At 37.9% G+C, this 129030-nt stretch overlaps 1 protein-coding gene across 1 annotated transcript; it reads left to right on the forward strand.

Moving 5' to 3' along the window:
- Positions 1 to 22695: 22695 nt before the first annotated feature.
- Positions 22696 to 107697, forward strand: DNAH11 (dynein axonemal heavy chain 11). The gene is given in 25 exon segments (XM_062501688.1): positions 22696 to 22785; positions 24526 to 24599; positions 25040 to 25182; positions 26178 to 26296; positions 34280 to 34352; positions 34355 to 34417; positions 34420 to 34438; positions 35268 to 35424; positions 35536 to 35678; positions 36358 to 36462; positions 37289 to 37427; positions 39651 to 39739; positions 39842 to 40040; positions 45948 to 46025; positions 46027 to 46150; positions 50854 to 50906; positions 50908 to 51021; positions 53121 to 53255; positions 77700 to 77846; positions 98840 to 98889; positions 98891 to 98950; positions 105999 to 106080; positions 106082 to 106202; positions 107493 to 107542; positions 107545 to 107697. Coding segments are annotated over 25 exon segments (2580 nt in total).
- The last annotated feature ends 21333 nt before the right edge of the window (positions 107698 to 129030 follow it).

Genomic DNA, 129030 nt, shown 5'->3' on the forward strand with positions numbered 1-129030 from the left:
ATGTGTGCTTGGGGGCAATGAATGTCTGAGCCGGCGGCAGGGGAGCTGCGACCTGTGCCCCCAGCGCGGCTCCGGAGGCGGCCCCGGCAGGGGAGAGGGACCGGCTCCGAGCCCCCTTTCCCCTGCCGAGCCTCCCTTTCCCCTGCCGACCCCCTTTCCCCTGCCGAACCCCCTTTCCGCTGCCGAGCCCCCCTTTTCCTTGCCGACCCCCCTTTTCCTTGCCGAGCCTCCTTTTCCTGCCGAGCCCCCTTCCCCTGCTGAGCCCCCTTTCCCCTGCTGAGCCCCCTTTCCCCTGCCGAGCCCCCCTTTCCCCTGCCGACCCCCTTTCCCCTGCCGACCCCCCTTTCCGCTGCCGACCCCCCTTTCCGCTGCCGACCCCCCTTTCCGCTGCCGAGCCCCCCTTTCCCCTGCCGAGCCCCCCTTTCCCCTGCCGACCCCCTTTCCCCTGCCGAGCCCCCCTTTCCCTTGCCGACCCCCCTTCCCTTGCCGACCCCCCTTTTCCTTGCCGAGCCCCCTTTTCCTTGCCGAGCCTCCTTTCCCTGCCGAGCCTCCTTTCCCTGCCGAGCCCCCTTTCCCCTGCCGAGCCCCCTTTCCCCTGCCGAGCCCCCCTTCCCTTACCGAGCCCCCTTTCCGCTGCCGACCCCACTTTCTCCTTTCCCTGGCCTCGCGGTCCCTCTGGAAGCAGCGGCCGGGCAGCGCCGGCGGACGCCGCGGGTGCCTCCTGCCGGCCCATGGGGGGCTTTTCGCAGGGAATTTCAGAGGATGTTCTTTCCCCCTCTCCCGGGTGGGTAATGGGAAACTGCAGCGGGGTTGTGTTTATTTTCAGTTCCAAAGGGTTTGTTATTTTAAAAACCTTAAGAGCGGCCAGCAACCAAACCAGTGAGAATGCCGTCTCTCGATGGAATTCAGTGTCAGTCTGAAACAAACGAAGTTGGTTGGTTTGTTGGTTGGTTGGTTGGTTTTTTTTATGAGGGAACAGGGGTTGGACAAAACCTCAAACTAATTCCACAGCCTTGGTTTGACCAGCACAGAAAGTTCAAAAATTAATTCTTTGTGCACCTTTTCTTTGCATTACTGTGAGGCTCCGCTTCTATCTCTCATCCAGTAAGCTGTTAAGAATAGTTTAACTCTGATAGAAACCAAGAGGTAGAAATACTGGTGCTTTACAGTGTCAATCTTCTTCCTGACCTCTTCTCCCTTGACTGTGTATGGTTTTGAAGATCTTCTGCGCCATTTGCTTTGACAAAGATCATTGATTTCTCTGCTGTACTGGCTCTGTGACATCTGTGTTGAGAACTAGAAATACAAGAACTGTATAAAACTTGGTCCCAGTTAAAATCTTTGTAGCAAATGAATTGTTTTCAAGACTGTAGTGTCCAACAGGAAAATCTGTGAATGCTTTAGCTGTGCAAAGCACAGGTCCCCTTCTCCTTCCTGTCCTTCTGCCAAAGGAGTCATGCTTAGGCTATGCCAGGGATTCCTGCTATTTCTTACCTCCACTCCCCTTGCTGACCTGTGCCATGAGTAGGGTGACCTTCTCTGAGAGGATTATTCCTCTGCTGGGGATCTGTCTCAGTCCCTCTTAGCCCTCTGCCCCATACCATTCAGAGGGCTACAACCTCATTTTAGGAGTCACTTAATGCTGTATATGTTTTTTGGTGTGACAGAATTAACCAATTTCTTGTTGGTATGGTCCCAGAGAGCACTCTGTTTAGCCTGTACTCAGTAGTGGCTATTAACTCTTTCAGGTAGGCTAAAAGCATTTTTCTTCAATGAAAATTTCAGTTCTGTAGTTCTGAGCAAGCAGAGAAAAATTCACAGTAACTTGTAGAGCTACCAATACAGAGCCCTGGCAAAGATGATTCTGAAGAGTTAGTTTATTTTTGGATACGAAGACACAATTTATGATTAAATTATGCTGCCATAAATATTTTTCTAGTTGTCACTAACTTAAGGAGTCAAGTATATAGAGTTGAACAGATTTGGGTCTGTGAGAGTCTTGTCTCATCTCCTAAATTCAACTTGCTGGTATCTGGAAGGAGGACCCTGATTCTATATCTGTTATCTACCAATCAGGTTCTCTGGACGATAAGATTATATGGATTTTTGGCAAAGCAGAGATGACTAAATGCAATTATGTATATTAAAATATGGCACTGATGAAAGGTGTCATGGCATACATAGGGATGGTTTTCAAAAGCTGATATATGTGATCATATTTCCTTGGAGAAGGTCAGTGAATATCCATAGGGAAGGTGGAAAAGCAAGTTTAGGAGGAAGAACAAGGAGTATGTATGTTTGTATAATACAGGTGTTTTGGAAAACACTTTTTGGATTTGAAACTTACCTATTTATATATCATGTTTTCTTCACTCTGCCCAAACAAAACATGCTGATGTTCTGACTTTTATTATGCATCAGTTGCTGGAGAGCTCTGCTTGGCAGCTGAAGCCTTCCTAATCCTTTGTCTGTCTAAAGGGAAATGTGGCAGTGGTATTGTCAAACCAATAACACTCACCTCCCCTGATTCAGGTGCCACATGAGGTGGTGCAGAAAGCTGTCTGTGCTAGGAGGAACACCACAGAATGCCTTGGAATGGAGAACAACAGGAAGAAACTTCAGTTTGGGGAGCTGGCTCAAACATTGCTCCAGCACACAGTGGCCTTCATAGAAGAGATTTTTATATCTGAATACTTGTGATAAAGCAGGAAAGAAAAAGAAAATAAAAAGAGAATGATATTTTAACTGGCACAAGAGACAACTGATGCAAAATAGCTCTTATTAAAGTACTTTTGAAAAATGTAGCCATCCTACCTCTAATATAATCATCAGAAGTGACTTGTTTCTGGAGGCTTAGTACTTTGCAGCATGTCACTCTTGCTTCCTTTTTGTTGCCTTTTGTATAATGGATGTGACTGCTGTCATCCAAATTGTTTACTGCATGCAAGATATATTCTTCCTTGTACTCAAGTCTCCAGAGCCATCCCCAGTACAGTGCAAGGTGATGCACTTCTTGTCCGGTGTACGTCATTGTGAAAGATGAGGTGTGAGTCGCTTCCCTCGTGGGCAGTGATGACTAACTGCCTCTCCTTCGGGAGCAGCAGCGTGGAGCTGCCCCACCAGCAGCTGGGCACACAAGGAATCATCACCTCAGATCAGCTCTCTGATGACTACGTGATGTAAAAGCAGTTTATTAAGTTGCAAGATTAAAGACTTGTACGGCTCATAAAGGAGGAAAGCTCATAAGAAGGTAATAAGAGAAGGAATACTTAATTTTGCAAGAGTCTTCCTAAAATTGTGCTGCTTCTGAAATGTAAATTTTAAGAGATTTGTATACAAGATTTCAGTGTGTCATGTAAGGCTTATTAGGATTAAACTATAGAAACAATTACTTGTGTAAGATTTTCTTTTAAAAAAGCACCTTCTTTTAGAGAACATGTCATAAAGCTCTTTAGAAACCTCTTGTTTTATTAACAATATGTAGAAGACACTTGGGAATAGGTACAAAATGTTCAGGGTGTTTTTTGTGTTGTAAATGTTCTGAGATTTACATGAAGTATTTAGTTTTCAACTTTTCAACTGAGTCTCTATGAACACTTTGAAGAAAAAGGAGAGAGAGAGAGAGACATTGCAAACCAGGCCTGACTCCTACCCATGCAATAAAATGTCCCTTAAAATTGCTTTAGAAATTCTGCCTTATAGCAGTGGTGGATTTACACTTGGTACAAAAAGGCAACATCTTGGATTAAAGGTTTTGTACTGTTTTTTCCAGCTCGTAAGTCATGCCTGTGGTCCTGATATGACTATTTGGGTCTCTTTTCCAAAATTTTGAGAAGGTTCAGCTTATCAAAATAATGTGTTTTTAAGTGTAAACAATCCAGTTCTGTGGAAAATGTTCTGATGTACAGATGCAGGTCCAAATTTTGGTTGGAGAGAGAAGAATGTTTTGGTTCATATCCGTAGATTTGGGGAAACCCAAATTTAAGACCAGGAAAGCCAAACAGGCTTCACAGAGCAGTTTTTAATTATTACTTCTGCATTTTTATGGAAAAAAAATGAACTTTCAAAGAGGGAATAAATGTGTGCCATTTATGCTGCAGTATTTTAGATATTGTATATAAATACCAATGGCAATGACAGGAAGATGAAAAAGTATTCTTTTTGTCTGCTAGTACATTGTTAGCAGTGTTCAGATTTCAGGCTGGTCATTATCTTTTCAGTTTGATCTTGAGAGGCAGTGGGCATGAATAGGGGCAGGGGTAGAACCAAAACTCCCCCACCGAGATGGAAATCTCTTCCCAATTGAAGCCATGACAAAACTCCCATCAACTTCAAAGCAGAAAGATTTCAAGCACAGCAACCTGAATGCCTCTGAAATCCACTGTTGGACAGCTTGGAAAGGTCAAGGTTTTTTTCAAAGATTAGTAGGGAGAAGAAAAAGATTGAGAGCAAATCATGACTAGCATAAAGAGAAAAGGAAGTTGGCAACTAAGTTCAGAGTTCATTGCTAAAACTGCGTTTATTAGGGATGCTAATTTTTGTGAAAACTGATACAGGCATTCAGCTGGCTTAGGTGTTTCTGCTTCAAATGAGAATGGGATTATTTTTATCCTTGGTTTGATGTTAGGGAAACAAATATATAAGATTTGGTTGTCACAAGTGGTATCTGTAGCACTATTGTGGCTGTTTACTTAACTAGCTTATTCTGCAAAGAGAAGACAGAATTTCCCACATTACCTGCTAAAGTTTGTATCTTATCTATCTCGTAACTTTCAATTTCCATGTAGTTGTGTTATTAATAAAATAAACCAAACCAACAAAATATTTGTCATCGCAAAGTGCTTAAAATTTATTTTAAAATATTTTAAAACCTTTTTTAAAGGAGATACTGAAAGATAAATAAAATGTTTTGGCATAAATTTACTGCTCACTCAGCGTATACAGAAGGGGCTTAATTTATAACTTTGGTATTTAAATCTAGTAGTGACATAACATGGCTTTAGTGTTCAAAACCAGAAAAATAACCCCCCACAATGACATTTTTGCTTCTTTTTTCCATATTGGAGCATATCAGATTTACGAAGTCCGTGAACTTTGAAGAGTTTATTGTGTTAAGGAAGCATAAATTACTTCATAAGGCCACAAATGAACTCATTAAATTAATGTCTGCCTTATGAGTCTCAAGGGAGCACACAAGCAATGTAAGGCATGCTGTCCTCATGGATGAGATGGGGACTGACCAACATGACAGATGTCAGGAGGCTTTTAGGAGAGGAGGATGGGCTGCTGGGAGAGCAGACTTCTGCTGCCCTGGAGCAGCTGGTGCTGCTCAGGGGCAGGCTAGGATGGAGCCTGAGCTCCAAGGTGCTGGAGAAACTGTTGGTTACTCTATCAAGCCCTAATAAATTAGATTTTGGGGGAAGGATGGTGGTTAAAACAGATAAATAGAAGTGCTGTGGTTTTCATCCTAGCTTCTCCAGGTTTTTATTTGTTTTTGGTTTTTTTGGTTTTTTTTGCCTACTTGCTTACCTGTTGCTTTGCAATTTTTACTCATGTGTATGCTGTGGTTGTTTTTGTGCTGTTCATGTCTTCATTGTCAGAACAAGCTAAACTGCACCATGAGTTTGTAACTACTTATGGAAAAGAAGACTTACATCACTATTTTCCTCGTTGCTTCCTTCTGTGTTATTTTCAGTTTCTTGTTTGCAAGTTACTGGCACAGAAAGGAATCAAGGGAACAATTATGGATGTAGCAGCACATCTTAAGCTGCATAGGGCCCTAAAATTGAGTTCATAGCAAGGGTTCATCTCCCTGAATTCTGTAACTCAAAGATTACTTGTCAATTTTGAAGTTTGTCACAGAAAGACATTTTAAAGTACTTTGGTACAATTAGTGTATTTTAAACTGCAATTGCTTTTTCATGTTGAAATATGAAATTTCAGGAATTTGTACTTTGAGTTTGATAATTTCAAAGGTAAGACTTAAGCAGTCTGTAGAGTCATCAGAATTTGGAATCAGTTGAAGCTATACTTCCAGGGTACAAAATAGGTTTGTTTTCTCTAATTACCTTTTAAATGTGTTTTCAATAGACTGCATTTCTCTGTTGCCTTGAGCATGTAATGTGAACTGATATCATAAAAGACATCTTATTGTTTTTGATGACACTAACACTAATATCAAAGGATGGCATCAAAAAGGAGAGTGCCATTAATTATTCAGGTGTGCCTCTTACCTTTAGAGACAGCAATAGTATGAGCTGTCTTCCAGAGAGCTCACAGCTAAAGCAAACCTAAGTCTTGATTTCAGTTTGGAGCTGTGTACAGAGACAATTGATAATCAGTTGTTGGATAAATGGAGATTTATAACCCTGTCAATAACAAATGGTCTGAAGGCTCTGACTGGGATCAGCCCCCTGCTCTGTGTCATGGCAGTGAAGCAGGTGTGCCAGGCAGAATAGTGTAAGCACTAAAAACTCAGCTAAAACTGAGTCAGAAAATATGAACTGACTTAAGTGAAAGGAAAACAAATGGAGTGTGGAACAGAATGTGAGCTTTAATGTTCCAGAAATATTTTATTAAAATGCTTTGCTGTGTATTTTTAATTTCACTTTTTGTAAACACTGGCAAAGTGTAATAAAATATATTAAATAAGATCTATTTAATATGTTATGTTTATTTTAAGTCTCATGTTTATTCAAAAAACAAATTACCATGTAACATTAGGAAATTAAATAGTAAAATTCAGATTTTTTCACTTCTGGAATAACTGCAAGGAACAATTCAAAGGATCTGCCACCAATAATTTCTGGTAGGGTGTTTGGGCATGGTGTTGATTAATATATACAGCTGAAATGTGGTCTTTGTCTTTACAAACAGTCTCTTAGCTCTGTCTTCACAATTTTTTCCTTTTTTAAATCTTATTTTAGTCAGAACTAAATTCCAAATTTCAGTATTGTTCACCCTTAAAATGCAAATAGGAGTGGGGGATGAAGAGCTCTGTATTACCATGAGGAAGTATTTGCTTTGAAATTCAGGGACTGTTTTTGTATTTTGCAGACAAGATTCTAATTCCAGAACATTGTTACATGCAGTTGAATCAGTGGTGGTCACAGCAGATTCATGACACTGTGGGTAGGGATTCTGCTGATCTTCTGCATGGTCTTCATATGGGCCTCCAAACTGAGCTGAACTTCTGGAAAGCACGAAAAGACAACATTTTATTTAAAAATAAACAGGTAAGAGATTCCATGTATCATTGCAAACATCAAGGAGAACTTTGTTTTGGACTGCCTTTCTCTATGCACTTTGAAAACAGAGGCACCAAAACGACTTAATGTTGTTTTACTTTTTCAGATAGTTTACAGTGGTTTCCCAAATTAATCAGGGTTTGCATAAATTACAAAAGAAAAACTGAGTTTAGCATAAGAGGAAATTAAGTTAATATTAAGGGGTTAAGTAGCTGTAAGGGATTCTGTTGTTCTTGTCCATCTCTTCCAAATTTCTTCCCATGACATTTCTTACACTATGGAGAAAATGAGTTGGAGGACAAAGTTTATATTCATGAAATTATTGCCAAATTTGGCCGTGAATCAGGCAATGTTTCTTAAGGATAATAATCATACCTTGTTACAAGCAAAATAGCTTTTTTTAATAGATAAATATAGGCAAGATTACTTACTCTCCAAGTGTGAAATATTGTTGGGAGCTGTGTTTAATTTCCTTCTTTTTCCATGCTTGTTATTCACAGTGTTGTGATGCCATGATGCCAGGTGAGTGAGAACTGTGAAGAATCCAGTTCATTCCCCACTTGTTGACCTTTCCAAGGATTTCAGCCAGCATGTATCAGCCTTTATTTGCTTGGGACATATTTATTCATTAATTCTCTGAGTGTGCTTGTAAGTTCTGTATTTTTGAGAAGCAACCATGATCTTCAACTCTTTTCCTTCTCTTTTCTAAAATTATAGCTTCAGTGTTGTCTGGATTAAAAAAAAAATAAGTTCTTAAAAGCCAAAGAAAGCAGCTGTTATCCTGCTTCTCAGGACATATTTAAGGAAGTAGAAGATGGTAAGAGTAGAGTGGGTAGAGTGATAGATGTATACTTTGTGTTTATGGGTTTAAGTGTAACTAAGTAATCCATAATTTATCTTAACATGAGAGTTTAAGTCATGGTGCTAAGTTATGTAAGAGGTGCAGGAGGTTTTTATATACTGAGATAACTCATTATTTGTTTGTTTGTTGGCTTGTTTGTTTGTTTGTTTCAAACTTTATGTGGATACTTTTCCTATCATAAAAATAGGTGAGAGACATAAGAAGTAGCAAAATCAATTAGTATGTTCACTTTTTCAGCATTGTTTTTGATACTTTAGATGCAGTAAATCTGTAGATAGATAAATTCTGCAGCTAAAAAAAATGAACCAATCAATGAAGAAATAATTAGCTAATATAATACTTTGTGTGTAAAGTTAAACTTTAATGAAATATAATGAGATCCCAGCTTCTTCTATAATATTATTCAGTTTAGAAGACATTCGTTCAGCAAAATGTTTACACTTAACAAATAATTTTTGTATCTATTTTACTCCTGGTTAAAGATCACTGATAAAGGTTTGTAATAAAACCTGAAATAGTCACATGTTTACACTATTTTTTTTTTATTGCCTGTGTTGAAATTTTGGGTTGTTGATGGAGATCATAATTTTGCATTAGTGAATTGAAATATAGTGAGTTTCTGTGTTGACATATGACAGAAAAAAAGACTGAAACTTCTGTATTTCATCAAGAGTCTTTAATTACCCAATAGTCTACAGTGACAGGATGAAAAAATTTCAGGTCTCTTCTGAAGTTTTGAAGCCAGAGATATGTGGAACACCTGTCACATGATGGAAAGAATGCATTGCTCACCAGGACCTTGCCACTTGTACAGGCTGGCATTGCTCTACATCTCTCATTTTAATAAATTTTTGAGCAGGAAAAGAACAGGCCTGTGTTGAACAGAGATCAAAACCAACTGCTTGTGTGAGTCAGCAGGAGCCCAGGGCAGGTGTGTCATGCCTTCTGCTGAAGGACAAACCAGCAGAAACTTCCACAGTCTGAGAGAAAAAGTTGTCAGTTTGTTAAACTTCCAGCTTGAAGAAAGCGTGGAGTCCTTTTCCCCTTTGATGAAAAAGCCCAAACTATCAAACATAACACCAGAGGTTGGAACACAGCTCTTTTTCAGAATGTCAGGATGCACTTGGTGCCAGATTGGCCAGGAATATTAACTGATACATAATTAGACCTCTGGTGACCAGACCTGGCCTGCCCAACATACACCCTGCTTAAAAGGGATGCAGACTTCCGACTTATTTTCCTTTAATTCAAGGTAGAAATTTCACATTTCCATTACCTAGGCATCTGTGGTGATTTCTGCTTCTCCTTGGTCTGGTTGTCATCACTGAGAGGAAGTACAGCCATTCTAGAAAGGTGCTGAGCAGCCTTGGCTACCAGAAGTGGCATAGAAAAACCATCACAGCCACTTGATGAGCATTTCTGCAATCTCATGAACAATTTTTAACTGTAACATGCCACTAAAATCTGCATGTCTTTCTAATTTAAGTAAATAATTACCTTGCATGCCTCATTGAGTCTTGGTTCACTTGGAAATGATTCTCTTTTAAGCCGAAGTGCTTTTTCCTTTTTTATATTTTTACAGCACTCGTAAAAGCCCAAGATATCGATCTTTATCTGACACCACTGGACAAATACATTCAACTGTTTCAGAAGATGAAATTCCCAAAGATCTGTAATTAAATCCCACCTTTATTTTACAACATCTGCCTGATATGGAGCCATTCTGAATTCTACAACATGCCTGCATGAGTCGTAGTCACAACCTACTTATTGCTCAGGTAGCTTCAAGTAAGGGTTGTAAACCACCTAAGTACCTAATAAATAAATGTTGCTAGATACACAGGCACTATTAAAAAAGACATGAGTTTAATCTGTCTTTTAGCTGCCTAATAAACACCAAAATTTCATTACAGATACTTTCAACCGGTTTTAGATCATTAAATTTGACGATGAGATGAATAAATAGTTGTCAGATAGTTATCAGCCATGCAGGTAGTGTATACTTAAGAAAAAAGTATGCTTCTTGTCTAGTGAAATGAATTCTCTAGAGGTCATATGACCTTTTCAGGATGTGTTGCTGCTCCTTACTCTCCTTTGTTGGTATAAGTTTGCTGCCTCTTTTCTTATCACATTTCTTAGCAGGTATTTCTGCTTGTAAATTTCAAAATGCAGGTTAGAGCTGCACAAACCAGGAAAATAGGGGTTTTGCAAACAAGCTGTAAATGGCCTTGAGGCATTTTCTGTGATCAATAAGCTTTCCCCATGCTTCCACTGAAAACAAGTGTCCTGCTGGGAGTGTGAGCACTTTTAAATGTTGGCAAGCAAAGACATTCTGTAGGGTTCACTGTTCTGGAGCATTTTGTTGGTCAGGCAGTAGGAAAATTATACATTACAAACGCATGTGTGCTAGGTTTGATTCTGAGGTTGGGGAAGCTCTGTTTTGGAGGTTTACTAAATGATAAAATCTAAGAGGACTCATATTGCCATTTCTGTAACTGTTGGCACAATATATTCTACAGGAGAATTAGTACCTAAAAGCTATGGCAGTGTTATGTCAAACAGGTGAACAATTTCCAAGATCACTTTTCCTGAGAGGAAGAAACTCCCTTTACTGTGTCATTTTCTGAATGTTCTCTGTACAGAAGATGATACGTAAGAGTCAGCCTAGCTGGGCACGTTGAGGATGCTCTGGGAGCACCTCAGAAGTGAGCATTGCATTATGAGATAACTATAAAACTAGAATTATTAGAGATAAAAAATTTAAAGTATAATACATGTTGGGGTTTGTGTTTACATATAAATTGAAAAATAACTTTATGACTGATGTTACGGCTACATTTTGAAAAGTAATATTTAAATGTTTTTTTCTGTGGTTCATTTATTTACATTCTAGTCTAGATTGTATCTATCACCAAAACCTTTTCAAAGAAGAAACTGAAGAAGAATGGGAGCATATGAAACAGCTAAAACTACCTTAAAAAGCTTTAAGTATTTATTCTTTAATCACAGACACATGTTGGAGAGTTACTTTGCCTGTGCCAAGGAATTTGAATAATGGGATTTCACATCTGAGATGTTGTTTTCCAGATTTGATATGCTCCCTAAATGCTCACTGAAGATTGAGGTATTACTTATTATTTATGCTGTTGGATAAATACAGTATCTGAGAAATATGGGCTATTCTCAGTCATGAAGACAGCAAGGCTCAGGTTTCTAATATCCAGAGCACAGAATCACAGTGCAAAGAGGAGAGTTAAGAGCATTCGAGAAGATGAGAATGTCACATGCTCTGCAAGGGGCAGACTAGTAATAGCATTATTAGAAATTGCAAAGGTGATTCCCCACTCCACTCCTTCTTAGGGCTTTGGAAGTTGCTTTAGAAGAGCTGGTCTCCATGTGCAGCCCGTGGCTAGAATTTTCTCCTGAGGCACCTGCCTCTAAGAAATAAGGACTTATCTATTTATAGCTATAAAAAAGTAGTTTTTTAAACAGATTATTCTGTCTTATCTCTTGGATAAGACAGAACACCCTTCATCTCCCTTTTTAAATCTTTGCCTTTAAGCAACGGAAAATGAAAAATCTGAAAGAAGTGCCTAATATTTGTCTAATATTGTGGTTAGTCAGCTGTGTAGGATGGGAGCAGCCATAGCTTTTGGTTCCTGCCCCTGGGGCCTTTTTATAGTTCTTTACTGAAACTGGAAGTTGTTGTAGTAGGAGTCAGGACTGTCAGCTGATTAGAATTGCGGAATCATAGAATACTTTGAGTTTGAAGGCAGTTTTAAGGTCACCTAGTCCAAATCCCCTGCAATGAGCAGGGATGTCTTCAACTAGATCAGGTTGCTCGGTGCCCCATGCAAGCTGGCTTTGAGTGTTTCAAGGGATGGGGCATCCCCAGGTTCCTTGGGCAATCTGTTCCAGTGTCTCACCCCCCTCAAACTAAAAACAACTTCCTCCTAATAGTCGAAATCTACCCTCTTTTAGTGTAAAACTATTATTCCTTGTCCTATAGCAACAAACTCTGGTGAAAAGTTTGTCCCCATCTTTCTTACAAATCCCCATTAAGTACTGAAAGGCTGCAATAACGTGTCCTCAGAGCCTGAACAATCCCAGTTCTCACAGCCTCTTCTTAGAGGAGAGGTGTTCCATCCCTTTAAGCATCTTTGTGACCCTCCTCTGGACCCGTGCCCTTCCAGGAAGTGTGAGGCTCACTTTGGGGATCTGAGCTGGAAAATTACGTACATTAGCTCTGCAATTATTGAGGCAGTGTGCTGTTCCATCCCACCCCTTAAAATACTATTGAGAGTAAGAAATCCAATCTTACAATGTCTGACAGCCTGTGAAAGGGATTTGGGGTGAACGTGTTGGATTTTAGCTGTCTGTCATCAGAAAGACACGTTGAGGTGGTTTTGGTGGGGTGGAGCTGTCGATACTTGGGAAGAGCACCCTGTGCCAGCAGTTTTACAAAGGTGGCAGCTTGTGCCCCATCAGAGATGTCAGGTACAGCCAGTGCACATGAAGGAGCTCCTGCTGCCAGTCTTGGCTCTTCATAATCAGGTGGGGCCACAGAGAGCCCTGCCCTGTGCCAGGGGTAAGGAAAATCTGTAATGACAACGGTGAGACCAGGGGTCTGTAGTGACCAGGGGTCTGCTTGGGAAACTCATGACTGGTTTGCTCCTAGGGAGAATAGCTGTTGCTGATTTCTAAACATACAAGAAAAAAATTATTTTCATCCCTTTGGGGCATAAAACAATTACTTCATTCAAGTGAAATCAGAGACCATAGAAATTAATTTGGCACATTTTACAAAAGAGGTTAAAGTGTGTTCAATTTTATTCCTCTGGGAAAGATTTAAGTTTAATTTTCATAGCAACATTTTCTGTTATTATAATAAATCATGTGTTTATACATTAGAGTACATGTTTAGGAGTGCTTGCTCTTTTTTATCTAGGTCTTTTTTAACTTAGTCTGCTGAAATTGAAATGGAGTTAAATGTGTATGCTCAATGGGACAATTCATTTCCACTTGTGTTTTAATCCTGAAGTGAATCAACCAGGATGAAGCCTTGCTGGAAATACCTGTTGCTCCTCCACCTTTTCTTTCATAGTAATTATTTAAGATAGCACAGATTTAACTGCTCATTCTGCCAAGCCAGAAAGGAAAAAGTCAAATGGCAAAAACCACTTCAAACATACGTTTGTTACTGACTTTTTTTTAGAGGTTAATTAATTTTTATTAAATTGATCAAGGAAATGTCCATTATTATGTTGCAATTTCAAAAGCTGTTTTTTGGTGGACTCAAGGGGCATAGTTAAAGTGAGCAGAATGACTGAATAGTTTCTGGAAAGCTCTTCAGAAAGAGAACATACAGTCCTTTAGATTACAATAGAATGTTAACATTGCACCCTGCACACAGGGTATTTTTATTTCCTTGTTTATTCCAAAGTATCTGTATACTTGGAGCTGTGACATGGGGAATATTATAGTGCTGAATTGAACCAGATAGGCATGAGGTAGGCTTCCAACACAGCTGAGTACAGTGTCTCTACCATTTGTTCTTTAAAATTACTTTTCATAAAGATAGATTTCTGGATGCATTTTCCTGACCAGGTAAATTATTTAGAAGTGTCACATGTAGAGACACATTCAAATGGCTTTTGCCAAAGATTTTTAGTGGATAAACTAAAATTAAGTGAGCAAAATAAATCTGGATAAAGTGAAATAAAATACCCCAAGAAAATTGCCCAAAATAAAGGAAGAAAAGGTTTATTTGTCACAACTAATTTACAGAACTGTCAGTTTTTTAAGCTTTTTTCCCTGAGTGTTAGTATGCAATTTACGTGCAGTTCTGGTGCAGATACAAAATCAGTTGACTCTACTCAAAAAGATAGAGAATGTTTTTAAAATGTTGGTTTATAGAAGTGTCTTGCAATAAAAGTGAAAATAATTCCTTACACTATCCTCACCAGCTGTCATGGTTTGTCTTTATGATAAAATAGAATATTTATTACTTTACTTTTTTAGACACTCTTTTTTTTGTAATTTTCAAAATTTTGGTGTTAATTCATTGCTATAAATACCTATGAACTTGGAAAATTAGGTTTTTGGAAGGATTTAGTCCCCCTTTATAACATAAATTCAAATAAAGAAGTACTCATATTATATATTTGGCTTTGCTGCCTGCTGGCTAGAGCACTTAGCTGGCAGGAGGATGGCCAAATTCTATCTCTTCTCCTTCCTTTTTGCCCTACAGCTTTGTGGAGCAGGGAGATATTGATTAAATTCCACTTGAAGGGAGGGGGATGGTGAAGCCCAGGTGTGTCCAGCTCCAGGTGCAAATGTAATGGGTGCCCTGGGATGACTCTTCTTCACTATCCTGATCCAGAAAGGGATTCTCCTGGCTGTGTCCCTGCCATTTCCCTGTGCTCCTGGCACCTGGTTTTACTCAGATGCAGACCATTAGAAGGTGGGCTATAAGCTTTGCTGGTCGCTGGGAGCTTGGATTTGCTGTATGGCAATTTTGCTAGAGTGCTAAGGGGAGAGATTTTGTGAGGAATGACTTTTTTTTTTGGTAAGGTATTAATTAAACAGGTGAATTTTTGGAAACAGACACAAATATTAAAGTAAAAAAATAGCAGAAATAATTTTATAAAATGCATATTAATGATTCTTATGATTAGCAGAATATAGAGATTTACTGTTCCATTAGATGGGGTAGGAAGTTTATTCTCTGTGCTCATACACTGATTTTTCTTACAAGTATATATCTTTATCTAGGTAGTTAAAAACCCAGAGGAATGGTTATACTAGGTTTTACACAGATGAAACCAGGTCTAAACTAAATGAAAGGCACATGCTTATTTGATACAGAAGCCTTGTAAAGTTGTTAATGCCTTTGGACTAAAATCCTGGTACTGCTTTCAAATCCATGGCAAAGCTTTCCATGTCTCAGGGTCAGAACTCACTCTAGTGTACTTCTGAGTTTCATTGCTCCTGATAAAATCCCATATGATTCTCAGTAAATTCCTGCTGATCCCTGCACAAAGCTGCCTCAGAAAGGAGAAATGAATGGCAGCAGTGACCTACTGCCACCTTTTTTCTTCCTTCTGGAGCTCGAGGAAGCTCTGAACCAGCCCTGTCTGTGGGAGATGTGGATTCAAGACACCCCTTCTGAGGTCTGTATGTAGTTTACCTGGTCTTGCTTTTACCTCTGGAGGATTCTCTGCATACTCAGTACATAAACATAAATTTGGGGACATACTTGAATGACAGCTTTTAGCTGCTAGGTAGAGTACAGTGATTATCACATTTGGTCAGATGTAGACAGTAAGAGGGTTTGAATAGATCCATTTTTGAGGTGATGAGTGCTTCCTTAGTGATTTGAGTGACTAAGGACAAAAGCAGCCTTTCTAGCACAGTTCTGAATGAGCATTCTTCATTGTAAATTTGCTGAATTCCCATCTTATTGCCAAGTAAAGAACAGTCAATGAGTATCAGTTTTCAAGTTTGGGCCATTCTTCCTCATACATGCAGTCTTAGTGTTGACAGAAGTACAGGTGAAATACCAAGCACCAATTACTGCACTGGTTTTACTGTCACCACTAAAATATTTATTTTCCAGGTTCTTCAGAAACTATTTGCCTTTTGGTTTTGCAGTCCTAATCAAGAGCTTTATCAAACAATAGCTGTCATCTTACAGCTAATTTACTTGTCAGATGCTTCAAGGTTCATGCTGTTAAGTGCATGATATATGAATAGTGTCCACATATTTCCAGGCATGAGCCTTGCATGCTAGTGGATATGCTGGAATGTGTTTGGCTAAAATGTGAATGGAATTGCCTGAAAACCAGAACAGAGCAATGATCTGGTTTGTGGTGTGACTGGGTGGGGGGAGAGGGGGGTCTGATCCCAAAGAGGATCAAAGGATGCTTAGCTTTCAGGGCACAAATCTGGGCTCCTCAGACTTACTGTCTTAAATGGATTCTTGATGAGTTAAATACGTTATCCTTAAAAGCAAATATATTCTAATTTAGCCACAGAACTATATCTAAATTCCTTTATTTGCCTTGGAGAAGTGCAATAGTTCATCCTGTCATGGGTTTTATGTATGTATGAGTGGGCTTGTACTATGTATTTAAAAAAAAAACTCATACAAAAAAAAAAAAAATCCATGTTAGTTGAGGGATGGAGGGAACTAGAAGGGAAGAAGATTCTTAAATAAACAAGTTAATTTGATATGCCTGTTCAAAGATGCTGATTTTTATATAAATGTCTGCCTTGGCTACTGATGCTTCTATTTGTTCGCTTATGAATTTTCAAGAGTCTTGCAACAGAAAAGAGGTGCAGACCAACTGCAAACTAAAAAATTGGCAGAGATGATTAATGTTTAACATATTTAGCAAAGTAGCAAGTGTAGCTTCACCTGTACAGGTTGCATGTTGCTGTTTGTGCTGCTAATGGAACAAAGCAAAAGGTGTTGGAGCTCTCCTTTTAGAGCCAACATGCACTTGCATTAATATGTACCTCTGTTTTCTGGTCTATCATTTTTCCAAAAGTGAACATGGTTAATTACCTTGGTTATTAATAGAGTACATCTGTGCAATAGAAAATGACTGTTCTCTTTCCTGATACATGTAGCCATGGATTAAGACAACCTAATTAAATGTAACAATGATTCAGAGTCAAAAGATACTGTTTACTTAGGGAGTTGACTTCAAGGATTGGAGTAGCTGAAGTCTGATGTGTCTAATAACCTTCCTAATGATAACACATACACATAATTTGACCTTATAAAAACTTGTTGAGAAGATCTTTATTTAACAGGAGGGTTAACAGGATGAAACAGTATAAAAGGAGCAATATAGATGGCTATCCCACTTACTATGCTTCTTAAACAAAGGTCTCTAGTACACGCGTATTGATTTTGCAGTGGTACATTTGCATTGTATCTTAAACTGTTGTTCTAAATCAATCCGTATTTCTGAGAAAATGCTTCAGTTGCTAACTCAGTTTCTGTTAAAAAAAAAACCAAACAAAAAAACTATCACTGTTAATAGTAACAATCATTGCTTGTTGTTTAAAACAGAAGTGTGTTCAGTGACAGGGGTGAGCTATGTGTTTAGCTCTACCATATGCCATCCATCAGATTTTTCTGACACTGGAAAAATATGCATTTTATGCTTTTTAATTTTTTAACATTACAGGAGTTCGAAGATGATTATACTGATTTAAAAGCCAAAATCCTGGGTCCTGGCAGATGTGTTACCTCAGTTCTGTGTAGGATTTAATGACTGTTCTAGTTTAGAATATGTGTTCAAAGTCAGTACCCATATATATGAAAATCTTTATTATTAGGAAGACAGTTTTGTGCCTTGCTAAAATTACAGCTTTAGTTAAGATATTTGTGAATTGAATGACTTGAAATACTGACATATGTATTGCAACTAGGAATCAAACTGTGTTCTATGATGCTATTCTTGCTTTAGTGTTGTTCTGCCTGCAAGTTCCTTCCAGAAGTTAATCCATAGCTAAAGCTAGATCTAAAATGCAATTCAAAGAACCAGGGAGACTTCCAGCTCACTATCATTCTTTATTTTGCATTTGTCTGCACGAGGCACAGAAAATCCATGCAGGCATGTCCAGGCTCTCCATCCTGTTTAACACATAGTTAACCTGGATAGCTGGAGCACGTTTCTGCTGAAGCCTGTATTATTCTTGCACATGAAAAATTAAGATAGGAAAGAACTGATTATAAACAGTTCTTCAAAATATTATTTAGGAGCTGTCATATGTCAAACATGAGTAAGTGAAATCATGCTATTAAGAAAGAGGTAAGTATGTAACTGTTCAAATGAGTGGTTGTTCTGTAAGGCACAAGGATGTGAAATCTCACATTTCAATCAGCCTTGATGGGGCCTCTAGTGGAGTATTGTGCTCAGGCATTACACTTCAGGAAAAAGGGATCTGTTGCTGATCACTGAGGCTGAAGAAGAAGAGAGAGAACAGGCATAAATCTTCAAATACAGTAAAGACTTCTGCATGCAGGGAGGAAATAGTCTATGCATACACTCAGAATATACTGAGATTAATATAAAGTGTATAAGGTTCAAGTCTGATGACTGAAAAAAACACTTTATTGCAAGCATTAATGAATTGCTAGAGGACGTGACAGGCTCTTCATTACTAAAAAATCTTCCAGGGAGAGCTAGAAAAACCTCTTTTGCAAACTGCATAGGTATAGCAAACTTCTTGGAGCAGGAACTTGGACTAATTACTCTTGAAGTCACTTTTAGACATACATTTCTATGACATTGTATTACACTCAAACAGTGGCAGAGTATTGCAAGTTAGATGTGGGTATAAGGCAGTAATAATGAATATTTAGCTACTAATTTTGAATAAATTAATTTTCCTTAGGTTGACATTTGGCATTGTTAATTATTATCAAATAATGATAAACATAACAACTAAATGAGTGTCTTGCATTTAATGTTTACTCTGTTTCTTTCCAAACTTGTTTTTTCACTTATTTCAGATAATATATACATTATTACATCTACTCTTTTGAAAGGCAGACAGCTTGAGTTTGTACATATTACTGAGAATGGAAGGCAACTTAAAGAAATCACTTCTGCTTACCACTTGTTTAGTAAGCTTTTATAGGAGTAGGTGTTTTTTTTTTCCTCTAGAAAACATTAGCTTACAAGTAAGACTTGGAATTTTTATGAGACTCAGGAGGAAGAGCCTAGTGACTTATGAGAGAATATATCTGAGGGGGAAAGCAAAGGGGGGGGGGGGTGGGGAGAAAACAAACAAGTTAGAAAAGTACAGGATGGAATTTCACTTAAAATTTGGACTCAATCCTTGTGTTTCCCTTCCAACTCAGAATATTCTGTGATTTAGAAAGTATCAAGAGCATGGGGTATATCTCTAGATCTGGAAAGCCTAGTTCCATCCTTTACAGGATCTGAGCTAATCTGTCACTCTTAAGTGTTCTAGAATTCATCTGTTGGGGGCAATTTAACAACATATTTAGAAATATGTGGTTAGTTGATAAGCACATGACACATACCAACAGTATAGCTTAGTACACCGCCAATTTCTGTGCTTCAGAAATATTTTGGATGAGATTTCATGTTGAGAGTATTACAGAAAGAACCCTACTGCTTTCTCTGCTGTTTGGGTTTTTTCTCTTTTTATTTTCATTTCAACCTTTCAACCATCCTGGAAGCTTTCTAAAAAAAAACCCCTTGTCTGTGGAGATAATTAGCCCTAATTGCAATATTTCATTGCAATTGTTTAATGAATAACTAGATAACTGCAAACGATCATGATGAACACATTAAAAAGGTATTGAACAATGTAAAAATAGAAGTGCGTTTTCCTGCTGGTTCATAATACCTTAATTTATATTCTAATAAGAGGGGGGATGAGGAGGAGGTTATAATTAAATCATTAACAAAAATATGCTGGTTACTTTGGGAAAGCTTAAATGTTATAAAGAACGGAAGGAACAAGTACAGATATTTTGGTCCTATTTTTCATAGGAGTGCATAAAGAGTTTTATTCTATTTATTCTATGGTGACAAGATTTTCAAAGATACTTATGGGGGACTTAGACATCCAAGTTATTTGAAAACTCTGCTCTGTCCCTTCCTCTTGTCCTGAACCTAAGCAAATATGCTTTCAGGTGAGAAGCTCCTGTGAGAGCTTTTGACACGGATTAATTAAATTATTGAGTAATAACAAGTCCAACATTGAAAACTGACATAGCTAATAGTATGCAAGGAGGGGAAAACTAAAACTTTCCACCAGAATTTGTTCATGAGATGCTATTAGTAAAAGAAAAAAACCAACTGATTAGATGTGGGGTTTTCCTTGCAGATTCTTAGAAAGTCCAGGAAATACCTTTATTACTCAGAAATAAGTGGAGAAATTGAAATCTCTTGACCAGTATGAAGATCAGACCTACAGTAAATGGAATGTTCAGATGGATTCAATTTGTCAGTTTAATTTAAAGCAAACTAATTAAGTGTAATCCTCAAAATCGTCTCCTGATGGTGAATTTTGATCTAAGGTGTGTACTTAGAACTGTAACTAAATATGTAACTGAGGTTTGTCTTTGGCTTCATAGTCAAAAAATGACAGTAATCTTCTAGGGTATAAAAGAATCTTAGAAACTTAAGCCTTACATATTTTTATAGAGTCATGCAATCATTCAGGTTGGAAAACACCCATAACATCATCAAATACAACCTTAAACCCAGCACTTCCATGTCCACCACTAAACCATGTCCTTAAGTGCCACATCTACGTGCCTTTTAAATATTCTAGAGATGGTGACTCTACTGCTACCCTGGACAGTGTGTTCTGATGCTTGACAGCCCTTTTAGTGAAGAAAATTTTTCCTACTATCCAGTCTAAACCTCCCCTAGCACAACCTGAGGTCATTTTCTTTTGTTCTTTCACTTGTCACCTCAAAGAAAAGACTGACCCCCCACCTGACTACAACCTCCTTTCAGGAAATGTAGAGACCATAAGATCTCCTGAGCCTCCTTTTCTCCAGGCTAAACCACCCCAGCTCCCTCAGCTGCTCCTCATCAGGCTTGTTGTCTTTTCCAGTCAGGAAATCTAGTTGCCCTATACCTGCTCAGGGAAGAGTTCTTTCTCTAAACAGTAAAGAAGGTCATTGCTGTAGTAAATGGCTTCCCCAGGGACGCATCCAAGAATGTGATAATAGCACTTAGCTCTTACCCTGTAAAATACAATGGTTCTTTTAATTTTTCAAACTTCAAAAAAGCCCTTATATCCTTACTCCTAGATTGCTGAATACTAATTAAATGGTGTCTTCTGTATATTTTCTCATACTCAAGTCATTAAAATGGTATTTTAATGTCTTTGTATCTGAGGTTAAGTGCAAAGTAAACAAAAAGCCATTGTGTTGAGGCTTCTGAAAGGGTAAGATGAACTGTTTCTTCCTTTCCTTTAGACAGAGGCTATCCCTTTATTGAGAGAAGCAAATATTTGCTGATGTTGAACCAACCCAACATTCCAGATTGTGATTTAGCTACATATTAGAAAAGGAACAATTTTACAAAACTTCCTGATTATGGAATATGTAAGGTGTGTGTATCTTTTCTTTTGTTCTTTAAAGACTTGTTTTATGTAAATGATGGAATATCAGTTCAGAAACAGATGTTGTATTTTGTTCTAATGGAGTCCATAGTAATTTTTTTCTAAATAATGACCAAATCATGTTCGCTTTCATAAGGCTCCTCCCAGATCCATATAGAAATTCCAGTGAGTGTTTGTGTTACTTTGCCTTCCAAATCACAGGCAGCAGTAGTTTAGGACTGTCCAAATAGGGATTCAAAGGGTAGAATTTGATGGCTGTCAGGTGGTGCTGTCTTACAGACATCCTCAGCCACCTTTTTCTCTATATATTCTGCCACACACCCATCCCAGTTATAATTTTTGTGAGTGGCAAGTGTAATTTGGGGGAATTACTTGAATTAAGAAAATCTGGTTAGAGGAATAGATGGGAAGGAACAACAGCTGTAGTGTTTCCTGCTGACACTAAAAGAAAAACTTATTAAACCTTGTTTTAAAGAACAGAATCTGCATATGAAAGACCTTTATTTGGTCTGTTTTGGAATATGCACTGCATTGTAAATTCTGTTAAATAGAGTAGGGTGAAAGTTAAACTAATGTTTTCATGAAATATTTAAAACTTCTTTCCAGTATCAGTGAGGTTTCCAGTCCATGGTGAAATTTCTATTTCTGTGCCCATCTGGTCTAGTATTTTTTGTAGGATTTTTGATGTGCACCTTTAGCTTAGTTACTCTGAAGTGACTCAGATGCAAGCTTCCCTTTCTTGTACTTTTGATACATACATAAACCCCCTGTCAAGATATCTTTTTCATCCTGATGGAAGTTTTATTTCACATGGTTTACTGGATATTTTTTTCTTGGGGACATTTTGGGGAGATTTGTGAGAAAGCTCTTTCCGGGTCATCTTCACATATTTGTAAGTGTGCTAAAGCAGCAGGAGTAGAACTCACTGTTTTACTATGTGGAAGATTCCCAGCTTAATTAAAATGAAGTTTTATGTGATTGCACATAAAATAACTGAGTTTATTAAGTTCAAATACTTTATAATTACTAATGATCAACATAATGATTTTTTTTTACAGTTGACAAAAATTTTGGTAGAAGCTACGACCTAGAGTATAGTTTTGGTTAAATAATTCATCCACTCTAATTTCTTATTCATAAACATTCATAAGTAGATGCTGGAATATTCTCACTGTTAATATACAGATGTTACTGGTGTATTTCTACCATGTGTGATACATTTTGTTTAAAGGAAATGTTATTCTGTTAAATAGGAACTGCCCAAAGAATGGAACGCCATTAAGAATAGAGCTCTGTCAGTAGAGCACAGAGTAATTCCTCTTCAGGCATCTGACATTGCTGTTAATCAGAAGAAAGTGAACTTTATTTGATGCATGTTGAATTCTGAAATCAGGCCTTTTTATTTCTGTTTTTCATAATAAGAACATAATGAGTGACAAGTGACATTACCTGTTCATGAGTGAGCAGACGGAATCTGGAGAAAGATTTAAAATGGAAGCTCCCTTTCAGTTTGCTATAGAAAATCCATATGTTCATCTCAATAAGGTGAGAAGGATTCTCAGAAAAACATATTTGCTTGTAATATTTCAGTACATAAATTAATGATGTTTCAATGTACGCATTAAAATATTTGTGAGTTGGGTCTTTTTGGTGTCTGTTAGGTTTTTTTTTTTTGTTTGTTTGTTTGTTTGTTTTTTTAGAGGGATTGTTTAGACAGGTTTTTTGTTTAACTGGTGTTTTGGGGGGATTTTGTTGTTTGCTAATTTGGGGGATTCCGTTTTTGGTTTTTTTTTTTTCCAAGATGCTGGTGTAATTCTAGTGCCACCAAATTCAGGTTTCTTGTTTCTCTTCTAGTGTTGCATATGTTTAGCAAAAAATTTTAAAAATCCAGAATACTTTCTCATGTTCCTTTACATAGCCAGTATAATATGCTCTTGAGTGGAATACCCTAAAGCAGACTACTAAGTGGCTCCTTTTTAAAACATCATGAGGGGTTTTGTTAACATTTATACAAATTGAAGAAGTGGTTTAATAAGTTTTAGGATACAAGAATACAAAATAACTTGTTTCTATGCAGCTTTTGTTTTGTGGTTTCAATAGAGAGTCCTTTGTGTGCTCTGAGGTGCTTTCAGAGGCAATGCAAATGCAGTTTTGTAGCCTCTTTTCCATAATTCTCTCAGCTTTTCTTATCCCAAATTATATATAAAGGACCTATAGATTGCACTGACAGCTGAAGTAAGGTCACTATACCCTACAACTATACTTTGAGTGTTCTTTCCCTCTTCCAGGGAAATCAAGAGCTTGAGACGCTGGAAAAAGAAATGTTTCTAATGCAGGAATCTATCTACAGAACTATTTGAAGTATCTATTCCAGGCTACAAGCACATGAAACAGTGTTGAAAAGAAGTGCAGTTGCTCAAGAAAGAGTAGGATATTCATGTTTATATTAATGTAAGGTTTTTCTTAAAATTACATATAAATTTAGAATATTTTTAATGTTGTATTTTTAATTTTATCCTAGAAATGCTATAGTTTTTATTTTAAGAAAATTAAGTACTGAAGATTTTACTATTACTTTTGTTTTTGAAATAATATTTGCGATGTTTTAGGACACCCCAAGTAAAAATATCCCTGTTCCCAAGTCAACCAATTTCAAGACAATCCCAAAGCAAGACAAATTTTGTAGTTTCCTTTAGAGCTTTCTTAATACCCAGAACATGCTTGATGAAATAAGGTAACTGAGTAAAAATTCAGTAATCCATAAAATGCAGTTCAGAACTCAGGACTGTACATTAGAAACCTCTACAAATCTAGAAGCAAGAAAAGTCAATGTACAGACCTGTAGATGGGGAATCAGCCTCGCAAAGTTCTGTTTCCCTCAAGATGCTGCCTTTCACAGGCAAGTTTAAAAATACATGTACCAGATCTTCTTTCTTTGTAGCACCCCCCAGGAGGTGTGGCAGGGCATCTCCCCAGAATCTCCCAGGTGCACCAGGATGTTACCTGTGGATATGGTGTGTGTTTAATAGCACAAGGAAGTTGTGTATGTATGTTTTTATCAGATACTGAAACACAGAACTGTTAAAATGCTTGGCCTTTGAGTTGAATTTAGAGAAGACGGATTATTATGTGTGCTTCCTAAGCAATGGTGATGTAGGAAAAAATTAAGGCCCATGAGCTATTAATGTAGGATGGGCTTTCCCCTGCATCCATTTATCTGTTTTGTAGCAGAAGCTTGTCTTTACCAAATGTTGTTGATGCCTTTATCTGTTCTTTCTGTTTCAGGGCAGCATTGATGATTGGACTAAAACCCAGTGGAGAGAGATTAATGTGGAACAGATGGATGTGCAGCTCAGAAGGTTTGCCAAGGCAGGTTCCACAGCCCTCTATTTCTGCAATTTATCTGTCTCAGTGCCACCCCTTCCTCACTCTTCCCACCCACTTGGATGTTTTAGTGGGTTTATTACTCATGTCCCAGCTGAATGTTCTGGAACATGCTTTGTTTTAGGGACTTTCCTTTAAAACTTTGTTTTTCTGAATGAGTTTCTGGCCCCTATGGAGTTAGATATAAAATCATGGTATCACTTCTCTGAGTTGAGGCAGTATGGGGAATAAAAGAAGGGGGTGGGGGCTTAGGACAGACCCCTCCAGACAACAATCACTTCCACAGGTGGAATTTACAGAGGATCATCTGCTCTGCACATAGACGTAGCTCCAGAGTGTTGGGAGCTGCAGGGAAGGTGCTCATTTTTAATGGGAGGGCACTTCTGCTTGAAGTATTTCAATGTTTTGTTGACAGTATCCCTGCAGAAGAAAATTCCAATGGGACAAGAGAAGTAAGAAGTAAAAATAACAACAAAGACTCCCAGATTATTTGCAGGACACTACAGCTGTGCCTCACTGACAATACAGTGGTTGAATACAAAGTCTTGAACCTAAGAGGTATAAAATCTCTCAATTTTTTTATGTGGTTGTTTCATTCAGAAATAGATTATCCATATTGCATTCCCATTTATTAATATTTTAATTGAAAAATCAGCCTTCGTTGTAGATGTCCTCTTCTAAATTGCTTCAAAGTGTGAACTCCACCTACCCAGCTATGCTATTCCTTTTTTTTTAATTTTAAAAAAAAAAAAAAAACCAGTGGTTTTGGTTCATAGGCTATAACATTCTATAACATGGAGCAGTATTTGGCTTTCAGAATTTGAAAAAATTCTTTTGCAGCATAAAAAAAATATTGAAACCAATTTCCAGGGTTTTTTTTTTTTCATTTTTAAATTAAAAACCTGTGAAGCTCAAAATATAGAAGAAAATTTAACAGAATTTTTCTTCAATATACCAATGAGTTCTCTTGTACAGTTTTAATAAAAGCACATTTAAACTTCTTTTTAATGCAGAAAGCTCCTAAAAACAGGATTAGCACAAAATTGTGGTTTTTTGCTTTGTTTTGTTTTAACAAAAAGAAAATGAAAAAATAATTGACTGTTATCTTTTCAAATCTTAGATAAAAAATTTAAAGTTTTTTTTTTTAGTTGAATTTAATTAATCCTACCAAGTAACAACAAAACACTGCAAATGTCCCATGACTCCCCAAGGTTTCTAGTCTGCACATACTGAGTTTGTATCTTACATCAGCTTCAATGGCAGCTGTGCAAATAAACTTACCTTTAGTGTTACAAAGTACAAAACACCAGAGTACAAGACAAAAACAAACCAAAAAACCCCTGTAACTGCATCAAGAAATATTTCTGCTAGGTTGATTAAGTCCACACTTTGGTGGCAAATCTGAAAGTATATCTGGTATCTAGAGTGCATTTAACTTATTTAATTGTGTTTTTTGGTTAGATATTCCCTTTGAACACTTTATTATGTGCTTCTGTTAGCCCTTGTCGTTTTCATTGACTTAATTTGCTCCCTGCTGTCTCTTTTCTTTCCAGGTCAGGCTTTGAGTAACAGAAGACCTTCTCAGAATTTCTGTGACTCCAGTTTCATAGAGGTAGAAGATGAAGTCCAAAATGTAGTTGTCAGCACCATGCAAGAGTTGAGTACTGAAAAGGTGAAAGATGTACTTTTTTCCCCTGTTTTTGTAGAATGGTATGCAACAAACTATTTATTTTTTAGGTTTTGTTGCAAGAAATTAATCATAGAACTGAATATTTCCATGTGACTTACTTAGGCATCAAAATTCACAGCCTAGCAAAATGAACTGTGGTGTAGTTTACCATCACTGTGAATTAAATATAATTTAATTAAATTCCTCAATTCCAAATATGAAATGTGATATATATATATATAGACAGGTGTTTAATATTACTGTTATTATTCCCAGATTTGGGAAGAAATCAGCCAAACATGGACTGCCGTGGAATTTTCTTACCAAGAGCATAAAAGAACAGAAATTAGTAAACAGCTGCATGAAACTTTAGGTAACAATCAAATATTATTTTAATTATTGAAAATATTATTATTGTATCAATATTATTCACTCCCTTGATATACATGGCAAGTTTAAAAATCTTTTTCCTGAATCTTTATTGCAGATTTATATTTTCTCCAGATCCTAGTATTTGGGATTTATATGTATGCTGTGTAACTATATGTATTAAAAAACATTCCTGTCTCCATGTAGGAGTTAAAAAAAAAAAAAAATAACTTTCTAAGCTTGTAATTCCTTCAATTTTTTTAAAAACCCTTTAGTAATATGCTGTCCACTTTCGATGTTTAAAGATGTCTTCTCTTATGATGCACAATAAAAACAATTGCAAGAGAATTTGTTAATTTCCCTTGTTAACTTTAGTTCCTCTGTTTGAGAAATTGTTTTGACTAGTGCAGTTTTTTGTGGCTTTTTTGTTTTGTTTTGTTTTGCTTGTTTGGCTAGTTTCAAATGCACAGGATTCTGAAAAGTAAATATGTGGTATATTTCATTGTACAAATCAAAGGCTGGCAAAGCAAATTAAACATGGCAGATTCTGTCATTTCCATTTGGATGGAACTTCAACACATGTTCTATCTTCATTAAAGCAATTATCTGCCTTATTTTCTTTTCACATGGACTGGTGTCACAGTGTGAGACAAAGGTCTGCAGGTCATTCCTTTACATGTCTTTAATATCTTTATTTACTCTTTCTTAGCTTTTTAACCTCCTGGAGGCACATAGAGACACAATGCTGCTGAGGTGCAGAAATTTTCTTTGCAAACTCCATGTCAATTAGGAAAGTGATGGTTGAAATACAAGTTTATGGTCTATTATTTATTTATGGCTAAAGGCAACTACAACAATGAACATAAACTCTTGAACTGGCACAAAACATTATGCTTCAATTGTGCATTCTGACCAAAAAAAAATCACTGAACCCTTGCATAGTAAAGATGATAGTTTTGTGTTGCCAATACACCTGTAATTCAATCCACAGATACCAGGGAAAGTTCTCATCATGTGCAGTTCTGAAAATCTAATATAAGATAATGTTCTACAGGGAGCTCCCATGCTTGAAATTTCAAATATATTTCTAATTGCTTAAACCTACAATTTAGAAACATTGGCAGCTGCATGTCTCACTATATGGCAAAAAAAAAAAGTATATTTTTTGTACAAGAACCTCTTAAGAGCAATGAAATTATTTGTGGTGTTTAACATGCCTAAGTTTCTTCATGGTGCAAAAGGCATTGAGCTTGCATAAGCAGAAATACTCTAAATTAATAGGTCTGCTAAAATCAGTCATTTTTATCTTGTTGAAAAGTTTTATTGGCATCATCGGTGGTATTTGCAGTCCTCTCTACTCATTTTACTTTTCCTTTTTATTCAGTCTAAACGCTGTCAAAATAGTTGCTTGTGGCTTTAATTATTTTTCTTTTTCCATCTAAGAAATAGAGTTTAAAACAAGCTGATTAGGCATGTTCTTCCAGCTCTTTTTCCCATGTTTTTCTTGTGCCAGTTTAGTAAACTGTGTGAAGTGGAAAAAATAAATTTGAGTTGAAATAGCTCTCTTTCTTTCTGTACAGCAGTTAGTGACTAACATAACAAATAAATAAAATGTGATGGAAGCTACAGGAAAGCCGAAGGTGTATGAAAGCTTTGAAGCTCTGCGGCAGAGGTAAAATTTTCAGTATGATTACAAACTGTTCTAAAGTGTAGCTCTGCAATAAGCAGGAAATGAGACCTGTCAGATTGTTTCCTTTTTGTGCAGGTGTGAGATGTTCCGATTATCTTTTTGTCATTTGCTTCTATTTGACATACTGGATTTCTACTGCTTTTCACATGACCAACTAAACCTGAGGCATTGACTCATTATTTAGGGATGGCACGATGTCAAAATTGTCAGAGGTCTTAAAAAATACATTCTGTTTGAATCAAATTCTCTTTCTCCCTATCCACACCCTAGGAGCTGGGAGTGCTTCTTTCACACTTGCAACAGGAGGCAGTGGATTCGTGCAACCAAAGTCCTTCCACACGCTTGAACTTCCCACCTGCACTCACTTTTCCTGGCTTTAGAGGCAGCCACGTTTAGAGTCACCGTCTGTTTCTTCTTGCAGGAAGATGTTGCAATAGGAAGTTTAAAAAACCCAATAAAAGACTGTTTCTTGAGATGTCACATTTTTTCTGAGATACCAAGGTAATAGCTGGAGTGCATCAGTCAAACATAAATAAATATGGCTTCTTTTACCTTCCAGGTAGGCATAGAATTTAATATTTTGATCCTTAATACTTTTTTTGTGAAGATCAACATGTGTTCTTATGTTTTTAACTCTTCATACATCAAAAATAATATATGTGTCTTTTTAAAGAGTGGTTTCTTTGCTCCCCCACTCAACTGATTCCTATCTACTTTTTCACTTGTTGCTTTTGTGGTTTTCTTTTTATCTACACATAACTGCCCTGTTGAGTTAGAATGTTTTTTTCTCATCCCTTACTTGCTAAGGCTGGATTCTCTGGAAGGTTGAAGAGGAATTTCCCCTGGCCAGACTTTACCTTTTGGGAGACTTTTATGGCACAATTCCATTCCCTTGGTCTGAATGAAATTTTATTTCCTTTCATTTTCTGGAAAGAAAATGTGAAAAGCTTGCCACCTTCTATGTTCCTTATAGCTGTGTCCATCATTATTATTTTGCATCAATAGTGGATTATATTGTTCTGTTTTAATGTTTGGTCTGATTTTTACCTTGACTGGAAGGGAATTCCTGGCTTTAAGGTGTTTTGAGCCACGTGTCATTAAAATATGTCTGTTTTTCAGGCACTCTTTTTGTGAAAATGCTTTAGCTGTATACTTAGAAAGCAAGCACATATCTTTTCTTCTCTTCTATTTTGGTTTTCCAGCAGACTTGCTAGACATCCTTTAAAGAGGAGCACAGCCAAGACAGCTGAGCTTCTTTGTGTATTAATGTGCTTCATCTTCTCTACAGAAAGGAAAGTTTTCCAGCTAACCTTGTGAGCTGATAATATCATTGAACTGCACCTTTGTTCTGAGCAAATTTCTAATTTACTTTAAAAATAGGAACATTTTGCCTAAGGAAGGTAGTAAACAATTCTTTCCCCCTAGGTGGAAAAGTGATCCACAAGAGGAGATGAGAGACACGTTACAAATCCCAATCTGTCTTTGCTGGAAATTTAGCCACGTGGAACTTTCATTTTATTGGATTTTTGGGTTGTAGGTTTGCAGGAACTAGAAATGGGAAAGGTCAATGAGATCATCAAATCTATTCTTCTAGCATGAATTGATCAGATTTCAGGCAAGCAGTGCACAGTGATGATAAGTAAGACTGAAAGATCTATGGTGTCTGGTAGGCTGTTACTGACTGAGCTGCTGAATCTTGCACGAGGAATGTTTTTGTAGCCATCCTTCTGTCTTCCTCCCTTGAACAATGATCTGCTAGGTTTTGTGACACCAATCTGTTCAAAAGCACAGGCACTTTGATGTATTTCAGAAGCTTCATACTATGTTATCTACAAGCCAGATGATACTCCTGGCCTTGGTTACTATCCAGCCATAGCCATCAATTCTCTGAGTGCTGCAGTTTTTACAGTGCCTCAGGCAAAACCCTTTTTTTGAAGAGCTGTGAGTTATAACAGAAGAACTGATGTTTTCAGAGATGATGAAGGCTTGAACATGGGGCCTCTTCAAACAGGATGGTAGGCCCTCATAGATTCTTCACAGAGCTAAATCTCAGTGACTTGCTTCATACACATGTAGGGCAAGCAAACAAGTCTTTGGTTTCAGGTGGCAGGCATACTGCATGCTGGTGTGTAGACAGCAATTTTTAAATTCCATGGTCTTTGGAGACATATGTAGTTACAGAAGGCATTTACACCTTAATAGGCAAATTTTAAAATGAGCATTATCCATAAATAATAACAATTTCAAGATTTCTTGTTTTTTTTATTGAGCTTTGCCTTCAGCCTCTTCTGACAGCTGGCAGAAGTGTAATGAGCTCCATTCACTGACTTATCATTTTGGCCCAGCTTGTTCCCACAAAAACCTTGTGTATAGTAATCATGCAACATTCAAAGAGCCATCCACTTGAGCAGAGACATGCATTAGTGTGATTGACACAAATCTGATGGAAACAGCTTCCTTATACATCTGCTACTTTTGGATGCAAATAGCCCGTCACCTTACCAAACTTTTTGACAATGTTGCTGATCTTAAATTTCAAGAGAATACAGAGGAATATATAAATGTTGCCCTTGGGACATAGAGCACAGAAAAGGAGCATGTTCTGTTCCATGACCTATGTAGATTTAATAATCAGATATGTTGAGTTGTGTAAAATCTCCTTCATGAATTTTGCCCTATTTGGGATGTAGATTAAACAGACACTCTTAATTGCATGAAATGCTACTTTTAATTAGATAATTTTGGCAAAAAATAATATGTAATAATAGACCCAGAACATTTTGTTACCCAATATTGTGTAATTTACTGATAATTTAATAAATTGTCTATCTTCCTCTTGTACATATAATGTTCTTTTAAAAGTAGTGTAGAGTTTGCTGTTTGGTAAGTAATGAAAATGGAAAAGGAGTGCTAAAAGTCACAGAACTGATCAACTGTGGTTGAATGTTGCATTTCTCATACTTTCTCTCTTCTTCTGCTTTTTTTACTTTGTCTTGTTATAGTTTCAGATCCCTTCCTGTCTTATCCTTTAGCACACACCTCTCCAAACCTGCAGTGCTCTCACAAATCCCCTGTCAGCTGAATGAGGTTTCAGCTGGTTCTGAGCCTCATATTTGCCAACTGGCCAGCCAGTATGTGTGCTAACTGGGCAGCGGTAGGTCAGGAGAACAGATCAGCAACTTCTGACACAATAACTTATTGTTCTGAGAGCAGTGCTGAATGCATAAGCCTTCACATTGCATAAAATCAATGTTGCTTGTGGTTCTGATGATTGATTGTCACAGCAGGGAGGCCCCAGACTGAATGGACAATATATGCAGCTTGCCTCTTGGAGATAGATAATTTCTCCAAGATACAGCTATGTTTGAGTGCACAGAGACAGAAAACACTGTACTGCCTGTGCTTACTCTGGGGCTGTGATCACAAAACCTCCACACTTTCATATTTGGAGCTCTAAGACACTATCTTTGTGTTCAAGTCAAGTGAATATGTAAAAACCAGTATCTGGTATGTCATCTAAATCCTACTGAAGTTACAGTGACAGAGAAAATGGAGGGAAAATCCACTCTCATTTCAAGTTTGTAAAAAGTGCTGATGTAAAGAAAATCTTTGTTAAGATCAATGAGATGAACTTCCTTTATTTTTAATACAAAATATACCATTTATGTTATGTGCATAAATTTATGCATGCTTGGGTTTGTTTTTTTTCTTCAAAGGTGGAGTCTTGGTAGCTAGACCTTGAGGAAACTGTACACAATGCAGTACATCTCTGCTCCATGGAGTCTATACTGGCCTATGAAGAGAGGCAGAGAGCAGTGAGTTTTTGATCACCCAGCCAAGGCTCAACTTACTGCTTCACAAACCTGATGGGTTTTAGGTGTAGAAATGGCATCTGGTAGGCTGAAAGAGAGCTTGGAAACAGCCCTGAAGGATTGCCATGAGAAGGAGATATGGACATCTCCTTTTTGTTTAATTCAGAGAAAAGAAATAGTGTGAAAATAGTCATATTAGTACAGTTTACATATTAAATGTTAAACATATTAACATACTACTATAGCATATCAAACAATACAGCACCTACTGAAAAAAAGAAACATGGCTTTTTCTTCAATTTCTGCTACCTCATGGAAATTTTTATTACACCTTAATTACTGGGTATTTGTGGCATTATTCTGAAGTGAGACAAAAGCTAAAAGCAAATATACTGCCACAAGAGTGTGCTAAGAACAGAGTACACATTCAGTATGTATGCAAATATTACACCAGTATATTTGTGTAAGGAAGCCAAAACTATTGTGTAAGGAAGCCAAAGGATACCTTGTACCATTTGACTTTTTGCTTTACCCTTTTTTACCTCAAATTCTTCTGAATGTTTTTCTCCTGCTGTGAGTACTCTTTTTCTTTGTGAAAACTTTCAGTAGTTTTGGTTTTGTTTTCCAACACAGAATATCTGCTGAAGGGAAATGCAAAATAGTAGAGAGACTTTAAAAGGGTCATGAATATCTGACAGAAGTGTCTAAATTTTCCCTGTAACAGAAAAGGCATTATATATTTCTATTGATATTTCAATGTATTTTTATATTTTCCTCCTTAGAATTACATGCAGTAGTTGAGATTGGGCTTTTCCCCCCTATTAATATGAAACCTGAATAATTCCACAGTCACTTCATATTACATAATGACTCTGTATAGTCATTTATATAATATTTTGTAATAATGCCCTTATTGCTTTGTCTATTTTTAAAACGTCTCTGATCTTTCCTGAGGACTATTTTTAGTTTGCCAATAAATGTTCTTGTACAATTAGTACAATATTGCAAAGTCTGGTACATATCTCTATGGAGGTTATAACCACAGATTTTTCAATTCCATTTCATGTACAGCTTCTTATCCATCCATTCCTCCTATCCTGCCTAGCTGACCATCTGCAGCATTTATGCTCACCTGGATTGTTGTTGTTTTGGAGATGGTTCAAATTTCGGTTTAAACCAGGATTTCTTCTGGCATCTCATGTTGAATATCAGAAAATTTGGATGTACAACCCAGTTTTTATGGTGAATTAGTTTGCGATGTAGGCAGAGCTGATTTCTAGTAGTAATAATGGTAGACAGTACTGGATGCCATCTGGTTTTAGAGGGTTACCTAAATCTTTTCAGGTCACTGAGCTAAATTGCCATGCTGCTTGGAGAACTTTCCTTGGGTGATCATGAAAAAATCATGGCCATTTGCATCAAAGATGTTCATGGCAGGGATGTATCAGCAAGCCTTCAAGCCCACAAGGTGCATGTTTGAATCAGCTATCGCACTTTGTTCTGCCTCCAGTAATTCACAGGGTGTTTTACTCTCCTTTCAGAGGCATGTTACAACTGCATGTGCAACATCTCCTCTTCCTGTGGTGACTTTTTATAAGTGCAGACAACTGAAATTTTGCGTGTTTATTTAAATCAAAATGTTCACTCTATGTATAAATTTAGTTCAGGTAAAACTAATGCTGTTGGTTGGAATGAACAAAATGTTTCACCAGATTGGAATTGAAAGAGGAAAGAATTCTTATTTTCCCCTGAGACTCAGAAATAAAATTGTAGCATTCACGTTAGAAGAAAAAAGGCTTGAGGAGTAAAATTAAACTCATTGTGGTCAAAGTAATGTCAGCTCCCTTGCAAAGACTGCATTGTTTGTAGGGAGAGGTCTTGTGTTCTGCTGTAATAGCTCTGTTGAAATTATCTTCTGTTACTCTGGCATCTGTATAAAAGCACAAATGCCTTGAGCTGCATCTAATCCTTTATAATCCATTGTAGCAGTTATTAGTCATGAGTGACTAGGAATGAGGTGTGAGACCTGCTGATGACAGCTACAGCTTTGTGATGGGTGGCATTTGGACCACCTGAATATTCCACCTGGCATCATGACTCTTTGATGGCTCTTAGGGCCTCCAGTTCGAGTTTTTTGTTTGGCTCTCACATGTGTGCCATGGATGGCATGATGTCCAGAACCACTGTTTTCCAACATTTGTGATGCTCAGTTTCAGTGCTTTTATGAGTGCTTGGGAAATACCCCTTGGCAAGTTATACACCTGTGACTGACAGGTAATGACTGCTACAAATAACAGTGCCTGCTTTATTTGTGTCAGTGAAGGAAAAGTTAAACGTTTCTTGGAAGTTCAGAGCTCTTTCTTTCCTACCTCATATGTATATCGTGAGGTTATGAAGACACAATATATTTGAGAATGTATGTTCATGTAGGTGTGCATACTTAAGAAATGGTATCATTTTAATGGCCACTACATTTATAATAACTGATTTATGGGTTTTTTAATAACTTAAGCTAGATATTCATTGTCTAGTCTGAAGGGGAATATGAACAGATCCTTGCCAAGATTTATCAGGAGTTTTCAGCAAAGTTTTCTTTGTTCATTTGTGAAAGTCCAAAACAGTTGTTTTGTTTTTCTCACACCACATACAGTGAAACTTTTTCTTCTGGGCATGTTTTGGCTTCAATATGGAATTTCTTGTTAAACTAAGTGATCCAAAAAGGATACACTCAGTCATCCTGGCTGCCTTAATGGCTGCAATCCTCAGCTGGGAGGCCAAATTCTGGGGCTCAAGTCTTTGAAATAGGCAAAGCAGCAACTGTAGCCTCCTGTTGCCTCTCCTGTGTGATCACTGACATGATCTTCCTTCTTGATAAAAAATACTGATGTAGTTAGATTTTTCTTCTAAAATAAGCATTTTCCAAGTAATACCATACCATGATTTTACAGGAGTATGGAAGAGATGCATTTGTGGTTTGGGACATTAAATTAAAATGAGTAACTGGGCTTGGAATAAATAATCCATGAAACTTCAGAGTTATAAAAAAGCTCCCGATGTTGTAGAAGTCCATTGCAATGCAAACAATCCCTTTTCATATGTTAAGATGTTATATTACTCCAGCCCAGGATCTCCACCTAACAGTAAGTGGTGCTCCTGCAGGACCAGCTGGCAAAGATAAGATAGAGACCATGGAAGATTTAGGCTGTGCCCTTGGTATAATGGTGAAAATTTTCAACTCTTCAGAAGACATGGATGACAGGGTGAGATGTTCTGTTAAGCAGTATGGAGACTGTTGTTTAGCTCCTTTTTCTTGTGAAAGACTTTGGAAACTGTTGCTTTCAAGAAAAAGATGTAAAATCTTTTAATTTTAGCCTATAGGGAATATCTATAAAGCTTTGGTCTGGACAGGAGTTTGAGAGTACTTTGAGGAATTTAATCATCTCTTGGTAGAAGTCTAGTCAGGATTGGCAGTACAATTAAAGACTGTCCATGATAAAATTAGGAAGAAAAAAAAGTGAGTATAGTAGGAGTGCTTCTTTGTCCTTTGCAGGCTATAAATTCTGAACTAATAATTTCTTCCTCCAAAGTTCCTCTGAAATTATTTGTAAATGAAGGACTAGATGGTAACACAAAATCATCCATGTAACGTACTAACCAAAAATATCTTTCCCTTCAAACTGTAGTAATAAGTGTGAGTAAATCCTGGTCCTACCATACTACAATTTAAGTTTTGCTATTGAAACTGGTTCAAGTCCTACCATGTGAGATCATGGCACCCTATGGGTGAGAAGTTTGGAGAGATTCAACTTTGCGAGAAGTCGCAGTGATTCCAGGGCTTCACAGTTCTTTTGAGACATGCCTGGTTTTCCCACTGTCCTATGTTCACCATTCTCCATTTTGTTTTCTGGGGTTTTTTTACTCAATATTGTCTCCTGGCCTTTTCAAACCCTCTGCATCCCTACCAGTCTCCTTTATTCTGTGTTTCAAAAGATGACTCTTCCAATAGACATACTTCAGCCACATGCACTCTCTGTGGCTCTAATAGTCCAGTGTTTTCCTTCTGAATTCAATGCCAGACAGATTACTAAAAGCTACCAGTTAAATACCTCTGCTTGCTAAGATCTAGTAGCTTTCTTTTTTTATGAGTAGTATTTTTCTTTGAACACTTCTTTGTGTTACCTTTCTTTCAACAGATTTGTATTTCCTGGTGAAAACTTTACACTGAAATCCAGAGCTGGAATATTTATTACTGTGATCCCTGGATGTGCAGGTCACACTGAAATGCATGAGAACCTCAGGTTCCCCATTCATACTTAAAGATGACAAAATTAAAATTGGCCATTCAGTTCAGCAGTATATTTCTGAATGGAGGGGGGAAATAAATATTTGGGTTTTTTTCAGTAGTAAGAAAGACCTTTGAGAGACAAATTTGCTGTTTTATAGCTGGCTTGAGCACAAAATTCAAGATCTCCTCTTTGCTAGAATGTAACTTAAGTAATGATTTTTAATGAGGAAATCATGGAATTGTTTAGCAATAACATTATTACTTAATGCTCCTTTAAAAATGAGATTTAATGGGATTTTTTTTTCATTTGTGTCATTAAAATTTCTGGGCTTTTGTTCTAAAAGTTTGAGCAGTTATATTCAGAAAAGAAACAAACCTTGAAAGGCAACCAAGCCTTCATATAAAAGCGCCAAAAATTAAAAAAAATAAATAAATAAAATTCGAAGCACTTTAAAAAAAAGCATGCCATTTTTAGGAATGGTTGTGTTGCTCTTGGCTTCCAGACCCTGTACAGCTGCTGGCTGTGCCCCCAGTGATCAGTGACAAGTGACACCCCTGCAGCCTGCTCTGAGTTTGGGCAGTACCTGTCTGTGTTACTCAGATGCCTCTTTTGTGCTGCAATGTTATGGAATACTAACAATCACCAGTGCCTAATTAACTCATTTTCCTTTGAACTAGAGTTGTCAGCCTTGATTGACACTCTTAATTGTGATTCTCTTGAGCTCGGATTTTAAAAAATGTTTGCACACATCAGATATTTGATTTAGTTGACTTATTCTTACCATGTTTAAATGCTAATCTGTGCATTTGGATTATGGTGTTTTTTTTATCTTCCCTAGAACCTGTGCCATGGTTGTCCCTGACATTGAACTGGTTTCTGAAATGATGTTGGCTGCTGAAGGATTTATTGATGCTTGTCTGCTAGCCAGGAAATTCATCACCTTGTAAACCACTCTGCAGGGAGCTCTCCCTGAACAGGTGAGGGTTCTTTGGGCTTCTGGATTTAATACATATCCATTAACACACATGCCATACCACTGCAGCTGAACATTGTGTAATAGGGGGGATTGATGCATATTGTCCTATCCTGTGTTTTAAAGACACTTTAAATCACACATCCATCCTTAATAAATTCAGACATGAATTTGGGAAAAAGTGTCCTTTCCTCTTACCTTTGGATGTTTGTAATGTGTTAGTTTTGCACTAAATAATTGTATATCACCCTGTCATACCTGGGAGGACTCACTGCATTGTGCTGCTGCATAACAGCTGTGTAAATAACTATCTTTTGGAGAAGAGACTAACTGAGTAGAAATTATTTTGAAAAACAGATATCATATTGTATTTGAATGAACATGTCTTTAAACTTTCCCCAGTAAAAACAGTGACAACTATTTGAAAAAAAGGGGGTGGAGAAGCATTTCTAAATAATTCAATTATTCTACTAGAAAGAATCCGTATTCAGAAATATTAGCTTAAAATTGCAAACCTAGGAACTGTGTGATCTCTTCCCTGTATGTGTGCTCTTTTAATCCAGCTGTATAATTTTTCACAAGATATTCCTAATATTAATTTTTATCAATGGGATAAGAACTTGAAGAACCCTTCAACCTTAAGCCCTAAACTCAAATAGCAGGCAGGGCCTTCATGAGATTAAAAACAACCTTATTTTCATGCCTGCATAATTTTGAAATTATGTCTAAATATCCTGAAGATTTCCTGACACATTCTTGCAATTTTCTAGAGATAAAGAAATTAAACCATGCATACATAAAGATAATTAATATTGTTTGCTTCCCTATAAAAAGGATTCCTTGCGTCTAATGATTATTTTTAACTCGGAGGCACGTTCTGAATTGAGAAAAGTAATTTATACCATTGTTTGCCACTTCAGTATTAATCATCATTACAATAATAATATTAACATTAATGTTTGAAGTAAAGTCTAGAATGTTGTTTACTTTTTAACTCTCATTTTGTTTACTTTTAATGGAAATGGGAGAAATCAAATAGCTTTGAGAAAAAATTCTGGACCTTTGCATAAAATAGGCAGCAGTTCAGAGAGTTCTGAGAGCATTGCTCCAGTGTTGGGACCTTTAGAACTTTAAATGTACCTTTAAGTGTACTAGGATCTTAGCCTATGGAAACTGCTGCAGAACATGCTTATCAGGTTTTTAAGTGCATATGTTGTGAAGGGGCTTCTGGTCCTGTCATACCATGGCAAGCAAAGTCCTTGTACACTGGACAAGTTACACACCAGGCTGCTTTTAAGGTGAATATCCTGCTCTTTAACATCCTTTCAGACAGCAAAACAACAACAAAAATTTTTGGAGGAAAAAAACCCATAAAAATCACTACAACCTAACAAAAAATACCCAAAAAACCCCAACCAAACAACAACAAGGAAAAAAAAACCAAAAACAAACAAAAAAAAAAACCAAAAAAAAGGAAAAAAACCCTCTTGCCTAAATCTAACAAAAAAATCTTATTAAGTCCCGTATATTCCTAAATATCCTAGTTTCATTATCAACTCTAGCTTCTTTGCCCACATGTACCATTTCTAAAATCTGGAAGCTCCTTTTCAGTGCAGATGATTGGCATCTTTATTACCAGAGATTTTGTTTTTCCTGATCATGAACTGTCCTGATTATTCTTTGTTATGCATTTAATTCACACTTAGAGTTACCACTGTCATGGAAGAGGATAGAGGCATGGCATCTGTCAATTTAAAATGGTATATTTTAAGTTGAGAATTTGCTTCCAGTATTGTTGTTGTTTTGGTGGGTTTTTTTTTGTTTGGTTTTTTTTGGGGGGGGTGTGTTTATTTTCTCCTTTTTATTTTGGGGAAGGTGGGGTGGAATTGATAATACTAATTGGCTACATTTTTATTGAATTCCTAGGTGGGGCTGCAGAATGTTTTCAAACTTTACCCAACTGATAGTCACTTAAGAATCAGGAACCTAACTGAAGAATACAAAAAAATTAAATAGATATACATATATGTGTGTGTGTGTGTGTGTGTGTATTTCAGCCTTTTCTACTTTTAGTCAACCTCTAATACTAACTGAAAGCCACAGAAAAACGACAAGTGAATAAAAATGTCTTGTGTTACTCTGTGTGTAAAATTACTGTTTTCTTCATAAACATTACCACTTAATTTTATTTTGTGTGCCAACACGGCTGGTTAAAATGTTTTTGTAGGGCTGTTATGACTGGGGACTTCATGCTATCAAATCAGTTTTGGTAATTGCAGGGTCCCTGAAACAAGGAGACAAGAACAGACTTGAGGATTGGGTGAAATATGTTTCTGCTGTTTTGCCTTTGAATGAAAACAGAATCCTAAAAAAAAAAAAGATTTAATGCTCTTGTGATACATTGTTTACCCTCCTTTTCTATGTGCTTCTGTGAGTCTTAAGAGACTTCAATTTGCATAAAATAGTGACAGATGATATCCCAATTTTCACAGGCATGATCAGTGACCTGTTTCCAGCTCTGGATGTTCTGAGGACGAGGAACCTACAGTTTGAGCAGATGGTTAAACAATTTACCCTGGAGCTGTAGTTGCAGCCAGAAGAGAACTTCATTCTCAAAGTAAAAGAATTCATTGTCCTTAATTACTCCCCTTAAGATTTTTGATCAAAATAATTGCCAATGGGTTGGTTGTATTAGACAAGAAGATTATTTTTGAGTATGTTAAAGCATTGATAAAGTGTCTCTCAGTGACTCAGTATTTCAAAGGCATTTCATCACAGCAGTAATGTTCCTCAGTATGATAAATATGTCCATGAGGAAATGTGTGTCCTATTTGGAAATGCTGTGTACAGTGACAATCTAGAGTGACAAAAATGTTTGTTTGTGCACAGTAAGAAGAATTTGTGTTTAGTAGCAAATTCATTGTTGGTCAGATATTTCTAGTGAGGTAAGAAGAGTAAGGGAACAAAATATATAAATAAGAAGGTATGGATTTGGAATGTGCATGGCTACACATGACTTTTGTGTACTCTGTTTTTTATGTAAAATATAATGCATGTACATATATGCATGTATGTATGCTCAGAAGAATTAGTTGCTCATAAGCTAAATTTAAGTACTAATCTAGTTTAATTACAGACAGGATAAAAAGGTGAAATGTAGAAACACTGGTTAGCACACAGACCAAATACAAAGTGCATGCATTACAACCTCTCTTCAAGAAGCATCCACATCTGCTGTATGTGACAGCACACTCATCTTTATTGGGGTATATTGGAAATAACCAAGTTGGTTAAATGTGACTGATCAAAAGATTTATAAAGGATTTTGTGCTCTTCTCTCTCTTGTTCCATTATCCTGAAGGGTGAAAGACAATAAGGTATGCCTTGGGGCGTTTTGAGCTTTACAATCAACCTTCTACAGAATATTTTGTTTCCTGCTAACTGGGTAAATCAGAAGACAAGCACTAGGATCATGAACTTGTTCCTGTTAGGCTTTGGAAAATCAGAGTTACTACTCTTCACTAAAACAGAAATCCACAAGCAGCCAAGCTATTTCTATTCTGTGACTCATACAACTATTTCTTTGGAAGCAATGTATTACTTTAGGAGACTGACTTTGTATTTTTATGAATTACAGCTGTCAACTGATTGCAGAATCCACTCTGCCAAAGCAATGGCAAAATTGTGATAACTGTTCTGTATCCTTGGATTTTCACAGTCCTGCTGGACTGTGTGGGTGTCTGGAGAATAAGATTTGTTCTCACTTGCTGAGGTAACTGCTTTAATTCCTTTGCCCTAACTCTCTCGTAATTTTCTGAGAGACTGTGTTGCTTGATGCCACATTAGCTTTGCTGGGGCAAAACTGCCAAGAAAGTGCAAGCTTACTTTTTTTCTATTAAAGGGAATAAAAATGTGGAGGTGGGAAAAAAATCTTGTGAATGATTATCTGTGTTTCTGTGATAAGAACTACAGCCGGAGAGGAAAGGTGCTCACTGTGTGTCCCTTCTGTGTGGTAGGATGTTCAGCTGGAATGTGTCACTGTGTTTGTCGTTGGAATTGCAGGGAATGGAAAGGGAAAGGTACCTGACTGCCTAGGTAGCATGTTTTCCATCTTGCATTGCAAAGAAACTGCCATGGCTCTTGCATAAAAAATTTTTCTTGTTGCCTTTGCCTGAAGCTGCAGGGTACATGCTGCTGAAGGCACTTGGTCAGCCAAATGATGAGCAGTGGAAAGATCAAATATTGCAAACAAATTGTACATTTTATGTGTTATTTGCATGTCCCAAAGGACATTTAATCATGGCATGAAATAATGAACATTCAATTTGACAGACAAAGTAATACTTTTTCTGGAAGGAGGAGCAGGGTGTTTTAATTAGTCTTCTAGACAGACATCATGCAATTTCTTGCCAAAACACTAGGCGAATAATTCTAATACATAATGCTTGTCTATTTCTGCTACTAAATGCTGGCAGCTGCATAGATTTTTTCTCCACTTAACACTTTCTATTAGAATTGAGTGCAGAATACAGCTATTTCAGCCTGGAAGTCTCCTTTGCTACCCTTAGGCTTAATGGAAATTTGGGACTAAACTAGGAGAGAGACAAGAGTAACTTAAACTGTTGGCTGAGTGTGGGGATTCAGACAGAGATCCAGTTCAGGAAAAAGTCAAAAATCCCTACTATAAGAAAATGGTGTCACTAATATTCACCCTGTTCCTTCTCTTCAGGTTCTGAAAGTTCTTCATCATATGTATGTAAACAGAAAATAAATGCACACTTGGAATGAACTTAATGCAGAAATTCTGACAGCTGATGAACTCTGTGGTTTTATACACCAGGAAACCAGAGAGTGGGAAGATGTCAAGAAACACATGTGATCTTGCTAGGATGTCACTCTCTATCCAAAATGGACAATACCAGAATTCAGAGACCATGTAAGAGAATTCTTGTATTTTTCTGAGTTTTGATGGAATGAGACTTGGGTGCAAAGCACTGGTGATTCTGGAAAGGCTGGAGGGCAGGGCAGGATGCTGGTAGACAAAAAGTATTAGCCTAAACAATGCTGATCCAGCTGCTCTGAATAGCCTGTTATTTTCTCCCCAGACCCATGATACCTCCCGTTTCTCACCCATATCATTAAAACTAATGTAATGACTCTCCTGTAATCAAAACTGAAATAAGTCATTATTAGATAAAATGCAGTCATTTTGCTGTATTGAGTCTTCACTGAATTTTTTGTTATTTTAAATTACCGCCTAATAAACAAGCAAAGGAAGAAAACATGGGTTTGATGTTACAAAAGTTTCTTGTTTCAGAGATGTCTCATCTTCTGAAGCTTTAATTGAAGTGCAGTGTTGTTTTTGAAGCAGTTAAGTGATAAGATTCTATTGAAATATAATTTGCAGGTCTCCTGTCATCTTCTCTGAGAGAACAAGCCAATGAGAGGCCAAAAAGGTTTGTTTTAAATAGGGATATAGATGCTATGTAGACTGTATCCCTCAACACTGTTATGGATGCTAACAAGGTGAGCCATTGAGACACAATTACAGTGGCTTGCCCTCTACCTGTTTTCCCATTTTTCTCTTCCTCTATTTTTCTGGAGGCAGTTTTGCAGTGGTCATTCCTTTTTTCTTTTATTCTTGCCATTTCTTTGGTTTTCACTATTGCTAAGTAATATTTTGGTACCTAATTAGCACTTTGTCTTGCCTATTTGGCACAACAAAAAGCTTTAAATCAGTCTACAAATGCTCTAATCGTGATTGTGCCTCCTAGATGTAAACTGAAGTAATTTGAGATATCAATTATAAGATTATTGAAACTGGTATTTGGAAAGTCTCTCAGTAAAACAAATTTAAGATTCCATTACTGAAGACCTTGTATCACTGTACTATGGAAGGCTAGTGTAGGAAATCTAAATCAGTCAGTCTAAGCACAATAAGATACAGGCTTCTTCTTTCCTTCTTATTAATTATACAGCTAAACCAATTTTGTGGGCTCTCTGAAATGCTGTAATATTATGAAATCCAAATCTAAGATCTGAATGTAACTTTAGGAAAGTTATTGGAGTTTTATGCTTTCCTGTATTAGAAACTTAAACCCTGGTAACCCTCTGGTTACTCAGCGAGGTGCCTGGTGGGGTGAGCCACATAATCTAACTTTATCTGAGAAACAGAAAGTGGCTTGTTCACGAAACATTTTTGAACACCTAAATTTAGAGTCCTGCTCTGAATCATCTTCTGATTATTTCCATTGACCTCGAGAAAGATTTTTCCCTCCTCTGCTTTTATCTGGTTTCAGTAGAGCTCACATTGGTGAAGCAGGGTAATCACCTTTTAAATTAATTAAACTCCAACAAACTCATACAAGGTCAAGTAAAACCTTTTGAATTCGTCATCTTCTGTGATTCTGGTAAAAAATTCTAGGCATGTTCAGAGTTTGTTTAGCTTGTTCAAGGGATAGTGTATGCATTTTATTGCAGATAATCCTCTGTGGGGCTGTAATAAACATGATTGCCTGACCACATTCTTGTTTAACAGCATATTTTAACTTTATTTGATGGAAAGTTTACTGATGATTTCTAGCTTCTGACCCCTACAAGCATTGAATGTGTGTCTATGAGTGTCAGCTGCTGTTTGTGTTTTCCTTCTAATTTTTATTTTGGTAATTTATTATATATTTGTGGCCACATATATCTTCAAACAAGCAATTCAGAGAATTTTTTTTCCATCAGTGGTGTTTTTTTGCTCTCTTACATGTACTGCTTAATCAGTGCAGTAGTGTGGAGGGCTGACCCTGGTTGAGTGCCAGGTGCTCACCAAGCCACTGTTACTCCCCCTCAACAGCTGGACAGCAGAGACAAAAATGTGATTAAAGACTCTTGGGTCAAGATAAGGACAGGGAAATCAAATACTGAGCACACTGTCATGGGCACAGCAGACTCAACTTGGGGAAATTAATTTTATTTATTACCAATGAAATCACAGTAGGGTATTGGCAAAAAACAAACAAACAAAAATCTTAAAAATACCTTTCTTTAACTCTTCCCTCCTTCCCAGTTCAAATTCACTCCCAATTGTCTCTGCCTCTTCACCCCATTAGTACAGGGGGATGGGAAATGGGGTTGCAGTCAGGTCGTTGTTGTCTCTGCTCCTCCTTCCCTCTCAGGGGAAGTGCTCCTCACACTCTTCCCCTGCTCCATCACGGGGTCCCTCCCATGGCAGTCAGGCCTCCATGAACATCTCCAGCTTGAGTCCTTCCCTCAGGCTGCAGTTCTTCATCAATTATTCCAGTGTGGGTCCCCCATGGGGTTACAAGTCACGCCAGCAAACCTGCCTCCAGCGTGGGCTCCTCTCTGTGCAGGTTCACAGGTCTCCCAGAAACCTGCCCTAACACAGGCTTCCCAAAGGATTCCAGCCTTTTTGGGGCATCTACCTACTTCTGTTTGTGCCACCTTCTATCCATAGTAAGAGAAATTCAGTCTGCAAGTCCATTTAAATCGTTGAAAATTATGCCCACAGCAACTGCACACTACAAATTGAAGCCTTAACATTTTCCTATGGCCACATTTGTGCATAGATAATTTTTTTGCCAGCTAAATTAGCTTCACACAAAGTGTATGAGATCTAGAGGAAGCAAATCACTTCCACTGTGTTCTTGAACAACTTACAAAGTTAGGGGTATATTTGTGGAAGGCAAATCGTAGAAGGTATGATAGTATGATATACAGCTGTTAGTTATAATTAACTCACTTTGAAGGTATGGTTATTTTTGCACTTTTTTTCGTGTGTTCTGCATAGGATATTCTCAAGTGATTAATGGTGCTTTGATTGCATTAATTTGTATTGCACTACTTTTTAATGCTTAGATGTGTAGGAATTTTCCTGGGGAGATTACAAGTCTATGGACTTCAAAATGTGGGTCTGATGAACAAAAGATATAATCCATTATCAACTCTCCTATCGAATTTGAGGATTAATATTTGATAGGAAAATATACAGAGCTTGGAAAATAAATATTTATCAGGCAATTGAAGAGCTTGGAAAAGGAAGATTTATCAGGCAAGGAAGCTTTTATGTGCTCACGGTAGGTAAAGTTATTTATTGCCAACTGTTCGTCCAAATGGTTTTAGGTAAGGTGAAAGCCCAGCCAAAAATTAAATTGAAATAATTGTTAATTAAACTGCCTACATCTTTCACCAGTCTGCTTCTCTAACAGTTACAGGGAGACTGATGTTCCTCAAAGCCTGAGGTAGAACAAATGCATTTCAGCTACAACCAGATTCCAAAAGTTTCCAATCAGAAGAAGTTGAATAAGAATTTTCAAGTGGAAACACTGAGTAAAAAGTAATTCAGTAAATCTATTTCTTTTAGTAATTCTTTGAGAATAAAATAGTGGTGTATCCTGTTTCATCACTTTGTAGAATTTAGCCCTAGCCAGAGAGAGGGACAGAAATGACAGTTTGCTTTTAAAAGTAAACTGTGATGTGTAAGTGTTTGATAGGGTCTTTTCCTTTTAAATTTTAGTCAATTATTGTTCACACATCTTAGACTGTACATCTCCAGTACTTTATTGATTTACTCATAACAAAAGACATAGCAATTGAAAATGCTTGTTGGTAATGCTGGAAAAACAGTGTTTATAGGCAATAGACTTGGTGCTGTCTCTGAAGACAGCTTCCAGACCAACAATTCACTCAACTACCACACAACATCAGCAGTGCTCCAGAGTGAGTTCCATACAGATGTGAGAAACTTATCTTCCTTCAACAGCAGTGATAAAATACATCCTGCAGTTATTACAGCCTTACCACATCCATTTGCCACTGCTCTTGTCTGAGCCTTGGCAAAATTCGTTCCTTTGCAAACTGGAAGACTTTGAAAGTTGTGGCGGACAAGGGGAAAGGAGGAGGATGAAACTGCTTGGTGCAAACTGGAACTGGCACTGTGCTCCCAGAAGTTGTTTTCTGATTATAGATGAGAAAATATGGCTTTACCTCTGTTCACAAGATGCCTTGGGCCAGCTTTGGCCTAGCCTGGGTGATGCCTGTAGATGTACCAAAATGGACACTCAGAAGTTGAGTTTACTTTTTCTAGGACCATAAAACATCCAAGGTGGGTCAATCCCTGTCTGGTGGACTTTGGAGTAGATGAGATGGATGCAGATCAAAGGAAATGCTAATATAACACACAAATAGAGAATGATGTGTGTTGGACAAAAATGTTATTCTAGTGGTAGATTTCGGAACAAGAGGAGTCACAGAGTCAAAGAAAAATAGGCTCATAAAAGTTGTCAGTTTTGCTCTTCATGAAGAACAAAATCAAGGAAGAGCCCAGCTGTCAGTGGATCATGACCTCTTTTCCATCCTTATTTTTATCCTTCCTGTAACTTGAACAGGAAACAATTATACAGAAAAAGCGATGTGCCCTCCTCGCTGCACAACTTTTCATGCCATGAAAAGGTCTAGAGAAGTAAGTTAATACACTGTCTTTTTAAATGTCCGGGAGAATATACCAAAGAAAAAATCCATTTCAAAAACTTTATGTGATTTTAGAAATCTTCAGATATAGTCTTTAGAAGCATTTGTGTCTGATGTGTAACTTAACTCCTTTGGAAATCAGTTGTCTAATTTTCCAGCCAATCTACATTGCTGCTAATGGATTACATTTTCACCGGGTTTAAAAAAGTAGGTATAAATCCACAAATCTTAATTGGAAAAGTTTTCACCCTGTTTTTTTCTTTCATGTCTTGTGCTAATTTCTTCTGTATTCACATCAGATAAGCAAAGACCATTTTGTCTTCTTTATACCTTAGTTTATTCTTTGAAGTGTTTCCAAATTCATGTTAACATAGAATCCTGTATTAACAGAACTTAATCTCATTTTTGCCCATCAAAATGAATGGAAAGATGAGGAGAAAAGAAATTTGCTGTGTGTCAGAGTGAGACCATGAGCTGTCATATCTCCTTTAATGGGGAATCAGCCTTAACAGGCTTTCAGAAATTCCTCTGATCAGGAAGGGATTTTTCAGCTAATGACTGCCATTCCAATAGCAACCATGGCCATGGCTCTAAAGTACAAAAGCATAACACTTTCCATTGCAAAGAGAAGCTGATGAAAGGAGTTCGTGGCCAGCAAAGGCTGTGTATTCTTCTTGAAGGAAACAGCTTATATAAACCAAAGATGTGAAGTCAACATCACAGGGGCTTGCTCTCCGAATGTGTTACACCCACCAACAGTCTTGGGGCATAAAATTTGAGAGTTTATGAACCTTTACAGATTTGCTGTGAAATTTTACTTGTATTCCTTCACATTTTAAGTCAGTGTTGTAAACCATCCACTTTCCTTCTAAAAAAAATTAAGACATGTACAAAGCATTGGACTCATCTCATTGTCTGCAGCTCTTCCTTCTGCCCACTGCTCTTCAGCCAAGTTTCTCTTTTTAAATGTTCTTTTACCAAGTCCCTCTGCTAATCATAGCAGGTAAAGAACTGCATGACAATCCAGAAGCAAGTATATCGTGTTCCCTTGCCATTGTGTTTGCAGCACTGTCTCGGTGAGCTGTGATGGAATGATTTTGTTCTGTCATGTGTAGATCAAAATGAAGGCCTCTTACATTATTTCTGTGTTTGTGTGTACCAATATTTCTCCCTGGAAAATGCATTCAAGTAATACACTGAAATGCCTTCATGTGTCTTAAGCCATCACTCCAAGCAATTGTTTGGAACAGTCAAATTGTGGATTGTTTTCCTAATGGAAAGAGTCATTCACAGCAAATTGCACAAATGAGCAATTTAAATCAAGTCTTGGTTCATAAAAAGGAGCTTAAGAGATGAACTTGTTAAAGTACAATGATTCACTACTGTTCATTGCTATGTTCTTTCTATAGTTCAGAGGTTAAAAGATTTTTCTTACAGATCATATCACTTTTAATCTGCAGTATTTTCTGTCAGTTCTCATCTGTAGCCACATAACATTTTTGAGGTATCTGCTAGAGTGGGTGAGATTAGCATGTAGTGTAGGGTTTTATTTAGCATCCCCAAGGCTTATGACTCACCCTCTCTGCCTCTAGAACAGCAGAAAAATTCAAAATGTTGCTTGATGGAGGCACGTTCTGATGCAAACTAATATTGGTACAGTAATTCTGGGGTCCTCAATAATACTTAAGTCTGGAACACTGCCACAGAGAACAAAAATGTGCAAGTGTTTATAATTGTGTGCATGATTTGAAATTTAGATGAGGTTAAGGATCAAGAGGGATGATTCCTAATTTGGGGTTTAAAATTATGGGTACACGCTGAGCAAAAAGAACAGAATTGTCTTTTATATAATTAAGAGACTTTAAGCCTTTCATATGCATATAGTTTCTGCAAAAAGTTTTTTCCCTTCTGTGGTAGGAAAGCAGAGTAAATGCAGCCACAGCTTTTGCCTCCAAAATTTATGATCGTCCAGTTGCAAATATGTTGAGTCTGTTGAGCCATTTCTGTCCTGTCTTCCAGCACACTTCACTCTTTATCTGCTTGTTTTACTTCTCCAGTCAATAACCATCCTTTCAGCTGACTGTGACTAGACAGAAATGGCCTTGGACACATTTGTGCCTTCATTGAGTTTGCCAGTCAAAATCACTGTAGAGGTTTGCAGATGATTCATTTCACTGAAAAATCTGTGACAATGCTTCTGTAGTCCTACTGGAAACTGCTTGCAGTGATGTATTTGTTTATTCTGCCTTGCCCAAGGAGCTAATAAGCCTGCTGCTACTCAGGACCATGGCAGTGCTGTGATGTCCAGCCTTCAGCTGTCCCTGTGCAAGTGCAGTTTCCATTTCCTACAAGCTCTCATGAACATGTTGCCCAGTTTTTAAATAACCAAGACAAGTTCAAAACCATACACTTATATTTCACTCTTTTTTCTTTGCCCAGCCCTAAGTATTTTAACACAGTGCACACACAATGCAATAGGAAAAAAAATTTAAAAATCGATAGTCTGCATTTTTTTCTCTTCTACTTATTATACATGGAACTGATAATTCTTTTTTTTTAATACATATAGGCATTTCTTACTGACAAATATTAAAGTCTTATTAAATTCTGGCTTTCATCATCTCAAAATCAATAGCAGGTGTATCAAAAATTCATTACATTATTGACTGAACAAAAAAAAATCTGGGTTAGATGTACAAAACTTTTGAGAAATCTTTTTCCTCTTACAGAACAGTATTGAGATTGCATTAAATTCTCTGCTGTGCTGTAAGGATTTTAACCACTGTATTCCCCTTTTGGTTCAAATCCCAGCTCTGAGGCAGAGAGGATTTAGGCTTCTTGTTGAAGATGAGAGCCTCAGTCACTGTCTGACATATCGAATTTGTCCTTGAAGCCCACCTATTACTGTGGTTTTATTTTGTGCAAAATACTTTCTGTGATAATTTGAACAACAAAAATATATGACCTAGGAAGGAAGATTGTTAGTTTTCCATTCCTGCTTTAATAAATTCCTGGTGATTTCTGCAGGTTTCTGTTTCCACGCACAAAATTGAAAGAGTGCAATTAGAAATCAAACTTCTGCAGATGATGAATCCTGTGGAATATGTATCTGTGGAATACTTCACTAAGTGACAAAAGTTGAGGATCACTTTATACCAGAGTTCAGCATCATAATAATGCTTAATAAAAGTTGTTTTCTTCTGTGTTTTCAACATGACTTAGCAGCTATCTGTAGACTTTTTTTCCCTTACACATCTAAGGGAAGCAGTGCAGTTGGATAAAAATTGTATCAGCTCAAAGTTTATATCTCAATGTTGTACATTTCTGATGAGTACATAAGGGTCTTTGAGTTAATTTCTTCAATGTTGTAGGAAATTTGTAACATGATGGTCTGCACTGACCATCGTGTAAGCACTTCATTTGGGGGAATAGGCTGAAGTTTAATACAATCATCTTGCTATTCCTTTGTCTGGGAGATGATATTGCATTAGATTCCTGATTAAATGTCATGATTAAATTATACCTATCATTCATATTTTCCACTTTACATATTCTGGCAAAGACCTTATTTAATCCTTCCCAGGAGAAGGAGAAAATAATCTATTCACTGATTATTTTTCTGAGTGTCAGGATACCTGGGGATTCCACATTCAAAGTATTTCAGTTTCAAAGGATGCAGATGGATATGCTGTGAAATTTTCAAAAGCTGTGAAGTAGTCAATCAACTAAATCAGCAAGACTTTTATGGAATTCAGAATTCCAGGGTGATAGATTCTCAGAGACTGTGAGTTTCACTGATTACTAAGGGCTACAATAGTTTAAAAAACCTCAACCTCGTATGTGGTGAAATGTTCCATAAATTTTAGCCAGCATGATTTTGAATTCTTGATTTTGTTTAATTTCAGCGTTGCTTTGTATGGTAATAATTTTTATGCCTTTGTGTTACATTTCAGGGATGTTTGGAAAAAAGCTGGAGAAAGAACATGGTCATACCTATGTTCCAGCAAAAGAATGAGAAACTCTTCCATTTTATTGGTGATTTGAATATGCCTGAAGTGGAGAGATATGGAGTGGTTCAGCCTCATGGACTGATTTGGCAGCATATTGATTATAGCCACTGGTGAGTATTTCCTTCTTACTTAATGTTATGTTATAATTTGTGTCCTGTGGTCCATGTTGGCAACTCTAAACCACAGAAAAAAACCCAGAAAGCTTCAAAATTAATTGATTAAAGAGAAAAGCATATGCTCCTGGGACTATATATATAGCATATATAAAAATCATTTTAGAAAAGAGAATCAGAAAGTGAAGGGGCTATGGAGTCTTGGAAGGGAAATATCCTTCATCTGCTTTTGATGGAGCTGCTGGATGTTGGCCACAGTGACTGACTACAGAGAGCAGGCATGGCTGAGATACAGAAACTGATTACTTGAATTGCAGGTATTAAACCTCTAACACCCTCTATGTTTTCTTCACCTGTAAAGACAACAGACAAAATGCATAGAAACTTTATGATACTGGTTCAAATGAACAATCTTTTTCTGCCATGAGAATAAAAACGTAGAAGATGGCCACTGAAGGATAATTCAGTTGATTTGGGCAATTAAGGTAATTACAGAATCACAGTCTCAGAACTGTTAGGGTTGGAAGGGGCCTCTAGAGATCATCTAGTCCAAGATGCCAAGGCAGTGCCACCTAGAGTAGGTGACAACCTTCTTAATTTCCAGATGACAATTTAAATTTTTGGCAATTCAAATATATTATATTCCTTCCCGAGAATCTGTGTAAAGTTTCCAGTGCAAAATCAACAGATTCTTGGTTTAGTTCATTCTGTTACAGGAAGAACAACATTCTGTGTAAATACTTCACTGTTATCATAAATATGCATTAGTTTCTGCTTCAGATACAAGCATGTCATCTTATATGACACAAAGAAAATATCTGACAAAGAAAATATTTTGAATTATCTGTGCTGTTCTTTCATCGTTTAATGCAGATGAATTGTATAAATTTTTTCACTAGGTCATACTTCATCCCATGAAGGAATGACACCAGGCATCAGTTGAATATCTTGTTAGGGAACAAGATGTAAAGAGAATAAAAAAGAAAAGGGAAGCGACTACTCAAATCTAAAGCATCTCTGGCTTGGAGAAATCAGTCAGGTCTAATTCAGTGACATGCAAAGCTAACATCTCAAAGCTCTCCTGTTTTCTTCCCAAAACTGTATTCTTTTTGAGACAGGAAACCTTTTATTCTTTCACAAAGATTTCGGAGTTAAGATCTCAAAATCCCTAGTGCTTAAAAGGGTTGATGTTTCTTTCTTTTGAATAGTTTTGAATTCTTTTAAAACAAAACCTCGCCAAAAATTAAAAATTTACATTTCTACAAAACAGATCAAATCAAGAAAAATGCTGACCTTGTAATTGAGGAACTTATGATAACTACTTAAGAATTCTAAAATAGAGTAAAATTCATTGCAAACACATGGAAAGAAAGAGAATGCATTATTTTATGAAGTTCTGTGAAGGAAGGATTTGTTGATTTGAGCAGGGAATAACTGCATTACTCATGAGTTTTTCCTTTTATAGTATTTCTTTTAAAAACCTGCTTGTCCTAGTTGAGATGTATGCTAACATCTAAAGACACAAGATTCTCCTCCCATTTGGACAAAAAGTGTACAAATTGCCAGCAACTCAGAGTCCTTTTTAAAATTTTTATTTTATTTTATTTCATTTTTTGGTGGCCTCCTTTTAATTCACCAGGAGCTGTGTCATCTGGAGAGCCATAAAGAGTATTGGATAATGTAGCAAATAGAGGAGCATGTCCCTCATACTCCATTATGATATTTGCTGGTATTTTTCTTACTGAGATCAGCTAATTTTCCTCTTATCTGTAATGAGTGATGATTGTGTGCATTCTCAAACTGATTTGTACTTCTTTTGACCATGCATTACTCCTCTCCTTTATCATCAGAAGCTTTGTAAAAAATGTAGTGTCTTAATTGCTACAGAAATTTTGAACAAAATATTATGCAATAGAAAATGTGTGATTATTCTTAATTTTAAAATGTCAGTCCAAATTTGATATTTCTTGGATATTTGTATTTCAGATTTCCTGTAGGACCAAACTGTTGATTCTTCAACTGAGGTTAAGCCTGGAAATGTACAATGCTTCAGTGTTTTGTCACTAATACTAATCAAGCTATATTTTCTTTCTCAATTATTACAGGCAGAGGCTAACTATTAAAGAAATTAATAATTTTCAGTATGTTGCCTGTATGAATCCAGCTGCTGGCAGCTTCATTATCAAGCCTAAGCTCCAGCTAGGGTTTGAAGTGTCATATTATAGCAATCCTGTATTTAATACATTAAATAATTACTATTTAGCTTTCCACTACAATAGGTAGCAGATGAAAGGGAATAGGAGAAAATAAAATGTTTGAAATTTAGTTCAGGTTGAAAATCTTACTGTTCTTATAGCTAAACCGAAGGAGACAGACTAGATTTATTATGAGTGTTCCCTGAATTGCAGTCTCATGTGGTCATTCATCTGTCTGATATGCCCTCGGGGCTCATATCCAGACGTGCAACTGCTGTGGAACTGCATCAAGAATGAGGCAAGGAATGAAGTATTTTCTGTGACACACAAGTAGCTGTATGCTCACCAGGCTGTTTTGTCATTTAACACTTCATTGACTCTTATCTGCTGTCTGATGCTAGAGAATCTGCATCTCCTTTTCCCTATTTATTTTCAGGGACACTTTGCAGAAGTTGTCTCCAACTTTATTTCTTCACATTCCCTGATTGCCATCTACAAGCCTTTGTTCCACCAATAATCAAGAACATTTGAGTCATAGTACAAGCAGACAAGTGTCTTCACCAGGCAGGGATTCATAACTTCCCACCAGCTGATAAGAAGTTCCACTGCATCCTTAATATGAGAGACTTCTCCAATGGCTTTCAGGTCTGTATCGTGGGCTAATGTACCTGACAACACTCTTATAGTGCTGATCTTTAATGATGGACGTTGGATTGTGGGCTGATGAAGAACGAATGCTTTTTGTACAAAGCAGAAGATAGTCCCTGCCCTAAACTGACTGTGATCAGGTAGATCCAATGGGTAGAAAGCTGAGACAGAAAATGTATTTAGTGGAAATAGGGTAGTGGTTTGAAACGTCGACCTTCTCTTCTCAAAAACCAACCATACTTACAACCAACCAACCTTACCAAAAATAATAAGCACAACAAATTTTGCAAAGGGTAAAACAACTTTTGGGAGACTAGGTAGAACAGAACAGAGATTGAGGAAGCTCTGAAACAATAATCATAATCACAAAATCATTTAGATAGCAGAAGACCCCTAAGATCAACAATACCAGCCATTAGTCCAGCACAGCCACGTCCATCCTTAAACCATGTACCTAAGAGCCACATCTACATATGTCTTAAATACCTCCAGGGATGGGGACTCAACCACATCCCTGGATATGCTGTTCAAATGCTTGACAACCCTTTCCATGAAGCAGGTCTTCAAAGGATAGCTGAACACCAGAGCAGAGAGTAAAGACAGAGGAAAAGATATAACAGGGTCAGCAAATCCTGGCCTCCCTTGTAAAATCAGGTGAGTCTGATCCTGGTTTGTTTTCATCTGCTTTCCTGTTTCTTGGCATGCAGCTCTGTTCTTTTACAGAATACATTTTTGTCTACCCACCCCATGGATCACTGTGAAGGCAGGAAGGCAAGGACTTGTCAGGTCCCCCTTGTACACCACACACCTTGTTTTGGTGGGATTGCACTGGCCCATCACACGTTTGCATCCATCCTGACATGAAAGAAGGAATTTAGAGGTGACAGTTGAGAAAGTGCTAATTTTGTAATGATGACCTCTGTCCTGTTTTCTTGAGCAGTATTGAAAAACAGGGCTAGTGACCATGGAAGGTCCTGCCAAGTGCTGATGTTTCCGTGTGTCCTGTTACTGCCATGGAGCCTCAAGCCATAATGGCCCACCTGAATATGCCAGTCAGTGGAGAGCAGACATTTGTTTTAATTGTATTTTGCATGTTCAGCTGGCTGGAGAACTTGTTAATTTTAGGGACATCCTGGTTCATGTTCAAGAATATATAGATTCAAGCACAGTGTCTACTGGATATCTTCTGAGTATGACTAATGTGTTTGCAGAATATGTAAGTTAGTCTTCCTGAAGACATCCTATTTTAATGCCAGATTACAACATTACAAATGAAAATATTTTTTTATCTTTAGGGCATTTTGTTTGCTACACCCAAGTGCTCACAACTAGCAAATGATCTTCATTATCTCTGGATCATGAGTCAGCACATGTCTATGGGGATAAACTAGTGGAAAGCAAAGACTATAATTTCTGTTACAAAATGGTGATGGACACTATAGACAAGTATTTTGAGGTATGTTGATGGCTGGAAAATATTTTTCCTAGTGCCAGCAAGTTAAAAACTGAGTGGCCACAGGTCTTACTTATTGGAACTCTAAATAGCAGTGGGGAGTTACTGGAGAAGTTCCTAGGGAGTTACAATGACATGCCTGCTTCTGTGAACCCAGTCTAGTCTGAGGGTGCCATGCACAGCTGTAACTGAAATATCTGTGAAGGGAACATACAATCCATCATGATGCTAACAGTGCAGCATGGAGTCATTGCTTTTTGCTGTTCAGGGGATGTTGCACTTCAAACTCATAGCACTCCTAATGCAGATTTATGCAGCAATAGAGCTGATACATAGACTTTGTTGATGCCCTTATGGAAGAGAGCAGATTGTGGCTCAGTGCTAAAAATAACCTCCTTTTTTGTTTGTTTGAACAGACATTAACTGTTTGAGGTTTTTTGGTTTTTTTTTTTTTTTTTCACTCCACAGAAATTAACACCACTTATTTTCTGAGACTGGAGAGATAATCTATATTGCTGTAGATAGGTTACCTTATCTTTTAATTAGTAAGTGATGTATCAGGCCTTTATAAGAAAAGCAATATTTGTCTTTTGTTTCAAAGAAAGGGAAAATGCTTTTAAAATTAGATTAGTTCAAAGCAAGGACAATACCTTAAGCCTAATATAGTAAATAATGCTGCTGCATGGCAAACCTGGAGTTGCTTTGCTGTCCAGCCTTGTACTTTTTAATATCTAAACCAGCCATGACTTTTAAGTGTCATCATAGATTTACTTTATTTATCCATATCTTTTTTTTCAATATGTATGCTTACCTCACTTCAGTTTAATGTAATTTAGTTTTCTTCATGTCAGGCAATATCTTAGTACCCATCATGGCTCCAAATCTCAGCTTCTGTTTCTAAAATCTGATTTACTACATTTGCTTTTATTTCCCTGCCTGGAAACAAAAAACAGCCAGTTTTCAGAAGATGAAGATTTTGCTGAGTAAGTGAGGCACAGATATCATCGTTGCTCCTTGTCATTATTTGTAATCCTCCTTCAACGGATACCTTCACTCTGGTCATGTGTAATATCAGTGATTTCCAGAAAGAGACAGAGGCCCCTGCTGGCAGAGATTAGCTTTGTTGAAGCATTTTGTATTATCTGCAGTGTCAAATGGTTTGACACACAAACTTTCCTTCTCAGTGAGTTGTACTAGGATTTCAGCATCATCATTTTTCACTTTGCACATAATCAGACAGGAGCTATATAAGAGAAGGCACTCTTGACAAAGCAATCTATTGTAGGAGTTTTACTCCAAGAGGATTAAAGAAATGCTTAAATTTCAAAGATAATCATGTGGACCTTTCATAGGGACTGTAGATTTTTTTAAGGCTGATTTAGAGGCTGATGTGATAATCATCAGACCTGGAGACAGAAACCTTCTCAGGTATCACTAGTTTTGCTTGAAAATGTTGGCAAGCCATTATCTTCTCTCTGAAGTCTCCTGACCGAGAGTGGTATCTCAGTTTGGCAAAATGGTGGGGTGTCTTAGGCTTACAATCTGGCATTTGTGAAAAAGTGGTTGTGAAATTAAATCCTGTAAGTTTTTTTCTGCACCTTTTACAGGGTTTTTAATGGATCCATTGTGAAATCATGAATAAGGCTGTCAAAGTTCTACAAGAGAAGTCCAAGAGAATTGGCTTCCAGTAATGTTTTGGTTGGACAGGTTTTTAGCTCTTTATTAGATGCAACCAGATTAGAAACATTATACCTTTATTCCAGAAGGTTCTCAGCAATGTTTTTTCAAGGATTTTTTTCAATCATTTTTTTTCAGTGGCATGAGACATAAAGAGAATGAAGGGGGTATTTCATTGATACATGTAGGAAAAACTAAGCAGGTACAGACTGCTGTCTCTAAGCTCTGGTCTTTCATCCCTTAGAATCTGCATCTGATTTTTAAAAATGAAATTTTTAAAATAATTTTTAGATACTTATATAAATTATTGGAATATAAACTACACGAGTTTCTTTCAATGTCTCAAACATAGTTTTCTGTGGGATGAATTACCTCAATAACCACATCTCAAAATTTTAGCAATTAGATCTCATCTAATTTTAGGGCAGGTCCTCATCTGGCCTCATTCTTCCTATGTTACTCTATGATCAGCAAATAACAGCAGGCTTTAATTAGTCTGGGAGAGATATTCCAAGAGTTAATTAAAATTGGATGCAAATTTGTCATTAAATGATTTCTTGTCCTTTAACCTTTGTGGTGCAAACTGCCAGGTGTGAAATTCTCATGTGCTCCTACAGCCCAGTCCACCTCCCTTCAAGTTCACTAGGTCTCTGTTCTGAGTTCAGTCAGGGCCACCAGAATCCTGGTGGGATGCTTTGGAACAAGTCAATGTAAAGAACGTGTAACCAGACAGTTCTGGTCATTGGCAGATATTTCTTCAATATTTGATAAAAGAAAAGAATGTCTCTTTCCAGTTGCTCGAACATTGCAAGCAGTAGCAACCGCTGAGGTGAAGATAATGTACCTTTATGTGTCAGGAGAACATTACCTCAAAAATAGACCAAAAAAAAAAAAAAAAAAGGAAAGGTGGGGGGGTGGAAGAAGCAGGTTTGGTACAATAAAATTGCAGAATTGAGAAATTTAGCTAAGAAGGTTGTTGAAGTTACTTTATGTTACTGTTATTTTATTCATGATTTGTCTTCAGGTGCTGAGTCAGTCCTATCCTATAAGCTTTCAGGGGTTATGAACTTCTGATTGGAATAGGTGGTAAACAGAGCTTGTCTGGACTGGCAGGATACATCTGCTCCCTGGAGCTTTTCCAAATTACACAGAAGAAACCAGGGCCTCAGGGTAAACTAATAGATGTTATTTGAGTCTGTTGAGTTCATGACTTCAAGAATGTGTTGTTGCATGGGCTTGATAAAATCACAGGCAAAACAGTGGAATTTACACTAACAACTCCTATGTTTCCTGTGGTTTTCTTCATTTTTGAAAATTGGGTGGTCAAAATATATTTTAGTCCACTTATATGCTTCACAGAATTTTAGTAGTTTCTCCACTTTTTCCAAGGCAGATGCTTCATGTGTTACAAAGGTGTAGTTGGAATTCTGGTATTTATCGTCAGTGATTTAGTACAAATTTTTGTGGGTCATTGAACACGTATTGGTTATGGGGTGCAAAGTCAAAGCGGGTGAACATAAAAAATTTTGTCCTTGTTGCATATGAGTCCTTTAGCCACCTAAACTGTCCATATGCAAAGATTAGGAATATAATTGAGTGAGATGCTCAGTCAGGTTTACAGACCTTGTAAGGCTCAGCAGAGGCAAACAGCAAAGGAGGGAACATTTTCATCTTCACTCTTTGTGGACAAGCAGCATTTCTGAATCTTAGATGTGGCTGAATAAGGATCTGATTGTGGCCAAATTTGGTGGATGCCAGTCCCCAAAAACCCCTTATGTTACCTTGGTGTATGGCCAAACTACCACAGCATGTGTTGCTCAAGGCTCTCTCAGTCTTTGGTTTTTGCTGTTCTGCTTTGAAAAAGGCAGGGTGTTCTTCAGTGTGTTCTTCAGTGTGCCTGCCTTCCCTGGTCAAATGAGGTGCAGTGTAAGATGTGAACTTAAGTGGTCATTTTCTCCCCACTGTTTCCAAGCAGGAAAATTTCTAAGCCTCTGTTAACAAGCCTGAAGAGTTGCTTTGCTAGGTTTTGTGACACCTTGGTCATAACAGCCAGCATTGACCTTATTCTGTATTTCAAATGTGGTCACACTCAAATGCAACTGATGCGGATTGTTTTCATTCTGGAAACCCAAGACAAAAAACATTCCATGTTTATATCATGTGGTCCCACACCATGTCTCCCTCAGGGCAACAGTGCACACTTCTGTTTTGTTAAGCTTTCCTAAATAAATTCACTAACGAAAAAAAGAAAAAGAAAGTCTTTCAGAAACAACAGAATTTAAAATGGATCTGATTCTTCAATGCCATTCCCACACATTTTTTGGTATAGTAATGGCTGTTCTTGATGGGATCTTTCATGGCTGCAATATTCCTTTTTAGTACGTTCATGGGGAGATTTCTTCAATCTTTACCACTAGGTCATGTCAACACTTCAGCGTCTGATATAGGGGAAAAAAGGCAAACCTCATTTCACTTTGGATGTTATACATCAATTTAGTGGCATGTAAATAAACTGAAAAAAGTAAGGAGAAGTCAGCAATGTGTTGTCACCACAAACATGTTTTTCACACTTTTTCTGTACCAACATTTTAACAGAGTATGAGTGATTGCCTCCTTTCCTTACAGGTAGATCTTGCCAGTTTGTACATCGAGATGTGTGCCAAGAACATGCCCACAGTGTTTTTGCTGACAGATGCCCAAGTTCCAGATGAATGCTTTCTTGTGCTGATTAATGACTTGTTGGCATCAGATGATTAAACCAACAAATTTCTTGAAAGATCTTTTCCTATGACAAATGATCTGCATTTTCATTGACCTTTAAAGAGATTATTTCCCTTGCAGGTACTTGTAGGGGAAGATTTTAGAGAGGCCATATCAAGCCATCCAACTTGAGCATTGAGACAAACTTGGTTAAGAAATCAAACTTGGTAAAGTCAAACCATTGAGGAGACAAATTGCTAAGGTTTAAGTGCATTGATGTGGGGGGAAATGAGAATGTCCCTTTGACTTAATGCTATGTTTGCTTTGGTGTGATTTCACTAATTTCAGGCAATGTTCCCATGACTGCACAAGTGTAGCATGTAGCAATGAAGCTTGTGAAGCAGCCATGTTTTGAAGATTAGAGAATCTGGACTCTTGAATGTGGGGATGTGGGGGTAGGACAGGAGAAAAATGCACACCTGGACAGTTTAGTGCATCTTGAAAAAATTTTTTTAAAGTTATGTTTGCTTTCACAACCAGACTAGTAAACAATTTCCCAACAGCCTGTGAAAAAATTAACACCATTCTGAGGGGAACATAATTCATAAGTGAACTTCCCATCAGAGCAAATTTGAAGCAAAATTGTTTCCTATGCCTTAAAAAAAAAAAAAAGCCCAAACAAACCCAGAAAGACATAGGGAACAGGAGGAGACTGCTTTGTTACTAGATATATGCAGCATCATACTATAACTCTGGTTATGTGTTTAAACACCATTTGGCTAAATACCATGTAGAAGATTATTTGTCATGTGTTACCCACCCCTTTGCCTTTTCACAGGAGAGGTTCTAGATCTGTCCTGTGATGAAGAATTGAAGGTCACAGTTGCAGGAGCTGGAAAAGAAGTCTGAGCCCTGGGCCTGGTGGACATCAGAGAACATTCCCGGAGGTGTTTCCTGAGACTGTGGCTGCAGTAGAAAGTAAGGCATATTTCAGGGGCAAGGAACAGTGATGCGCTGATTAAAACAGCAACATACTTCAGTTATCTGGTAATCCAGCATATGTTGGCATACTTCTCTTGAAAGCTGACGTGCAGCACTGAATCTCCTGTGTTACCCCTGTATTAACCTGCCTATGTGGAGGCTTGATGTACCCCAAGTTTTGCTCCTGGATCTGGCTGTTGACTTCCTGCCTGCTCATAGGAAAGTCACATAGCTGCTCTGTGTCTTACTTTCACACTTGGGCACAATGAGGCACTTCAGAGAGAAGGTGCTCATGAGGAGTTTGTGGTGCTGTTAATGCCATTGTAAATACTCTTCCCAATTATACACCTAGAAATTCTCTATGTGTACTCAACTCTTAAACTTTTGCACAAATGATTGAAGTTTCACAGAAAATGTTAATTCTTTCTACTTTTTCTATGCCATATAAAACTGGAAAAATTAAAGTATCCATGTGGGTGTTTAGAGATTTAAAACTGTTCAGCGATACACATGATATGATACCATAATTGCAGTAAGTGTCTCTCCTAACCTCTGTTTTAGAGACACTGTTTTGGAGGGAAAATGTAGTTCTCTCCTGAAAGCTGGAAAGCAGTAGCTGGGAAAACTGGTTTTGCAGTGGCATCTTTAGGAAGTTTCAGGTTATGTAGGCTTCAATTCACACATCATCTGAAATACCTGTCTAACTGACAAGAAAATGAGAAGTCTGAAGACCATTAACCCTTAAGAAAGAGAATGTTTTGAAAGGGATATATGCCTCATACTTTTTGTATTAAAATCTGCTTGACTGGGGATTAGAAGAGCCTTCCTAGCAGATTATTCCACAGCAATCCTCTATGCAGGCTCTGTTTCTCAGTTTTCTGTGGTGTTTAACCACCACTGGTCTAAAGAGCATTCTGATTTGACTATGAGCTTTTACCAAGTTCTTACACTTTATAACATGGCACTCTCCTCTCCTCTCCTCTCCTCTCCTCTCCTCTCCTCTCCTCTCCTCTCCTCTCCTCTCCTCTCCTCTCCTCTCCTCTCCTCTCCTCTCCTCTCCTCTCCTCTCCTCTCCTCTCCTCTCCTCTCCTCTCCTCTCCTCTCCTCTCCTCTCCTCTCCTCTCCTCTCCTCTCCTCTCCTCTCCTCTCCTCTCCTCTCCTCTCCTCTCCTCTCCTCTCCTCTCCTCTCCTCTCCTCTCCTCTCCTCTCCTCTCCTCTCCTCTCCTCTCCTCTCCTCTCCTCTCCTCTCCTCTCCTCTCCTCTCCTGTTTTGCTGAAGTTACCTCCTAACTCAAATTTTGTTGTCATTTCTTCTTCAGTCCACAAATTTATTCTGCAACTTAAAGGCCAATGGAGACTTGTATACAATGCAGTGTGACATACTCTGTATCATTTTCAGTTTTACAGACTTCAGTGACATGGTCAATAGTGGTGCTTGCCTTCTGCATTTTTCTTTCAGAAAGTGCTATTTGTCTCTGATTCATTACTATTGCTTTTGTATTTCCTTTAAGAAAGGAAGGGGAAAATTATTTCTAATATCTCTCTTCATTTTCTCCTTTCACATTTTTGCCCTTTATGTTTTCCTTATTCCCACAGTAATTTCTTCTTTTCTTTTGCTTTCTGTTCCTTTTTTTTTTTTTTTCTTTTCCTTTTAAGGGCTTTTTGAAAGCCAGCTTTCAAACTCATTTTACCTTGCAACAATTTCACAAGTCTCCTGCTGTGCAAATGAGCACTTCTGGAGGCAAGAACAGGAGATACCTATTCATGTTGCAGGGAAGCAAAGTAGTGACATTATAGTACTGAAGGACACATACATTTTATGAGTTAACACACTGGTAGATATCTATCTGAACTTTTAGTTAGTGCAGGGGGACCTATCACCTCCTCATTTCCCTAGATTTGGAAAATAAGAGACTAATATAATGTGGAAAAAGAACAAAAGGGTGAATTTAGACATTTTCATAATGTTAAAGCTTAGTGAAGTGATATAGTCTCATTTTTCCATTTCATTTTAGAAAAATCAACATCCTACATAAAGCCACATTTTCCCTTGAGCTCACTTATAATCTTACATCCTGCAGTTCTGTTTATGCTGAGGAATCTGTAGCTCAGGAACCAGAACTACGCTGTTCTGTTGTTTGAATCTCTTTAGTTTTGTGTTGGTTTTGCTTTGCTTGTTTTCAATCTGGACGTTGCAAACAATTCTGCTGTCAATGTACTGAGAACACACAGTATGTGTAGGTGCAAATTTGAGTTGAAAGGATGTCAGGTGAAGACAATGGGTTGCACCATTATAAAATATGGGACCACAACTGAAGGGTATCTGAGGACAGATAAGCACCTGAGAATTTCAAAAACTTTCATAATGAATAATGAAATCAATTATAAAGGAAGAATGATGCTCAAGCAAACAAAGTTGATTAACACTGTGAATGTTAAGTGCTGATGGCTCTAAAGCACACATAAGATTCTGAAGCTCTGTGATTTACTTGGGTTCCAGAATTTTTTCAATATCCCAAATCTCAGTGCAGTAATCACTCTTAAGTACTCAGCATATCACCCAAGTTTCTTGGAAAAGTAAAGGCCAGAAGAAGCAATTATTTCTCAAAAGCATAAATATGATGAGATCAGTCAGTCTTTGCTGTCTCTGGAGCTCCATCTGATTTTACTTTACTTTACTGTACTATACTTGTCATGGTAACCCTTCAGCTTTTCCCCCAAAGATGTGAACACTGTGCCTAAATGCCCCACAGCCCTCATGCCCTACACAAGCATACCCTCAAATTAACTATTTCCATTAAGTGTACTTTTCGCAGCATTTCAAACTTTGCATGTTTTCCAGCTTCTCACTTCAGTCTCCTCAGTGCTCTTAAACACTACTGTACATTACAAAGTCAGACATATTAAATGATTTTTCATTTTAACTGAATCTGTGTTATTCAGTCCATGTGTAGCCAGTTTTCTTCACGAGCTGGTGATGGGTGCTTCAAATACTTGCTCCTCCATCCTTGAGGAAGTTTCTTCATGGTGTATTTTCCTCATGTTAAGTTTACAGTCCCTCAAGTGGCTGTTGTGAAGTCCCAGCATTAAGAACTAAATTTTCCAGTATTTCTACAATTTCCTTCCAACTTGTCATGACTACTTTAGCCATCACATCATTATAATAGTCTCTTCTTTCTATAGTCCTGTCAGGATTTAGCTGGATCCCCATTTTCTGTGGAATTTAGTAGTACAGTAATTTCATGCTTCAACCAGAATTAAAGTCAAACATAAGCAGAGTGGGTGTCTTGCATTGCCATAAGCAATCTTGTCCATATTTTCATGATTTCTTTTAAATTACTGTGTTTAATTTCTAAATCTTCTTTCATTAGGTCACGTTAGCCTTTTCCTCGTGGTTTGTCTTGCTACTGACAGAATATGTATTTTTTTCTGTGAATCTGAGAGAAACTTGTGAAGCCCCATCAGAGCTCAATTTTGGCCAGCTCTCATGGTTTTTCCTTAGAGGGCATAAATACACATCTATCTGCTTGAGTGCTTAATCCCAGGCAAAAAGAACTATGTTTTTAGGGTTTATGGTTCTATGTTAAACTAGCACTTGACCCCAGATTTGTTTTGGAATTTCGTTTGGGTTTATTTTTTGTTGTTTGTTTTGTTTGATACAATAGGGGGTAGCTATCAAGGATTTCTAAGTTTTGTAGCACAGAAAACATCAGTTTCTTCCTTTGGCAGGCTCTTACAGAGTTCCTGTTTCTGTATGAAAAGCTCCAGGCTTTTCTGATTTGGATGTCAGCCATATCTTCTTGAGCATTCAGCTGACTTTTAAGGATACATCTGTATTAGTGAATTATGAAGGGCATGTTGTGGTCCTGAGGGCTAGTAGCATCAAAAGGCTGGTTTCCATACGGCTTAGCTTTTTCCATGCTCTGCTCACCAAATGATGGTGCTGGCATTGAGCTGGTCAGGACTAATTCCTGGTCTGTGCAGCTCCTCACTCCTGGCACAGCACTGCTTAGTTTCATATGGGAGAAACCATGAGCAAGCACTAACACTTAGATAAGATGGGCCCCGTCAGACCTGTGGCCAAGGATGTGACAAGGTGCTCTTTAATTTTCAGTCTTGCTCTGTTTGAAGCACTTAGTGAACCTAGAGGGCTTGCATATTTGAGATGAGCAGGAGGAGGTTGAGCCAAAAAATATCTGCACGTCTGTAGGGAGGGTGACGTGTGTGAGGCTCAAATGGGCACTTGAGCAAACAGAGGGGTTGTGTTCTCAGCAGCAGTGAATGCTATGTGGAAGTTGATACCGATTTCACAAGATAACAATTCTTTTTTTTTGCAATAATTGTCTTCATTACTCCATTGTGTATGTTTAAATCTCAAAAATCCTCCAAAAAAGGGACGTGTCTATCTTCAAGACCTTAGTAAATTTTTCTGTTTCTAACGAAATACCTTCACTGTGATATTTATATTCTGGAATGTCTTGCGAGACATTCTCCATTTTTTTTACATGGAGAATTTCCTGTTCTTTGGGCTTTTTCCCTCTGTCAAATTAAACTGTAATGTATGGCTTAGACAAAAGATAAATGTTTTCAAAATAAGACCTTCTTGCTTATGCAAAGATTGTTTAAAATGTAGTCATTAACAATTACTCAATTTTCCTCACAGCTCTCTTGCTAGCTGATCACATGGCATCTTCATTATTCTGTGTGCAAAGCAAGCAGTGCACAAGGTCCTTTGTAGTATAGGGAATTCACTGGGGAGAATGCAAATGAACCCTGAAAACATGCCATTTCAAATCTATGCCTGGTGTGAAATTACCAAACTTCACTAAAGCTAAGGGAAAAAGAAGGGTTATGCTGTGGACAGGATCTGGTTATGTTCTTCTTATGACTACCTTTTCAAGTATATTCTATATCCTATATTTTTGTTCACAAAAAGTAATTAACAAATAGATAGTGATTTAATCAGTGATCTAATAGTGATCTAATAGATCTAGATAGTGATCTAATCCACCAGGGCTGTGGTGGAATATCCTGCCTAACAATATAGTATAGCAAAAATCTCCTAGCTATGTGTTTTAAGGAAAAATAATGAAAATTATGAATAGTATGTCACAGTTTGAGCTCTAGGAACAGATATTCCAAGAAGTAATTTATTAAATTAAATTCTTTTATACTTCATCCTATCACAATAATCTACAAAGTTTTTATGTAAGTAACTCATTTTACCTATCACTACATTTTCATTGGATTTGATCATTTCATTTCCTGTAAGGTTTCTAGAATTCAATTTTGCAGAAATCATCTACTTTCTCTCTTTTTGGCCTTTGTAGCAGTTTAATTCAATTGCTACCTACTACTTTGCAAGCCTGTACTTGTAAAATTGTACTTACTCATTTGACTACATCTGCCAAAGGGCAAGGAGGAGTTCTGGGTACCACTTAGTAAATCTAGGATCTTAATGCTAGAGTAAAGCTTAAAGTAAGCAATCCTAAAAGCCCAGTATTGCCTTCTCAGGGATCAGCAGTTCATATAAACTAATGCAGCCTCTTATATACACAAGTAATTCTTCTGTATCACTCCTAACAAATTACATTGGTTAGGGAAAGCATCTTCTCCCCTAAAGTTCAATGTAAGATTGATAGATATAGTAATCATCCCATACAGACAGTTTTTCGGTATTTTGGGAGATTAAAATACTACTTAGACTAAAGAAAACATTACGATTTATTTTTTCCTGGCAAACAGCCCAAGACTTTGATTTGCAGTCCAGTACTTAGAGAGTTAAGTCCCAAATATGATCAATGTGAGGAGCATAGGAGGGTGCAGAAGGTGAAACCTCAGTCAAGTCTGTGTGTGGTTTGCAGCTTTGGAGGTGTGATAGATTCAGTTTGGCACCACTGCGATAGCAAGGGCACTTGTGAGGGGACAGGGACAGATCTCTCCAGGCTCTCCACTGCTGCTGCTACCATAGCAGGGATGGTGGGCAGGTCTGAGAAGGTGGCCCCTAGAGGAATAAGGAAAACTAGGTTCCCCAGGCTTCAACATGGCTCACAGCTAGTCTTGGGATTACAAGTGAGTGAGTGTTGCAGTGTGTTTCTTGTTAAGGGTATGTTCTGTTATTGCCCAAGTTAATGGTTTAGTCCAAAATTACACCCTCCCTCCCACCTTGTCAATCTATCCTGAATTACCTGTCAATCCTGCTTTGTGCCAGCCCCCTGCTTGGAATTCCCTTTTGGAAATCCCCTAAAACTGTCGGTCTCCTTAATTCATGTGACCCAGTTTTCCCCCCTACCTCCCTCATTGGACAATGCCTTTGTGAACCCTACCCTTTACCCTTCCCCAGAATTTCTCCAATTTGCTAAGAATTTGTACCTTCCCCTTAAACCTCCCCCATATTTAAGTTACTGCACCTTCGCCACTTTTGTCTTTTGCCCCCCAAAGTATTAAATCCTTTTTATCCTATGCAAAAGACCTCCCCCTCCTCTTCGCCTCCTTGGAATGCAATCTGACGTCCAAAAGGCAATGGAGCCACAGCTCCAGCCACATCTAAGGCCTCCTGTTCCCGGGGTGTGACCCACTCCAGGCACGGGACCACAGTGGCAAAGTGAGCGCAGTTCTGGCTGTTGCATCACCTGAACACAGAATTTTTTCAGAAAATGAGATTACATGAGGGAGAAACATCTAACTGAAGGATACACAGTGTAACCAAGAACCAAATTCAGAAAACTCAATGATGTTCAAGAGTCATGAAACAGACCTAGCAGATTCTTCACCTTCATTTTTTCTTCTTCTCTGATTCAGAGTTGTGTGGTAGAAGCCAGTTATTCTTGTATCTCATTTCTTCTGTGTGTATGCATCTTTATCATCAGCAGTAAATTCCAAGATCTTTCTGTGTCCTTGTACAGTTTCAGTATAATTTTCACCACTTAGGTGGAACTCCATGAGTATTTCTGCCATTTACATCTTCAAACATTCAGAGTAGATTATTTCTTCTGTACCTTAAGCCAACTTGCTGGTTGGCCCATCTTTGTAACATTCCTGGGTATTCTTTTTTTGACTTGGTTCTACTATCTAGGTTGTTTACATAAATTCCTGTCTTCTGTTTTCTAGTGCAGAGATGTATTTTTAGAAACTATGAGGTAGTGGCAATTTTTTTTCTATCTTCTATTTTCTTTCCAGATACCACTGAACCATTTTCCATTGTTACTATCTCCTCATCACTTTATCTCCTCTATCTGACTGCTTTAAAACTCAGTGAAGTATTGAGCCAGGTCAACTTCTTCCTCTCTCATTTCTTCTTTTTTACTTCTTTTCTTTCAGTTTTCTGCTCTTCCTTTTAAATCCAGTTTTCTCTTGTAGGAATGTCAATTCCCAATTAGCCTAAAGGAAGAATGAACTTTTCACTTCCCTGGCATGCCTGACTGAGCCCTGCCCTGGCTCTTGTGGCTGCTGGACAAGCTATAAACTCCTCTGAAACCTTTTGGATGTTTCCTACTGGTATTGACAACACCAGTGACATATGGTTTGAGAGGCCCTGTACAATAAAAGTAAGAAGCACAGAGGAGAGACTACATTCCTAACAGCCTGATCTCTGTCATTTTACCAATTAACCAAGAGCATATGTAATGACCAAAGCATGTGCTAACTGCAGTAAGTAGGTTCACAGAATCAGCTGAGGACTAGAATAACCCTTCCCCAAGCTGTTTTGTGTAGACCTGGTGATATCAACCCAGTCACAGTTTTATTTTCCTTTGAACATTTTGGCCAACCCTTTTTGTACATGTTTTCGCTTTTATTATGAATGATCCCTTAAAATTCCCATGCAAGCTAAGATCCAAATCTCCTTTTCTTCCTGCTCTATTGGAGGGGTAGCACTGCACATACAGAGGCTTGAATAAATTTAGAAACCCACTAACAGGGCTTCTGTCACCATGACCAGATGAATGTGCACCTTCTGGCTGTCTGCATGCCAGCCCGTCCCTGTGCCTGCCTTACCTTCCATAGTTATAAACTGAGTAACTGATGCCAATGTGGAGAGAGTAGAAGGAAGCTGCAAAATGCCATGTTTGTACAAGGGAAAGTGAGCAAATTTGCCCAAGGTTGCTGAAAAGGTTTATTAGCTGCCAAATCTGGCTTGGAGCCTCAGCTGTGTGCTGGCTGGTGCTGGACCATGGTTCATTGCACGCCTCTCTTTGTTGACTTCAACTTGCCCTGTGATTCCTTTCTCTTGCTGTTCCCTCCCTCCTCTCTGCAGATTGTCCCATGTTTCTGTCCCGTCAGTGCCATGCTGTGAGCATGAGCTAGGAACTTCCCAGCCATAGTTAACTGCCCTGGTAATGAATGGCTTCATGAGTGGCCATGGGAAGCCCTTCCCTCCAGCAGCAGGAGGTTCATTGAGGAAACTGAGGGGGTCGAGGTACAGTTTCAAGCTCCTCTGTTTCCTAGGAAAGCAATGAAGATCACTTTAAGATTGATAACTGAATAAGCTGGGGAAAAATGATGCTCTTTCTACTCTTTGCTGCATACTTATTGTCTTTGGTGTTGTTCAAGTTCACCCCTGCTAAAAGTTGAATTTTAATGGTATGTCACTGCCTGATTGCTTCAGGAGATTTCAGAGAGCTGTCTAGTACAGGCAGAGAAGTGAGGGAAAGAGAAGCACCTAATTGATAACACTGTCTTTGCAGAATCCTTCAATTCAAGACTTTTTCGGATCTTATAGATACAAAGTCTATTTGACCCTTTCCAATGCAGTTAAATATATCCACTAGAGGTGTAGCAAGTAAGGCTGAAACATTGCTGTGCACAATCCAGGTGAACCAAAGAGTTCTCCATCTATTCAGCAATTAGACAAGCAGAAATTTCTGTTGGAAAGGCAGTCCATTAGCACCACATGGCAAATGCATTTAGCATTTTAATATCTGGGCAATTATTCTCGTTGCTGATTGATGCAGAGTGTGATGTGTTTGTTTTCAGGGAAAAAAAAATCCAAACAAACCACATGCATTAGTGAGTTTCTCTTCAGGGGAAAGAAATATTCTCATATTCTTCTAAGAGTTTTAGCAAGCTGCCTAAGACGACCATCCTAGCATGGGACAACATGCAGCAACTTCCATGCTGGCAGTGAGATTGCTGGAGTTATTCTTGTAGATCTGGAAAATGCTTATTCTCCTCCAGAGACTGCCATTAAAGAAGATTCATGCTGGAGTGCTGTTATATTTGGGACCATTTATTTGTATGGGGGTTTTTAATGAGGTAAGACTGAAGATTTCAGGAATTCCCAAGGAAGCGCCGTCTGCTTTTAGTTGAGAGTAGCACCGGGCAGCTCTGCCTTTGCAGGCTTACCCTCCGTTCAAACCCACAGGAAATACAGCGGTAGTCGCCAAATGCAGGTGATGGAGAGGGCGAGGGATGTGAGGTGCTGCTTCCAGGGAGCCCGCGGGCGCTCCCGCTCCCCAGGGCCGTGCTGGGAGCGGGGCTGGCGGGGCTGTGGTACCCATCCAGGGTAGCTCCAGGGTAGCTCCAGGGTAGCTCCAGGCTCCCTGGCTGCCGCTCCTGCGGCACACGGATGCCTCCTGTAGGACTGCGGGGGTGGGGGGAGAGAGATGGCTGCGAATGAACCTGGCATTTGTGTGCTCCATCAGCTGCCCCTGCTTCATTTGAGCAGACTTACAGTGTCATCAGGATAGTTATTTGATGGAGAGATTTTAATTTAATTTAAGCATTATGTTCCTCAATAATTCTTTTCCTTTTAGATAATTAATAAAGATGTATCTGATCTTAGCAACTGTTAATGAGTTTCTTTTTTCACATTGGTGTTCACTGCTCCTGTTAAGTATTTTTCTTGTTTGATTCCCAGCAAGTGAAATAAATGTCAACTAGCAAAATAACATGACACTTTATTGACAGGGAATTAAGGTGTCTGTGTCATCAATGTACGTAAAGCAGTACTGGGTGCATGAGTCATGTGCAGCCGATGGGAAGACCAAAAAAACAAGGAGCAGAATGCAGGAAATAATAGGATGAGGCAGGGGAAAGGTTTTAAAGTGACGAGGAAAAGGTACTCAGAGCAGAGGCAGTGAAATAAACAGAGAAGCTATGTCAGTGTTACGGGTGGGGAGAGAAGGGGAGACAGGAAGGAAAAACAAAACTGAAGCAGAATGGTAGGAGAGGTGTAAAGCAAAGGGTCTGAGGAGGAGTAAAAGGGAAGTCAAGTGAGAATAACCAAGTTAGTAAAGGGAGGGGCAACAGGACAATTGCAGGGATGTATTAGGATATCAAAAGGATGAGAGGGGCTGAGTGGAAAAGGACCACCCTGAAGAAGAGGGAATCTTAGAGCCTGGCATTCCCCACCATCGAAGATTTATAGGAGGTGGTGTCTTCTCTCTAGGGCTGGTGTGTTAATGTGTCATTTTGCTTGCTCCATTTTAGATCAGGAAAGTCCTTTGTTCGTTCTTAGCACAGAAATCTTGTTAGTGAGTGCTCACCTATGTCTGTGCTGTTCCTTGGCATTGATCAGCAGTGTGAGGTCTGCTACTGAGTGATTGTTTTGGCATAATTGACACTTAGCCCCTAATTGTCTTTTTCATGCTTTCAAAAAGTTGAGCAGTAGTAGCTGATAAAGAATTTTTTGTTTGATGCTGTATAACAATATTACAGATTAATTTTAGCTAGTGTATCTTGAAGTTAAGATAATGATTTTTTTCTCTTAAAAGTTCAATACTAATATGGCATCATATTTATATTGCTTTAATAAAAATGGAAAATTTCTGAGTTTAGATGGTGAAGGAAAACCATAAAATGCTCCCAGTGATTGTGGAAACTGAGAAGGAAGTTTTGGGGGATTTAGTTTGGGGATTTCTTTTCTCTATCTCTTTGTTTTCAAAAAACAATTACCCTTTGGAAGATGCAGTTCATCCAGGGGAAAGAAGTGGGTCAGGTTGAGCTCAGCAGGGTGATGGTGAGCTGCCTGGTCACTATGTTCTATGAAGGGCGCTGCTGTGAACATCCATTTTACCCTGTGTGAAAGCATCTGAACAGAAAGAACAGTGATCCCCCCTGATCGTGGTTCCTGTTGGAAGCAGGCATTGCAAGATCCTTTTCACCTGGAAGGACATTGGCCAGTGTGTGTGTTAAGGACAAGAAACAGTGAGTTCAGAGTTATTTGAAGGGAAATGAAAAGAATCGGAAATGTAATCAATTCTGATGTCTTTGATTTCTTGGGAGAGAGGGAAAGAGGAAAAGAGCCCTCTTCTGTTTCAGTACTGAAATTGCTAAACCTCCTTTTAAAAGAGCACAGGAAAAGAACAGGGTATAGCAGTTCTGAAATCCATGTACTGAGCTTCATGAACTTACAACGGTGCTTTTATACCTCGTTTGATGTAAGACACGATCTACAGTATTTTAAAATAATCTCTGTCCAAATTCAGCATGACAAGCCCCCCCCCCCACCCCTCTTCCTTACTTACATCTGGTGTCACACATCATTCTGTGCAGAATAAAAGGATCAGGATTCTTCAATTCACCTCTTTGAAAATAGCAACCATGTACATCTCTTTGATCTTAAAGTATTTTATTGTTGCTGTCTGCTATGCTCCTTTTCTGCTGCTTAGTACCAAACAGCAGCATACTGAGGATAAATTCATTATGCTCTTAGTTCATCATACTCCAAGGTATTTTACAACGTTCAGGGTGGCAAAGAAGCCACCTGGGGTAATATTTTGCTTTTTCTCCTTGAACTCCCCTTGTCCACCCACTCGTGCTTCCCAGTTACCTTTTCCTTCTAGCAAACACTGACTTGGCTTTTTTTCTCAGTTTTGATAATTGCCTGCAACATGTGTTAATTTTCAGTGATACTGGTCTTTTCTGATCTTTGCTTGGCATGTTTCAGCTAGCTCAACCTAATTGCAAAGAGTTAAGATTTATATATTTGAGAGTAATGAATATTTTCCACCCTGAGAAAAGACAGAGGGAGGATGCAGGCAAAATTCCTGTATAAACTACTCGCTACTTGCCTTGGGGTTGTTTTCTTTTTCATATTTAAAGTCAATCACCCAAAGCCTAGAGTAGAGAGATGGTATAAGAATGAACTTAGTTCACCCTCATATTTTCTTTCAAAATATATATAAGTTTCATGCTCAGTTGTCTTTAGCACTAATGGTTTTGATTTGTACCAGCTTAATATTCATTATTGGCTTCAAGCTACTTTATGTTTCCTAGTGAACTGCTATTAAATCAGATTTTGTTACTGTATCAACTCTTTTTTGTTTGTTTTTTTTTCCCCCACAAAGATGACTAAATTAGCAATAATAATTTCCTTTGCCTACAACCCTGAACGGGCATATATTGAAAAGTACAATGTAGTATTAAAAAAAAAAAATAATCCTGGAGATAAATGAATGGCAGAATAAATAATTTATGCTAATGAAATTACTGCAATTAGTAGTTCCACAATGACCCTTTTAAAAGCCACAGCTGTTAATGTCAGGAAGTGCTGTCACCGCTGACCTTATCATAAGAGAAAGTGACAAATTGAAAATGCAGGGAAGACCAATCCTCAAAGAGGTCTGTTCGGGAACGATTAGTGTTTTCTGAAAACCAGTGTGAATTACAACCAGCTGCTCTCTGGCTCGGCGTGTCTCCCATGCTGTGCCATTTTGTTAAGCTCCATAACAATAGTTATTTTGCCCCATTGAGACGAGTTGTCTCGGGCCACTTCCAGCTCTAGCGGAACCCACTCCGTCCCTCACTGATTTACAAATGAAACTGTTGTTAGAGGGCTTTTCAGGGCTGCTGAGTACAGACCTCTCATAAGGATCATGTGTAAGGAGGTTGTCTTTCACTGGGAAGAGCTGTACTGCAGGGTGCGTATGTGTCGCAAACAATGAAAAAAAAAAAAAAAGGAGAAAAGGGCTGAAACGCATTTCAGTGGAAGCTAAATGCTGCTCAAATCTGCATAAAATGTCTATTCCTGCTGACTAGTCTTGCCTCTACAAATGATTTTTTAAAGGATGAATTTATGCTACTTTGCTTCCGCTAATGATGTTCTGTTTTTTCCTATTTGTAAAGCAATTTGCCTCTGCTTTCCCCTAAATGCAAATCTTTCTTTATTTAGTTCTTGCTTTTATTTCTGTTTTTCTGATCATTGGTGAAATAAGTATTCTTCTAAACTAGCTCTGAAAAGGCACAAGAAAATAATGAGGTTTTTTTTTTTTTACTGAGAAAAATGGCAAGACTTTCTGCATCAACCTGATTGTAATATTAATGATGTAGGCTTAAAAGATTTGACTGCATCTACAGCCACTCATGAGCAATTTTCCCAAAGTTCCCTAAGCATTATTGACAATGCTTTGGTAAATTATGTGTGACTTTCCTAAGAGTTGGTGTAGCTCATTTAATTCATATTAATTGATTTTTAGGCTTCCCTTGATTAATTGAACTGGGTTCATCTTGTACAGAATGCAATAAATAATCATTAAAATGAGGGAGATGTGACTCCACAAATGATAAAGTTTAAGTGTGCTAGAAGTCATAGAGGACAAAATGAAAGTTAGTTACAATGATGGAGTTAAATGGGTTTTCTTAGTATTTCCGTTTTAATTTTCCATACAGTACTCTTTCTTAGACATGTATATTAATTTATTCTATTAATATATGTGGATGGGGTCCTTTAAAATGAACAAGAATTGATTCTGAGGATTTCCTATTTCTTGTTCCTCCTAGGAAAGCTAATTCAAAGGACTGGAGTGGTATCTTGTATTTGCTGATTCAGTTTTCAACAAATTTAGAAAAAGGGCCTTTGAACTTTGCTCCTGAACACCTCTTCTTGCTGTCAGACGTAAATAAAGACAGACGTTTTATCTCTGCATTTTGCTCAGAAAAACATGACTTAATGACAAACTGTTTTAAATGTGCCTGGCCTGTTTTGATTTTCATGTAGTATGTGAAGTGAATTTTCCAGTCCACAGCTGCATTTTGGTCTCTGTGATGAGAGAGTGGTGCTGTGTGGGACCCAACACAGGGCCACAACAGTGCTCTGGGGTCCCTTCTGCAGTGTGCTGAGATTTGCTTGCAGCTGGAGTTATAGCTGGTGGTTTTGATGCCTGGCTGGCACATTGGGAAGAGCCTCCATTGCCACAGCTTGGAGTGAATCTGAACTCCATGAAGTCATAGCTTCTTTTCTGGTTCATACCCGTTGAAGCTGATAGAAGGTAAATTTTACAGAGAAATGTTGTTTTCCTGACATTTTATAGTGTCTAGAGGCTCAGCTTTTGGGAGCACTCCACAGTGGTCTAAATCCTGCCCTTGTGATTTTGATAGTCTATCTTTCAGAAGCACAGATAAGCAGGGAAGGTACTACTTTGGAAATCTAAATTGTGGCATCCAGTTCTGTTCAAACTGGAGTTGGTGGCCAAAATGCACTTCACTCCAAACAAGAATTTGGTGATATATGAAGTGTGTGAGGACCAGTGTGATTAGAGCAACCACTCTACTGTGTTTCTTTAACCTTGAGAGGATTTCTGTTTGACAGGAGTTCCAGAGGTGAAATAGATAACCCATAGAATATTAACTCTGCATATAGCAGTATAGTGAACTGGTTTAATCTCTTTTCTGAGCTTTTAGGAATGTTTATTAAAAAAATATTAAAGTATATTGAAGCACTGAGATTCCATGGTGATGAAGGCTTGATGAATGCCAGTGCAAAATTAATTAATTTATATGCAAAACATTTGGAGAAGGCTCATTTTGCTTTAGTGTTCTTTGCATGCTGACATCATTTAGGGTAGATTGAAGCAGGGTTTTGTGCATGAGCCACTCATGCAGGAATCAATGGTTTATGGGGATTTCATGGCTTCTGCCCTCACCAGTGTGAATGTCCTGAGTGCCAAGTACAACCGTAACAAGAGGCAGTACAATTACACCACTCCAAATAGTTTTCTGGAGCAAATCATGCTTTATAATATCATCCTAGACAAGAAAAGAAAAGGAAAAAAAAAAAAAGAAGGCAAGAGTTGTCATGACACATGAAGCACTTGATAAATGGCATGTAGTTCCAGGTAAACTGTATAAGTGACAACCTTTTCTTTCATTCTTTATAAATAATCTTTGTTTTATTGCAAATCACCATCACCTTTTCATTAGACTGATTATTTGTGGAGTGGCATTTTTGTGTTTCATTGAAACTACCTGATTTTTGAAACTGGGGTTTGGCATTTTTTTTGTTTTTGTTTTGGTTTTTTTACGTAAAAGCTCTTTGAGCTCTTTAGCTGCCTTTGGAAAGAGGGGACAATCCATTTAAGCAAAGACAAAGTCTGGAGGGAGGGAGGGAGGGAGGCAGAGTGTATGAAGTGGGGCTACTGTAAAATGGTGGAAGGGAAGCAAGTGGCACAGTAAAAGCTAAATGCAGGGAGAGAGGAGAGGCAGCTCCATACATGTGGATTTTGTGCATGGCCAGTGACCAGCTAAGAGGTAATGAAAGCAGGAGGAAAGCATGTGAAGCCTTTCCATGAGGTGTTTTCACCTGCTTGTGAGGCCAGTGCCACTTAGTCCCCAGTCAATGCTTCTGCTCACAGTTTACTGGTGCTTGATCAGCCCACAAAGACAGAAAGGAAAAGAAACTGCTTGGAAGCCTTCACCCCATCCCACCCACACACTGTTCCCTAACCCCCTTTGCAAATGCTGAAGACAAACCATAATCCAGCGATTTCTTTATTAAAAACTAAAATTCATCATGCTTTTATGCAGATGAAGTGCTCAGCTGCAGTCTTTGCATAGCATTTTGTCTTGATGCTGCTGCATGAGGTTAGAATGGGAGCTGGCTGGCTTATTCCCACTTTGACAGCTGAAGACCTTAAAAAAATTGGTCAACAGAAGAGAGAGGCCAAGTTTTCAAAGTCTGTTTTTAATTAAGTAGCCCCTGCTAGTAAATTATTAAAGTGCTCTTTTTCTCTGATTTCTAATTTCATGAAGACCAAAATGGTAATTGGACAATTTCATGTGCTGCATGCTGTGCTGGCTGACAGACCTGCAGCTCCAGGCACTATCTAGCCAGGCACTTTTGAGCACAACACTGAACCATTTTCACCCTGCACTCTGGAGCTTTACAGAAGAATATCAAATGAAGCACTGCTTAACATTTTTCTTAAATAAAAAAAAAAAAAATAAAGTGACTGGAGAGATTTGGGATCTCTACAGTCATCTGTTAAAATGCAGTATTACAGCTTTGTCAAATCAAATGGTCAAATTTGGTAAATTCAGAAGGTTTTGCAAGATTTCAGGAGCCCACCAAATCAGGAGAGCCCTCAAGACCTTCTGTGTAATTAAAGATTAACCCCTCTAATATTTGTCTTCCACTTTGTTTTATCAACCCTATCCAGATCAGATTAACAAGACCCCTCTGGTTAAAGTATATCTTGATTAGCTGCCAGACAAAATGATTGTTAGGTTAGCTTAGCAGAAAAACAAAAAACCCCAAACCATGCCAAACTCCCAGTTATTTGAAACTATTCCTTTATATATAAAAAGGTATTGTTGCTGGATATTTTTATACGAGTTTCTCAACTGGCAGGCAGTGAATTGCTATTTCAGCAAACAGGTAGTTTTTGTACAGCAGCCTTTGAGTGTGCCTCAACCTTTCAGCAGAGCTCTGCTGGAATTTTCTGCTCGGAGTGAACACCAAGCATTTTTCATGACATCTTTTCCGTTTGCGTCCTTGCCACGTGCAGCAGCCGCGCGTCTTTGGCCCTGCTGAGACCCCTGATTGCAGCCCCAGCCTCAGCAGCAGGACACCCATCTGAACATCTCAGGCCAGCTGTGGGGTCTGTGGTGGGTCCACTTCGGCTGCCACTGATAAATTATTTATGTCAACAAAATTCTGTCAGGTACAGAGAGAAAAAAAAAAAAAAGAAAAAAATGAAGACAATGCTTCTCAGAGACCCACAAAACATGAATTTCATTTTCAGTTCAGCTTTTGGGTCTCAGAACCATGCCTAATGACCTGCATAATGCAGTACTTTTTGACTGGTAGGTAGAAGATCTAAAATCCAAACTTGCTACTCAAGAGGCAGGCCAGCAACAGAAAAATCAAGATACTGAAGCTTTGATTGCTCAGATAGGGTTTCAGACTGAGAAACTGAGCCAAGAAAATGCCATTGCAGATGCACAGGAGCTAAAGGTCAGTCTAATTCTCCTATTTACTGATGTTGAGCTATATTTAACACAAAATAAACCTTTTTAGGTGAACAGTTTTGAACAACTTCTTCCCCAGGGAGCACAAAGTCTAAAGAATTATTATACTTACACGTGTAACAGCATTTCGCACCATGATTACCACTTGACCTTTCTTTACATTATGCCTTTTCCTAACCTTTTAGCTGTTTTAATGAGATGAAAGAACAATAAATACTGAGCTCATTCAAGCATTTAATGGATGTGGATGTTGAGAATCAGACCTATTTGTAATACAGTAAAGGTTAAAGAGCCATCTCTTAGAACTTTAGATTTCTAAAGGCTTTGAGACTCTAGGTAAATTGAACAACTCAATTGATACAGAAGTTCATTCCAACATCTTACAAGGTACAATGTTGAATCTCAAGATTATAATAGCATTCCTGATAATATATTTCTTCAGTGTTGACTCTCCTTCTTTTTGCTCTCAGTTCAGCCTATTAATACTAGTTATCAACATATGTGTTGGAAATGCAGAGGTTCACATGCTTTACTGCTCACCACAAAATAGGAATGTGTAATTTTATCAGGAGTCTAAAATTTCCATCTGCAGTTGAAAGTATGGCCTTTAAAATAAATCACCAGCAGTATGGAGTGCTGTAAAGTGAAGTTCCCCTGCCTTTAAAGTCTGGAAGGTTCATTTAAGTCCTGGATTTTGCTACAAAATCTTCATGCACGTTGTGTCATTGACAAATAGTGCAGAGAGAAGTTCTTAATTGACTTGAAATAATTGTTAATGCCTGATCTTGACATATGGAAACTTAAAGTTCCCAAGGATTTTGTAGTTTCCAGATATTAACCAGCAGGGAGGACTGTCCTGTCAAAACATTTAGAATGGTCTCTCATTTTCTTCTATTCTGTTTCTTAAATACTTACTGCCAGATTATGTTTTATACCTTTCCAAAAACCTTGTGTCCAATCCTTATTTTACTGAGAGAAAAGTAATTTTTGATACTGAGATAAATGAAGACATGATCAGGACCTTTATGTTTCTCTGGACTATGCTAACTACAGACTTCAGCTTTTTGCTGATCCATATCTCACACAGGACTTAAAAATGGCCGTGAAGTTTCAAGTCCAAATAGTCCAATTAATGAAACTTGTACAAATGGGATCCAACAACTCAGCATTCTACCAAACACTTTTCAGTGGTGCTTTGCCTGTATTGCTTCCATATGCTTCTGGTAAGTTTGGATGTTCAAAATGTACCCTTAACACAATTTTAATTACTTCATTAAGCAGCTAGGTGAAACACATAGAGTGATTATTGTGAGATAATCACATCTTTGGGCCACTTTGTTTCAGGGATGAAGTTCAGCACCTGACACTAATGATTACTGTACTCTACTGTTCATTGCTTTATTGCACTTCTGAAATGTTTTCATTGGAAATGAAAGTGTCATTTTGTGCTACATTAATCTAAAACTGTTTCATAAGGCTAGCGATAGCTTCTAAACACTAATCTTCTCTCATTTTTTTGTTACTGAAAAAAGCCCAGCAAATGAGAATACGTCTTCAGCTAAGTAATTTGTGAAGACTCTTCCTAATTGACTCAAGTATGTCACCCTTTAAAAAAATATTTTTGCTTTCCTCTTCTATAGATTTCAAATTGGAGCTCACAAGAGCTTTTCGAATTTTACAGCCTTAAGCAAGTAAATACCTTGGAAGTATTGACTTGGAGTGAAGTATTACTTAAGAAAGAATAGGTGAAGGATGGAAATCGCTTTAGATCAGACTTATTAGGAAAAGTGAGGTTAGTCTGGGTTCCACCTAACTGTGGCAATGCTACATACCTGTACAGTAATAAACTAAGATTTTGCAATGAACAGGACACTGGTCAGGTTTTAAAATAGTGGGCAGTAATGCTGCTGTCAATTTGCTGGCCATTATTCTGCTTTGAGTGTTATCAGCCAGAGCAGTTTACACACGAACATGGCATATTTACATATGCCATTGCCTTTTAAAATAGGACCTACCCCTTTAAAGACAGAAAACTTGCAGATCATGGTGTAGGTATACGTGTAATAGTGACACTAGCTGAGGATTAGGAACAAATCATAAAAGCTACATCACAGGAGATGAGGGACATATTTAACTTGATTAGTAACTTGTCATTTATATTGTAATCTATATTGATTTTTAATATTTGTTATTTCCACAGACAGTAGCTGTGTGTGTCCTATCTAATAAATGAGTACATGGAAAATGTCCCTGATAATTGTCGAAACAGGTTTTGTAAGGATATTAAATTCTTACAGAGGCTTGTTACTGCCAGTGCAGAGTGCTTGATCCAAATATTAACATCTTGATCACTGTAATATCTTCTTTCTCTGTAATTAAACTAGGTTTAAGCAAGACCTGACAGGAGATGAGCCTGTGAAATGAGCATGAGGTACAAGGATAAGGATGAAGCAAGTATAACTGACTTCAGCCTCAGGCAAGGTATCTTTAAAAGTTTTATAGTAATCTTCCAAATACACAATTGATGATGATACAGAATGTCCCCAAGGTTTACTCTCCCAGATAAATTTGGGCCAATGAAATCATAATCCGCTTTTTAACAGGTAATTAAATTGTTGCAGAAAGCTATGGAGGCACTCAGATTTCATGTAAGACTGATGCTAACTGATGTAAAGTCACTGATCCAAGCCACTCTTAAGCCAAAATAAGTGTCTTGACAAAGCTGCTTGAACTGATGATTGTTTAATTTCCAAATCTGAAATTAAGTACAGTGTTTTCATATAGAATATTTCCATTTCTCCCATTCCCTCCCTTGTTGTGACCTACAATTTCGGACTTGGGGAATAAAAAGAAGGAAAATTTGGCAAAAGATGGAGGCTGCTTTGACAAATTTTGTATGTTTTCCTATACCTCAAAACTGGTGTGAATATTTTATTATATAGGGAAAGCTCCAGTGCAACACTGAACCAGACATAGCCTTCTTGGTACTTCCTCTAATTATCTAAAAGAAAACCCTTTAAAGGGGAAGAAGGGGTAGTCAGGGGAAAAAAGTTTGTGGGTCTCAAAATCTTAGCAAAAAGTCTTCACTCTCTTGTTTAGCTCCAGCTTTTGCATGTGAACTATTTGAACCATTGCAGCTTACCTGAGTTCCTCCCTGTGTTCAGTAACTCCTCAGGGGTAACAGACTGTCCTAATGTCCCCCAGCTTTTCTGTACAGATACCTTACCTGGTCTCCTGCCCTGCATTACTAGGTACCACCCCATCCCTCAGGCATGACAATCACACCACTCACTTTGGTATCATCTGCAAATCTGCTGAGGGTGAACTTGATCCCACTGTCAGTGTCACTGATTAGGATATGAAACTCTTCTGGCTGTGTCTCCTCCCAGCCTCTCACACACCCCCAGTCGTCTCACCTGCATTACAGTACAAAAAGCAGAAAAGGTCTTGGTGTAAGAAAAGGTCTCAGGTGTAAGCCCTGCTCAACAATAGCAAAAACATCTCTGTATTATCAGCCCTGTGTTCAGCACAAATCCAAAACACAGCCCCACACCAGCCACTCTGAAGAAAATTAACTCTATCCCAGTTGAAACCAACATCCTGTCACATAAAGGGAAAAGGCCCAAGGATGGAAGCTGAAAACCACAAAACTCCTTATAGCAAAGGTAATTATCACCAGATGATATCTGAGATGAAAGGAGAAAATAATAAACTTTAAAAAGGCAATCAGAGAAAAAGAAAATAAATAATAACTTCATTTTCTTGCAGCTTGAATTTAGGGAGAGAAGATATGACCCTGCATCACTCTTTTCTGTCTACCTTTGGTGACAAACTCAAGCCAGCCTGAGCACCACTGGGATTTATTGAATGCAAAACCAAGAGAAAATGAAATGGGGAGCATTTAATTATATTTATCTCATTTCCCCCTAGTTTATCAAGCAGGACATAAATCACAAATTGTGTTGTGACAGGGAATACTTTTGTGTTTCGGGGGAAATATCTTTGCTTTGTACTGAATAACATTTCTAAACAAATTAGCTAGTGCAGGATTCCCATGTTACCTTTGAGATGGAAGTAGGATTTAGCTTCTGCTTCTCAAGAAATTGAACATCATTTATGCTGGAACCTCTCACAGGTTGAAGACTCTTGGCAAGATTTAATCAACTATGATAAGGAGCATATTTCTGAGAATATTGTCTGAAGGTCACCAAGGAGCATTACTTAAAGAATCCAGATTTCAACCCAAATTATGTTCATGCAAAATCCTTTGCAGCAGCTGGTCTCTGTGCTTGGGCCATCAATATAGTCAAAAACATACATATATACAGTGAGGTATGTATATATCAGCTCTTGAACGAGCCCTGATGGAGGAGTTTTGGTTAATGAATTCTTTATTATTTTGGTAGGCTCAACTTAATGTTCTGGGGAGCATGTAACAACCACCAGAGATGAAGTGGGAAGTGTTCAGTACTTGGCAGTATGTATGCATGTATTTATTTTTAGTAGGAAGTGGTAAAAAAGATGTAGCTGTCCAGGACTTTTCAATTGTCATTATGATGCAACAGTTGGGAAATATTCTCCAGATGTACACATTTCACTTGAAACATCCATCCTGGGTCTGCCTGTCTGCAGTGTAAGACAGGGCTTATCACTTGTGATTCCCTGGAGCACCTGGCAGCAGGATTTCTCCATTCATCCTAGAATTATAAGATGCTCACTTAATTACAGAATAGTAAAAAACTTATCAATTGTAGATGATGAGTACACTTATCAAGTGTAATGCCTGTCTGACTTCCAGCTGCATTCTAAAATCATTAAAGTGATAGATATATAGTAATTCTAGTTGGAGAGTAGACTCACTAAGGTTGCATTCAGTTCTGCTTAAGATATCCTTCTACAAACTAACATAAAATCTGCTGTAGTCAGTAATGAAAGAAACCTTTGCCTGACTCACTCTTGTGTAGAAAGATGGGTCTAAAGCAAAGATATGTAATGAGAGACTGCTAGGATTATCTCAGTCTTTCGTCAGAAGTAATTTGTAATTTTTCCAATAAAGTGAGACCAATTTCTTCTCTAATGTACCAATGTGGTATGTCTTTTTCAAGGTGTATTGTGAGACAGAACCAAAATGTTGTGTGCTGGCTCAGACTAACACCGAATTAGCAGCAGCTACAGAAGAACTATGAGCCATCAGGAAAAAGCTTTTCATAAGTACTGCTTGGTTAATTAGCTTAATTCTCTAACACCTTGATCCCACTTGATTTCCTTTTTTAAAATTATTTATTTATTTATTTTGACATGTTCTATTTTTATCGGTTTATTACAATCTAGTTCAAATATCAAAGGCATGCTCTCATTGGGGATTATCACTATTTTCACCGTAAATGTACTGATGAACATTCTGCAATTTTGGGTGGCAGTTCATGAAGCTGTTTACCCAAAATGACTGAATTTCCTCAAAGCCATCTAGGCACATTATAACCAACACACTAATAATTGAAATAGTGGTTGATAGAAGCAACTGGCTGTGAGTTTTACAAGGAATACGTGCCGAGTTTTTATACCAGTCATGACCTACTGCAGTAGAGCAATAACATCCAGAAAGGGCTTTAGAAGCCCATGTTCATTTGTGTTAACATTTGTCATTAATACAATAAAAACAGCATCACATCTCTGATTTTTTGAGAGACTCACAAACACAGGTACATATGTGCACACATGCATATAGAAGAGGAAACTTTGATTAGTCTTTTACCGACAAGTGTCTTGTGAGTTAATGATGCAATTGAAGACCACACTTCAAGTCATCAAGTATCTATTGAACTTTTGAGAGGGATTATTTGTTGTTTAAGTATGCATTTAATGGAGCAACTGCAGCACAAAGCACTCTTGATACAAAGACATGTTATCTTGGGAGCTGGTGGGTGGAAGGACTTTCTGCTTCAAGCTAATCAGCCTTACTTAGCAAAGAAAGCTTCAAATGCTTTGAAAGCTGTGACATTAATTAGGTTTAAAAGATTTTGACCTGGCTTAAGACTTTTTTGTTAGTAACATTTAGATCTGTAACCTCATAATTTAAGATATTAAGCAATAAACAAAGGCTGAAAAATTTTAATGTGGCATTTATACTCACTGTTTTCTCATGAATTAGCATTGTAAAAGAATGATAAAAATCCACTTTTATGGAAACACTTGGAAGCCTGTGAGTTACGGCATTTTAGAATGTAATTATTTCAGGAATTTCCTGGTTTTCTTCCTTCTATTTTGATATCCTTTTTTTTTTTTCTTTTTCTGATGGAGATACAGTTTTAATGGGTAAACAAAGGTAGCTTTTGCCATCTGACTTTCTCTTCTGACCCTCACCCCAAAAATCCCATCAGCTGCTACAGCAGGTATTTTTCTTCCATGTGAAACAGCTTTAGCCTTATGACCTTGGAGTTGCCCATTTAGATCAAAATCTACCCTATTGAAGCTTGAATCTGCACTAAAACACAGCTTTATGGAAGCATCATGCTTTTTATTTCACACATCTATACTGATTTATGTCTATTAAGTACAAACACTTCTGGACAAAAAAGATAGCCTTCTAGTGTTGTTTGGGGAGATTTTGTGGTTTTTTGCTATTTTTAAAATACACAGCAGTCACCCTTAAAACTCATGGAATCTTTTATTGTTTTAATGTGTTCCTCTGAAAAAAGCACTAATACATCTCTGTTCCTTGCCCAACAGTATCTCAAATAACCTTTTCCCGGTTTAGGTGGCCTTGCATTCAATCAGCCTGCAAATATGATTAATCCTTTTTTCACATGTTTACTTCCCCTTTTCTTACTTTTATTTACTTCTCCTTTCCTCTCCTCATGCATTTTTCTGAGGGTTGTTGGCAGCAGTCTTTCCCTCTGCTATGCTTAGTTCCTAATAGGAAGAATTCTGCCCTACAGGCAAAGTTGCAATTTCTTTGCATTCATCTGTTGCCTCTGTTAGGCCAACACTTGTCATACTGTCATTTACTATGAATATTTTTACTAACCCCTTTTTAAAATCCATACTGCATATTCCACCAGTATTCCCTTTACATGGTGGGAGGATCTCATTAAAACTATTCTTTTTATAACTGCTTCAATACCCTAGCTGTTCTACCTGATGAACTTTTCTAAGGAATTCTAGCTTTACTTTTTAATTCTATAGCAGTTATTACTCAAAACAAAAATCAGCTCCAAAACTCATGGGGTTGTTGAATGGATAACGCTATTGTTGGCCAAATTCACTCTTGACAAATGCAAAATAATACATATTTGAACTTTCTATGAATACTTCTTGTTTGCTGTTTATTTATTAGTATCTTAGGGAAGAAGACATTGAGGCTGATCATGAAGAATTCAAACACAGCTTTGAAGTTTTCTTTTTATTAGTCCTGTGTTGAGTTGAGAGTAGGAGTGGATTACCCCCAAAGAGCCTTCTAAACTAACATTTTATGATTCCAAAAGTAAACAGAAATTTAGTTCATGCAGTAATATCTTACAAGATGAACTTCATCTGAAGATGAAGTTGAAAAGGAATACAAAGGAATACTGCTTGTCTATGCAGTGTCTATACTATATATGCTAAGATATATTTGTAACACTTGACTAAGTGTTATATAATAAAATCTCCTGCACACATCACTCAGGAAAACTTGGTTTTGACTTGTTTCTTGTAACTGGGTTGTGACTTAGTCCAGAAATTTGAAGATGCCTAGAAGTGAATCGGTTTTATTATATGAAAAGACTTAAAAAATGTATACACATACATAATGTATGTGTATATATTATATATATATACATGTATATACACGTATATACATACATATGCATATATATGTATATATGTGTGTGTATATATATATATATACATAGATATACACATACATAATTCATGTCTTTATCTACCATTTCCTTACTGAGGATTGCTGGCAAAAAAAAAAAAAATTAAGGCAAATTATTCCCCTTGGGCATTTCTGTATTTGCTTCTACTGGTCCACATGTTACATTCATCTCTCAGGAAGAATGTAGTCACTGTTTTTAGGTGCTTCACTATACAGCCTCCAATCACTTCCCTTCAAAAGCTTGAGTTACAGTGCAATCCTTTGCACAGCCCAATGCAAAATATTGTTCATTTGAATGTCTTCCAAATTCCAGATAGGAATAGGATTCTCATCTAATGTGTCATTATCATTTGTGAGGTGATTGAAGTCACTGAATTCCACAAACTGCTTATCTATATATATGCTATATCCAAACAGCTTCCATACACTTGCAGTGACAATGATTTCTGTATCTATTGTACACAAACCATATAATTTCTCATTAAGGGGGAGAAAATGTTGAAATGTTATTTAACATATTTTTAAAGAAAATATTTGAAAGTGATTGAAGTAACCTAGTTTTAATTACATGTCTAATGTTATCTAATAGCTGTGGCAGACTGGAAATTATCAAAACATTTATAAGTAGTGCATAACATTAAGACACATCTGAAAGACTTTGATAGCTTCCCCAGGACTGGCAACTAGAAGGAAAGAAAAATGCCTGCAAGTTAACAGGTACCAGAACTCCAAACAATCTATGAAGCTTAGAAGGAAATTTTTTTTCCAGAATTATAACAAGTTGGGAATGTGACACCCACTTTATAAAATGTTACCTTCAAAAGTTTCTCCTACAGGAAATTACACGTCTGAGAGATGCACTTCCTCTGATGGTTAGTGCCTGGTTTCCTACCTGTGAAGTGTTAGAGGATGGTGAAAGGATGTGTCCATTAGAAAAGTTCAGTAGATGGAATGAAGTCTGCAGACTGGTGAGTACAGGATCCCTTCCTGTCTTCGCACTTTGCTTTCTGGCCTCATCCTTTTTCTCCACCTAAACACGCAAAAAATGGTCAACAGTGAATAATTTTTACTGCAGATTTTCATCCCTGCTCAGTGAGCCTGAATTGCACTGTTCGATGTTACATTTAAAATCAGCTCAGCTTCCTCATGCAGAAACTTGTATTAATCCACATGCTAAAGGACGTGGCATGCAACATGCTGTTCATGGGGATGGTTGTTATGTACAGCAGCAGCATTAGCCAGAATTAGCTTATGAAAAGATGCAAATTCAACATGAAATATTGACATTTTACTGTCATCCATCTTTATAGAGTTCAAATAAAATGCTGTGGACATAGTCAGCAGTTTTCTTTGTTTTTTCTAGAGTGTTTTACATCTAGCAAAGTTTCAACGGTTGCATTTTTCCAACCATGGTGCTTCTTGACCTGCTGGACTTAATTCTTCATTCAGTATTTTGTAATGTGGAACCCTGGCCTATGCAAACTGGTTCATGTCAGGCTTTTTAAAGGTAAGATGATTCACTGTGTAAGGAAATCTTTGAAATTGGTATAAAGGGAAGACAAATTTGTATTTTTTTCTGTGAAAAGAAAAACTAACCATGCAGGCAACTCTTAGCAACAGGTACTTAGATTTTATTTAACTTAGCAGCTGATAACTCAGTGTAGCCCATCAGCCTGTAAAAAGCTTTTAGTTCTTATCTGAGTCGTGTGAGTAAACAACTCAGGATTGTGTCCATAAAAACAAGAATTCTTCTAATGTTAAAGGAAGGTCACTGTCTCTACATGGACATTTTTCTGTACCTGTCTCTCTGGGCAACCAGCTGACTATCCATTCAGTGGGGTTACCTCCTATTCTTCAGGTCATTTCTTGCCCTAATCCTTTTCAGTCATTCATTTGCTTGCCTCTTTTCCATCCCCCTGTATCAATTTATTGAAGAATACACTTGAAGGCAGAGCATTAGATGCTAGTGATTTCTGCTTCTGCATTCATGGATATTCTGTACTCCCTGGCTCATAATTCAGCTTCTTTCTGTGGGCAAAAAGAGAGAGGGAAGGAGAGTTGTACATATTTTTCATATGGAAGTTTTTGTGGCCAGCAATTCTCAGTGAAGATAACCAGTGCAGCTGTTAGTAATCAATAACACACCTTCAGTCCAGGCAGCACAGTTACACTGACCTCCTTTCACTTTTCATGGCCTCCAGAATACATCTTTAAATGAGAAATGATGAGGGGATTGACTGTCCCCACAGTCAGTTCACAGACTGCACCAAGTTGAGCAGGAGTATTGTTCTGCTGGAGGATAGGGAGGCTCTGCAGAGTAAACTGGACAGGCTCTCCCCCCAGGCAGCAAGGACAAGAGAAAATGGGCTCAGGCTGTGCCAAAGAATTATTAGATTGCATATTAGGAAAACTTTCTTCATCAAAAGGGTTGCCAGGTAGTGTCACCACCCCTGAAGGTATTTCAAAGGTGTGTAGGTGTGGCATTTAGGGGCATGGCTTAGTGGTGGGCTTGGCAATGCTGGGTTAACTGTTGGACTCAATGATCTTAAAGGTAACTGCTGACCAAAATGATTTTATGGTCTATGGCCACCATTGTAATAAATATTGTTACAGTAATCTTTCTTGATGGTAAATATACATGGGCTGGTACTAATAGAAATACACAATGTAATTCAAACATTTTTAGTGTTCTTAAGATGATTAAAAAGCATTCTGTGGAAGATGATACCTATGAATCCTTACTTGTATGTTAAATTTTTAATATCTCATCAAGTCCAACAATTTGCTGTATACTAAGTTGCTATATAGTAAATTGATCACAGTAAATTAAATGAAAACATAGTTAGGAAATATGAAAAAGGATTATTTCTTCAAAAGAAAAATTATTTTATAAGCAGTTTGAGTGGAAATAAATCAGATTTCTATCCTTCATGAGACTAATTATCTGCTAAAAATATGTGGGAAAATTATGATTTTAAAATTCATATATATTTCACAGTAAGTATGCCTATACTATGCAAGAAAAAAAATAATGGGACGTAAAGTTTAGTAATGCTAAGGCTAAGAAGTTGGGCCAAGCTGATCCTTTTTGCAGAAGTGGTGCAGTTTGTATTATTTATCATTACAATCATTGTTATTAATATATGAGAGCACTTAAGATATACTCTGTGCCTGACAAGGATTATACAAGGGCACAGTCCAGCAGGCATGCTATGGAGAATAATGGCTGTCTGCTGTGATTTGTGGAACAGAGCTTCCTGGCACTAGCTTCCTTGAAAACATGTGTATTTAAAATACATGGTTTATCCCATAGAATTTAGGGTGCTGAGGTATAAAATGCAATATGGAATCCTGCTGTTGCTAGACATTATTTATGTGGCATGCTATGAAAAGATGACAAAGGGGAATGGTGTGTTTTGTAGTGACAGCTTTCCTATTCAGAAATCATAGGATAAGAACTGCTGTGATAAAGGAGACTATTATGTATCCAAAAAAAAAAATCAAATCCCACAGATATTGAGGCATTGCTTACTGTTTGTCTCACTTTCTCATCTTTACTACCCGAGCCTTTGATGGATGAGTGCACTTGAACTATAGTCAAGTATAGAGTCTCTGTTATCATGCAGGCAAACTTGAGGTGTCGAGAAATGTCTCTCCTAAAAAAGAGTAGAGAGCTGTTAGTGTGCTCATTCTTCTTATGCCTTGAATGCTAGATTGAAGAAATTTTACTTATAGCCCATGTCTGTTAGATGCTCTTATTGAGGGCAAATCCTCATACTTATTCATTATAAGTCCTCATCTGTCTCTCAATTTAAGATTCATCACCATAAAAAGTGTATTGGCTGCCTCATTATCCCTAAAGAAATCAAGTCAACCTTCCTTATTAATCTATAAGATGTATCTTTCCCCCTTTGCCAATAAATTTCTTATTTTAAAATTATAAATAATTTCTAAATTTCCTGGTTGCATACCACCAGTTCAAGCATCAAACCTGACAGAAGAGGGCCAAATCTCTGATCCTGCAAAATAGTAAAACCAGCTTTTGTGAAGATATGCACAATTTGCTCCTGCTGCTGTTCTTCCATTAAACCCCACACAGGAAAATTTTGCCTTCAAGTGGAACTCACTGTTGCTAGCTCTGTATGTTACTCAAGAGCAACAAATTGGTTTGAGGTAACTTATTTTGAGGCATGTGCAGTATGAAAGCCCTGAAAGCAAAGCCAGGATGTTGCTGCCCTCTGAGCAGAGTGCAGAGAATGTGGTTGAAGGTGCAGAGCAGTGTGCAGAAAATCTGAATGAAACCATGAGAAAATTACTGAATGTTTTTGCATCTCCAGGCTCAGATGCAAAATAAAAATAATAATTCTGTCTTGCTTTTTTTTTAATTCCAATTTTTGTTAGCTAATGTACTTATGGTGGTCCAGGAGTTGCAGTAAAAAAACACTGCATTTAGCAAAACATTTCCTCTGAATTTTGTTGCCCCACAAAGTTAAAGGTACTGCCTACAATTATTGTCATTAAAATATATTATTTGAAATAAAAATAATACTTTTAAAAACCAAGCAAAAACTCTTAGCTATGCTATTTACCCATCCCTTTTCTGCATAAGCTCACATCTTCGCTTGAGAAGGCAGTTGAGGAAACAGCCCTAAATCCAGATGATGTAAACAGAATAAACAAAATTACTGGGCTAACCAACAGGTTGGTTAAGTGACCTGAGGTGAGAAGATTTTGCCTAAATGTTCATCTTAGTGTGAGTTTAAAAATAGTTGAAATTTTTCATTGAACAGGAGGCTAAGCCTAAATTTTTGAAGATTGCATGGGGAAAATAGGCAGGAGGAGTGCAGGGGAAGACAAAGGTGACAAGATGACCATTATTAGAATTCCTTTAAATTAGAAAAAAAGGACCCAACCAAACAACCCCGAATCACAAATAAACTCTCAATAAAATTGTGTGAAGTAAAATGTGCTGCGCCACATTTGTACTTCCTAAAAATCAAGTGTTGCTGAGAAACTGATATTGGCATGGTTGCTAGAGAGAAATCTCAATAACGAAATCACCACATTTATACACAACTGTGAACACATTGTGACAGCCTGGGCAGCCTCTGGTTAATGAGCAGAAAGACTGAATAATCCTCTAGGTCAGGATGGAGCCACCCTGCATCTGCCCTTGTTGCACTTTAGATTGCAAATAAGTGGAAGGCACCCGTCAGATATTTGCTATTTGCTTTGGGTTTTTTTACAGAAACTAATAATTTTTAAATAAGAATGAAGTGTATTTATGGTAAAATTATATATATTTCAGTGTGATTATTAGCTTTATTTGCAGACAAACATCATTAAAGCTACTGCATGCCTATTTAACAGAACCACTGGAGTCAGCTACGGCACTGCTGAGCAGTCTCTCCTAGGTCTTTACAGAAATTGTTCTGTCTCAATTCATCATCTAGAATGTTAACAACTCCTTTTTTGACAAATGCATGTATGTGACAGGAAATAGAAGGTACAAGGAATATTTACACTATGACATGAGTCCCCAAGGTAGTCTGAATAAATATTTTAAGTTGGATTTCTTAAAATCCCTGTGACTTTGTTTTCTAAGATTAGAGTGTGGATACTTTTGTTTCTGCAAATATCTCAGCAGAGCATAGCAATCAATATTAAATCAGTTTTGGAAAAAAGTATTGCAAGAACATAAAACTAATCAAAAAACCCTCAGTGTAATTAAAACAGAATGTATTTTTCTATCTGATTCTGAAATTACTATGCTTGAAATGTAAAATATGTAAATAATCTTTCCTTTGGTAGAAAAATGGTGAAGTTAATGTTACTATCTGCATATGAAAACTTTTGTTTGTCCCAAGACAACTGAAATGGTCCCTATTGCCCTGGCCTTGCAGCCCTCCAAAGTGTTTGGAAGCTCTGTGCAAATCCATGGCCTTAGCCCATAGTCAGTCTCCAGCTCTTGAAGATTTACAGAGTTAAAAGAAGTTTATCTCCAAAATTTGAGGTTTTAGTAGTGATCTTATTGTGTAAGTTAAGGGGGAAAATATTGGAAAGGATTAATTGAGAATGTCAAGCCTTTTCCTCTGAGAATAAATTCTTTTTGACTAGAACAGGAGACAGTTAACTTCTGAAAAGCATCAAGACTGATGATTTTGTCTATATAGCATTGACCTGGAAGCTCAGCCATTCAGACTAATAAATCAGGCAATTTATATTTAATCATTAACTAACTCCCGAGCTGAACAGCTGTTCAAAATTAGAAATGGGTCACCCCGGCCAGGATGACATTACAGGCAATCTATAATGCATTAGAATAAAATTATAGTGATTTTTAACTGTCTGGAAATTTATTACACTGCATGTTCCAATTCTTAAACCCTTGTTAGCCAATGTCACTAGTGATTTATGGTGCTTGGCTGGTATGGTAAAATTACTGAAGATTTAAATAGACAATCATTCTATGTTTAGCAAATCTTCAAATTTCAAAGCTATTTTGGAGAATGAGGTGGGTACTCTTTATTGTTTATGACTTACCCATCAGTGACAACAAGATGAGGGAATGGATAAATCAAAAAGCCCTCTTGTGAATTAATGGATTTATTGTCTTGTTGCCCTCAGTTAATGATTTAAAGAAAAATCCAATGACTTCTGTAGGCAAAAATGGATGTCTAAAACATTTCAAAGCAAAACTGCTACATTGCAAAGATTGCTGTTAAAACCTTTAACAGGAATGGTCCTTTACTTGTCAGTCATTTGGCATCTCTTATGGATGGAACTGAGATTTAGGAGGCCTTCACACACACCACATTCCTGTGTTTATACTGTGAAACTTATGCACACTAAGCAGCATACTTTGATTAAAGATACTTCTATTTTCTTGGTGGATCTTCTATATTCTTCTTTTACAACAAAAGACTTTGACTCTTCTGTTATCATTGAATTCTGTGTCTGTCTTCACAAGACTGAATGTTTAACCATTTCAGTAGTATTTCTGATTTTTCTGAGAAATATAAGTAATATATTATATAAGTAATATATAAGGAAAATACTTAATGAATATAAAATTTAACAATTATTTTATTACTTTGGGTTTGTACACATGGAAAATTATTTTTTAAATGAGAGTGAGTTATTTGAGATTGATTTTATAATTTGTAGAGCTTTCAAAAATGAGCACATTTAAGAGTTTTCTTTTAAGCTCTTAAGCACGAGACGCCAGCAAAAAACATGCATTTAGTATCAAATTCCATGAAGTATAGAGGATACTTTATATTCAGAGATTTTTACTTATTTAGATTATATAATGTAAAAGAAAATATTATTTGATTACTATCATTTCTCTGAAAAACAAAATATGGGCAGACCTTAAATGGCTGTCCTTATGAATAATTCTGGGGTTCTTCCCTTTTTTCATCCTGACCCTTTCTCTGCTTCAGTGATGATCCATATCTTAAATGTTAATTTTCTTTGAAGAAGAAGCTTTCATTTTCTGAAATTCTTCAGTAACCAGTTAAATTTCAAATAGATGGTGGGCTGTTTGGATCACATGACCAGAATAAAATAACAGCTTTCCACACAGCTGCTTATAATAAATCATCAAGATCTGAGATCATTCCTGACTATTCATCCTAAATATCATGCCAGGGTTACCATGGTTGAAATGAACTCAGCAAAAGAACAAGGGAAACCAGGGCTCTCTGTAGGAAAAAAAAAATACATGAAGAAAGTGATGCTAGAGTTAAACTTTGGCAGAATTATTGCAGCAGGAGGGAACCTTCTGAGATATTCTATTCCATGCTCATTGATCAAACAGGTTTGGTTAGACCAGATTGTCCAGGACCATGGAAATTCCACAACCTCTCTGGGCAGCCTGTGTGTTTGGCCACCCTCATCTTTTCTCCTGTCAAAATTCCAAATCATTGCAGCCTCAGCTGAGTAAGATATCTGTAGCTAGTAGATAATTGAAGAAAGATAAATAAGAGCCAAAAAACTCTGCAGGTCTTCACGGAATCATAAAATGTTTTGGGTTTGAAAGGACCTTAAAGACCATCTAAGTTCTAAGCTCCCTGCCATGGGCAGGGATATCAACTCTGCTGCCTTTCTCCTCCCCTTGGGAAAAAAAGTGCCAAAAAAAAGTAGAAGTGACATCTTTATTGAGATTGAAACAGCTTTTTCTTCCTCTTTTTTTGTCTTGTAATGTTCTTGTTTCCTTTTCTGAATGTTGCTGGAAACATCTGCACTGGCAGTAGGACACCAGATGCTGCCAATATTAAAGTGTGCCCACCATGGTGTATCTGATCTAGACAAAAGCACCAGTTACAGAAAAATCAGTAGATAGAATATTTGACAAAAAGTTCTATCCTATTGTTTTCAGCTTCAAAGGTTTCAAGTCATCACCAGAAATTCTGGATTGTTTCCAGGCATTGCACTCTTTGGAAGTGTATCTCTTGCTAATGGAGTATTTCTCCTGTGGCACTTTTGTGTGTTTCTGCTTAATAACATGGAGATTAAACATTCTGTCACTTCCATGGTGCTCAAGAGATAACATTTTCTAATTTTGCTTTGCAGGCCAAAAACATGTTGGAGCCAGTCCACTGAAAACCTCAAAGCACAGAAGAAAACTTTTATGTGGTGATATCTTATTGACAAAAGCATTTGTGTCTTACTTTGGACCCTTCATAAAACAGTATCACCAGGTACCAAAGGGACATTTCTGGATTCCTCCTCTAAAGGTACAAAAAGTACAGTTTGAAGTACGGTACAGATCTGTATATACTCATTGAAGGGATTTTTTTCTTTCAGAATATGCATGTATGTGCTCTTATGTATATCGAGTGTGTGCACACAGGCATACTTTCCTCACATTACAGGTATCTTTTGAGGGAAAAGAAAGAGAGAGGTTCTCTGGCAGAATAATATCCTTTCCCTTTCCAAATCTCAATGCCAAAGTCTGTGCTTTTTGACACCTTTGTAACAGCAAATGCTGTAAAAATGAAAAAGTTGTACAGAGAGACCTATTCTACTTTGCTTCTCAGCTCCAGGAAGAGCATGTTGTTATGATAACTCCCATTTTTCTGCACATGGAATACTCAGTAAATGCACAGAAGTTCCAATTCTTGCAGTTGTCTCTGCAAAGCTTTTTCTCTCCTTACTTTTGAAGTTTTGGACCATTCTTTTCCTTAGTGCAAATGCTCCTCACCCCTTCCTACTTGTTTCCTATTTCTTATGTGCATTATATCACAATTAATGTCACTTATTCTCAGAAATATGTGAAATGGGCTGCACTTACCTCATTTTCAATCAGAGATCTATGACACAGCTGGTGAGCTGAGTTATGAGGACACTTTGGAAACACAGTTAAATCCATATTTGAGTTTCCAAGATTAGCACGCGGAACAGTGGGGACATCTCTTTGTAGGCATTTGCTTTGTGCTAGAGTTTAACAGACACTAATTTGTCCAGAGTTTTCTTTACCTGGAACCCTTCCCTGTCCTTTTTGCACCAAAACCTTGCTTGCAGATAAAACCCTTTCTCAGAAACCTCCTTCTACCTAGCAGCCTAGGTAGAAAAAATTGTTCCGTATATTTTCAGTAGTAGGACTCTGGAAATAAATGTCATTCTTAACTCTTTTAAGACTTTTTTTAAATGGATTGAACATTTTTATGGATAAAAATAAACCATACGGAGATGTTTTACTTTTTAAGATGCTTTCCCTGAACAGCAATGAGAAAAAATACCTCATTTCAGTTTTGATTGTTTTCCTCCAAATGAGGAAGAGTGGAAAATAAGAGACAAATACACTTGAAAAGTTATGTTAAAATAGATGTTTATTAATAATCCTCCACATATGGAGCAGCAAGTCATTCTACATCATTAAGTATCAGCTTTGTGCAGATACAGTGACAATAGAAGTATCTATATATTCAGATATTTTTTGAGCATTGTGTGAAAATTAATATTATGAATCCTGATAATACCCCAGTGCTATTGTTTTTCATGAGGAAGTATTTCAGTTCATGGAAATTATTGTATTGGTTGTCTTACAGTCCAGAGATAAAAATTCATGTTTTCAGTCTTTGCTATATTTAGATGAGCGTGTTACACATGGGAGATAGATATGTTGCATGCTTGCAGAAGGGAGTGTAGGTCTGCTGGGGCCTGTGTGTTTGTATTTTCAGCACATTCATCAAAAGATAGGTTTATTTTGGGCTCAGAGATTAGAACCAAGAGTTAGACAATTTAAGGTGGTATGTGTTCTGTAATACTACAGTAACTATGACGCTGTGCCACAGAAGCTGCACTAGAGATATGGTGCCATTCTTATTACTAATAATTGTGCAGATTTGGCTTAAATATATGTAATGCTTTACATTATAAATTACTGTCAGATATACATGAGGGTTTTTTTGTTTGTTTCAGTGTGCATTTTTAACAGAAGCTTCAGTCTAAAAGCCAGCAATGAGGACTAGACGTGTCCAGGGAGAAGGAAAAGTTTGATCGAAGAGTATTTAAGATACTTCTGGATAGGGGAAAAGATAGTTCAGGCTTAATACTGATGATGCAGTACATTCATTTATTTATGGCTTCTGGATTCAATCCAAAAATCGCTAATAAGGAAGCCTGGAATAACACCGTGAAGGAATTGGTGGGGGTTTGCCCTTTGACTCAGTAAGCAAAAAAAACAATTCCAGGCATCTGGTCTTCCATTATGCTTCCACCAGCCCCTCCTATTTGCTCCAAGCAACTTATTCATTCACTCTCTTTTATTCTGTTATGCCGTGTTAGGCATTTCTCTTCCCACCCATACCTGTCTGGTAAGCACTGATTTCAGATGTTTTCCACTTCTATTTTATTTCATCTCCTTGCAAGTGTCTGTGGGGGGGGTTGGCATCCAGCAAGCGTGGCTGTGAGGTGGCAGCTCTGTGACAGCTCCCTCCTGAGTGAAGGGGCACTCACAGGAGAGCTTTGCTGTAGCTGGTGCCACACAGGGAGCTCTGTGGCTGCCTCTGCCCCCAGAGATGGCCCCATTCTCTGGTTTTTGGGGGTAGCTGAGCTATATGAATAAGATGCCATGGGAATTCTGCTTTTATGATTTTTTTTTTTTTGTGGATAAATACTGATTTAGGTTCCAGAAATAGGTGCTCAAGAGCATTGAATTTGCAATATCAGAACACACTGAATTCTATAATATATGATGCCTTTTTACCTTTATTGATCTAGAAATATTTTTATGAAGTAAATATCTTATGAGAAAATACTCCTTTAAAATCTGTTATCAATATGACAAACTGCTTCTCGTCACTTTCTTTTCATATGAAACTCCACAGGGATCCTCCTTACTTTTCTGCCTTGCTTTAATTTACATCCCCCCAGTTATCTTGTGCATGGCACTGAGTCATGTCTTGCTTCTTGGTAACCTTGCTGGATGATTATATTCCACTCTGATTCTAAGGCTCCTTTTCCTATGACGCAGGTCCTGGACCCAATTGCCACATTGACAGATGATGTGGCATGGAGTAACGAGGGTGATAGGATGTCAACAGAAAATGCCACTGTTCTAACGAACTGTGAGTGCTGACCTCTGATGATAGATCCCCAGCAACAGGGAATTAAATGGATAAAGAATAAATATGGAGCTGACCTTAAAGTCATACGTCTAGGACAGAAAGGATATGTGCATTCTGAAGAATTGGCTTTTGCATTTATTGCCTTCAAGTTCCCCTAATTTTCGTGAGGGATTTTTGTTGAAATGCACCTAACTTAAAGAATTGAAATATTACAGCACTTCTGCTCATTTATCCACAGCATCATTTTCCTTTTTAAATGGTGCTTGAAAAGGCGACCTTCTTATGTTGTTTTTCAGGTGACGGGGAGGAAATGAAGTGGAGGTTGAGGTGCACTTCTTGTGAGGGTCAGATCACTTTTTCAACAGGTAAGGTGCTAAGCCTGATGATATATAAAGACCTTACTTATACTCTACAGTTTAGTCAGCAGAGCACAGCATGTGCACCTCACATGCATGTGCAGCATCCAAGGCAAAAGCCAATATTGGGTCATTTCCTGGTAAACACACATGGTTTTAATTCTTATTCTTATTACTGGATTATATGTTAGCTGGCAGCACTAGCATGCAACTGATATCTTTGTATATTTTCTTATCTTTACTTAGGTTTAGCGAGATAATTCTCCATTTCAGAGGGCTTTCAGAGTTTCTTTTTTACTAAATTCCAGATATAACACACAATTATACAACACAGTAAATGGTCATAGTAATGCCTGATTTTTTAAATAAGTCTTAATCATCTAGCCTGTCTGCTCATTTGAATCAGCTCTTTTCCCTCATCTGTCCTGGTTTGTTTTTTATTCTTTTTCCAACCCTCACAAATTACCATGATTTTTCATTCGCACTCAGTAGTACCCTGCTCTGTGAAGCTGTATCATCTGATTACTTATCTTTTCATTATTATCTACTCCTTTTTCCATGTCCATTGCAACAGATTTCTCCCAAGTCACTCAGATTATAAGTGTTTTTAAAAACCTTCAAGAAAGTGTTTATAATTTAAATGAGAATATACCAAAAGCTGTAACACAAGAATAGATATAGATAGATATATAGATATAGATGATATAGATAGATATAGATATAGATATAAATATAGATATAGATATAGATATAGATATAGATATAGATATAGATATAGATATAGATAGATATAAGTATAGATATAGATATAGATAGATAGATGTATGCTCTCCAACATTTCTGGGTCAATTTCAGTGTCTTCCATGTCTTCCTCATATTTGCTTATAAGAAAAGCCCCAACATATATATATATATATATATATAGATATATATATATATATATTAATATGAGGAGTAGCAAGAGCATAGGTAGAAAGATGCTGAACTCAAAACTGTCATGTTCTTAAACACTGGGAAATTCTTTGTGAACAGTTTTCCTATCGTTTAACCACGTGCTTTTAGAAAAACTTTGCCATTAATATTATACAAAGGAAATCTTTCTATAAACAAATTATAAACTAGATAAACAGCATTTATCTAGTATTGGAGGGGCAGAATTTTATTTATCAGGTAAAGTTTTTGGAAGACCATTGAAAGAGCTTTAGCTTTTGATGAGACTGTACTGATTGAAAACGTGTGACTCTACTGATCCCATACTTGATCCTCTGCTTGGAAGACATACAGTTAAAAGGGGAAGGTAGGTATGCTTGAGTAATCAGAATTTTTCCATGATAGCTGGATCTATATTGCTTTGATTGCCACATCTTCCTTAGTGCTTCAACTCCTAATATAACAAATTATTTCTTTTTAAAATGCAATGGCTAAAATCTGGAGATGAGTGGATATTAAAATGTTAGTATCTACATCTGATTAGATAGCAAAAAAAAGTTCTCAGTTTCAAAATTGGACCCAAAATACTATATAGATGTGTGTTTCTTAAACTTGAGTGGAATTCTTTACTTTTTCACTTCAAATAAATAAAGGAGTAAAACAAGGAGTAGCATATATTATAATTTAGCACAACAGAAAGGAAAGTATTTCCTTTCCATGTTAGGCATCTATAGCAAGGGGGAAGGCATTGGAAATGACAGGCTAGATTTGGACTTAAGAAGAAAAGGTTTTCCAGCTGCAATTTCAGCTTAAGGAAACTATACCTTCACTATGCCATAATTGTATTTTTGGCCAACTCATGAAATAATGAAGCAATATAAAAAGAAAAAATAAACAAATAAACAAACAAAAACCCAGACAAACAAACAAACAAAAACCCTGGAGAGTAAGACAATTTGTTTACACTGTTATTGCTGCCAACCTCCCACACATGAAACCAGTCCAGCTGGTCCTGGCCATGAATTCATGGAGGCAGATGTCACACTGGTGTTAATGCCTGCTCAGTTTTCCTCCTAAACCTGGTCTGCTAGCACCAAAACTCACACCCCCCGTTTTTCATGTGAGTGCTCTGAATACTCGAATTCAGGGCCTGTTCTGGGCTCTCCCTCCCAAGGAAAGTGCTACAGCTCCAGCCCAGAGGTCTGCAGCTGGGCATTCCAGTAGGAGACTCAAACTGGTGACACAAGGCTGAGTTAATGAGCTTCCTCTGTTCTGACACAGCGGTGGCAGGAGTGGTTGATGGTACAAGGGAAGGTAACCTTATGTTCTGAACTTTTTGGGGTGATGTCTGTGTCATTCCCATGTCCCCTTTCTCCTCTATATTTTGAAAAATTGTCAAACTTTAAAAATACCATTAAAGATATCTCTTAAGGTCTTACTTAGATACCTTTTAGACACATATTTTCAGGATGATAATAGGGAAAATAAGTTTGTACTTGGTGCAAGAGAATGTCAGTCTGTAATGTCTTCCAAAACTTTTCACAAAAATTTTGGATGAAATTGTGAAGTCCTTAATGCGGATGCCAGCCTAAAGAATAATGTTGACTTCTGGTTGCTCGAGAGTAAACTTATTAAACCTCATTAAATATTTCATCTGATGAACTGAAATGCCATGTCACTGCTTCTGCTCAAATATTAATTTATTTTTAAGTCTGAAAGTGTTCCTTTCTTCTGTTCTTATTTGCAAGCAACACATCAACAAGCTAGATTTTTCATGCTGGAGAATGTGATGTTTATTCTGATATAAAGCCAGACATACTCCTGGGGCATTTCTGGATGGATCTCAAATGTTAGTCAGAGGTTAGAGTGCTTGCACAGCTTCACATGGTCGAAAGTGAAAATATGAAAGAAATTATAAGATGTTATCTTCTTTTGGACAGATTACCAAAGATTTTTCTCCCTCCTTCCCACCCTCTATTTCTAGCATTGGTACCTGCACAGTAGATCTAAGTAAAAACCAGCTCAAATCTCCTTGTATACATGAAGCTTCTGGAAGATGCACTCTCGCCCTGCACTGTGAGACCTTGGAATGACCCCCTTTGTTGCATTTTTCTATAGCTGTATTTGAAGTGCTTCAGAGTAAGAGCATACAGCTTGCTTTTCAGAATCCATAGTGAGGAAATTTTACTGAAAATTAGTATTATACTAGTCTAAAAGAGAGATCAAAATTTTCACAAGGTGACAGAATTTTAAGGAATGGGAGGATGTGAAGGGATGTGAAACAACAGAAAGAAGTTGGATTGAAGAGGACAAGGGTCACAGCAATATAGTTTTGCATTTATTTAGCAAAGGCTTCCATGTAGGACAATGAAGCTGTATGCATGAAGACAAAAGCAAATATGTGAAGCTATTAAAAAAGAGGTTCTTCTACCAAATATTTTAGGCAGCATTATGTGACCTGGCATTCTGTGCCTGACTGAAGATGAACAAGTCACCTTTGAGGGGCACACGTGTGTGTGTGTGTGTGTGTGTGTGTGTGTGTGTGTGTGTGTGTGTGTATAATTATATATATATATACCCACACAATACACACAGAATATACACAATTTATTACCAAATAAGCCAAGTTTGCCTCATTCTTGATTAATTCATGTTATTTTTTTTATTTTAGTAGTTCTTTCAGGTACTTTTAATTTTTTTCCTAATAAAGAAAGACTAGAAATATATTTGTGATAGATATGATGCAGTCCAGCAGTTGAAGTTCATTAATAATTGGAATGTTGTGGAGTATGAAGTAATGAATACTAATTACTCCTTTCATATCTGACAGCACCCCATGGACCAATACATCAGCCCAGACTTTAATTTGGTTCTAGTAATGGTTTCATCAATAGTACATTAATTCTGTGTTTGAAAAGATGCACAGTTGAACCTGACCCACACAGTAGATACCACTGTCATAAAATGGTCTCATACTGACAACAACTGGATAATTACAAAGAATTAAATCCACTGAGCTTCAGACAATCCTAATTTTAAGTAAAATATATCTTATCATATCAATCGACAGAAAGCATAGCAAGGGAGATTTATCAACTTGTGCTCCTTCCAAAGCAAATTTACTAGCCTGTTTATTAGAGAACTTGCTGATCTGTGAACCACTTCATAAAAGTCTCTCTCCCCTTCCTTCCTTGCAAAGTGGTTCTTATGTTGCACCCCTGGATATTCTGCAACTCTTGGTATTGTTTCTGAATGAAGCCTGTAAAACAAATTCTCAGCCTTGGAGAACTTCAAATGAATAAATTTATAGTTTCCTCAAAACCAGATCACAATAGGGTGAACTGAAGGTACTTGTTATCTCTGAAAAGCAGACTTCATGCTTTAGTGCATTAGTATATATTTAGAAGCCTAACAAAATTTGGGTGTTCAAATGTGGATACTTTTTTTTCTTAATTTTGGAACTACAAAACTGCTCAGTTGTTTCTAATGCACTTTAGACTGTGGCCTTATGTTCAAAATGGCTTAAAAATGCTAAGATTTTTGTTGAAATATTTCAAGATATTTGCTTTGGGAGAGAGGAGAAAAGGAAAAAATAATAAAATAATTTTACGAAAATATGAGTTGTAGTACATAGTTTTATGTAAGCATGGAAGCCACAAGACAAAAAGTAAGTAAAATTTGGGTGCAATGTATTAGCAATATATGCAAAAATTATTCAAGATGCAGATACTTAAATTTTCTTTTGGAGCAGATAAACCAAGGCATAAAAGCAAAAAGGTACCATAACCCATGGTGTTGGGTTTTGGCCTTCACCTGCTATAAGCAAAAGTGTGCCATTGAATAGGCTTGGTATGAAAGGCCCTTAATACTTGAATTTTTATTTCTGTGTGTCCTGTTCTGTTTCCCCAGCACCTCTCTTTTGGAAATCACTGTCTATGAGCATTAACTATAACAGATCGGTGTTATTTTGGCTCACAGGAGAGAAAACAGAGGAATAAATTAATTGTTTATAAGGCTCCTATTTGCATTTGCACGAGCTGTTACACTTGCTGAACTCCACAGTCACAAAGAGGTAGTCATGTCTCTTCAGCTCCAAGATTAGGTTATTAAGAGATTTTTTAAGATATCTTGAAAATTGATTTATGTGCAAAGGTAGTTTGTATGAACAAGTTTCCATTCTTATGAGGCATGACTATTATTCATGAAACAGTAAGAATTCACTCAGTTTCTCCACAGGGAGAAGCTTTCCTTGCCTTGGTCGTCTCGTGAGCTGTGCAGCTTCAAGGCAGTGCTTTTCCCACTGAACTAGTTTGACCAACTTGCACAGTTTGCCTACTGAAATTGCCTGGTAACGGCTCCATTCTGCACTTGTTTTCACCTGATTTATTCAACTTTTTTTCTCTACATTACTTGTTGGGGTTTGCAAGTCAGTTCCAGAAGCTTTTAATTTTAAGCAGCAGGAACAGAATGAAAGCTCCTCGGAAAATGTGTTCATCCCTCATTCTTCCACTGAAACATATAGTTTCCATTTACTTTCCCATCCATAAATGTATCACTTATTTAATTCTTGCTGAGCTGATCCAAAACATCTCACTACAAAAAGCTATCCTACTATTCTGCCATTTAGAGTTATGGTGTGTTTTGGAGAACATCTGTCCTGAAAAGTACACTTTAATTTTGTGTTGCATGAAAGTGTTTGAAAAGAAAAGATGTTGCATAAACTCTCAAGCCATTTCATGATATGAAGCCATGTTCCTGTATTCAAAATTTCTCACCTTCATGAGTTCCTGTCTTTGAAAGGCCTAGGCATTGTTACCTCAGGCAGAGCATGGACAAGAGAATAGCAGGTCTTTGTGTCAATCAATCAAGTTTGACAGATCAGACAAGATGTTACACAAGTCCCAGACTTCTCATAGCTGAGTGCTCATGTTACCTCCTGGAATTAATTTGTTTTATATTTACTTTGGCTAAAAATAATTTCCACTCAAGGCATATACAGGTTTTTTAAAGCTTTTTAAATCCTTTTTGAATCCCTTAATCTACTTTATTTCAAAATCCACAAGAATTTCAACAGGAAAAAAATCTCATGGGGAACAATCTCTTTTTAATTTACTTTGTTCTTAAATACCAGGGAACAGGGACTCACATGAAAGATGCTCTATCTGTTCCTGGGTAGAGTGGTGCATTAGTTCTGTCCAATTCTATCTGCCTCAGCTGAGGGAATAAGACATTATGAAAAAAAACATTGCCAAAAGTAGAAGTTGTCTATAGAAATTTATTTGGTGACTATTTTTTGATATTCCTTCTATCATGGACTTCCATTTTTCATGCCTATTTTCTGCATTTCTTCATCATTCAGAATTAACTTCTAAACAAATATATTATGCTGAAAAAAAATTAAGTCATCCTACTAGGTTCACCACCTCTCTGTTTATCATTGTTGCTTATCCTTTTGAACCATGCAAGAGCAATAACAAAACATTTCTTTTTTTTCCAAAACTGTAATTAAACAGAAAATCTACAACAGCTGCAGTAATAAAACCCACCAAGTCATTATGTAGCTTTTGCCTTTCATAGGTGATAATCACAGAAATTGGTTATTTATTGCTTCTGTGAATTGAGAACTCCTAAAGGAAATATTTTAATCCAGAACTCTAAAACTTGTTATATTGCCTCATAGATGTTTTGAAACATAGTGTGACTCCCATAGCAAAGGTTTTTTCTTCTGACAAACTGAAGGACTTGTCTTTTGTCAGATCTCTTGTTTCATCTGTGTGTGTGTCTTGAAAGCAAAGCAAGATTGCTTTCTCCATGTCAAGCTCTACAGTTTTGTTCCCTCCAGCTGCAGCCAGTTTTGAAAGCTTTAGAGAGACCATGTTGCAGAACTGAACAATGAAATCATGTCCACTGAGAGAGGTTGTATAATCTGAAGGATGTGACCATATGGCTAAATTATTGCAGTATTATACAAGCATAAGCCTGGAACACCCATCTCCAGTAGTTTGCGTGGCAGTTTTATACAATATATGTCTGATGTTGAGTTTTGTAGAGTCACGGGTTTCCCAGTACTAGACATAGTAGGTTTCGTGAAGGAATTCACTTAAACTTTATCATAGGCATCTCTCTTTTCTTCCTTCTCCCTGGTGAAATGCAGAAGGGCCTCAGCCCACCATTTCATTTAGACTATGTCTTATAGCTAAGAGCATGTCAGGAGCAGGCAGGGATCTGAAACCTGGCTCTGATAATGGCCTGTAATAGCCTAGAAAGTAAGCAATGTAAAAATATCTACAAAAAGTACTTGTTTTATTCATGTTCTGATGTGACTTTCATAAATTGCATTTTAAGTGTTTATTATCTTTGCTAATGCAATCAACTTTGAAAATTGAGTTAACAAATGCCAATTTTAATTTTATTAAAAGAGTTCGTGTCTACCTATGTTCCATGTTATAAATGTTCTAGTTTTCTTTTTTTTAACAGAGTTTTATTAATAATATTTGAATCTCATTTCTTGGGAGAGAACATTCAAAACCATTTCTGTACAGAAAATACTGTTTCTTTGTGTGGCAGGTGAACCCTGCAAATTGACACACTGTTCACTGGGCAAGTCAATGACAAAAAGTTATGTCACTGGGTCACACCAGACCAGGAACATGGCACACACTGTAGTCTACAAGTAATCTTTCAATTTTTTTTAGGCTATGCGACAGAAGTAGGAAGGTGAACTTCACGTTGCCTCACTGCTGGGCTCCAAAAGGGTACTTCAGCAGTAGCAAAGTGGCTGTATAGGACAGGCTTCACCCCTCACTGAAGATAAGGGATCAGGAAATGACAGCTCTTCAAGAAGGGATTTCGGTGAATAAAAGGTGAACCTAGGATAACTCATTCTTTCATCCAACAGATAATTAATTTGGAATGAAACATTTAGTAAATTACCTTTAAAAATATTGTTTTTGTTGTTTCAGTTGGCAACCATTCCTTCTCCTCTAGTCTATCCATTTGTTATAAATACATGTCCCTACTTAGTTTTTTAGGGTATGTGTTTAAGGAAATTATAGTAAAAACCAACTATCTCATCAGCATTTATTTGAAAACTTTCCTAAGTTTCTGGTAAGTAATGATGATAGGCATTTATCCCTAAGCCACAGACTTTTCAGTATAGCAGTGAATAATCTCCCTGTGTCTGCTGTATATGTAAATGAAACAACAATTTAAAAATACTCTGTGCATTGCTCATATACTTTTGGAGTGTTTAATCATCCTAATTTTGTTTCTTAAATTGCAGGCACCTAAAGTTTGGCTTGTATGTGCTTGCTATGCTGCTAAGATCATCCAGTACCCATCGTTAGCAATCTGAGATACCTATGAGGTTTTAATTTAGTGAGATCCACATTCTTGTGCATTTTATTCTTTCCCAGATGTACCAAGATTGAAGACAAAAAATGTGAATTCAACAAGAATTTTCATTTCATCCTTCACACTAAACTGGCTAACCCTCACTTACAAGCCAGAACCGCAGGCTCAGACCACCCTCATTAATTTCACTGTCACCAGGGACAGGCCTGAAGACCAGCTCTTGGCTGAGGTTGTTAATGCTGAAAAGTAAGACTCACAAAAAAACATAAGGTAAGGACTATATTTTGATTTGTCTGCTGCCTGTTCTGAAATTTTAAGCTTAGAATTAATATGCCTGCTTGAATCCACTGTACTGTAATTGTCAGTAGCCCATATTAGAAAACTTTTAAGTCTGGAAAGTGTAGAAAGTTCTTTTACTAATTTGTTCAGATCTGTGCTCCCAAAGGGCTTGTCTTGACCTAAAGCTCTGCTGGAAGTAAAATTTACTGTGATATTATTCCCACAGTTCTCTCTACCGTTTGGTTTGCTCTGTGCATTGCATTTAATTTACAGCGCAGGATTAAAGCCCTCTGCAGTGCTTTCTGCTTCAGCGACCTTGAGCCAATAAGTGTAAATAAAATTCCATGCCAGTCTGTACAAGGATATAATGCCACTGTTAGGAGCTAGGCCATTTGGTTAATAAATCACAACTTATTCCTGCAAGGATGCAGTTGTGTGGCTGCTGCTGTCACAGTAATACATAGTATGAGGAGAAACGCTTTTATAAGTGGTTATGGGAAGGATTTTGGCCAGGTTGTAATCTATGAGACAAAACGTGAAAAAAAAAATACTTAGGGGTGTGAAATGAGTAACAAGAATACTTCTTATTTCCCTAGTGTGCTATCTCATGTAATTTACTAACTTCCTCCACAAAGACTTGCTCCACCTGTTTGAGGTGCTCCTGCTTCATCCAAGAGCAAAGTGGGTCAGGGAGTTTAACTACCCCTTGAAGAATGAAAGCCATATACTTGGGAATGAGATCTGAAAACAGCTGTCCGTTTACCTCTGCATCTGCACACTGTTCCACCTGGGACTGCATGCTTACAAGGGCTGTATCATCTGGGGTTTTGGTGTGAGTCAGTCTGACTGAGAGCTCCCCATAACACTAGTCAAGATCTTGCACTGTCAGAAGGTCAGTCCAGCAGAGCAGACTATGACAGTGTTTTCCCACTCTGCTGCCAAAGTGAGGTTCTTCAGGCTTGTACTATTCTCTGGTTTTCTCAGCTGCCACTTAGATTACCACTTGCCATCCCTGGCAATGTCACAGTCCTTTTGTGTAATCTGAGGAGGAAGGGCACTAGGAGGGAGATAACGTTTGAGTTCATGATGACCTAAACCCTCTCACTTTGGGTATCCAGAACCTTAGATCTGGTATACAGGGACAGAAAGTAAACTGGCCTTTCAGAAATCAAATCAAATCAACTGATGTAATTAAACAGAAAATAGAGCTCACAAATGCTATAAAACATCGTTTCTTGATGTGGTTGTATAAACACAGTGGTTTTGTTCCCTCTGCTAGTCAGTTCTCACCAAGAAGCAGAACAGTTTCATGGCTGAGCTTAGGTGGAGCAGCTGGAGGATGACAGGCTGCTCAGCATGTCAACTGCCCAGGGCAGTCTCCTAGATGACAGTGAACTTGTAAAGAAAATCAAATCAGCAAAGGTAACTGCAGCTGCAATACAACACAAGACAGTACCAATTGAACTGTTTCTAACAAGTTAAAGTCGCCTGTAAAACTTCTATTTTATTACTCTATTATTATTTCAAGTGTAACATTTCTATGAGCTAGAATAGGTATAGTCAAATTGCTGTCTTTGCAGAAAGGGCTGTCCTCCCCATAATCTAATTTTCTTATCTATAATATGTAGTTGTCACATGTTGGATTTTTTTTAGATGCTTGAATTAGTACTCATAAAATTAATAAATTCCAACATGAATTTTGAATGAATGTATTAATATAGGATTGCCATGTTTTCACAGGTAAACAGGCATATTTCTGCAGAGGACGGTTATACCCCAATGTTTGTCTAAGATAAGAAGCTTACTTACTTTAAATACTTGCTACTGTCTGAAACAAAGTCCGTTTTCTAGAGTATAACCATATTCTTTTCTGTATGGATAGGAATATTTTGGTAATTGTGCAGGATAATCATGGCAAATTAAAAAATAAACGGGATAACTGTCATCATTCAGGTAGCTGAAGCCAAAGAAAATGCAGCTCAGGATAACACAACAAGAGAGCATCACAGACTGACGGTTGGAAGAGCATCCGTTCCTTGCTCTGGGAGTATCAGCCTGGGCAGTGTCAACCCCATCTACCAGTTTTCACTGAAGGTAAAATTGACCCTTGCTGACTTTTTTTCCAAGTGCAAGAAACAGAATTCTGCCTCCAGCAGTGATGCCTGATGCATTAGTTATTACTTGTACCAGATGTTTACATTGGCAGGGCTGAGGAAAGAGAACACGATGTGATCTCCTGCTGTTCTGTAACACGGTACAGCCCCACGGGTCTCTTTGTTGGCTGCCTCCATTCTGACAGTGCCTTCTGACTGTGCTTATAAAAGTTTACCTTCCTTCTGTTAAACCATCCCACGGGGCCAGGAAGGAAGATTTTGGAGGAATTCTGTATGAACAATTCCCCACCGTAAATCTACCAAATGATCTAATGCTGTGAGTAAGGGAGATCACCCACTCTAAAATTACCAGCTTGCTCAAGTGAGAGTCTCCATGCTGAGTTAAATAAGGAAGCAGAAAGAAGAGCATTGCTGTTTGCAGCCCTCACCCCTGGTTTGCTGAAAGTTTACTTTAAAAGCCTCTTTTCAGCCTCTTGCATTTTACACTGCTTAGGTCAGCTCTTTATAGGTGTCTACAGTAGGAAATCAATTATCTTATGAGTAGTAGAGCAAAAAAAGGGAAAATTCAAATAAATTTAAATTCAAATAAATAAAAATAATTGTATTAACTGTCAGGCTGAATGCATCACAAAGCAATTAAACAGGTTGAAAAATCAGGCAATATTCAGTGCTGTACCTCTAAACTGAAAGAAGGTGTCAAATATTCAACCTTTCTTTTCATAAGCCAAGGATACAAGCTCATTTTCCTCGCCCAAACAGCTTTTCAGGTGAGGAAAAAAATTCATATTGATGATGATGACATTGACTGGATTTACTGTTTCTTCTCTGGAAGGTCATGCCTGTGTCCAAACCCCGTGGTTGTGCAGTTTCTCACACCGAGTGACTGCTACTTCAGTATCAATAATAATTGCAGAAATTCCAGAGATGCTATAAAGTAATTCCTTTTCATTTAAAATGCTGCAATGTCTTTATGAAGCTAGGTTCAGGACAAAGAGCATGACTTAGCTGTTTGCACTTGGAAAATTAGCATTGAAACAGATCTGGTACATAAGTAAGAAGTAAATAATACACATCCAAATAACAGTCAGGCCATTGCTTTTCTTTTTAATTTTAGTAACTGTATGCCCTGGAAAAAGTCAGGGCTCAGGTGTACTGGGAGTCAGACATGTCTCTGAAGCAACTCTGATGACCTTTTTCAATTTTGTGTGCTGACATGCTTCTTCTAAGTACTAAAGAGATAGAATTCCTTGAATTGGATTTCCTTTTTCAGTTCAGAGTTGAACACAAAAGAGTCCTGTTGACTTTTTAATACACAGCCAAGGAGTACCTTTAGAGTAGTTTGGGAAAATTGCTTTTCAGTTTTAAATCTTTTTTGTTATTATGTCTGGACACATGCCTCACCTAGACCATTTCAGATAAAATCCTGCATCCTACCATAATTTTTTTAGTGGAACTAGTGATGTTTTCAAAGTGGAATTTTCTTTACTATTTGAGTGCCTTTTTCCTTAGACATCACACTGTACATTCACACTGTATCTTGTAAGGAAATTCTGTTTTACCATCATTTGTCCACTCCCCTAAAAACAGAATTTTAACTCCCTGCCACTCCTCACTGTAGTAAATGTCCCATACAGGGTTTCCAGTTTGTCATATCTAAATATTTAACAGTAAGCAGACAATGGCAATACCTAACAAAGTAATCTTTTACCAATATTTCTATATTCTTTTACCACTATTTGTAATATTTCTATTTACCAATAATTCTATTTTTATGTATGTGTGCTTGTGTGTATATATATGTAATTTAGTATTTTAAGGCAAATCCTGAGTCGCTTGATTCTACTAGGGCTTTTTACATACCTCAGAAATTATTGGTGTCATCCTGTTTCAGTTGTCATGCAAAAGGTACAGCATCTGTATTTGGCAGGCTTCCAGGCTATGGCAGTGATGGATGTGTTCAGAGGGGTAGATAAAGATATTTAAAGATACACCAAGAAATGGAAGCAGTGAGTAGACTCAACATATCCAGAAAAGGAGAGAAAAAATATGCTTTTTTCAGAAACTAATAATACTGTCCAGGACAGAATGTTGTATGCTCTGAGGTATGAAATCTGAGGGTTCATTTTTCAGGGCAATTGTTTGTGAGGGTGGTGCCCTGCATGACAAATTCAGATCTGAAGAAGCAAGCAAATACCTTCCAGAACTGGGTGGTGAACCAGAATTTGAGATCAATTACAGTGGTCCTTCACAGCCTGTTCTCCTGATGAAAACTGTGAAAAGGTAGTGTGGTAAAACATGAGTGTATTTGGAGAACTGTGACTGTAATTTTTTTTTAGATTGACTATAGGTACCCGAGGGGAGCAGTCATTGGTAAATAGACATACAGGAAGCTATCCTGTTTAATGGCTATAAATTTATTCTTCAGTGTTAGTTCTCATTATAGTATTAGAGCTGGTAGGTAACCCCAGAGCATGACAATTTTTCAGGTCTCCCTTATGAAAATTCTATGATACTAAGAAAGTTTCTGTATGTCTTCAGCTGTTGATGTAGACACATTTGTTTTCCAGTTGAACTGCTTTTGTCTTTTTATCCCAAGTGATGGTCCTATAGACCTATTGCTCTACACCCCACAATCACTGCTTTTACCCATTTTTACATAACTTCTGAGAATGCAAGCTTGGTCCTGGGTATTTATTTTGCCCAATTGCCCTTGCTTTATATGACAATATTGCTTGCATGTAATAAGGTCCTTTTCATTCACAAGTTGCTGTTTTCTGTCACATGGCCACTATCCTGCAGGGAAATGGGAAAGATCATCTTCTCTCTTGCTTTCCCACCTGCTTTCCTTCTTGCCTTCAGTTCAGTCTTCTGATCATTTCTCTGATGAAATGGCCATTGGTGTCAGATGCTCAAGTCTGAGAAAGTGCAGACCTGAAGTATTCAAGGCATATCTTTTTTGTTTAGCACTTTTTTGTTTGTCACTTTTTGGAGAAAAATCTCGACTCAAGGCATGTGAATAGCACAAGGATGTATTTAGCAAAATGCTAAGAAGAGAGCAGTCCAGCCCCTCCTGGGTTTTTCATCCTGTCTTCATGACTAGACCCACTTGAAGATCGTGAGACAATATGTAAGCCTCTTATCTGCTTCTGGTTCAAGGACCACTTAACTGTCCTCCCATTAAAGAATGACAATTCAACAATTGAGCTCAAAAGTGAAATGGGGCATGCTGAGCTAGAAATGTGGAAAAATCGTTTTATGGTTCTATATCTTTATGTATGCACTTCTACACATGTATGAGTAGATGTATTTTTTTTTTTACTGGACAGAATAAAGCCTTCTGGATTCATCTATCACTGGGATGGAATATGCATTACAGTGGGAAAATTGAGCACAGTTTCTTTTTCAGCAGAAGATTTGAGTTCTGAAGTTCCTTCCACCCCCACCATATTCATGGCAATGGGGCGGATGAAAAGTGTAAGGCCATAAGCATTACAGTATGAAGAAATTTTTAGAGCATTCCTGTGCTTGGCATAATACAGGTTTCCTTTGTACAGTTTTCTACCTTTTGACTAGATGAGGGCCAGAGGGCAATTTTCTCCATGCTCGTGTAATCTTGTGCCCCCTGTGAATAAATAATGGTCATTATACAAACTATATTCAATTGTATAGGGCTCTGTGGCTTTATACTTGGGATTACTATTCCCCACAGACAATAGTGAGAATACCAGGTTAATACAACTGTGACCTCACCGTGCTCAATTTAAGCTCAGGCCCCACAAGGTGAGAGGCTTGTGCATTTACCCACTGAACCAATCAGTTAAAAAACTGATGTGATATCTACCACATGTTGCTCCCTTTTTCATGAGGGAATTGCTCTGTACCCCCCATAAGAGTTTCTAAAGCTCAGTAACAATGCTGAGCATCTATCAAAATGTCAAAAGGTTCATTATCTTAAAACCAAGGGAACAGATTTCTGCAGGCTTTTCTAATACCAGCAATAAGGCCACTGTTGAGAGCTCGCAATTTTGCTTGTTGAAATTGTAAGGGTTTAGTGAAGTGCTTCAGAAGAAGTAATATGCATTGCACAAGTGATAGTGAAATTAATGGGGGCATTATCATTCTTTTTCCTTTCTGCTCTGCTAATTTTCCCATCTCCTCCCCCTCCATCACTCACCCTTCCCCAATTATTTCTATTGCAGGCAAAAAGCCTGGGTTCACTATAGACTCTGGAAGATTTTGCGACATCTCTCTAGGACAAAAGCATGAGATGGCTGCAAAGGAGGCACTCAAGAAAACTGCCCCGCATGCCATTGGGTTCTTTTACAAATGAATGTCAAACTGCCTCTCTGATGGGGAATACCTCCTGAGCCGGAGGGATGTTCCCAGAACACAAAATATGCGGTGGATTACAGCAAAATTCTAAACAGTGAATAATCTTGTTCCATTTGCTTTTGGTTGTAACCAGATAAACACCACATTAATAGGGTGTATGTCACGTTTTGCTGAACAGTGCACTCTCCCAGGAGGAGCAGGAGAGATAAAACACCAAGTCCCGGGTGGCTGGGTAGGACTGCCCTCAGGCACACCCTTCCCCCGCCCAATTAAGAGCTTCTATTCCATTCAGCAGGCCATAATGGAGACTTGAATGAAATGTGTCTGGCTGTCCCTGGGGAAGCTGTATAGTTAGTCCCGGAGTGCTGCTTTCCTGAGATAGCAGCCACTGGCAGTGGCCAGCTTTGTATGGACCAAGAACCCATCCTGCAGTGGACAAAGAGATCTGTGGGATGCCCTGGCAAGCCCTGGTTTCCCAGCACAGTAACAGAGTGAACAGGAGCACTGCCACCATGAATGCCACCGAAAAAAGGATGCTCCCTCCCCTGTGTTTTATGCTAAATAGCCAATGTTTATATGTGACTACCTGCCAGCCCTGAAGCCAAAAGGCAAGTGCACGTTCCAGGCCTTGACATTAAGGTGGTTTTGGGAATAGTATGGTTCTCTCCTCTCCTGGTTTTAACCACAGCCTTTGAGCCTGCTTTTTCTGCCGACCAGGTTGCCTGCAACAAATGAAGAGATGGGTTAGAGTCAGTGTTTTCTGCAGGATGAAACAAAACCACCGTGGGATTAATGAGGGGCCCTGGTGTGCTAGGCGCTGTGAGAGCATGCACAAACTGCCCCCTTCCTCAGCCATGAAACTGGAAGTGTGCTTAACCATATTTCATGTAAGCTAACCGTGCCAGTCTGAAAACAGCCCTGCATAGAAATGTTGTGAAGGGAAGAGTCAAACTGCTTTTCAGGGGAATTTCAGGGTTTTCAACTGCTCTGAGGGCAAAGTGAAAAAATGGGAGATGGCAGAGGAAGTGTTGTTTGTCTGAAGCCATAGGGATGGATGGGGAAATATCTGAGAAGCTTCTGGTGTTACAGACCTGTTCAATTTTCCAGTCCCTTATGCCTGGCTTTTGAGGGAGGAGAAAAGCAACAATTTTGCTTTAAAGGTTTTTGATAGTGAAGCATTGTGGAAAGTCTGTAAGGAAACTTCATGAAGATGTTGGACCAAATCCCAAATGGCACTAAGCTAGCTAGAACTATTGGGGTTTGAATGCACTCAGTGTTTCTCAAGCTTTAGTCATCTGCATTTGGGCCCAAAAGCAGTATAAGCTTATATTAAAATAAAAAAAAAAAAAGGAGCAGAAAGATGAAGTATTTTACTATGGATTTTATTGGAGGTTAAAATGGTGCAAAAATAGATATTAAAAAGAAAAAAGCAAACTAACCCACACCTGCTGTTCTGATTGACCTGGGAAATACTATAAAAATTACTTTGGCTTCAGATTTAGCAAAAGCAGTTGGCACAGTGGTTGGCAAACTGGTGGAAGAAAAATTCACTTCAGTTCTTTGGTGTCAGGTTTAACTCTTCTGTCACTAATAATATCAATTAATATTAATATTAATATTAATTAATAATAATTAATATCTCAAATTCATATATCTGATATATTGAATGTTTGTTTTGTTATAATATTAAGGCTTGAATAATTTCTGCTTTGCATTGGATGGATGCAGCCTATATGAATATTCAAATGCTGCCAGGCTGTAATCATGTAATGTGATATCAAAGTCTCGTCTTTCCACTCCCTTATTCCTTTTTCCACGTGATGAGGGGCAGTTTGGGAATATCCCCCCAGCACGCCTCATAATAAAGTGATGCAGTAGCTAGGGTGTATCTGACATGTTGTATTCTTTGGCTGTAATTCTTCCTGTGCTGCATGGAGATTGCCAGTGCAATCAGGAGGTTCTGGCACATCAGTGAAGAGCCAAAGAAAAGCTCGTGGATGAGCTGCAGTTTGAGTTGAAATGTTACTACAGTAACAAAGAAAAGTGCAGTATGGGCTAATGGTGTGGTTAAATCATCTTTAGCCCAGCCACATTTTAAACTTTTCTCAATACTCCTGTTTTTCACCAGGAGGTGCTTTGGAGGCAGATACTTTTCCATTATATCTCTCTTCTCTGATCTATCAGTCTTTCCACTGTCTTTGTGTATTTAGAATTTTAAAGACAGTAACACTCTGAAGTAGTCTGAGACATATTTCATAAGTAGCAGGCTAGCTGGACCCATTTTTCTGTCTAGCACTTGTATGTCTTGAACATGTTTTGTCCTAGGTTCCAGTTCTACAGGGAACTTAAAGAGATTCCAGGTGTCTCCTGAGCTATGCTTGTCTTTGTATGTGGTAACACCCACAACCACAGATCACTTAACCCTGAGTTTATAATATTTTTACTAGATTCAGAATCAAGGCCTTAAATTTTAGAAGCTAATGGTGAAACCTCAATATATACCAAGAAATGACAATGACCTGTTACCCCATTAAAAAGTCACAATGGCAATTTCTTAAGGACAACTAATTAATTTGGTTTTGTACAATAATCATATTGGCTATTTTTCAATGGAATATTCATCTAAGTAGCTGAGTGGTTCAGAACCTTGGACAAACTCCTTGAGCAGTACAATATGTCATCCTGATTTCTGAGTCTTTATCAGTGCTAAGCCAGCTCCAATCACAGAGGAGGATATCATTCCCAAAGGAATACTAGAAAATTCAATTCAAATTACTGGTGAACTTCCTACAAGGATGCTGGCTAATTTCCATGCTGCTTTTTACTGTTTTGACCAGATAAAAGTAAGCTATTTTTTTTTCTTTTGTTTGCTTTAATTATTCCTTCCCCTGTGGGGACAATTGGTAGCACTGATGACCATTCTGTGGGAGGCCAGGACTTGGGACCATTGTGCTTCCAAACAAACCTGACAGCTTCAGGATGCCAGCCCTCTGTGCCCTACCCTACCTCTGTGTTCCCATTAGTGTTGATCTGGAGGAAGGGTGTGGCAATAACACAAACATCTGTACTATTCAGTATGGGCATGCCTAGGTATGTTTACAAAGACCGAGCATTCATTGCACCAGCTTTGGCCAGTGGTGCACTTATGATAAAAACCTGTACATGCTCTAAAATCAGAGCTCTTCCATTCAATGCTACTCATCTATTTTGCTCTGCTCTAAATTTGGGCTGACCAAATGCATGGTCATGACCATTCTCCCAGAATGGATTTACATACCTGGGTGTTCAGGCAATGGCTCAGTACCCTGTGTATGGAATCCTGCAGTCAAGCATAAAGAAAGGAATTAAAGAGCAAGGGTTATGTGCTGTTTGTCTTGTCTTTTGCTCTTTCCCTGATTAAGGTTCTGCTTGGTGGGTGGACAGAAGAAGGAGGAGAAAAAAGACATGAGAATGTGGAGAACAGGGGCATCACGGGTTGTGCATAGCCCCCTTCCCTCCAGATCCCTGGTTATCCCTCTGTGCTACCCCAGGAACTTGTGGGAAGATCTCCAAGCCCAGTGTGAGTCAGCTTCCCTGCAGCAGTGGCAGTGCTGGAGCAGTCAGCTTGTTTGCATCAGCAAAGAGGACCACGATGAAGGCAGCTGTAACTGCACACTTTTGCCTCCCAGCAAGGTACTCACATGTAGCTGCTTGAGCACAGCACACACGAGGGCAGAGCTGGGATGTGAAAAGGGTAAGAGTTCCTTTAAAAAGGAATACTAGTCAATGCCCGGGGGGAATAAAAGGAAAGAAAAAAAGCTGTGTCAGAGCTACAAATGAATTGCTTTCGATGGTGTGGGATGATTTGGAAAGATATTTGTGAGAAAAGAAGAATAGCTGCAGTTTTGTAGCCAAGCAGCTGACGATTAACACAGCATTTTGTTCTTTTTTCAGTTTTTTATAACTTACTATTATAATACCTTTAATGGAAAGCTAAAAAATTTAGACAAAATTTTTAATAAAGGTGGTTCATATACATTGTTGTCCTGTTTCAGTCTGTGTTTAGTGAAAGAATATATATGTATATATTTGAATTAACCAATTTCTAAGCTTCATACTTTAGAGATCTCTCTTTTCTCATCCACTATTCTGAGCCATGGGTGTTTGTGGCTTACCACAAAATCCTGTGCAGACACTGTCTTTAATATATTTCTGCTTAAGGTATTTATTTTTTTTAATTACAATGAGAAAATCAAAGTATGCCTAATCCAGATGGAATACATTTCATGGGTTTGTGGTTTTGTTCAGGGTAGAAATTTGTGTTGGGTTTTTCATGGTTGAACTCAGCTTTCTGATTTAAGGAGGTCTTTTTGTCAGACACAAAATGCTTCACATGTGCCCAGATTCTGCTACATGTTGTTCAGCTCAGGATGATCTATTTCCTTTTGAAAGATGAGAGTTTATACCTCTTATATTCCCTCCATGAATCATTATTTTCAAGGGTATTGAAATTAATTTTGTTATGCTTATTACTTCTTAAACTAAAGGATAAAATATAGAAAAATTTCAGAGACATAAGGATTACTTTCCACAGGTTTTACAGGCAAATGCCAAATATTTTAAAAGCCAGCTGAAGCCCTGTGCTGAATATCATCTTGTTGAAATTCTCTGCTATAAATAACGGAGGCAAAAAGAAAAATATTAAACTTCCATTTCAAACATGACTCTTTGGGAAATGGTGTAAAATTTGTAAAATGAGTTTGAAGGCATTTTAATAAATGGTGAACTCATAAATTTTCTACTTGGGATAAAGTCTATGGATGATTTAGCTAAGAAAATATAGTGGTTATTTGAGAAATATTTATAGACTTCTAGGTAAAGACTCTGCTTTTGTCAGTTTTAGTAGCAAAACAGTTCTCCTTTCCTAAGGGACATTTGGGAACTGGAATGTCAATATCAACAATTTTGCATCTGGGAATTACTGCAAAAAATACTGTCCAATGGCCTCTGATTCTTTAGAAACCTGCTTCTCCCTCTCCTTCCAACTCCAGGCTTGCGAGTGCTCCCTTTTGGCATCTGGGACCAGCAGTGGTCAGCAACACTGTCTATTGTTAGTGCACAAGTAACTCCTTTTTCCTTTGACAGGATACCCTTGATCTGCATGCCAGAGAAGGGGAATTTAAAAGCATCCTTTTTCCTCTGTGAAATTTTCACACTTGCATTCCTGGGAGAGTGAAGTTTGGCCCTTGGTGCTGGAATGGAAGGTACCTGATTGGCACCTGAGATCTCCATCTGTGTCACTGTCCTCAGCAATGGTCTGGAGGCCCACAGGAAGGCAAGAAGTGGCCAGGTAACCACACATCAGGTCATTTCCACTCAATCATTTGTTTGTGCTTTGTAAGGGGGACACAGTTCTTTCCCTGTAGCTGGTATGTAAGTATCTGGCACTACATGATGCTGTTGGTGAGTAGGAAAATAAATCAGATCAAAAGGAATGGGGGGTTGTGGGGTTTTTTCTGGCAGTGGATGCTTGAACTTTGTAATATAGGTCAGACCAGATCCACATCAGTAGCTAAGGGGGAAAAAAATGCCCTTCATTACGTTAACAAAAACAGGGGTTTATGTGTGCATGTATGCCAAATTCATTAGGCAGGTAATGAAGCATTTGCACAAATGTAATTACAAACAGCAATTCTGACAGTTCATAACACTGCATTAATAATCACTACAATTAGTTCTGATGATGGAAGCAATTTACAGCACGTCACATGTATAAATAATGGTGCATTTCCTGAATGTGTCATTATTATGTATTAAGGATGCCACCTTGTTGTGACTTTCTCAGTAATGTTCCCCTTGAGTCAAAGTTAAGGATACGAGAGTGATTTTTTTCCTGAGCTACAGCGTATTTCATACTTGTACAGTTTAAATACTGAATTGAGGTCATTTGTGCAAGTTCTGTATGTGGAAATGTGAAATGCCTAAATAAAAGGCAGTAATTATTTGTTAGTGATTGATATAGGATATTATTGAATAGAGCCTCCCGTTGTAGTAATTTAAATAAATTTCAGAGATATTTATAAAGAAAAAAAAGAGTCTAAAATGTCACCCCTTGATGGGATGGTTTTCTCCATATCTCCTAGCTTGTATTTTCTCTGAGAAATTAATTTTATTTTTGTCTTCCTACCCCTGCTAACCTCTATTTAGTTAGTAGGACATCAAGCTGTTTTTCCTTTCTGTGGTACTTGGTGTCATAGTGAAATAATTTCTTAATTTTATTATGATGATTTAATAATGCTTCCCATTTAGAAAACAAGTCTATGAAATCAGCTTATTCCAACCCTTAGTTTCCTTTGCTAATAAATCTTGCTGCTTTAAGCTGTTCTTTTCAAACCACAGTTCATAAGCTGGATAATTCATTTTGCTAATTAATGAGAGGGAGGATTCTGATGGCAGAAAGGTCTGTAAGAGCAAGAATTATTTCTTCTCTCCTCTTGGTAATATTGCTTATTGGCCTTTCTTATTGTACTGCTTAGTGATTCATTACCCTGTGGCTTCATAAGGACTTTTTTAACGTAGAGATTGGAGAGAGGAATAAGGCAATATTTTTTTTTAAATGTGAGTTCCTATGTATATATGCATGTCTGTGACCTTGTACATATATACATACATATATATGTAGATATAAATCAGATGCATATAATCTTCCAATTTATTGTCCTTTGAGAACAACTTCCTGAAGACAATTAAGCATTGACCAGAAAGCATAGACTGGGCGACTTGAGCTAGCCCATCAGCTAGTGGAAATTGCCATCACTCTGTTACAGCTTCCTCCAGCTTATAGCATTTTCCTGAGAATATTTAATCTTGCATCTCAATTTTTCCTGCTACTAAGACAAACTCCAGCACACCAACCTGTAATAGTTAAGGTGTCTTCATATGAAGTACAGTATGCCTGATCCTGCCTCATTGTCCTATTCTTGCCCTCCACTTTCTGATCCCCAAACACATGTTCAAGGAGTTGTCGCTGAATGTTGTTGTGGGGGGAAGTGGATTCTGTCCTCTCCATTATCCACCCACCCAGAAACAGCTCTGTGGGGTTTTTGGGTACAACAGACCAGTTTTGTATAGAGTACAATGGCAATTATGTGAACCTGACAGCCCAAAATATTTCTAATGCAAACTCCGCAGTTTTCTCACACTCACAAAAATGTCCCTTTTATATCACCAGCTTTGATTATCTCGGGATAATCAATGTCCCAGAAGCGTGCAGCTGAATGAGCTTGTACTGCATTAGAATATTGATATACTCTTCCAAAAGACAAAGGAAAAAACAATTTCTTGAGATAAATATATATGAAATTAGAAAAACATTAAATGAGTTTTTGTTGCCACCAAAGAGAAAAGCAGGTTTATTCTGACCGCAAGAATGTTTCATTCTAAATCCAAGTTGCTGGCATTTTTCACAGGGATTCTCTGTCCAGCCTTCTCATCACAAGCATGGAGCACTGCATATTATATTCAAGCGTTTTGGGTTTTTTAAATTCTTTTTTAATTTTCTTTGAACCAGTTTAAAATAAAGATGGATTAGCATTTCACATAATCAAATTGCTGCATACGAGTTTATGTAGCAAGCAGGCTGGAATAGCTGCAGCTATTTTACTTGTTCTGTTCTGTCACATCATGCCATATTTAAAGCCTATAATTAAGTTTTTACTCAAACTGTTGGGAGGCAAATACTGCCCCCAAGGGCTTAAAGGTTCCTGTCTGCAAAGGTTTCATCACAAACTGGCATATTTAGCAAACCAAAGGGGAGCAAAAAGAAGATTCAAATGCTGTGAAGCCAAATAAAAGAGAAAGACAGTGGTTCTTTGAATGAAATGTTTTACCATCCTTAACCACATGCTTTCTCTGTGGCATTATGACTAGAATTCTACAATAAAATTAATGCTTATATGATGTAGCAGTAATGGGATTAATATTAATTCAATTTTTACTGAACTTCTTGAATACCTCCCAATTTCAAATAATGTAGAATTTCAGTAACTAAACGTTCCCTAGTGAGAAGATATAAAAGACTGCAATCAGATACAAGTTTTTTATTTCTTCTTCAAGAAAGGCACAGTAGGTTACCTTCCTGTCACTCATGAGGATTATGTTTTTAAAGATCTGTATGGGAAAATACATGCACTTGTTCATGAAGTTATGTTCTCTCATATTATGTGGTGTTTTGTAAATGTGGTTTTCTCTAAAGTTTTTTTTCTTTTTCTATAAGGGCTAAGGTAGAAAACATAAAGCTTGGATAATGCATTTTACACCATTACTGAATTTTAGTCACAAATTTGCTATTTTTGCTCAGATACATCTCCCTGGATTGAAATAAAAGAAATCTGGTTTTAATGTCATTTGCTGAACAAACCAAACCCATGAATGCAAATGTATAACTGTGAAGCTTTTGGAAAGGAAGTAGCTGGATTTCTTTTATGTCTCTTAACATTTCTTGTTCTGAACAGCTTTGGTTTGTCCTTTAAGCAGCTGACTTGTTTCATTCAGTGATGCATTCTATTCCTCAGGTGGGTAGCACAGGAAGACCTGCATAACCTCCTCAGTGAGATGATGTAATGTGGCCACATCACGGGTGACTGGGACTGCAGGCTCTGCTGGATCTGTCTGCAAGAATTCCTCAGCCTGAAAATCCTGGTGAGGATTTTCATACGTGCCTAAAGCTCTTGAACAGGTACACAGTATGTTTAACCTAAGGGAAAGAGAAGACCACACACTTTCTCATCCAGGTGGCCCCACCTGTGGCAAGGTTATGTGTGGCTGTGGGGGAATAAATTTGTTGATGGTTTATCATGAGCAGGTTTTGGCTGAAAGGGTTTGTGAATTGGCACACTGCTTGTCTACTTTTGCAAGTACCATTAATTTGTAACTTGAATTCAGTGCTTCATAACACTGCTAGTATAGTGAGCTTAATGACATTTCATACACTTAGGTTTCCATTTTCCTAAGAAAACTATTTTTTAAGGTGCTTCTATTTAGAAGGTTTTGGGTAGGCGTGGGAAAGTCTCTCTTATGGAACTGCACTTAACTGATGTAACTGATAGACTCACCAGTTTCATCAGTCTAGAATGGCACGGTCCTCACAATTTATACTTGCTCTTCGTGTGTTTTCTTCCTAAAAAACAAAATGGAAATGTCATACATTTCCTTGCATCTCACTCTTCCTAAAATAGGGAAAATAGCTTGTAAGACTGTTTTTCATTTTCTACTACCCTCTCACACATCTGTTTCTGAAGCTTTACCAGGTTATCACCAGCTGACATACTGAATTATTCAAATTTCATTATTGAGTTTTCATTCTGGACAGAAATGTATGTGGAGCATCCATGACTCCAAAGGGACAGATTGCCAAAGTTGCTTCTAATCAGCAGCAAATGCTACAGGTTTTAAGGCAACAAAAAGAAAATATTTTAACTTTAGTTCTAAGAAGTTTTGCATGGAAACTGCTTTAATCTATTTTCATACACACAGTTATAACAAATGTGGATGTTTATACAGGGGTGAGTGTATATATGTAAACACATGTATAATATAGATGTATAATATATTATTATATGTATGTTTTATATGTATGTATTTATATATATTTTTTTAAACCCTGTATGCTTCTCCCTAGTTACTGAAGAAGCCACTTTAGAGAACTGATTGTACACAATTTGCTAAAAACAGCCAAGAGGTTTTCCAAGCGCCCTTTCCAGACTTGTTATTTTTCATTGTCCAAAGGTAAAAAGCTCATTTATGGGGGGGGGGGGGAAATTATCATGTTATGTGTGAGCAGGCCATTTGTGGAGCCAGGCTAAGCTGGGCAAAGTGCCCCTTTCACCCCTGGTTTCACCCTGGGTTGAAGCCTGCATTTTGGCTGTGAGCGAGAGGAGCGGGCTGGTGTCTCCTTGGTCCCAAAGAATCAGGATTTCATATGTCAAAGAGCCACCCTCAGATGAAGGCAATTGCAAATTACTGCTCCGAAGAAGATGCCCAAGAGTAAGTTGCCATGGTGATGGAAAGGCTAAACACCACTGTACTCCTGACCTCAAAAGAGGCTGATTTCTCCACATGACAGCTGAGGTCATGGGGGCATGGTGGGAAGCTCATCCTGCCAGCTCCAACTCTGCCTCTAGCCTATGGATAAGTAAAGAATTACTGCTTTACTACTTTAGGTAGTCCATTAACCTTCACAAGCCTGAACTTTCATTCAAATAATTGCAAAATAAGTATAGGTGGTGAAACCTGAACAGAATCACTGCTATTTGTATGGCCTTTGGAAAGTTTAGGGACCCAACCCTTAGCGTGGATCCACTGGTATTTAAACAGTGAGGTATCTTTCTTAGCTTCTTGCTGTAATTGGGAAAAGTTAAAGCCCAGAATTACTAGCAAAACCAGAAAATCATTCAGTGACTGGCACCCAAATGAATGTACATAGAATGGTCCTTCATCAGTGGTGGGGCTTCGGATTCACTGGGGAGATTACCTTCTCTTTTTAACTTCTTGCATTATGATGAGTTTTTTTAGCTACAAATTCATTCCACAGGGTCCATTAGAATAACCCACTATTCCCCAGCTTTGATAGACTTCACCTGGGAACAGTTGTAAAGACAGAAGGGCGGCAAGTTCCTGCTCCATACCCCAGTAACCCACAGCCTCCCTCTGTGCACATGACTCCCACAGATGCAGTAAAACGTGATTTAAGTGCCAGCAGAGAGACTGGTAAGTACAGATTGTCTGACAGAATTGATCTTCCACTTGAGGTAAATAACAGGGCTTTTTTCAAAAACCTTAGCACTACTTCAAAGTGGCGTCTTAAGATACAGCTTATTGTGGGTGAGGTTAGTGGTGCAAGTTCAGGCACAGGTAAATGGCTGGTTGCAGAACCAAAATGACTACAGAAATAAGTGCTTACTGGTGTTATTTTGAGCAGTAGCTTGTTGTAGACTGTTCTAAATGCCAGAAGCTGTTAAATGTTATTGTGATTTTGTGGAGTGGACCCTGCATTAGGAAGAAATAGCTTTTGTGAAAAGTACCACTTAGAGCTAGAAATATTTTTCAGCAAAAACAACTTCAAGCCTCTTTTAAATTGCAGACAGCTCTATGACAATAAGTTCAGAGAAATTCTTTGAATTCAGTGAAGTTCTTACAGCACAGGAGATGGGGAAGTCCAGGAAATAAATGTGGCAGCTACCGCTTTTATTCTTACTTTATTTATTATTTTTTATTTTATTTAGGTGGCCAGCCAACTGGCAGTACATCTCACCAAAATCCTGTCTACATAAATCTTGATCTGCTCCAAAGTCCCAAGTCTTACCTTAAAATATCCTGACAGAGTTAGGGTCTTCCTGCTTTATAGGAACAGTGCAGCTCATAGCATTTGCCTCAATATTGAGCTGGTTGAGACCTTAATTTTTTCTCCTGTTAAAATAATCACCACTGTCTATCTCACTGAGGCCAAAGAAGCAGTACAAAAACCCCATGCATGATTCCTACACTTGGAGAGATGGCATAGCAAAATGGCATAAGAATCCTTGCTTGGCTGATGAGGTGATGCAGACTTTCAGTACCTAAAATACACTTGACTCAGTTGTCACAGTCCTTAAAAATAAATGTGAAGCATCCTCATGAAGTAACAAGCAACCCCACAGAAAGTGGAAGTGTCAGGAAATTATGCAAATAGTAACTATGCTGGGAATACTCTGGTAACACTGTTCCATTGTATCAGAACATGCAGCTGTCCTGTCCACAGACTTCAAATAAATTTCTGAAACTTTGTAGATACAGAAGAATGTTTCCTGGTGTCAGCATTAACAATAACATCATTGATTCTTTTCCTACAGTTTGAAGGGGAGCTTGGCACCATGTTCCTTGGCCCCACCAAATCTGGATTATGATGGACACCATAAATACATAGATGAAATTCTTCCATCTGAAAGCCTTGTACTGTATGGACTGCACCCCAATGCTGAGATGGGATTCTTGACAACATCAGATAATATCTTCAAAACTCCTTTGGAAAAGCAACCCATGTATACATGGGAGAGGGATCAGACCATTCTACAGTGTAAGAGGTGAAGTTCTTCATCCAGTGTGTTGTCAGTACTGTTAATGACAGGTGGAATACACATCCTACTGTCATTTCAGCAATAGGCTTAATTTATGATGGGGCAGGGAAAGGCATCAAATTAGAAAAGATCAGATGAGTGTTAATGGTTGTGATAATATACCAGCCTGGCCAAAGTGTAATGCACTAGCAAGGCATTTGAACCAATTTTTTTTTCACATTGAATTTATTGTGGTGTGGGAAACAATGTATGGATCTATCTCACTTTTTTTTTCTTTTATTCCTTTTTTTTATGTATACTTTTATAAGCAAGTGCAGCAATGGTAACTTACTAGAAAAAAGGTGCGGTTGGTTGAATTGTTTGGTTTGGTCTTGACCTCTGTCTGTTGTTCCCATCTCCTGCATGGTAAAACTCCTTAGGGTAGTTTTTCTACACCTTCTCACTTGTGCCAAGCGTAGGAAGCCCCTCTTAGCCTATAGTGCTGACTTTTTCTGCTGCATTCATAGCACAATCTAGCAGTGGTGTGCAGGCTTTCCATGCCAGGAACAGCAGCCCAAGCACAGGCTCTCCCACTGCTTCCCTTCCCAGGCGCTTCATCTGAGCAGGAGCTTTGTGGCTGCTCCAAGACTTCCCCTGCAAGCAGTAGAGGAAGATGAGGTTTTCAGGGACTTTTAGTTTTTGGGTAGTCCAAAGAGGTGAATCCTGGCCAAGAAGGGTGTCTGTCCAGCTCTTTGCCTCAGCACTTCACTACCTGGAGTCTAGCAGAGCAATAGCATTAATACTGATAAACTATCAGATGCTGGGTTAAAGGGACCAACCCTAATACCAGGATAAGCTTTGTCACTTAATATGGAGTTGACTGGGGCATGGTAGTTCTGTTCATAGTCAATATATGTCAGACACACAGATACATACCAAACTCATTCCAGAAAACTTTAAAAGGATGGGTTTTAAGCACGGAACATCACGTGTGCTGTGCTTAAGAGATTGAATGAATAAAGGAGCAAGGAAGGAAAATGTAATCACAAATCTCAGCTAGTTCTGTTTTCAGAGCTTGCCATCTTCTGCACCTTCTTTTCTGAGTGTCGGATAAACTATGTCCAGATGCTCCAAAGCCTAGCATATGATGAGACTGGGCCTTCAGCTCCTTATCCTTACCAGAGTTAAAGTCCCCTGTGACTGCCACTTCAGTTCTGCATTTCTCCATCCCTTTCTTTACTCCCTCCTTTTCCTCTGAACACTGTTTCCTGCCCCCCTCCCCCCCCCCCCCCCCCCAATCACTATCAGATCATGGAGTTTTGCAGGAGGAAATGTGACAACCCTGCATGCAAGTAGCCAAACATTGTTTCATCTCCTGGGGGGAGCTTTTGCTTTTCACACTCAGTTCCCATCCGCTTTAGGGAGTCTGGACTACAACATATGGCATTCATCATTAAAACTGCCAAACCTAGGGCTGAAACAGAGGCTGAGCTGTATTCATGCTGTGATTTAATTCCTGCTCGTTAGTACTATTATGAATTGTTCTTCATTTATGTTCTGTCTCAGTTTCAGAGCAAGCCTGCAGGGAGAGAGTCTCTTTCAGGGGGTGAGACGTGTGTGTGCCTGTGCCTGTGCTGTCTTGGCTAATGGCTGAGACGGCAAGGACTGTGGGTGGTGGAGGGGATGATGGAAGCTATTAGGTACTAGAGAAATACAAACTACTGATCACACTTGACTGAAAATCAAGACAATTCCAGGGTGTATCCGAGTAAGAGCAGTCATCCCAAGTCCAGGGACAATGTGTTAGTAGGCTTCAATGTTACCTGAAAATGTAAAGCTAAATAGAAGCTGCTAAGTGTTAATTGGTTTGCAGTCATTCCTCTCAGTACTTGTAGCCAAGAAGACAGCAGAAGTGATGGGAGGGAGCATCTCTGGTTTTTATCTAAGAAAATGAGATATTTGTACTCTTCTGAAGAAATCAGACTTGAGAGTAGATGAGTCAGAAAGAGTTGACTGCTGGGATTTCTATTGGCTCTGTTGTATATTCCTGGACAGGTTAAGAATGTCCTGGATGATATTCTGGAAATGCTTCCTGAGAAGCTTAACATAGCAGAAATCACGCAGGAAAACTATTGCCTGGAGACCCTATGCTTGTTTGCCTCAAAGAGTAAGGTGATGAACCTTTTGCTTTCAGAGATTCATAGGTCTTTTCAACAGCTGGACCTCCATCTGAAGACAAAATACTTATTTCATGGCTTTGTGTGGCCTTTTTTGGAAATGAAAGAAGAGTCATTCTTTATGTATGCTTTTTCTTTCTCTCCAAAGGGGGAGCTGATGTTTTCTGCTCACATGGAAGTGCTGCAATACACACTGTTCTGTGATGCTGTGCCAGACACATGGACTAAACCAGCATATCCATCTATACACAGTTTTGTCCACTGGTAAGTACCTCACAGTGACAGGGTTTAGCTACTATGTAGAGCTGTTCCAGTGATTTGAGCCCAGCAGCCTTGTTCCATTCATATTTCTTCCAAATTTTGTTCTAATGAAAGTCAGTTTTCCTTTGAAGTGGGTTTTATAGAAATGTCAAGCACTTTGCTAAAGCGAAGGCTCAGTCACCTCCCTTTGTCCCAAGAACTAGGCTTGTGTGCTCAGCATCTTGTGGGATTCCTTTCCCTTAGCCTGCCACCAGTAGTGGTTAGACAGGGATGAAACAGGCATTGTTTTTGGAAATTCTTCTGCTACCTCATAGCAATGTATGCTGCATTATGCCATTATTCAAAGCCTCTGTTAGAATCCCTTATGTTCCTGCTGTGCACTTTGCTCTGGCTTACTGGAAGTTTAAACATTAAGTTTAAATACCAAGGAAGATGGTATCAGACAATTTGCATTTAGGAAGCCATCATCTGTTAGCAAATTCTCAGTTTCTCATGGTGAAGTTCAGGTTTCTCCCCAAGACAGGAGACAGATTTAAAAGGACTGAGCACACTCACATTCTCTGCTGCCAGCAACCCATGCCATGCTGATCACCTTCTACAACTGATTTCAGACATACTTACATGAGGGAAACAACAAATTCCACTGAAACAATCACCATATACTTACATAAGCTTATACTTTCTGCTGGCTTCAGCAATGTACTTTCTCTGTAGACAGAAGGACTCTACACTTGAAATCGGTAGTTTTGTCTAAAAATGCAGTTCACATACAGTTAAGGCAGGAGCTGTTGATATTTCTCTTTTAGGGTTACTGATATTCTCATGAGGTGCTGAGAACTTGACATCTGAACACAGAACCTTGTGTTGCCAGCAGTAGTGAGGCTTTCTGGCTTGTTCCATCTTCATTGCTTTCTGACAGGTCAGCAGTGATGGGTGTAGGGCACCAAGCATATGGTTTCAATGCCAGACATTTTTCTTTTAACTATTGGTGTTAGCTATGTTTGTGATGCTGTTTGGAGAGTTAATCACAGCTTAAATAAAAAGATAAAAATCACCTTATCAGAATAATCCTTTCCTGAAAGCAGAAGGAACAATCCAAACTTGTCTTCAGGCTACTCAGAAGTGTGAAGACAAAGCAGCTAAGGAAATAAAGCTTGAATTTTATAGTTTAAAAATGGTTTAAGAGTGCAAGTTTTTCTACATTGTTATTTAACTAATTCAGTGTGTATCTCATGGTACCATTCTATTTTTTTCTATAAAAGAGTTATGAGGCTAAGGAGAAACAAATCAAGTCTCCCAATTCTTTTTGGGTAGTTGCTGCAACAGTAGGGGATGGAAAACTTTCAGCAGTGACTAAGCAGTACATCTCATTTCTTGTCACAATCACAGCATATTAGCTGAGTTGGTTTTGAGCATGGTGCTAGTTACAGCAAGGTTTGTGGATTCAATCTCCATTGGATCATTCATTTAGGAGTTAAGATGATTCTTGTTGGTCCCTTCCCACTCAGAATACTCTGTGAATTCTGTGAATGTATGTTTACATTTATTCTGAACATCACAGGAGTGCTCAGTAACATTGTAGCTCAAATTCTGCATGGTCACCAATGGCATTGAGCTAAATGCTTCACTTGGCTAGCAGAAAGGTGGCCAGGAGCTCCTCACAGGACACTGGCTGAGCTGCCATCATTCTCTGGAGAAGGGCAGACCCCACACAGTCTCAGACTTGAGCATGATGGCCCAAGAGGTTGACAGTTCTGACATTTAAATTACGGTCTGGACAATGAATTATTGAAAGCACTTTAAAAAAAAAAAAAAAAAAAAAAGCTGTTAATGCACAGCAGGAACAACTGGCCTTTGGGT

Source organism: Cinclus cinclus, chromosome 1 (assembly GCF_963662255.1).
Source record: "Cinclus cinclus chromosome 1, bCinCin1.1, whole genome shotgun sequence".
NCBI lineage: Eukaryota > Metazoa > Chordata > Aves > Passeriformes > Cinclidae > Cinclus > Cinclus cinclus.